The 144,179-nt window shown below is 39.8% G+C and overlaps 2 protein-coding genes across 10 annotated transcripts; one reads left to right on the top strand and one right to left on the bottom strand.

Moving 5' to 3' along the window:
* Positions 1-2,469: 2,469 nt before the first annotated feature.
* Positions 2,470-85,083, bottom strand: LOC119653780 (reticulon-1-A). 9 transcript variants are annotated; one of them, XM_038058786.1, is made up of 6 exons: positions 83,099-85,083; positions 65,375-65,410; positions 16,693-16,900; positions 8,672-8,880; positions 8,483-8,588; positions 2,470-3,693 (listed from the first exon to the last, which is right to left on the bottom strand). In XM_038058786.1, the coding sequence occupies exons 1-6, from the start codon at positions 84,378-84,380 to the stop codon at positions 3,639-3,641; spliced, it is 1,896 nt and encodes a 631-aa protein (XP_037914714.1). In that variant the 5' UTR covers positions 84,381-85,083; the 3' UTR covers positions 2,470-3,638. The 9 variants fall into 9 exon arrangements, with proteins under 9 accessions (XP_037914714.1, XP_037914730.1, XP_037914738.1 ...); XM_038058802.1 differs by lacking the exon at positions 83,099-85,083 and adding an exon at positions 65,678-66,220; XM_038058810.1 differs by lacking the exons at positions 65,375-65,410; positions 83,099-85,083 and adding exons at positions 31,910-32,067; positions 32,217-32,377.
* Positions 85,084-95,173: 10,090 nt separating this feature from the next.
* Positions 95,174-130,838, top strand: LOC119660940 (serine palmitoyltransferase 2). Its single transcript, XM_038069943.1, has 5 exons — positions 95,174-95,403; positions 121,068-121,265; positions 128,424-129,269; positions 129,352-129,614; positions 129,669-130,838. The coding sequence occupies exons 1-5, from the start codon at positions 95,212-95,214 to the stop codon at positions 129,883-129,885; spliced, it is 1,716 nt and encodes a 571-aa protein (XP_037925871.1). The 5' UTR covers positions 95,174-95,211; the 3' UTR covers positions 129,886-130,838.
* Positions 130,839-144,179: the final 13,341 nt, after the last annotated feature.

The following is a 144,179-nucleotide window of genomic DNA, read 5'->3' on the forward strand; positions in this document are numbered from 1 at the left end:
GCTCTGATGTTGTTGAGCGACTCTTAACCGTGTTGGGTACTGTCTGGGTGTCCCTGGGGTCCCATCAAAAGAATTTGAATTATTTTCACCAATTTTGTTCCCACCAGTATTGGGGAGGCAGTCAACCCTGCAACAGAGCCCCAATGTTGCAATGTCTCATGGTTACCTCCAAAGGTAGGGAAGGTATTTGGAGGGGAGCCGCTGAAATACAGTGTAACGTCACTGCAATTCATCCGATAGGCGCGTCGATCCCTTCACCCCGGATTACGGATTTGTTAAGGAGGTTTACTCCCCCTGAAAGGGAAGAATCGGTAAGGGAGGACGAACACAAAGGAAACGTTATGCTTGTTCGCGGCTACTTATTTACGATTAACTTATTACTTATTACTACTTATTTACGATTAACTTGCGATATTCGTAGCTGACTCGGTGGGTCATGTCATTATCCGCAACCCATGACACGCGCCTGGTCGCATGCAGCTCTGCGTTTGCAACTCAGGTGAGGATAAATCTGGTTCGCCATATATATATATATATATATATATATGTTAGTACGTAAATTAAAAACCGCTGGTAACCAGGTGCACACATTTCTATTATATTAGTTACTAATATAGAGACCTGTTTTCCTTTTTGGAGCGTACATTGTGAGCCCCTGAGTACATCGGGTGTGACAGACATTGAACCGATATTAATAAAGTTTTGTTTCACACACAAAATCTTTAAAAGGCGACAACGATAGAATCCAGTATTCCAAAATGGCCGTCGAGGGGGCCACCCTAAAGCCGCAAGCATAGAATGGTATCAGTTTCTCGGGAAAACCTGGAGGGGGCCGGGCGTGGATATGATATACGCACCATGCCCCATTGAACATATATATTGTTTGTGGTGAGAGATAGAAATGAATAGTAAAATGCAGGCAAAAGTTAGTGGAAACTGACAAATATGTTGATATTTTATTTGTAAGTTACTTTTATAAAATCAAATACAAAAGCTGGAAAATATCACACAAAAAGAAATTTGTATCCTAGAGAGTAATTTGTAGATTTTTATCTTTCTTCTCTTCGCATTACTCATTAGTAATTATTTTGCAAACATTATCTATTGAAATCAGTTAATTAAACTCATATATGCTTCTGTTTATCGTTTCATGATCTTTTATCTTCGATAATATATACTCTTGCCGTAAATATCTCATCATTTTTTACATAATTCTTATAAACGACATTTATTTCTTTTAAAGATCTTATATGATTGACAATTATGTATTTATTTTTATTAAAATTATATCGTAAATAACACGTTTTGGACAAAAGCCTATAAGATATATAACAAAGCAAAAGAACAATTTGCAATTTATCTTTCAGTAATTAACAACTAAAGGCAAGATATATGATTAATGCAATGTTGTTACAATAAGACGGCTACACTGTTAATTAATTGTTAGAAGATGAAGCATCGAACAAACAGTTGTTATAAATATGCAGTAGACATTTGATAACAAAAGGTAAAGCGTAAATGCATGTTTAATTGTTAACACGATCAGGTAGTGTTAATGGAGCTAATTCAGTTGAAGCGGATAAGGCGCTATGAGTTTTAGAATCGCACAACGAAAACAAAGAAAGAAGTAACACTTAAATATATCTAAAAAAATATTTTGATTAATGATCCAAGGTTTATATGATTTGTTGGATTTCCTTATATACGTTTGTAGGACATTAAAATTTAGCCAACATTATTAATCATCATTTCTTTATGCAACATAGAAAATATTTCTCTTACCTAATTGTTTGCCCTTCGATAATGTACTTCTCTTATTTGTCTAATAATTAAATTTATTACTCGCTGCAAATATATAGAGGTTAATTACTTTATTAAGATTAAACAAAACTGTTTTAAGCGAAGATTGGGGAAATCTTGTACGCCTAGTTTTCCACAGAATAGTACCCTACCCATTAAGTGGACGAGCACTCCACATTGGAATTAGTATTACATCGACGTGAATTTCGCATTATGTTATTTATAAGCATTTAACTTTACACATACCAGAAGCATTCAGTTCAAAGTCACCGAACATACAAATGTAACATATTGCCAATTATACTGAAAGCATACTCTGAGAAGTGCATTTGACGAGTGCACAATTTGGATTCAAGTTGGAGCTTTACGAACTATATTGGAAATAGCTTCTCGAAAGGGTTGAAGTTAAACCACTATAACCATATTTTTGCTGTCAAAAGATCAAGAAATTGAAAGAAGTTAATCATATTTGATTTGTTTTCCTAAATGAGAAGATGGTTCTTTCTTTTACTCCTACCTCACCAAATCTTATGACCTTGGTCCCGATGATCGGCTTCAGTTACCTCTCGACGTTTTGAAACTTGCCATTGCCATCACTCACCTTACGATCATTTATGGTAACAAAAAGGTAAAATCTGCCATTGAAGCCGTTGAAAGGAAAAAAGGAGGTAAACGTTTTGTATGTTTTCACTTTTTTCTTTACTCTTTTATTTTAATTCGATAGTAATAATAATAGTCAATCATGTGTGGTTTTCTCTCACATTTACAATTTAAGAATATATTGCATTGAATCTTGAAAATATATATATTGGATCCTTCTCGCAGTATTTTACATAAAAACGTATTACAGGTAGTATGTATATATTTAAATTAATAAAGATAAAGCAAACAGAAAAACTAAGAATTGGTGAAGCCACGTTTTGGTATAGATGATAACGAGTAATGAAGAAATTGTAGCAAATGAATGGACAGAACATTAGCTTTGTATGTCAGATTATATATTTTCTATATTGGATATTTCTTGCATCTGATGATTTCTTTTCTTTTCTTTTCTGCTCTCTTCATTCTTCCATTTTTTTGTTCGCAAAAGACTAAAATACATATTTATAACAAATACATACATTTTACAAGTATATATTAAATCACTAAGCGGCAAATGCGCGAAAAATATGTTATATATAGCTACTACAAATCTTGTGTTTTTCTTTCTTCTCTTCTGCTTGGTAAAATTTCTCTTTAAGTTTCCTGTCTGTTCTTCTTCCTAATAGATTTCAGTTTTTATGTATATTCGTCACTTGGTTAGGTCTCGACTCGGACTACCTTAAAAAACTTGTTTGGTTGACTCCTCCCATTATCTTCTTATTTGCGTTCATGCATTGATCAAATAGGCGAGACAAGACTTAATTTGTGAATGATGTTTTGTGATCTTCAAATGAAAATAGACAATACTAAGAAAGTATCGATATCAACAACAAATGTTAGAAACAATCTCGTTTGGTTGAATTTTCTTATTTTCAATCTTTTAAAAAAGTTGTAGGTTTTCTTTCACACATTAACTAAATAAAATAAAAAAAAGCTTGTAAATCTTATCGAGTTCATTTAAAAACAAAAGAGACTTTGCCAGCATGTGGTATACGACACAAGGAAGACGCATCCATGACCGAACAAAGTCATATTATTTCTACAATTGTGGACTGAATCTTATATTCTTTTTGCTTTTTCTTTTTTTTTTGTTGAATTTAAAAAGGTATTTTTTGTTTTTAAGTGAAAATAGTTATAATGTAGATAATAACGAGTTAATAATTATAATGTATGCATTATGCTTTGAGTGTTTAAGCTCATTTGTCCTTGTCTGTCTCTTGTTTCTTTCCAATTGGAATAGCAGCTTTGACTCTGTAAATAAAAGATTAAAATATTTGAATTAATATATTACAAATACCGTTAATTGCTAACAGGAACTCGAATAAATTAATCAAGAAAATATGTTACATACAATTATATACAATATACAATTATATATATTTTATCAGTAAGATACTACTAAGATACAAAATGGATTAAAAACTGGAGACAAGCGTCAATTCTATTTGAAACATGACAAAAAACTAATGGGGAAAAAATACAAGATAGTATTATTGCTTCCTATTTTGAAACTTTAATACTATCTTGAGAAAAAGCGGAAAGGACGACAACTTCAAACTGCCGTCTAAGGTGAATATGACTCTTTAGGTGTACATTTGGCTATAAATCGGAAGCATTGTAATCATTAGTGTGGGATAGAAATTATGTACTGATCTTCGTAGGTAGGTAGTTAGGTATCAGTGGACGCTGTGGGAACCCCAATTAAGAGATATGACGTGCCGCCGTTTCGACGCCACAAACTACTAAGTTAATGACTTCTGTGGGAAGAGCAAGCGTAGCAGGATCCAGCCGGCTCAGATCTTCAGAGCCAGTCCATAGCTTTTACGCAGATAGCAGCTCCCCTCTCTCTTACAACTAGGGATCAGTTTGAGGTCCCCAAAAAAATTGTGCCATTCTAACCAACGTCTGACTGTTGGCTCGTATTATGTGCTAGTCGTTGACGGGCACAGTATCATCGCCTGAAATACAATTCCGGGAAGACCGCATGACTCGGCTACACTGTGCGTGTACGAAAAAACCCTCGCATTGCACTTGAAACCGAGAAGAGTCGCTACACCATATATTTTAGCGGCCATCCAGTAAACCATGTGCTCGGAGTAGGCTTCTTAATCAGCCAAAAAATGAAACCTCCTGTTATCGGCTTTAAAAACATAATCAAACGCCTATGTATTCTGCGTCTGCGAGGCAAATTTAGAAATATAAGCCTCATTAACGTTCACGCTCCTACAGAAAAGACTGCCGAGTCGAAGAAGCCTACCTGCTACGATGCAGTAGATCGAACCCTCGAAGCCTGTCCCAGATATGATATCAAAATCATACTTGGGGATTTTACCAACCAAGCAGAGAAGAGACCCGTAATCAGGCGTTACATTCGCTCTCATAGATTACATCAAAATAGAAAGGATAACGGACTGCCGATTATTTAATTAGCATTGTCACACGAAATGGTTGTTGAAAGTACCTGGTTTGCGCGGAAAGCGGTTCACAACCATACGTGGGCCTCTCCAGACGGGACCACTTTCAACCAAATTAACGTGTTGATCGAATGTCGGCACCTCTTAGCTTTGATGAATGTCAGAACATATAGGGGGGCGGAATCTGATTTCCGACAGAATGGGCATATTAGAGCGATGGGTTGAGTACTTTGAAGAACTACTGAACAACTAGAGCATCGGTGAGTTCCGAACTGCCAACTGAAGACGACGGATAAATACTGCCACCACCAAGTATAGGAGAAATCGTCCGTGCAATTCATCGGCTAAAAAATTATAAGTCGCCAGGATCACTCTCAACAGGGTGATGCCCTATCATGCGTCCTCTTTAACCTGGTCCTCGAGAAAGTGATCCGTGATGCTGAGGCAAATGCAAAAGGTACGATCCTCTTCAAGTCCACCCAACTACTGGCCTATGCTGACGATATCGACATCGTGGGAAAAACCACCTGAGACGTACAAACTGCCTTCATCCAGATCGAGTAGGCGGCGCGAGATCTTGGGCTGCACATCAATGAAGGCAAGACAAAATATATATGGCAACGTCAGCACCGAAGACGAATCAACCAACAACATCAAACCGCACTGGTCAAACACGAAGAATAAATAATAAGGATAGGAGAATACAACTTTGAGACCGTTGACAATTTCTTCTATCTAGGGTCGAAAATCACAACCGATAACAGCTACGATGATGAAATCTGCGAACGGTTGTTGTCAGCCAACAGAACCTATTTCAGCTTACAAAGACTGTTCTGCTCGAAACGTCTCACCATAGGGTCAAACCTCTTACTGTACAAGACTATGATCTTGCCAGTCCTCATGTACTCCTCGAAAACTTGGGTTCTTAGCAAGAAAAATTGCCAACTCTTGGCCGCGTTCGAGAGAAGAATCCTCCGAAGAATTTTTGGCCCTCTACATGAGGATGGACGATTCCATAGCCTACATAACGACGAAATCTATGAGCGATAAATGACCGTCAGGTTGTAGATAAAATCCGGCTCAATAGGTTACAGTGGGCGGGTTACTTAATCCATATGGATGAGGATGATCCAACCCGGAAAGTCTATAAGGGCAATATCATGGTAGAAAAAGAAGACGAGGCAGACCCTGCCTAAGATGGAGCGATGGTGTAGGTCAGGACGCCAGACAGCTTTTAGGGATATTGAATTGGTGGACCTCGGCGCGAAACCGGGGTGCCTGGAGTTCCTTATTAAGGCAGGCCTAGACCGGATACCGGTTGTTGCGCAGTCGATGATGATGATGAGGTCAAAGAGTAAAGTGTCGATTATTATTGAGAGCTCATATCTTGCATATATAACCATCACCCAAAAATTTTACGCAAAGGCAGTAGATCGCACCGTGTCCTAATTGTTTTTCTATAGAATCATATTGTATGTTTATGACTTTTTGTTGATGTCATGGGAGCAAGTGGGTCCACACTTACCTTTTGCTAAAAACAACAGCACTTGGTAATTCAAATTTTGGGCATCTACTTAAAAGCGATTTGACTCCATTCCATATTGACTGCCTACCTAATTTCGGGTTGATTAATTTCTGGCACGACACCAACAGCTTACAAAATCAAGCATCGTTTAATCGAATTTCAACATCAGTACTCTATAATATGTTGTACCATTGGCAGTTATGAGCGCTGTTTTAGGAATCACAAATCTCTAACAACTTATCTACAATGAACATAACAGTATAGTTTCTTCCTATGCTAGCGCCATGCGAAATTCTAGATATTTAGGGGTTACATACTGAGACATTTGGTTTCCAAGCAAGGAGGATATGAGGTCTGCATTCTAGTAAAATTGGGAACAGTTCTTGATTGCGCCTTCATAGCAAAGCAACGCGAACCTTGCGGAAATGGTTAATTCATTCCCAATTCCCATTAGGTTGAAAGCTAAGGCCATAAAACTATAGGTGTATATATATCTAATTTTGCGGTTGATAGTACCACCGGTACTAGGATGACCTTTTGAGCAGTCTACTTGGTCTGTCTTTAGGATTACAGCTGTTCGGTTTCTGTTAATAACTAGTTCAAAGTCATCCGTTACGACGACGAGATTTGCGAATCTAGCACGACAGTCTACACCTGATTGTCTCCTTTGATATAAAGAAATTTATCAGAAAGTGGCAGTAATTAATGCTAGACAAGACGATATCTTTTTCGCCACTCCCGGTTATGCCTCCTACTTTATAATGTGGCGAGTGAAATTTTTTTTACTCTTTCATAAGCATTTCTCTCATTTATCATAGAAACAAACCACAAAAATAATTTCAACGAGACTTTTACGACGACATCCACTGTAATAGGCCAATTCGAAACTTTGGGCGATTTTTACATTGTAAAAATTCCAACTTTTGTAAAAAAAAGGAACAGTTGGGAGGTTAACCAGGCTTAAGTGTTTATGTTATTTGGGCATATTCTAAACTAGGTTCTATTTGTTTTTCTTTCTTGCCTTTGATATAGTACATTGATTCACTCGAAAGAACGGGAAACAACGAATAATTTTCGGTTGAAAATGTGCGTAGTTTTATACATGATTCCTTGTAAAAACACCCTAGGACTCAAAGAATGAGTGCGCCTAACATGCTATTCGTCTACCCGGATTTCTTCGTAACCACCTCAATTGATGAGAAAAATCGATCATCACACTCTCAACGCACAAATTGACCATTCGAACCTAAACAAATTAGTTATTTGCATTGTCATACATAGTCTCCACTGACAAATGATAATTCACAATAGATTATCGCAATTATTGAGGCTTGAAAGATAGGGGAGGCAAACAATCAACTTTCGCCGTATAATGATAATCAGACACATGCAAATTATAAAAAGTAAACCGGATTTTTCTAGAAAGAACGATGATAATACAGATTGCCATCTATAAGGTATCATTGAAACCCAAAAGCATAACAAACTTCTTTATCATGAAAATTTGTCTTTTCAGCTCCTATTTTTGTCATGATTTCATTTCTATTCATATAGAAGTTACCAAAAAAAGTCTGCATGTTTCATGTATCTTTTCATCGCTACAATGACTCACTCTATCTCAAATTCGTTTTGTACAAAATCATATAATTTATATGTAAATAGAGGAAGTTTTGACGTTACTTTGTGTTATTTTCAGCGAATTTGAATGAAAGTGTATACGAAATCATAAGAATTATCGCTTTATTAAAAATAAATTGATTTATTCTCTTTTATGTATTAGTTTGTAAGAGTTTGATTGTTACATGAATGGAAATAATGATAACCATCTAAAAAACGTAAATTTGCATTGGGTTATCTACTGTGTATAGAGATTGTCTGGGATTCATTGAGGTAAATTCCATAATTGCGTAGTAGGTTCCAAAAATAATTGTTTTTGTTGCAATTTAATGGGGCGTCGCCCATTATTTGTTTATCTCCAATGTCTCAAAAAATTTCCAAAGATCGAAATTGAAGATTGTACTTTTATCAATTCAAAAAATGTATTCTCGGTTCAAAGTAAATTAAATATAATTGAAATAGTAAACAAACAAGCAATACTTACTTGTCAGTGATTTCCAAAATTTTACTCCTAACCAAATCTAAGTATGTGTCGATTGACTGCTTGTTGTTTTCGTAAACTTTTGGTAAAGTGAACAATGCGACGAATGCTAACAAATATAGAAGAATGGAAAATTAGTAAAATGACATAATTGAATTAAATACAACATTGGAACATTCGTTCGTCACTCACCCAAGATAACCAAAGTCATTCCATTGAACCAGGCGCCAATGTATGTCAGAACCCACAAAATTACACCGAACTTAATTGAGTCAACCAAATCATCGACGAGGAACAATCGTCTCAGTTCCGAAATGAATCCATTCAGATGTGCCACTACAACACCTACGACATTTTGTGCTTTTTCTTGTGAAATTGTAAGATCCAATTCAAGGTATTCTCTGTAAAAGAAAACAAATTAATTATTTTTCGAAAATAATTTTGAACATAAGAGTCTGTAATTTACAGTGTTTGGTCCACCATTTGATTGCTACTATCTAATTGCTAATATTTTATATGTTGCACCAGTTATTGTTTATTGTGATGCTATCGGGCAGGTGGTTTACCACACCTTCGTATCAAAGTCAGTTGTTGGTAATATGATTTGCGTCGCTCTAAGAGGTCCATCGGAGAATCATAATTCTCCAATTGTTCTTTGTCATTGTTTTCTAGGTCGATTATTGACGCCTCGATTAGTCATGCCTCTTAAATCCTTTGACTAAATTCGATTATTCAATATGAAACCACAAAGACGTCATCCGGACATTTGAAGGACACAAATTTCTTTGAAATTTCATCTTCTATTAAAAATGTTGCGAACCTCAATGAAATCAATGAAAATTTCATTCTCGCGTTTCTTTACGACCCGTAAGAATGATAACTTACAATGTAGTTGGATGATTAATCGGTTACTATTAACCTATATTTCACATAAGCTATAATTAAGATGTTGCCATGGATTGAGAATGCTCCGATGTATAAAACAAAACCTTTTAAAATCGGTTTGCTGTCTGTTTGTCCGTCACACTATTTTCCTTGGAGACTGTTGTAGCTATTGACAACAAATTTGGTGGAAAGGTGGGAACTGTGAACGCTCACGTACACAGTGAGTCACTTTCTTTTACGTCCAATTTAAGGGGAGGTCCCCATACATGCAAAAGGGGGTGTAATTTTTTTTTCACCAAATATAGTCATGATCGGTCTCGATTAGTACTTTCCGTCTGAGTTTTGTCATTTGTTAGAAGGTGGGGAGTTCGGGGGGTCGAAAGTGACCATTTATTTAACGGGGCCATTCTCAGAAACTGCCCAACTGAAAAATCTGAAAAAAATCAAGAGGCTGCCACTATATGGTGGCTAGGCTCCGAAATACCTTCCATATCGATATCCCTTGAAATAATAGTATATTACTATAATTTTCAGTAATTGGCTGCAGAACCTGCCTTAAGTTCATCCTCGCACCACGAAATTTTGCAGTAATGTAGGCTATAATATAGAACTTAATCCTACCAAGTTTAGTGAAAATCGCACTATTACTAACAAAATTATAATAAATCAAAATTTCACTTCTTTGGAAATTCAAGATTTTGGATGTCAATATCACTCGAAAATGGATATTCTCACATAATATATGCGCATATTACCTGTTACGTACTAATGGGATAAATTCACACTCAAATGTCTTTATAAAAGAAATACACAAAACCTTTCATAACTGAAGCGTTCAGCTTTCCAGGTTTCCCAACTTGTTTTACACAATTTATAAGGTCTGTAATTAAATTGATTCCTCATTTGAGAGAAGCTCGACTAGGGAGACTGCTAGGAGGAAATTAAAAGTAATGAATACATTTTCTAGTCCGATATTGAAATATTCGAAAGTAGTGGAAGATTTCTGTGTTGATGCTGATAAATCAGTGAACACTACAATGGAATGGAATTAGGCACAAAACGTAGTATGAAAAGCATAATATGCAAATCCGATGTAAGTAAACAAAATAATTAATGGCATATATCATTCATGGTGGAGAACTTGTTGAACTCGAGAAAAGACAGAAGAGTGACTCACTTTCTAGGAAGTGAGGTTTTTGGTAGGGAAATATTTATCACACTCAACTGTCAAATCATTTTTGGAGTATAACTATCATTGTTCCAATTTTCCTTCAAAATTGATTGTCTCACGTACTCGCCGTATCCGTACTTTCTCAATGACTGAATTTAATTGCATCTTATGTAAAAAGGGATTTTGATCACCTAATAACAAACTTTATATATTTTTTCGCAGACATAGTATTTGTGCGTTTTAATATTTATTTGAAATCCAGATTGATTTCATCTCCCAAAGTTATTCGATATTTCCCAAAGTCGTGAATCAAACGCCCTAGCAAATAAATGTAGGCTAAAGAAATAAAGATAAATTGCTATTGTGAGGGAGTTGCATTATTGACATTCTCGCTTAATGTAGGCGCCATCGACACGAAACAAAAGGTAGCTTTATTGTTTTCTGGGATTAATTGTCTGTTATTACCAATTTGGATGTATATTTCAATTTAATCTACAAACTCCATTACGAGATGAATGAACTGAAATTGATATCACTGCGTGTGTGCAAAGTTAAAATAATGAAATGCTACTGAATAGGCAAGTCACCGAAGGTAGACAACCTTCAATGTTTTGACGACTTCTATGAAAAATAACATTTTGGAACTAACTGCTAAGGTTGCAATGCTGGAAAAATCCTGGTAGAAGATAGGGAGTGAGTTAAAGTAATAAAAAACGCAAGAATCCGAGATAATATGTGGAAGAGCTAGAATGGCGATTCTACGAAAAATTTGATTTAAATACCCGCACAAATCATTATGATATAATTTATGATTTATGTTAGCAATACCTTCAATATTTATGCTGAAATTCATGAGAGGATTGTCATTCACAATTTACTATTTAAATGAAATCAATGGAAAGTGAGTTTATTTAGTGAATATTTAGTAAATTCGATTCAGAAGTTAAGGGAAGGGAGTATTTAACTAATTGTTAATGTGATAAATTTTGTTCGGACTTGCTCAACCAATGAAAGGAAAAAACGTTCAGGTAAACTCGCTTCAGTTCCATCTGTGCGATGACGTCAGCGGAGGTGAAATGTCAACGATTTTTGAATAGTGGTGCTACACCTAAGCGTCTCAAAGTGTAGCTGGGGTAAACCTCACTTGGACTAATAATATTTACTGTTAAGCCGGAAAGTTGGTAACCAGCTGAGGTAGTGAATCCCATGCGAGCAGCTTGCAAATCTCGAATCTTGATTATGCTTTGGATATGGATAACATTGCCCCAGACTGATTTTATGGCTAGGACTTTTTATTTTCGTTAACGGCATATGATTGGGCTCTGGAATGTTGGCGCGCTCCTTGATGGCTATATCGAGATTACCCAGAATGATCGTTTGCTCCAACTTCAGCGGGAATTACAGTGGTGCAAGCTGGACATTGTGGGGTTAAGTAAAATAAGATTGTAACGCTGGAGAGCATCGTCTTAGGGACTGTAATATGATAACAATGATATGAGGTTCGTGGCTTCCTGCAACTGACCGGCAAAGAGCATTTAATTAAATAATTAATTAGTAATACGACTTAACATATGATTATGCTTTGATGGTTCCTTGTATTCGCTTGCATATTGCGACGTACCTGCTTGAAGGCAGAGCCACAATCGCCGAAGCTTAATACTCTAGACGTTAAATAAAATTTGCGTCAAGAATTCGCTCTTTAAAGCTTATGTATTTTCCAAGTAGAATTGTAACTCATTACTACCTATCTCCGCCGAGTTATCAAAGTATTCTGATCCGACACAATCTTTATTGGAAGACTACGTCATCGTACGGACCAGGTACCAATGGACGTGTCGTTTAGGAGGCGATAGTGGCTGTGAATAGGTCATACTTTAAGGAAGAGGGAAACGTTTTAGAATTCTTTTTTTGCATTTACTTTTATTTGATTTTCTGAATGGATTCAGGAATATTGTCATAAAATTTAAGACGAATCGAAGCGAAACTAAGGAAGGTACAGCGGTTTAAGCATCCACGTCTCATACATGACTCAGCGTGGGCTCGTGATTCGAATAGCAAAAACCTGCTGAATTGGATTTGTTTAAACACACGTATAGTGCTCTTCCTAAGCGTGTTTTGGATGTCATCAAGCTTATCTGTGAAGATTTGAGAAAAGATGTTCTCCTGGCGGAATGTGTCAGAGGTTTTACGCAGAACAACAATTGAAGTTTGAACCAACTTATTAGGAAAATCTCACCAAAGCATTAGAATGGAACCTCCATCATCGTGAGATTGCAGCTTATGTTCTAGCCTGTATCTGGAATGAAGGTTCTTTACTTTATTAACCTTTATGCAAGCCATGAGAATCAATATCAGGAGAAATTGAAATTTCGAAAAACCCTCCCTTACCTGGATAAAGCGATCATCTAATGAAAGAAATTTGATTTTCTTGATTTCAGACAATCCAGCACCGAGTTATGAGGGGCACCGCAATTCTACTTTTTTCGGAGACGCTTTTAGGTCAAGCCAATTTCTAGCAGAATTTTCAGGAACACCACTTCACCTATCAGGATGGACAAATCAGAGAACTTGAATGTGTAGATGAACTGTGGGCAGTAAGAAAAGCCTGTGATGTTTATCTTGAAAAAGTAGTGAGTGCCGTGAAGTCCCTTTACGTTTGCACTATTACGCTGAAGATTCACTTGCTAAAATTTAATGAAATATAGAAAAGGTTACGTCGAATGAAACAGATGCAAAATAGGTGCAGTACAGAATTCACATTTCACCTTCAAATGATGATTATCACTGAAGTTATGTAACTCTCAGAAATAGTGAACCTAAAAAAAATTGCATGAATAGAACCTAATATTATAGTATGTTTGGGAGAAGGTATTGTGGGGCTGTCTGTTAATACTAGATACTTGAACTTACGAGGGACAAAAAAAAACATGTTTAAATTGTTTTTCCTGTGTCATCTCGATTTGTTAACAAATCATGTAGGTTTGTAGGTTTCCACTGTGCTGACGTAACTTGGATATGGGGATATGGGCACCGACACTGAGAAAATTCGAGGCGCACTACATAACTGGACGGTTTTCTGCCTCCTTTTTATCTGCCCTGCGTAGTACGGCGGTTTCCTGCCTCATTTTTATCTGCTCTGCGTACCAAAATCAAGAAGCAAGGCTAGGCAAATTTTGAAAGCTGGACTCCTTCTTTCACGCATTCGAAAATCGAGACTTAAACTGCTTCCTGAACCTTTGTTTTCTCCAGATCTTGTCATCCGCAACTTCCTCCTATTTCCTCTTCTTAAGGAACAGATAAAAAGGACGCAGAAAGCCATTAAGAAGAAAAAAGGGATAAATTTTGAAACCTGGGGTCCTCTTCTATATTGCATTCGAGAGTCAAGACTTGAACTGTTTCCTGAATTAATACTTTCTCCCGATCTCGTCATTTGCGACTTCCTCATATTTCTTTTTTTCAAGGAATTGCTTCCAGGATATAAATTTGAAGATAATAAAAAGGCAATGGGTTCTGTAAAAGCCTTTTCTGATAAAGAAGAAATACGTTCTTCAAATGGTTTCAATGCTTCAGGAAAAACGATCAATTGAGAAATTGATTTTTAATTTTCTCTCTAATTTATCATTACTCTGAGCTCACCCCTGACATTTACGTTTAAAACTATTTTGATTTTGTTGCGAGCGCTGTAATTCTCACAAACACGTCCGTCAGAGGTTCTTCTGCAGCTTGCACAATCGCTATCGCACGTTAAACGCTTTTCCACGTCCCCTGCTTGTCAAGATTAGTTTTGGGGAATGACGCATTAAGGTAAGAAAAGTGTTGACACAAGATTGTTTGAGTCAACTCCTAGCACCCATTCCACGTTCCTTAATGACCACGGAGGCTGAGTGTGTAGATGAATTCTTTTAAAACCGAAAGTCGCGACTTTACCTCTAAAGCAGATATAGAGTATTATTAGACAGTCAGATAGATTTTCTATGCTCTACATAATATGCTGCTGTTAAAGTTGGACTCGAAGTAGCTGTGGTTGATGACCAAGCGCTGCTCCGGCTTCCAAAAGGGTAACAAGCTTAGATAACAACAGTAACTTTACGGAACATACATAGATCCTTCACAGATTGCGCCCTCAGCTCGAGAACGCTCGTCTTCGCTTAAAAAATGAAGACGATCTGGTGGACCTACCTTATCAAGACTCACGCCAGTAAGACCCCCAAGGCTACCATGCATGGTCTAATTAGGTAGCGGAACGTGCCAGTTATGTGATATTTCATGCTCTTAGAAAGCTTGGTCTAGTCGATTCACGGCTCAATTTTGTAAGTGCAATTTGGCGACAATTGGCAGTAATTTAATTAAATATAGTTCTTGTATTATATTGACAGCTATAAAAAATATCAATTTTAAATTTGAGCAAAAAATCGATAACTACAGTGAAAGTTTCTATTTGAATATATTCAATGGGCAGTAGTATAACATTAATGAGTATTCGATCACATGTGGTTTCAACGACTCTACAACTGTTGATAATACGAATGTTTTGTCAACTCAATTTCATGAACTGGAAATGGCGATGTTAATTTGTCCGCCACGATTAGGTGATTTTACATTGAACTTTTTTATTTCGGTTCGTCTACAGGATAACAATACAATTTCTTTGAACCAACTATATATAAAATAAAAGACCTAAAACTGTCATCTCGACGCGTTATTGACAAGATACCAAGAGCTGCTTGATAAAGTCGTCCCAATGGGGCACATCGAATGGCCGACCTAGCAACCAGCCGAGACGAGCACAAAATTAGACACAACGAGAGCAACAACCTTATCTGACTAATGTGAGAACCTCAACGAATTCACTAAGTTTTAATGTCAAGGCTGGCAATAGTTCCTTCCATAGAGAAGGAATTAAGTAGTCGGTATTTTATTACAATGAGAGTTCTTTGCCAAAAAAGGCAAAATTAGTAACATTACTGCCTTGCGATTCATAAGGAGGAGATTGGGATATAAACTGTCTTATCTAAGGGAATGGATGGATGCTTGTGATCATGAGAGACTCTGAATGAGTTTAAGTATTCTCCAAATTTTTAAAAATTTACTGGAGGCTGTATGAGGCAAATTCATTGAAAGATCCAAGTCTGCCGAATTGGTCTGTCGTGAGTCAGGCCAATGGACAATGACATTTTCTGTAAATGTTGCGATTATGCAAATTTCAGCAAATGTCCAAAGTGCTGAATTTGTTCAAAGGTAGTCAAGGGACTTGTCGAGACAGGGAAACACTGAAGTTACAGCTATCATTAATCAAACGCTTGGTGTTGTTGTCCAATAGTACAACGTATTATCGAGTAATCTGGCTGAAGACAATTCCGAAATAACAAGTACGTTGGCATGTATTGGTCGAGTACTTGGTAAACTGATTAGAATTCAGTAGTGATAGTCGACAGAAAATGGGTGAAGCTTCTACCGGTGTCTGGGTTGTATAGAGGATGCTATTTCTTTAGCAAGTCGTGCTAAAACAAAAAAACGGATTAGTCCATGAGTAAGCTATTTCAATTTGTAGTAGGTTTGGAACTTTCACTCTGGATTGGTAATCCTCTGAGAGATTTGTCGAAATCATAATTAATGAGAAAGTTAGACCAAGAATTGCTCACGCCCTGCTTTTGGGCGGAGTCAATTTCACAGCCAAGTATTTGACACTGGAGTCACTCGTTTATTTGATGAGTAAACCTTTTTGTAGTGAACCGTGAAGACTTCTTGGAAAATGCTGATAAAGTTAACTTCAGGCGTATTAGTCAATTGTTAGCAACGGAGATTCGCGATTTATCACATAAAGGAAATTTTAAAAACATTTGACACAGGCTTCAATTTCCGTAATTTTATATATTATATGTAATGTGGAAGTATGAAATAATATGATGAAAACTATCAGAATACTTAATTCAAACGTTTTGGAATTGCATGGATGATTTGAAGTGATAATTATTAACCATAAGATTTTCATTGTTATTTACAGAAATCTTTTAACCATCAGTATTGATTTTTTTTCAATTCTCCTAAAGTACTAGTACTACCTTAAATTATGGAAGAAATATATTTACCACAACAAAAAGGAGACCACTTATTTTTAAATTTATATCAAAAAATTCATATAAAAACCATAACTTACTTGAATGGATGACCCTCTGATGTTTTCTGAATGGCTCCCAAAACATTTTTGTAGATACGGAAAGCAATTGTTCCGGCCAACGTTAGAAGGGATAGATAAGCGAATACACTGATCACTGAGAAGCATGATATCGCTAATAAAATGACTAGTCCAGCTCCAAATACTATTCCGGATTTCTTCACATCACGCCAATAGATGAGAGATTCCACTGGAAAGAATCAAAACGACGAAAAATTATTTTTTTTACTGCAACAAAAATTGAAAAACAACAGACATGGGACAGAGCACAAAAGTATAGAGAAGCACGACACATTTACTTGGAAAACAAAAATAGATTTTCTTCAAATATTTTTCTGTTCAAAGATTCCTCAAGCACTACAAGAACAAATTTTTGAAAATTTCATTTCACTTTTTTTCATTCTTCACTTGGCCATACCATTTTCAAAGCAACAAGAAGAAGACATTTTGTGTCACTACTCTTCGATGAATTTTCCTTTGGAAAAGAATCAAATTAATACTAAATTTGCCGGGCTATATTTAAAGCTAATACGTTTTTTACTTGTACTTGTACTATCTGATTCTTGAGATCGTCTTCTTGAACTATATAATGATTCAAGAAAGAAAGAAAAAGAAAGAATTCCCGATACAGAAAATGGATAGAATAAAAAAATTAAACAATTTCCGGACTTTCACTAATTACAATGACGACGAGCAACTTATCGTCAAACTTAAAAGTTTTCACTCGTTGTCGTCCTCGTCGCCAATAGCCCCGAGAGAAATAAGTTGTATTTTTAATTTTATTCTCCGCCGATATCGAACAAAGCCGGACCCATTCGTCGCTATATCGTTCTTGCATAAGAATTATTTTTGGAAATTTATTTTCTCTGATTTTCTTTTTCCGCGTCGAGAGAAATTCTAACCAAAATTCATTGGATTCTAACGACGACAGATGAATAGGTTACAAAAGGGAATAGGATGCAATGGAAAAAGGATCTAGGGTATTCAAGTTCGTAAAGAATCATAATATGCAAAAAAAAAACAGATATATATTGCAGAAGGTGAAAGCTCTATCACGTTAATCTTTTAGCACATGGCTAAGTTTGATGCTTTTTCGTTTCAAGCACTTGGAGTGAACATTTACATTTTTTTTTAAATAAACCAATTTCAAGAGGCTGCCCAGAGTTTGAGCAAAAATACAAAACTTTCAAAATAAACCATTTTTCCGAGCTGACGTCGAAGTAAAATTTGAAAAAATGATGAACTTTCATTCGAAAATGGCGAAGGGATTTCAAATCAATTTTACAGATCAATGACTGATTGCGTCTGAAAGCATAGGGAATAAAAATCTTTTAATCCAGAAATAAACAGAAGTTGACACAACGAGAATGGGACGTAAGTCCATCGTGTTCAGTTTCTGCTGTAACAGAAGCCATAGTAAGGTTTTCTGCCACCGGAGACAAGCAAAAACATTCACTGAAAGTGAACTTTGCAAGGCATTTGGAGGGAATTAAATTAGAATGCCAAGGGGTTTGCAAGAATGTTGACGGAAATGGTTAGGTGTCTACATTGTAAAACATGGAAGGCACTGCACTATGGTTTTACATCGAATTCTACGTGTATTGAAATGAAATAAACCAACGTCAGAATAAGAGACTGTGATTAATTATCTATGGTATCAATTCATACTCAATGTTTTGGCGTCTGGCCAGAATATTTCGATGGAAATATCTGCCGCGAAAAAATATTTTGCACGTGTTCAGTAGACTACCTCCTAGCGTGCTCAGTGATTCAACTATAAAGATTGGTTCCTGGTTGGAAAATTTTGAAACCTATTCAATTGAAAACATTCTAAAGATGGTTATTTCCGCTAGTTTGTAAAAGTAATAAAAAGACGAATTTGTCAATGAAAGGTCGTATATGAACATTTATAGTGCGTATTTGACCAAGTTTGCAGTTTGACTTTCATAAAATACATTTCGATAATCACTTTGATCTTGCAATTCATTGACGATCCGAAGTATCTTTACAATTTGTAGGAAGTCAGTATTACAATATATTCCATACTCTTAAGAGATAGGTTGAGATATCCAAGGAAAAAAATTCATGTCGTTTCTGCGTCATGTCTAGGTAAATACATATCAAGGTAATTGTCAATTGGTCAACTCCACTATTTTGGAAAAAGCGTAATTAGATTCTGTTTAATTATTATTTTCATTAAGAATCGAACCATTAATTGACTAGGATTGCATATATAGTGGATTGTCGAACATTATCTTGGGAAATCCATGGACAATCTCTAAAATGAAATGGATACTGTTCTGCACCATTTATTTTCTAGCAAGGGAGATAACTTAATTGAATAAAAGACAAATGAAAGCTCCAATTGTTTCATTCATAATTTTGTGGCGCCTCTGAACCAGTGTATACCGGATTACAATCGCTGAATTATGAAAGGTTTTGTAGTGCTCACATGTAGTTAAATTTGGTGTGTACGGCTCTTTTAAGATTCCTAATAGGTTATCAACCTTTTCAAGCTAATTAAAAATCAAAATTTAAGAGCTTTAACTCAATCTTTTGAAGGTCACAACTCTCAAGTGAGCTAAAAAATGTAAGAATAAATGAAAATTAAATGGATCATTCTGGTGATTTCTCTTTTATTTGAACATATATAGCATATCATAGCATTTCTTTTTACCTTAGGGTGAGTATTATCGTGATTTCTTTAAGAATTTTGGATTTGGCGTTCGCTAAAAAGGAAACTTATTACCTCTGAGCTTTACAGATTCTCATCACAACTATGGTTTGCTTGTTCTCCAAGGGAAGAATTTCCGTATATAGCACATGAGATAGCTTTCGAAGTTTTATGAAAGTGATCATCTTTTAAAACTTCGTGTAAACGTTTCTTCCCTAATATAACCATAGTCTTTATTGAAACGTATCTTAGTGTCGAAGTTGACTCTAAAGGAGAGATGTGAGACATTAAAAAAAAACATGGTAGATCTCATTCTCAGAACCTATCCAAATATCGACATTCAAATGTATTTTTAGAGACTTTTTGTATAACTTGTCTTACAGTCATAACTATGCATGATACTAGAAAGTTAGGTGGAAATCCCACTGTTTTTTGGGAATATATCCTTTTTATTAATGTATTCTTCATTTAAAATACGGTCATTATCGTTAAGTTATTAAATCTTCCAGTTAGGATGGTTAACACGTCTGCTTTCAACGATCGGGGGATGTTTGTTTGAAGCTTTCATAATTTCATATTTTCATGAACTCCCTTTGTCGAATATATTAAACGTGATTGCATCTGGTTCAACACTGGTTTTAATACGCTTCCTTATTGTGTGTCAACATTGACGCGTGGTAAAACTTTTATACCAACGTCTGAACTTCGCATAATTAGTGAGAAGCAATTTCTTGACTTTGTGTATTAACTATTCAAGGAGCATCCTAGAACAAAATTTTGTCTTTTGTAATGTTTGGATGATTTCTGCCAGATTCTATGCCTTTGTTCCAACTAATCACGCCCTTTGCGAAAGCCAAATTGATGGTGCTACCTTATCTTTTCGCCAGCGAGGAGGGATACAGGTTTGGTCGGGTGGAGGCTTTCAAAACGCTTTGGACATTACGAATAACCAACTGATGGGCCTGTATGAATTCACTAGTGTTAGATCCTTGTCAGCCTTGGAGGGAAGTAATAAGGATAAGTATGGATTTTCGCCTGAAGAATTTGGTTGAAAACAAATTGTAAGCAAACCAAGATATGTTCAAAGCCGCTTTCAACTTCTTGAGTTCATGCTTCAGTCTGAGATCTGGTACGAAACCGTAGCTTTCTTCGTCCCTCTTTTAACGAGACCTGATGTTAATAGTAAAGTAAGGCTAGGTCGATGTCAATTCTTTTCGTCTGAATTTATCGTTGCGAATAATGTAAAACATAAATATCATGTTAAAGTAAATAATCTGATGTATTAAACGCATATATACAGTATTTATCACTTCGAACGAACTAGTATGACAAATGGATTTTCTTAACTTATATAAAGGTATGACCCCATATACTGCCGCGACGCGGCATGCCTATATTGCACGGCAGCCAACTGCAAACAAGTGCCTGATTTGACATTAACAGGTTGATACAACCTAAAACTGAAAAATCGTAAGTCAACTGAATTCATTATATATAAATGAAACGCGACACTGCAAAATATTCTCTGCCAGGCAACTCGGCCGCGTCGCGTCGCGCAGTGTCGGTAAAGTGTGTATTGCTGCCTACCAAACCATACAAACATCTATGACAGGCAGTGCAGTTTGTGGTCGTATCGTGTAGATGAGGACGTACCTTAACAGTAGGTCTAATGCGTGTTATACTAATGGGAAGTTCAATCGCTACCGTTTTCCTGCAAGGCTAGACACCGTTTTGGCTTACTATTAAGTAAATTTTCGGGAAATGTCACTGGTAGGCTTTTTCAAATGGTACGAATATGATATTGTAGCTGCTCAATTTTTGACGAAGCTTAAGCTTCATGGCAGCCTACACGTTTTCAATCAGATCGGAAATCTGTGACTGCGGGCCACCTCAACGTTGTGATGCCATTTTCGTGATTCCGGTCCGTGCATAGTTGGCTGTGTTTCGGGAGAGACATTAATAAAGAGAATATCCACTATATTTTACAGTTTTCCATCGGTAAAGGCGAAAACAAGCCAGATGGCTAAAAGTATGAATATTGTTTATAGTTTTGATTCTTTGACAGCCAATTATGCGCAATTTTGATCTCGTTGTCGTTGTATTGACCGCGCTTTGGAAGTCTTACTGTTGGAAATATTGGTAGACAGTGAAAGTGAAAGACAGAGTTTCGATTGCACAGGAGCTAAACATTACACAAAAAATGCGTTTAGAACCATGTGAATAAGGGTACATTCAAAAAGAGAGTTGACGTATGGGCACCGCACGAACTAATGCCAAAAAATCTATGTATCGTATTTCCATCTGCGAATCACAACAACATCCCTTTTTTTGAAGCGGATGGTGACTGGTGACAAAAAGTGGAGCACTTACCACAACAAGCGACAACGGTCGTGGTCGAACTGCAGTGAGCTGAGGGAATGATCTATTATGAGCTGTTCTTCTATGGCGAAACTCTAAATTCGTACTTGTACTGTGAACAATTGGACCGTCTGAAGGGAGCAATTACTCAGAAGCGGCCAGTTTTGCCCAATAGGAGAGGAATTGCGTTACATCAGGCACGCCATATATATCGATAGTATCTTGTAAGCACCGGGAGTTTGGTTGGAGGCTTCTTACGCATGCACCGTATGATCCGGACCTGGCACCAAGTAGTACCCAACTGTACCCGTCTATGGCGTAAGATAATGCTGGGGAAAAGTTCGCCTCGAGAGAGGCTTGTAAGAATCGGCTGTTTCATTCTTTTGCCAATAGAGGCGAGGGTCTCATAATGCATAATGCAATTACTCTCAAAATGACAAAAAGTGGTCGAACAAAACGACGATCCTTCAAAGAATGCTAAGTAAATCCTTAATAATGGATTTCTTTTTTCTACTCCTAAAATTTACTGGCACTTAGTACTGTCGTCAAGTAAGGTTCATTTGTTAATCACCGTTAAAATTGTTAAATTGTCGAAGTTAAGCATTCTTGGAAATGATTAGTGGTAGGAAATGATTAGTAGTACGATGGGACGTAAGGAAAGAAATTAATAATAAAGAGAATAGAAAAGTAGCTACTTTTTCTTATTTTTCGTATCTAATTTAATTGTAAACTTCTGTACGCTCAACTCTCGCAAAAAAAGAAATTGGTGTCGACTTCATACTTCAACAAATTTTTCCATAGCACAGTTAACACTACACCGGAACCGAATTAGGCTCTATAGTTTCTGCAGTTTTGACCTAGATTGGCAGAGTAGAATTGCTTGTGTAAGCTCATTTTATTAAGGCACAATGTAGTCAGTTAATACTGTGCCACTGTGGAAAATCATCATCATCATCAACGACGTAAGAATCGGTATCTGCTCTAGGCTTGCCTTAGTAAGGAACTCCAGACATCCCGGTTTAGAGCCGAGGTATAACAATTCAATATCCTTAAAAGTTGTTTGGCGTCCTGGCCTACGTTTTCGCTCCATTTGAAGCAGGGTGTGCCACAACTTCTTCTCCTACCATAGATATTTATCCGTGGAAATTTCATTAGGTCAATGACCAATGATGAAACAAAGGACCTTAATGGAATGTCATTCCCGGGTGAATGTAAATGAATGTAAAAGACCATAAAGACTTAAGTGAAACCAACGTAATGCGAATCTACCGAATGACCGTGATATAGGAGGCGCGTATGAATTTAAAAATTGAAAAAAATCAAAAGAATGAATTGTAGGCAGTGCCCATCGCAATCTTGTATGACTCGATAATTTCATATTTATTCTCAGGAGAATTTTCTAAAATTCCGTATTGAGAATCGCCAACGTAATAGATAAATATTTTACAGATCATTTTTGTTGCCGCTTGGTTTGCTTTGTCGTGGCGACGATGATATTTTTGGATTACTGAATAATGGAAATTTACTCAGAATATGTGAAGTGCTCCTTCATTATGAGTCAATTTGACTAGATATATTTGAGAGAATTAAGATCAGGGACAAGGACAGGCGAATTATTAAGCTTTAACATGTGTGCAAGTCTGAATTTTCCTCATTGTAACACTCTAGCGGGACCCAATTTGAGTATCAAATTTTATAGAGTTCTATGAGTATGTAGTGAAAACTTCTCATATTCCTGTGCTTTTTTTGTGACGAAACATGTAACTGTTTCAGAGCAAAACGGCGGTGACAGACAGGCAAATAGTCAGCCAGACAATGAATGGACTGATCTCAATGTGTTTTTTCTAGTCAAAACCCTAAAGTGCTGCTCATCTCAATAGCAAAACAAGGATAAATAATATCATTTATCGATGAAAGATTTACGAAAACAAAGAGTTGACATGATGACATGTTATCTAGGCTCATAAAATATTGTTAATTTGTTATTTTCTTGTTCTGTGAGTTTTCCAATTTAAAACTGACATGACGTGGTCAGAAACTTGAAAAATCATAGACGCGTTTGTCGTCGTCATATTTGCATGTGGCAAACCATTTGTCGTACAAAATTACGCCGATTTTGAAAAATTTAAAATAATTTGAAAGTAAAAATATTTCGTTGAAATTTTTTAGTTTTGAGGAAGAAAGAATTAGGAAATGATTTTCAGTGTAGTTCTTAGGCAGTACATCAAGAGCCATTGAAGATGGTGGGTTACTGGGTATGAAAACACATTCTGAGGTGAACGACCATAAACTATGTAAGAAAAGTCTAGGCGTTTGAAATTTTTTTAAAAGAAAATTTAAGGATACTTAATGACAAAAGTGAAACTAGGTCAGAGTACTACAAACAGCTTAATGATGTTTGCTTCGGTGCGAATCGAGAATTTTTTAAGCATATATAATGAAAAAAGGCGTTTCGAGTGAATTTTCATTTCAGACAAAGTTAGAAATAAAATATATAATTTTAGCTTGCAGCCAATGGTTTTTTGACGCATCATCGCGGGTCTAACCTGACGAAAACGATGAGTGATTTGAACAAGGTGACAGTAAATAGGTCATATATTGAAAAAGGGCATGTATATCAGTACATTGCGCTACGGAATTTGAATCCGCTTTCCAAATAAGGCTGATAAGTTGATCGCCCTAGACCTTGAGAAATCTTTTCCAGAGTGAAAATACGTATCCAAAAACACAAAAAGATTGTTTATGAAGGCAGTCAGTTCACTAGCTGTGGAACACTATCCATTTGGATTACTAGCGGTTTATAGCAACCCACCCACCACATGAAGCTCGTACGTTCGATAGACAGATCTAATTCGCATGGGCAATAACATTGTTATTATTGTTGTGAGGATAATAGAAACAGAAGACTTTTCTTCCGCTTCAATTATGGAATAAAAATATTCCATATGAGAGAACTCCTCATAGGAATAATCAGGTAAAACTATTTTTAGCATTACATTTCAAAAAAATCTCGTTTACTTTGTAATCGTATGCTGCGGAACATTTGTCAAAATGGCTCATCTGTACAACAGCTGTACTATTTTAAAAAGTCTATTATTTCGACAAATAGTACTTATAAATGATTTAAGCCAAAGCATTTGGCTCTTAATTCTGTGCGTTCCATGTTATTCCGACGAGAATAAATAGGAAATCGATTGGGGATATCAATGTACAATTCTGGTGATGATACGGTGGAAATGATTCTTGAAATCATTTGTTTTGATAATTAATGTGTTTTGTGTATTTACCAATAAATATTTTATTTTGTTGTAGGTAGGATTTTGATTACAGAGAAAGAGATGGCGTATTTATATATTACAGACCGCATATGTGATGTATAATAGTAAAGACTATTGAATGCTGGAAAGAATTTTAATTTCTGAGAAGATTTCAATTATGAGGGGGAAAAAACGATGGGCATGAGTTACATTTACACCAAAAGTTGGCCAAATACCATTTCTCCATAATATGCATGAAAATTGACAAAAAAAAATCGCGAGGTATATTTTGCGATGATAATGAAGAAGATATAGCATATTACTTCTGAAAATTGAACTTCTACTCAGTTATTTATGATAAAATCGCAGAGATGGCCCCTGTCAGGATGTTCTTTATGTATTCAATAATGAAAAAATTAACTAAACTATTAACTTCCTGCAACTTTGCCAAAATGAAAATCGAATAACTACAAAAGTAGAATTCGAAATGGAGTAGAAGAAGCTAGTGAGGCCTCGAATTATAAGATGGAATTCGCTCTTGTTTTGTAGAAATGCGACGGAGCACCAGAATGTAAATAGAGCAATAAACATATTTAATTTTAGGAACAACCATCGTAAATGCACATATCGTGTATCAAAAGATGTTGAACAAAAAAATGGAGATAAGAAAATTTCGGAAGTTTTAATTACAAGGTAATACTATTCCCGACGATAGAATAAAAAAAAAGTGAACAAGTCGCTGGCCAGTTATATGTTCGTAAGATTCAACAAAATAAGCTTATAAAAAGGATGTGTGGCCTATGTCAGGAGTCAGGAGAAAATGTGAATTATTGAAGGCCAGGACAAATGTAAAAAGACTATTATACGAATATATTCCAAGCGAATTTTGTTGTATTTAAATGTAATTATTCGTCGTATAAGTCTGCTTCTATATCAGACAAATGTCTGAGTCTACCTCAGACATCAGACAGTCTGTATTAGACAACAGGCAGACAAATGTCTGTGTTTTAAGGAAACAGATGGTACCGTCTGAATAGGACAATTGACTCAGGACACTTCTGGTATTCCGACTGATTTTTGTTTTGAATTTATTTGTTCGCAATTGATGAAACAATTTATACTTTTTTCTTGGACTGTATATAAATAAAAGCCCGGGCAAAGGAATCCTGACATTTTATATTCAATGTAATTTTTGATCCTCTTCGCGCGCACATTTAGGTTATAAATCGATTTTGTAAAATGTTTTTCCGTACGATTACTCTACGAAACTTCTTGTGAGAAGAAATTGAAGTCAATATCTATAATATAACCATTGTAGGCGAGTGATCCATTTTGTACTAAAATAGATAATTTTGGCACTGGAATCTTTTTTGAAAAACGACTCATTTTTAGAGAATGTTGCTCGCTCGATTCTGACTCTATACCATTGTAAACCTTTACCCCTTGTTGCTATTCAGTTTTCTATAGCTCCAATAAATGATTATCTAAACTGTTTTTGATTGGTTTCTATATGAAAGCTTAAGTATTGTGAACGAAGCCTATCATTGTCTTCAGTGAGAAATGTCTAAACTTGTGATACAAAAAAGGTAAAAAAATCAAAGATACAGACGATTTTTACCAAATTATGCAGAAATGAATATTTATTCAGCACAAGACGAAAAATTGATTTTTTTATTTGCAAGTGTAAAATACTTGGGATCAAATCAAAGAGATCTTTTCGAATTGGTTGCAATCGAAATTGTTTAATGTGGTTTTAACATGCGAACAAAACATCAATTTCAATTTTGTCGCTTCTATCCACGCGTTCTAATAGAATCTAAATAAAAAAAATATAATTGATTTTTTCCTGGATGCAAACAAAAATTTTTATGATTCCATTGTATTGTTATATTTTTAATTATAGAACAAGTCGGGAAACCGGAAGCTGGACGCTTCAGGTGAGAAAGGTTTTGTGTATTTCTTAGTACGTAGCACGTAATATATGCATATATTATGTGAGAGTATCCACATTCATAGTCTTCAATTTTCAAAGAAGCAACAAATTTGAGTATTATAACTTTGTTAGTAATAGTGCGATTTCCACCAAACTTGGTAAGATCATGCTCTATATTATAGCCTATATCACTGCAAAATTTCATAGTACTAGGATGAACTTAAGGGGGAGTTTCTAACCAATTACAAAAAATTGTAGTAATATGCTATTATTAACTTTATTTAAACAGATATCGGCATGGAAGGTATTTCGGAGCCCAGGCACCATATAGTGGCAGCCTCCTGATTTTTTTCAGATTTTTCGGTTTGGTAGTTTCTGAGAATGGCCTCCTTAAAGAAGTGATCACTTTCAACCCCCGACGCTCCCCACCCTTCCAACGAATGTCAAAACTAAGACCGGCTTTGAAAAGTAGTAATCGAGACCTTTAATTTGATACCCCACATGACTATATTTGATGAAAACAAATTTTACACCTCCCTTTTGCATGTATGGGGACCCTCCCTTAGATTCGACGTAAAAGGATGTAATTCACTGTATGCGTAAGCGTTCACAGTTCCCACCTTTCTACCAAATTTGGTGTCAATCGCTATAACCGTCTCCGAGAAAAATGAGTGTGACGGACAGACGGACAGACAGGCAGACAGTAAACCGATTTTAATAAGGTTTTGTTTTTACACAAAACCTTAAAAATTGAAACCGTCAGAGTTTTGAATGGCAGAAATTCAGAACCGTGTCCTCGAGTTTTCATCACAGAAGGAAATATCTTTGTTTGAGTAAACCGGTTCAACGTGCTTAAATTTGCTTTCTCATTTTTTCAGGGTCTAAGTTTCTGGACAAAAAAATATTTGATATAGCAGCCCGAAGGGTTCCTTCGGCTTCTTTCTTGACAGTTCAGAAAAATCTCCATTTAGTGATTCGCCGAAGACTTTTGGTGGCGAGAACAATACTATGTGAAGGATCCATAGACATGAGACAGAATTTTTTAATGGGGATTCGGTCTGGAATCTCATGGGGGAAAAGAGAAGCATAGCTCTTTAACAAATCAAAGAATAACATAACATCAACTATGGGAGTGGCTATGCAATCGAGATATATATATGTGATATTACAAAAAAATGTTTGCTATAATGGTTTCATGTTAGCTGTTTGATGTTTGCTAGAGAGAAACTTCAGTTTGGGGACAATTGATTGATTTATAACTTATCGCGTAATTTCGGTGTATGATTACATGTCTTAGTGAAAGCAGGTTTTTCAGGTTTTGTCTAAAACAAAATTTTATTTCAATTGATTTATCGTCTTTCTGTCTGTCTCATACACTTTTCTCAGAAACGATTATGCCTATCGACATGAAATTTGGTGAAAGGTTTGGAACGGAGAATAGCATGCAGTGGGTAACATCATTCTACGTTCAGTTTAAGGGATCCCCACACACGTGAAAGAGGTATCAAATGAAAAATCTTGATTAACGTTTTCCAAAGTCGGTATTAGTTTTAAGAAGAAAGGAAGGAAAAGTGTGGGGCTAGAAAGTGATCATTCGCAGACCCCTTTTCAGAAAATATTATATATAAACGCCCCCCTTAAGTATATTCTAGAGTCATAAAGTTTCGCAGCGATGCAGGTTATAATATAAAGCAGGATAACATTGGGTTAAAAGTTTACTATTACTGACAAAGTTATAGTAGCTCAAAATTGTCAGCTTCATGTTACTGCAACCCAAAACACAGAATAATATCACACTAAAGTGAACAGTCGAACATACTAAACCATATATGTATTACCAACTACGTAAAAATGGAACAGCTATGCATTCAAATTTGAGCGGTAATTACATAAAAATCCGAAAATTTTGTTCGTTGGGTATCCAACATGGTAACCTATCTCAAAAAGTTTTCAGCGAATCAGGACATTACGTAACCATGAATGAGACCTGGATTCGGTTGTTATCTCATATCATGAAGGCACATTCGACGTTGGAACACTCTTTATATGAACGTATGTGAAGTTTCATTCCAATCTATCAATTCATTCTTTGATTTTGTTTGTGGATTACTTGCAAACTGGTAAAACAATAAATTTTGAATATTATTGTAACCCTTCAGACCAGCTGAAGGCAAAAAATCGTGAAAAAAGATTAGGGTTGCAGAGGGAAATAATTCCTTTCCATCAGGACAATGCACCGTGTCACAAGAGCATTTTGACAATGGCTAAAATTCATGAATTTAAATTCGAATTGTTGGAGCATCCATCGTATCCACCAGATTTGGTCCCTAGCGACCTCCATCTGTTTCCAGACCTAAACAATTCATGCGTGGAAAGCGTTTTTCATCAAATGATGAGGTCATAACAGCTGAGGAAGCGTATTTTGCAGCCCTTCCAGATTCTCACTTCAGGGATGGCATTCATAAATTGGAGTTTCGTTGGAACAAGTGTATTGATGTTCACGGAGACTATACTGAATAATAAAGTGTATTTCAAACCATAAAAATTGTGTTTTTCTTATCGAACCGCAAAACTTATTGAACAACCTGGTAATACACGTTATGTGGTTGTTTAGGGACAATTACCGTGAGAAATATTGTCCGTTTTAGATTGCATTCTAGGATCTAGAGAAGGCATATGACCGAGTGATATACAAATTCTTCTGATATGCATTGCGGTAACTCCTAGTGCTAGAGGAACTCTTTCTACCCCGATCCGAACAGAAACTTTGGGAATAAATCGGAACCGCTCTGTGCCTCTGTCGATATCCATAAAAATTAGCGTCCATTCATGAACAACCGAACTCAATGAAATAAGTACTACCAGTATCAGTGACAGCGAGCTGGTGAAAACAGGACGATTTAAATATCTTCGCGAAATACTTTCAGCTAAAAATTGGTTCACGTATTAGCGTAACGTAGATGAAGTTCTACAGATAAAGTCCTTTGCGATTGCCGTCTCAATGAACGTTTCGAACTCAAAATCTACCACAATGCCTTTTACCTTATCTCCCTCTATAGTTGTAAGTGCTGTCCGGTTACCAAAGAGAACCAAAGGTCGCCTTGCGGGAGTGGAGGCGAAGATGCTTCGCTGGACCAGTAGCGTTAGACATCCGCCATGGAGATGGGATTTAAATCCATCATGGAAATGCAATTCGCGCTGATGAGAACTCATAGGTACGGTTGGTCTGATCATTGAAGTTGATGAGAAACGACCAAAAGAAAAACGAAACAACGATGGCTTCATGTGATAGACGATGATTTGAGAGTTACTCGGTTCCAGCTGGAACAAACTGATGACTGCGAAAAGTGGTGAATCCGATCTAGACAAGCCTATCCCATTGCCTAATAAGACAAAGGCTATAGAAGAAGGCACTAAGCGAGATAGATACAGAATGCAACGCACTGCGAAACGAATAAAGTTCATTATTAGCCAAAAGTATGCATTGCATCCGTGCATGCAATAAATTATCACAAAGTTCGAAAACGAAATAGTCAATTGTACAGGCAATCATCAACACTAATATCCATAGCAGTGTGAGAAAAAAAAGTTGAAAAAGACACTATAACCCAGAAGGTAAGAGAGTACAAGAATAGTAAACGTTATCATGTTGGATTCTTAAAAAAAAGTGAAGGGCAATTGATTTTGCCAGAAGTCATGAATTAATTCACTTGGTATCGATTTCTGTTACCATTTGACATAGAGCTACTTTCTAGCAGGAGTTCTGCAAGAAAGAAAATGTTTGTTGCTACCTCACAGCTCCTTTTATAACACACGCAACCTAATATACAGCCAATATATTAAAATGCCAAAAATTCAAGCGCCTATTTAAAATTTGAATATAAACCAGTTTTGATTTATCGAATCGTAAAAGTTGCGATAAAAGTGAAAGCGAAAGCCTCTCTTTTTCTTCATAAAGTCGTCATCACAGAACGGCGGAAATGAATGCTTTCGCTTCTCTCCAATGAAATCGCCTTGAACAGCACCGAAACTAACTCCACGTTGCATCTAGATCACTTTTTTAGGCCAACCTCACAGTTATCTACAAGGCCTTGACTTTCATTTAGAAGAATTCGCAAGTAAATATACCATGAAAAAAGTCAGTGCAAGTTCAATGTCTATTAATAGGTGCTGAGATTGGCGTAGGGTTGAATAGAAAAACATGGGGTCAGAGCAAAAAAATGAGAATACCCTGACCAGACAGATATTCAACCAAGTTCAATGCAATTAGCGGCGGATTTTTTTTCTATAACTTAAATCGTGTGTTTTGTTGCTAGGTGAGAAATGACTTTAAGCTGCAGTAATCCTGCAATTGGGTACGGGAATGGGGCTCATTGCTTGGAGTTTTTTGGGTACACGAGAGTCAGCAAAAATAGGAACAGATAGATTGGTTAAGCAGATATCGAGTGATCACATGCAGCTTGGAGCGTAGCAGTGGGAAATAAAAAAGTGGGTTAGTATAGCTGTTTTTTGATTAAGGGAACTGCTTAGGGTAACTAAGAAAAGCATACGGGATTTGAATGACACATTTCAGACGTCTCTGTCCAATAGTTCGATGCCCAAGGTTGAACATGCTGTTTAGTTGCACCAAGGCACTCCATTGAAACCTTTCTCCGTACAGTATTATAATCACCAGAATATCACACAATAAACCACATTGTCAACAGTTAAGTAATATCGAATAAAAGTTTACTACTTTCATTGAACAGAATATCGTAAATATTAAGATATAATTACTTTCTCCTCCACAACACCACATGGTTCACCGATATTATATCGTTCAGCCGGAAAATATAATGACACGCTGGCGAATGCGATGGCCATGTGGAAGCACGCTAGCCGCACTTTATCTCAAGTTTAAGTACTGATAATGGCTCAATATTTGATATTGCATTGAGTTGCATAATGTTTTACCAATAAGCTGAGATTCATATTTACCTGGTCCTCTCTCGGGCAGTTGCACATAATTGTTGTATCGTGCATTACGTGCTTTTCCGGCCATGCTTCTTGCAATGGAGATAATTTACTTTGAGTTAGGATTGAATGGGTTAATACACTGGTTGATTGAGTGGAAGATTTCAGACGACGAACACACTCTAAATAAGAAATGCGGAATAATCAAAAAAGGAAAAACTGCGTTTAGTCAATGGAAAGAACAATTAATGATCAATGATTGTATCGCAATCAAGCACGAATACTGCACTATATACTTTAGCTGTATGGAGAACGGAACAATAGTATACACCTTTTCTTGAAACGTGGATCCACGAGATCACGACAATCAATGTAGAGATACAAGTATATATGAAAATGGGAAAGATGTTGAGAAAATTGACGCAAGAAGTGATCCCGCGATCAGAGCTGAGGTTCGTTCGGTGACGGCAGCAACCGACAATAAAGTGAACGAAAAGAAACTCGTAACTGGAGATGTTGGAACTTTGTTGGAAGTCCGTGGCTGTCGTCGTAATCGAAGACTCCACATTTAAGCCCCCAAAATTCAGAGGTTTATGATCGTTTTTCATATGCGTTGTGAGTGACTAACAAACGGCGGCGTGGTTACAGTACGAGAACAATAGTAACCGTTGCAGCGATGAATAAGAGTTTAAAAATAAACTGAAAAAGTAAAGTAACGGAAAGGAAATATCTGGATTTTAAGACGTTGGGTCAAAGAAATTGCGTCATTCAGAGGTAGTTGCCATATTAATAATCTTCCAATTTAAATGAATGATGATTGATTCATTGAGATATTTTTGCGAAGTTGGCGATTTGGTCCAATTTACCAATAATTATTTTCAATAAAAATACATCAGTTTTACCTCTTTTCCAATATTTTGTTCAATAATAATTATTTATATGCGGCTAGTATCTGAAGATTTTACCAAGTATCTATTATATATTTTCTGGTCAATTTAACCTCGCAATCCAATGGACCTTAAAAGGGAGTCTAGAATAAGGCTTTTGGCTTATTTTTAAAATTAAGATCATAAAGGATGATCATAACTTTCTTTGTCTATTCTACATAAGGATATCCCTGTAACCAAGGCTTAACCAAAAGACATTTCCTCTCCGAATAAATCGGTTGTCAACCACTGCTTCCAAACTGGATTTTTTCACTATTTTTTATATTGTTGTTGTTGTCGTCGCTTGTCCACGTTGCGATCTTACATGCCATGCCACGGTGCGCCGGCCGCCTCTAGATAGCTTTACCATTACCTTCGTTCTTTAAAGAGGGACCATGAGGGGGCGGCCCAGTTGCGTTGATTATGAATTCATCGAAGGTGAACATTTGGAATAGTGATAGGATAGCAGTCAGTCACCACAGAATTATAGCGAAGAAGTATTTGATAACGCTAGAAGACAGCAAGTAAAACAAGATCTAGACGATGAATTAAGAGTTGCCATAACTGGTGAAATAATTTAGAATAATTGAGTAGCTGATGACATCACGATTTTAGGTGTAGTGTGTATCGAGGTTAATGCTTGATGAGTGTTCGAAGGAAACATCACAAAAATGTCGCATCAGTGTTAATTTAGTGATGAGTGGTTTGTGGTGTTGAATAAAAGAACTTGTGTGGTACTAATTGATTAATATGCTACCAAACTACACTGTTTATTTTTTATTATTTGTTAGAAGAAAAATTTGGAAAGACTACGAAGAGTAATTATAGTTCACACAAACTCTTACGTTTTTGACAGAAGTGTCTGGCATAAAATGAATTTCATTTAATATTCAAATCACAAAATATTCTGTGGAGCTTTTCTAAAACGAAGTTTCCAGCTTAAGTTACGCAATCGACCATGAACTTGTCCATTACCCCTAACACAAACTGGAACTGCATGGAGTGTAAAACTAGAACGGTAGCTCTTCGAAATCAGAGGATCTAATACCTACATTTAGTTACTGGTATTGAAGCCCCATTATTACCACCTGATCTCAAATATTGAGCTAAAGGTTCATATTTCACAATGTAATTAAAGCATGCTTAAGATTATCATGACTCTAGTGATGGTTGATTGATAAGACCATTCCACTGTAACGAAAGTTGCTAGAAGACCTAGACTCTATGCCTTGAATAGCAAATCATTCTATTGATAACCAGATTCATTTTTATGGTACCAAGCGATATCACAGTACTCGACAAATGTGTACATTAGTTGCCGCACGGCTGTGATGAATCACAAACAAATTATAAACAAATAAATGGTGCGAACCGGCAAAAATATAACTATTGTTACGTGACTATGATAATCAGAGTTCTGGGCTTGGTTGCCAAATTTTTTGATTAGCACCGGTACAGATGGAATTGCGTGGCAAAAATATTGTGACAGGTTTTAGCACGTAAACGAAATAGAAATTCAGTGACAGTCACAGATAAGATATGGTTAATGCGCATGCGATTCATTGGATAAATTATCATTTGAAATTATTCTTCAAAAAAAAAGTGAGAACTTGCTGTAAAGCTTTTGCTACTTAATTGAATTATTCAAAAAATTTCGAAGGCTGAGATTAATCAAAAAAAAAATCGGGAACCGAGCGCTCGGTACATCAGATCAATTTGTAATGCATTTTGAAGATCAGATTTTATATAGAGACATTTTCATGATTTTGTCCAAATTTTCGGGCTGTGTAGTTTTTGAGAATGAGTCCTACTTTAGTTCTGATTTATACTTTTTGACCTCTCACTAATACTAATCAGAATTTTTCAATGACACAACACACGACTATACTTGGAGAAAAAAATGTACACCCTTTTTCGGTTCTATAGAGACCAATCCCCTCAACAACATCAATTTACTGTGGTCATGCTTCTACTCTTATATTAATTGATGATTTCTGGGACGCTTCCCATTAAACCATTCACTGATTCTACTTGAAGTAGCTGCAGACCTTAATAGTAAATAAGAAAGGATTTGGTGCCAAAGAGGCTTTTGCATCAATTATAGATTCTTATAGGTTACATTCCATTATCAATAAAGCTATAATAAATCGAGCCCACGGAATAAATTTGACAAAACTCTGCCAAAAGAAATGAGGGTATTTCATTCATTATTTTATTTCAATTTTTAACAAAATTGCATAGATATTTCGGTAATATAATTGGGAACCTATTCACTCTAGGCTCGACTTTTTTCTTTGGGATCCTGCTCATTTATAAATATTTCATGAATGCATTTAAAAATATTGATCGGTCCTTTCGATGTAGAAAAGTCGAGGATAAAGGGTACATTGCGGCAGATTTCAAGTTCATGTTACACGAAGGAAAGGAGGATTTTCATTCTGCTGCGAGTGTTAAATACCAGAACTGAAATAAGTTTTGACTAGAATAGAAAAATTATGTTAGTTCGAACCCAATTTTGAAAAGTTGGTCGGGATATACATTTTCAGACCACTTCTGAAGCTAAGCCTACAGGAGCTTTGTCAGAAATTATACTGGTAGAGAATATAAACGTTCAGGTCCTAAACCAAGCAGTTTTGTGGCCAAAAGATACTGGTACCAAAGAAAGACGCAAAGGAAGTTAACAGCCATTAAGATTAGAAGAAAGGCTTAGGCGACCTCTAGTACGAATTATCTAGAAAACTCTGCCCGAAACCGCTACAAATATTCGAAAAGCAGTGGCCGAAAACTGCAGTATTAAGTTGTCAAAATCTACGACCCAGCGAATTTCTGGACAATATCTGCAAGGATAATTATCCTAAATAAAATAATATTATTTTTTTGGAAGAAGCAAAGTTATCACTGCAGGGCCATAAAAGAAAATCCTTTATTTCTATGAAAACTGTACGCGTCCTTTTGAAATTTGTTTCCGAGCATCAACACAGATTCATGGCGCAGAATGAGGCCGCCCTCGTTGGAATCACGAGAGGTAAATTCAATTTGCTTCCCAGTGATTATATTTGATACATAGGACATACAAAGGATTAGCGACCCAATCTGAAATGCCAAGTACTATAGATATGACTTAAAAGATGAAGACATTATAGCAGTTCAAACTTGCTGTTATATTTTTGGACAAAATATGTTTTCGTATGTTCAGAAAAATTACTGAGTGTTATTTCTTTCAAGATGATTATTATGTCCAATTACATTAGTCATTAGATTAAATCAAAAGAATTATTCGAATCGTATCACCGTCCCAGAAATTCGATCTAAACCCCATTGTGAACCTTTGGGAAGTGTTAAATCGACATGTTCATATTCAGGTGTGTCACAGGGAGAATGAACGAAGACCCCGATTGATGTCCTGATTAATTCTGTAAACTCGATGCCCGGCAAATGAGAGCCAGGGACAAAGGTCAAGGGTTATGCTACTATATATAAATAGAAAAAATGCTCTAAAGTTTGAAATTTATTTCTTATGTGGCTTTAATATATTCGTTTTCATATTTTTACCTCCTAAATTTTTGACTAATTTTACGAAAAATCTAGAATTTTTTTTTCGATTATCAAAAATTGAATCAGAAACATTATTAGCTACAAAATACAAAAACCAGACCAAAAAATATTTACCTACTCCCTTTTTATAACCCTTTTAATTCCATATCAATAGGTTGTTTCAACGTTACCCTACTATTTTCTTCCAAGTTTTACTTTGACAGAGTTTCCTGGCGCCTGTTATTATTGATGACCAGTAACAACCTAAGGCGGCCATATACGATCATGTAGGGCGGTTGATTATGCCTGAAGAGTCCATAGTCCACTGTTGGACTGAAAACATCATACAGGTACCGGCAAGGCAACATTAGTTCAACTCTAGTCATCACTGGCGTTCAGAGGTAAAGATTCTTCTTCTGCAGTGTACCGTTAGGTCTTGAATACACACTTCAAGGCCCTGATCCGGCCCCAACGATTATTATTTTTATTATTTAAAATAGAACGCTCACTGCCTAAATGGCCTGTCCACCAAGCGTCTGCCGTGCATTTGAGTGAGTGAGTGTAGGAAAGCTGCAACAATAAGAGTGAGGAAGGCGGCGAACTGGCCACCGAAAATGATGAAGCTTTCTACAGAACAAAATGCGGCTCTGTTGAGATGCCGAAACCTTACTACCAGTGGAATAGTAATTTACCTGGTTTCGCTCAAGTCGTCGTCAGCTAAACGATTACCCAAAGAGTGGTCAGTAGGACGTATTAGGGGAAAAAGGCCTATAGAGAAATCTAAGGAAAGCTGAAGTGGTGTAGCGAATTAAGAGAGACGTTTTAAAGGAACTCAGTTCAGAAGACGAGCATAACTATGCCCTGAGTTTCTAGAGGGCTGCAATGGGGCCACTCAAAAGATATACAAGAGATTACGTATACCAAATTTACCATCATTGAGGGAATACTCTCTCAGCCAAGCGGAGATCATAAAAGGAACAGAGAACTAGGAGATAATAGTAGTACCAACAATGATCAGAGAGGAACCACCGGAACAACTTCACAGAAGCAGTGTAGAGATCAACATAAGTTGGTGATAAGTTTCTAGAGGGTTGCGATGAGATCATTTAAAAGATATACAATGGATCATGTGTACTAATTTCATCATTAGTCAGGGGTTATTCCCTTAATAAAAAACAAATTGTGAAAGGCACCACAGACTTGGAAGATAATAGTAGTACCAAGAATAATCAAAGAAGAGCCACTGGGACTCTGCGGAAGGATATAGGGAAACAACTGCTGCAAACAGTTGGTGGCCTGAAAGATTCTCAGATTGGCATTTTGATTTCCACAGAACGATCTCATTGTTGGTTACCGATTCGGCTGAAAATGTGTGATTGTGAGGAATGCATCACATTCGACCAATTGGAACCAAATTAGGAGGACCTTATCGACAGCTATACAGAGCAAAAACGGCTCTGGTAGGGCACTGATTAAGGACTCAGGCAGTATATTGTCTTCGCGAGTATTCCACAGGACACCGTAAAACGCTTAGTATTGTAGAGCATCATTATATGTGATAATCTACTCAACCTTCAACAAGCCGCATTAGCGAATAACCCCTATTAAAAAATCAGTAGCAGACAAAAAATAGTCTAGAAAATCTCAAAAGATACTTTTTAAAATAATTTAAGATTACAAAAATATATTATATATGTAAAGTTCAATCAAGATATCTTTTTTTCTTCAAAAAAAAAAAAAGATGTGTGCCCTTAAAGTAGCCTTATGTTCTTCACAAAGCATTCGACGATAGTATATTGCCAAACGCAAGAGATGTGCGGTATATTTGGCAAGCAGAGGATAGGCCTTTGGAAAGAAGAGGGGTCAATTTCCTTCAGTTCTGAAATTTTTTCGGAGGTCCGAAGTAGAAACATACAGCGAAATGGCTAAAGTTAAAGGGATAAAAGAGGGACCCGCATAATGTTCATTCTGACTCTGGTAAGAATTACGGTCTTGCCCATATTACAGTAGAGTCCCGATAATTTGTATTGTTAAGTGACTGACGATTTGGTATGAAGTATTGGGATTACCAATTCTGAGAGTGCAAAATAAAGAAAATTGACTTTGAGGACCGGAAAATTTGTACGAATTAGCTGGATAAATCGATGTATGAATTATCGGGATTTTACTGTAGTTTAAATTCAGAATAATTTCGAAATGAACTCGTCATATAATATGATTTTGATAGCAGCTTGATCGACCGCATCTGATTTCAGTTTTTTGGCATTTCCGGTCAGTTTTTTATCAGTGGTATTTGGCATTTTGTCATGAATAACCTTGCCGCAACGTTCGGAAATTATCAAAATTTGCTATCAAAACTCAAGAAATTTTATTACAATTTAAAAAGGTAGCATCTTACTTACACTGATTTTAAACAAAAAGTCACCTTTTTAGATGAAATAAACCAACCCCTCAAGCAATTCATCAGTCACCATTAAACGATAACGATTTAATGCTGTATGGCATAATGTCAGTCATATCCCATAAATAGGCGAAAGGGTTGTTGGATAGCTTTTAGAGACTAATTGGAGCTGTATTTCGTTCAGATAGGGACAAAGATTATCACTTTCTTGTAATGTAAAGCATCTGGGTGATATTCTGGATCCTAGGTTAAATTCGAGATTAAATATAGAACTGAGGGTTGAGAAGGCCTGTACAACCTTCCACGCTTGCAAGAAGATGTTCGTGAGGAAATGGAGTCTCTCAACGAGTGTAATTCTTGGAATGAACACAACCGCGGTGTTTTCCATTTTAACGTACGATTCTATTGTATGGCGACTGGTTGTGAGTAGGAAATACAATGCTATTCAACTTAATAGGATCCAAGGAACCGTACTGAAGGCAGAGGACCATGTCATCCCCTTACATCTTCCACTCTTGGACCTTATATCGAACAGTGCCGTCAGACTCCTTGAGTTAAGATCCTGACCAGCGAAATGCTGCGGCCATACTAAGATCCTAGATGAAATACCTCGGGAACTCTGGCCGTTTCCAAAGGACTACGCCACACGCAAACTGAGTTTCAAGAGGAATTTTGAGATCGGACTTCCACTCAGGACAGAATTACGACACGGTATTCATTACTGACGGATCAAGGATGGTCTGTGGAGTCGAACGGGAGCATTCTCGGAGGTGCACAGTTTAGTCGAGCAAACACTCGCACAAATAGAAAAAAAGCAGTAATACAAAGTTTTCCAATGCTCTACGACATTTTTATGATATCAAGATATTGGTTAAATGTAACGACGAAAAAAGCTTGCATGCATGTTTTTGAACCAATAGAAAACAAAATTGGGGACAGGTTCGTTTGCAAGCTGATGATTGTGGTAACTAAAATTAATAAAAATTAAACCGTAACAAATGGTCTTTCATATGGATCAAATTACATTAGATTGAATTGATAATTTGATATTCATTGAACAACCCACTCGAAGTGGTTCCTCCCCCGCAAAAGTGGTTATTGTGTCATATAAAAAAGTCCCATCTGATTCCTGAGTCCAAGTGAATTAGGCATGATTTGAAATAACAAATACCGACGAAATATAAAAGCTCCTCATTCTATCGTAACAATTGTAGCATATTTTATTAATAAATTACCTAAATTGAAATTGGCTCTTGCGTCTTTCACGAAACTACATTGAAACGTAATCTGCATACATCTTTTGATGAATTTTCAAATATGTAGACGCAATTATCGTACTACATATTGCATATATTCATGTTTGTATCTCTCCTAGCCAAACGTATATTAAATACACACATATGAAATAACATGATTTGCCGCATTGCCAAAAAACCATAAGACGAAGGAAAATTTGTAGGGGCCATATACCTCTCGAATAAGAAATTAATAAGGGCACCATTGTCAAATTCATGCATACATGAATTATGAACTGAACCGAACTAAAAGAAATGTTTGTTTTAATGGATTTTTATATAATTAATTTCTCTGATATTCTCTGTAAGCTATTTATGGAGAAAATTTGTACCATTTGACAAATAGCAAGTTCCTTGAGTTGTGGCGCTCTTTGGCAAAAGGCGAGCATAGGAGAATAATATATTAATCAATTGTCATTTCAGTGAACTATGAGTACATAAGTACAAATGTATCTAAACGGGTGAAAAAAGGAGAAACTATCTTCTGGCGACGTTTCAAATTTGTCTTCGGTACATGTCTAGTGCCAAAAATTCATGTTAAAGTTCTACTTGAATGCAGGATGAAAGAACTCTGCCTCGTGGTGTATAAATGGCTTACTCTGTGTTGGACAATGGGAAATCGTATTTGGGGCAACATTATCTGAGCGGTTGTAGTTCTTGAATATTTTCAAATTTAGGAAGAAAAATCATTGAGTTCCAAGTAGTTCCCCAGACAGTATATAGGAGCCGAGCGGCTTCTGAATGTTTGATTTGTGGGAGGTCTCTCTTGCAAACATTCCAACCATTTTATCAAGATTCTACTGGAACATAATATAAAGCAAACACAACATAAAATTCGTTATCCTCGCTCCCGACACGACCATGACTTGTGCTCAAAAGCAGTTTAAGGGTAGAGAATTAAACTCCTATCCAAATACCATGAACAAACAATGAATAAAATGCTGGATCGAAACACAAATGTTATTCAATATTTTGTCAAGGTTGCAAGTCTGGCTTGATTGTGTTTATATTCCTCCCAGCCCTTCTTCTAGCAGAAAACGAATCGATGAAGGTTAAAAAAATGCTAACCAAAACAACGATCCAAATTGAATCAGTGTAAATTGGTTGTGAACAGCATTGAGTGAAAATAATCCTAATTTCTGCAACACCTCTGAATTTGTGTGGTTTTTTCCAGTCCAAATTATTTACAGCGCTGGATGTCATACACAATGATAAAGCCAAAATTGAAACGAGCATTATCGTATTTTAGCACCTTCTTGTATTCTATTTGTAGAAATCTAAGTAGATAACATACCGTGAAAAATAGATACTAATTACTTACATTCTTGCTTATTGAATCTGATACTCAAAACTGCCTTCAAATCTTCTAGCGTTAACGACATTGTGCTTTGATACTAGACGTATGTCCTCAAAATAATCCAAATAGCTGGGTAGATCCGTTAACACGAGGATAATAACTCAGATAGAAAGCCAAAGGCAATCACGTTGAATTCGCGGTAAAGAATTTTTTTGTTACGGAATTACACTTGGGAGAAAATATAAGAAAGCTGGGTTTGCGGTACGCAATCACAGAATTGTGAATAATTGCACTCTGTCGGATAGAACTTTATAAACGCGATTACTCACAAAATCCACGTATGCTCGAACGTCTTGCGCTGAGTTTTCACAATAAGGCTTATCACTTGCTACATTCAATTCGTGTAATTTCTAGATACTTTTTTTCCAGCGACAGATGCAAGGCTGAAGTACTCGATCTTACATTCAAGGGTGAGGGATGAGAAACAACTAATCGATTGGTTGGTCTTGAGCGTAAACTGGCAACGGGGACACTTTATCTACTCTCGATTTATCTACGAGGGGTTTATCATTTATTCTTACACTTGTATGTGCAATCGACCACGAATTATAACTCACTGCACACAGCAAAGCTAATAATTTTTTTCAATTTTCCAGATTAAGTGTAGTTAATAAAAGTGACATAGAAAATGTTATGGGGAAAATCAGTGGAAAACGAATTGGCTGCAGCGGCACGTAATGGTAAAAATTCGCTACGCGACTGAAAATTCCTCCCAATTGAGATACTAATAATAAAATTTGAACGAGATCACGGTTTAAAGTGTAAAACTAAGGGAGCACCACTATTTAATCCAATGTATCGACCGAAAATTCACTTAGCGGAGAAACTACACCGGCCAACATAAGCTCTAGAAGCAACGCTAACAAAAAAACCTTAGCTAATACACACGACGAATCTAGCTAGGGGCTTGAAGAATAAAAGGGGATGCAGTGGTGCGAAGAAGTATTAATACAAAATTCCCATATTTAGCGGTGTATTTGCGAGAACCAACAGAGATTAAAAATTTCAGGCACAGATAATCGTGGAGAACATTGTACCCCAGGAATTGCAAATATGATAGCGACGTCAAGTGGTTGGAAAATCAAACAAGCTACAAACATGAACTCGTTGTTGGCCTCTATTTGTAATCCTATTAGGAAATGCAACTAATTTAGTCTACTGGTCGGTCATGTAACTGATGTTCAAGTTGAAACAGAAATTTTTCTTTATTTTTAAGGTAAAAGTAGCTTTATTTTGCTTTGGGACGAGATTGCCATACATTTTTGGAACAGTAGGTAGAGCGTCACTAATCTCATTTGACCGTTATGATCGTTATCTTCTGACTCCTTAATTCAAAGCACGGGCGGGATACATTGGAATTGAATAGACAAGGTACAACATTCATTAGTAATGATTGCTTCCCTTATTTTGAATAAAAAGATTTATAAACAGAGTCACTTTCTTCAAATAATAAGTAAAGATAACAGGCAGTCTCATTGAAAATGAAATGGGAAGAAATAACATTAAGAGTCTGTGCGGATGTCTTACGCTTCACAAAGGGATAGAGCTTTCTGCTAATTTTTGGTAGTCCCTGATGCAATATGCTGTAACTAGAATTCGGCCAATATACAGATATTCTTTGAACTTAAGGGGGGTTAGCAGCATGTAACCAGATGCATGGGGGCATTTTGAGGACTAGGTATCATTTTCGGTATCATCGTCATTTTTCGGTCGGATAATTTCTGAGGATGCATTTCACAATTCCCTGACTCCCTTCCCTCTAAAATTAATGGTGAAATTGAGATCTGTTTTCGAAAGTACTAATCAGGACCTTTGATTTGATATTCCACGTGGCAAACTTCAATGAAAGCGGTTTCCACCTCTCTCTTTGCATATATAGGAACTCGCCTCTTAAAGGCGCATGTTTACAGTTCTAATATTTTCTGTGTGACTGTCAATAATAGACAGTTCAGTTCAAATGTGTTTTGTTGGTGATTTGAACGTACAGCCCCGCCCAGTGATCAAATAGAGAATCTAATGCACAGAGGACCAAGTTTATTAGAAGCTTTGGTGCAGTTAGACATATTATTGTCCAACGAATTTGACTTTCGTCAACACTGGGTTGGTATTTAAAATATCTTGGTATCCTAGTGAGAAGTAGTGACTAACGGGCCGTCATCTATGGAACTATGGAGGGAGCCACAGGGACGTAGGCCCGCATGTCCAAAGCCAAAACCGAAAAGGACGTCAGGTTGGTTTGCAAGAACATTGGAAGGGCAAACATTCCCGAAAGTGTATCTAGACTAGACTAATATGGCTCCACATCTCCCAGTACGTAATCAACCACAACCTCTCAGTAGAACAAAAAATAATACATTAATGAACTCTCGACCTAAATCCGTGGAGAAACGCCTATCAAATTATGATAAGACTACTCAGAAGTCGTTCATCTTCTCAGGTCACGTGTCCTGCTTTGTTGCTGAAAATTATTCAAAAGTTATACTCCTAGCAAGAAACGGGTGCTGAGAACTTAAGATCTTTGGATTCGATCTGTAGTAGAATAAGTAACAACAAAGCTCTGGCATCCCAAATAATAGAATACAACAAGTCGGCAAACTGGAAGCTGGACACTTCCAGATGTGAAAGGTTTTGTGTATTTCTTTTATGAAAATATTTGAGTGGAGATTTGTCCCCCTGTAAGATATACATATACACTAGAATCCCTTTATTACTACTTCCCTTACAATGACCAATCGTTTTTAGCGACGTAAATGCAAACTCAAGTTAGGTTTAATATAAACCTACTACGAAAACGTATCCGCGTAGTACGAATCTGATTTGAGCGGCTAATTGCTTTTAGCGATCTAATTTTTTAAAAATGGAACGACGCGCACAATACCTCGTCGCCCGTGTTGCGGCTTGCGCCTTCTAACAGACGTAGATTGTTTGGCGCAGGTAAATCATAGCCAGTGTGTTTATCATTTATTGAGATTAAGGACCTGTCACGCGCTGAAATGAGTTCCGCGGAGTGAAAGAATTTCTCAATTGAAGAAAAAAGTGCAATATTACACCGTTAAATGAGTGAGGGCTACCACTCAAGAACAAGTAGATCAACCACTATTACAGTGGTTTAAACTTCAGCGTAAATGAACCCCTGCTTCAAGAAAAAGCTAACCTTTTTGTTCAGAAGCTGAATATCTGTTTTTTCCATTTTGAAATTAGATACAACATCGCCTTCGATAAGATGGTTGGAGCATTTTTAGCAGTCGAACAGAGTGATGTAAGCGATTAGTTAGAAAAAGTTTGGATCAATTTACGTGCGAAATTTAGTGATGAAATTTTTAATGCGGATGAGACTGGGTTGTTTTGTAAACTAACCCCAGACAAGACGTTCAAATTTAAAGGCGAAACATGCACGGGAGGAAAGTTATCAAAACAAAGAGTAACTGTGATGGTGGCAGCTAACGTGAGTGGTACAGTTAAAAAAAAGCTTCTACTAATCGAGAAATCTCAACATCCTAGATGTTTTAAAAATTAGAGTAATCGCAAGGCTTGGATGACGGCTGGTATTTTCACCAAATGGCTATGTGCTTCGGATTGCGAATAACTAAAAAGAAAGAAAATCCTGCTTTTGGTAGATTAACTGTCCTACACCCTCATATTGCTGACCTTAGAAGCGCAACTCTGGTGTTTCTGCCTCCAAGCACCACTACAGCATTACAACCCATGGATCAAGGGATTATTAAAGCTCTAAAATCAAACTTTTGTAAAAATCCTGTCCTTGAAATTATCGAGTGTTTTAACATCGGAGCCAGCGCTGAGTACCCAAAAATTACGGTTCTCGAAGCTATTTTGAAATTGCTGTAAAATTTCATGATTCGAGGATGGACTTAAGAGGGGTTTCCCAGTCAAATACTATAGATTATAGTAATATTCTCTTATTAACTTTATTTGAACAGATATCAGTATGGATGCCATTTCGGAGCCTAGGTACCATATAGTCTTGATTTTTTTTTCAGATTTTCCGGTTGGGTAGTTTCTGAGAAGAAAGAAAGGATCAATTACGACTCCCCGCGCTCCCCACCTTTCCAACAAACATTAAAAATAAGACCGATTTCGGAAAGACCTTTCATTTGATATCCCACACGACTATATTTGATGAAAAAAATTACTTCTCTCTCTTTCTCCCCCCCCCCCCCCCTTTAATTGAACGCCGAATGATGTAACCCACTGTATGTGTGACCGTTCTCAGTTCCCGATTTTCAACCAGTGTCAATTGCTATAATCGTTTCCGAGAAAAATGCGCGTGACAGACCGACAGTAAACCGATTTTAATAAGGTTTTGTTTCACCCAAAAAAAAATTGTCGCCAGTTATTGACAGCTAAGATGGTCATTCAGATTGGCAATTTTAGGTTCTTGGGTTTGGCCAAGAAAGCAATTTATGGTAAGGGGAGTACCATCAGAGACTGTACGTTCGTGCCTCAGGACGTAAGAAATGCATTCAATTCAGCTAATTGAAGGTACTTCCAGCTATGTTACTGTTGTTGCTGGCAGCAACTTAAAGGCAAGAAGACTCTGATATGATAGGAGTACGTTGTGTTCGTTGGTATTCCACAGGACTCTGTTCTGCGTCGACTGCTATGGAACATCATGTAAAATGTTGCAACCTATCTTTCGAATCCATATCATCACTTTCAACCGTCCCATCGATTACTTGCGAGTGATAGTAAAAAAACATCCATTGTTAGTATGGCTCTGGCAAGGATGAAGCCGAATGTAGGAATGCCTTGGTATACTTTTAGGCTCCTTATATCCAATATTTCAACATGAAGACCATCTTTATCGCATACAAAGAACACCGAAAGGAAGAGATCCGTAAATAGATGGTAACCGCGATGGAATCGTTTAGGAAAGGGTTAGTGGAGTGGTTGGAGAGAAACACGAGGAGATCAGTTATAACTTTTAATATAATTATAATTCACAGAGTATAGATAATATAACCAGTACATCTACAGGTTTAAATTTGATTAATTGGACCTAATTATCCAAACTTAAGTCGAGCCTCGAAGGACCCAAAAGTACATATTCTTCCATTGTGTGAGATTTGTAGACGAAAGGAGAAAGAGGAAAATCTAGCTGAAGTGCTGATAACGGAAAATCTGGAATGGAGAATGCTAGCAAGCTAGGAGAATCGGGATTCGATTAATTTGATTAGATCTATCAAATTGCGAAAACCGGAGAAGACCAGGAAAGAGCGTTTACGAGTTACATGTATAGAAGAAAGAAGACCAAGCTTACACCGCCTCCTGATTTAATACCTTACGATGATTCCACGGGGCAAAAGATTAGGGTTTGGTTTTAGTGGATAAAAATCCCACATAATGGTGGGTTCAGGCCAGCGTCTTTTGAAGATTTCAATTTCTAGACAAACAAGACAGAGAAATAGACAGTAAACTAATTTTAATAAGGTTCTATTTCAGAAAAAAATCTCATTAGGAAGGAAGAATTCTGAAGATCGATTGAGAATTTTGAACCGAGCATAATGGATGTCATAGCACCAGAATCACCGTGAATTTGGAGCAGCTAATTTTTTATCTCATTATTTTTTATATATCGATGGCGTTATTGAGCTTTTGCTGAGTGAAATTTCGAAGTCGAGGGTTGTTACGAAACTGCGTTGAATAAGTTGGAGCTCAGTACAGTAATTTTTAGCAGACAATTTGGGGATGGCAAGAGTGTCTGCCAAATTCTTGCCGACAAAACGAAGATCATCAAATATTCTGTGGTTCGAAAGGTGGTTCAAAAATCATAAATTTCAAAAATATGAGGAAATATGTATTATTAAATAAATTTAATTTTAGACCCCACTTCTAACGGTAGTAAAGTTTTCTTACTTCTAAATATTAAAATTTCGAAAACAACTTGTTCCCTTCCTCAGTATAAGGTGTAAGGCCGAAATAAAAAAAAAATACTTTAATAGCGACGGAAATGGTTTGAATTGAATTTTTTTACTTTCTACGTTAAATGCACCAGAGATATTCATCAGTGGTATTATTATTAACTTTCTTTGGGAAGATAATGGAATGGAATGAGCCCTAGGTTATTGTAATTTTTACAGATTTTTAGATTAAACAAATTCTTGGAACCAGACCTGTTTCATTATATGATGCATACATTTTAAGAGCTAAGTCCATGACGTTCCACCTGATATTGAAAGTTAGGTCAGTTCTGAAAATTACCAATTAAGCCATTTCGTTTGACGCCCCACACGAATATATACTCAGAAAAGTGTTGTACACCTCCCTTTCATTAAATTCCCTTGCATTAAAGTCAACACAAAATCGGACCCTATAAAGGGATTCAAAGCCCACATATTCTCACTAAATAGTTAATTCAAGTAAATTCGATGTAGTATACAGACAAATGAACTGACAGAAAGATTAAGCTTAATATTGAGAGGCAGAATAAATAACAGGCCTTTTACAAGAAATGGCGCTGGTTCATTTTTTTTGTAGAAATGTTAAAACACTTATCATATCATTTTACTGACAAGTCAAGCCGCAAAATTTTATATTTGACAGATAGTTGAAGTGTACAGAGTATTTTTTAATCATTTGGAAAATTTTGTCTCTTCGAAGTAGCATTTGCGTGACGTTTTGCTTTACTTTTGCAAATTGAAAGAAAGTACCGCTGAAAGTGATAGATTGCATATCGAAGCTTATAAAAACTACGCACTATCGGATAGCAGATGCAGGAAATGGTTTAACCGATTCAAAAGTGGTAATTTTCAAGTTTGACGGCCCAGTGTACCAAAAAGGTTTGAAGACGGAGATCTGGAAGAGTTATTCTAAGAAAATTCGTGTCAAATCTTGCAGGAATTATCAGAAGCCTTAAATGTTGATTCAATGACAGTTGAAAACGGGTACATAACCTTGGATTCATCGAAAAAGAAGGAAATTTGGCATCACACTAGTTGACCGAAAGACAGTCAGAAAGGGAAGTAGCCACTTGTGAACTCCTTGAAAGACGCAAAAAGAAGCCAACTTTGTATCGAATAATTTCCGGTGATGAAAAGAGGATTCACTATGACATCCGTAGCGAAAAAAAGCAAGAGTGAAGCCAGGTGAACCGGCAGCATTGACATCACGGCAAGAAGCTTATGTTGTGTATCTGGTGAGACCAGCAGGTGTGATGTATTACGAGTTGCTGCAACCGAATGAAAGTGTGACAACTGAACGATATCCAGAGCAAATGATCGCTTTAAGTCGAACTTTGCACGGTAAGTGCCCTGAATGGGTCGAAAGACACGCGAACGCTTCACGACAACGCTATACCTCATAATGCGAAAATCGTAAAAGAAACGTTGGAGTTCCTTGCCTGGGAAGTTTTGCCTGACCCGTCTTACTCTCCGGACATTGCAATTCCGCACCATCATTTGTTCCGATCGATGCAAAGTGGCTTACAAGACCAGCACTTCAAAAACTGCTCAGAAGCCAAAAATTAGGGCGACTCGTAGATCGCTTCACACACACACGCATCAGAAATTCTATCAAGGCGGGATCCCTCTTTTGCCCGAAAAATATTTTACTTAATTTCAGCGGCAAATGTTTTTTAAATAAAATTATATTCGAATACCTAAAAACGCCTCCCAATTATTACGTTGAGATCAGGTTAGGGGAAATACAGAAATAATATAATGCAAAATTAGGCAGCTTTAGAAAATGTCTATATTGAAACCCTGAGGAACCATACATGTTTTTCCAGGACGCAACGGTTTGTGGTAGGTGAAATAAAGGTGCTAAGTTGTCCATAGTTCAATTAAAAGAGCTGGATAAAATTCAGTCCGGTACCGTGCACTTTTGTAAAGATTTATTAGGTAGAGTTGAATGTATTTAAAGGAAAAATTGTACAACTAGGGTTTGGTAGGTAGTTTAAATACTCGGTAAACCATAGACTCCACTGAATAGCAAACTTCGGGGAATAATTTTTACGATAGTTTAGAAAGGTTTTTTTCGAATCATTTCGATTGAGGAAAGGAGAAAGAAAGAAAATTCAAGGCACTGAACGTGTCCGATCTCAAGGATTTAGGTAAACCAAAGAAATCAATGTATATATACCCAATAGGAAAATTGTGTTTGGCAACCTCTTTTCATCAGGCATTTAATATTACGATACCGTTAAAAAGGCTCCAAAAGTGATCTGTATCTTTCAAAAGACGTTAAAAAAGCAATAGTTAAGAGCTTACCATTGACGTATCTTTATTCGAACAAGATAAACTTCCTAAATATCCAAATAAAGTATCATCCAAACACTTGTATCTCTCACTATTTTATTGCATAGACAAACTAACAATTTCTATCCACTAATCTTCTTAGCGTGTAATGAACATATGACTCTGCCAATTGCTCCGAACAGATAAGGTCAATGATGGTACCCGCTGTTCTCGTTGTTGGCGTTTCACTTTGAGCAGCGAAAATATCAAAATGTTATCGTAATGTTATGTGTCATCATTTGGAAGTTTTGTGGTGATGATGATAAAGAGAAAGTCACTGATGTACTTGGCCTGACTGAATGAAGGCTGACTCACTCAGTAGCCCTTTAGACGAGTTGAGTCTACTGTTTAGTGCTCAGCTATGAAGAGTGATAATAAAGTCGTTTTAATCTACTTAGGCGTTGAACTTTTGTTTAATTATCGAATTGTAATTTAACAATAACACCAGGGATCAAACTTGATGTACATTTTTATGTACGACTGCGTCCCCAGAGGAGATTGGGGTTCAATTAAGTATCGAATGCGAGTCTGCTTCGATAGAACAAATTGAAAGCGTTTCCTTACTTTCACTCAGTGAGTACCTTCTTGGAATTCTAAGTTTCAGCAAAAAACATGGATTTAGATTATGACGGGACAAGGAGAACGTCCTTTCGAATACAAAGTACAAACAATCCGATTTCAAAACATCAAAGGAAGTCAAATTTATTTTGATTCCAATAGACTAATCAGGATTTCTACCTAGGATACTAGGCGAGAAATTCAACCTTCGGATCCTCCGAGAATCCATTACAGCTTGGCGTTCCAGAATGATTCAGAGTCATATTTATACCAGATATAATTGCACTGACCCTCCATTTCCCCTATATAATTGACCACAAACTAAGTTTCAGAATAGCGTTTAGCCAGAAAATCTGGGGGAGCCTCAGCATCACTTATGGCATCCGTGCATCAGCATCATTAGAAACTGTAGCAACAGATCCAATAGCAATAGTAAAAAGTATAAACCTACCTAGCTGTGAGCAGATCTAAATTTAGTACATGTAAATTACAGGTTGGTAATGTTTTCTAACATGACTGTGTGAGTTGGGATCATGCTTATATGCTTCAATGTAGCGTAAACTTTTGAAAAGTTCAAGCGGGATGTAAGGCAGAGTCAATCAACATATGTGTGTACAGACTCTTGTGAATATGTTCAACTATATTTTATCGTGTTCTGTAACTAATGAGTGCAGCAGGAAGGTTACAATAAACAAATGTGTGCACCTTATCATGATACGCTGTACCAACGAGAACGACTAATTAATAAATTAATTGGGGTAGAAGTGAAAAATGGTATTTTGATTGGAAGCAAATTTTTTTGTTTATTTCATTTGGCTGTTTTGGCTATTTTTTAATAAATATGCTACATATGGAACAGTTCTTTAATGCAGCGTTATAGAGGAAGGAGCTGTAAATATTTGAGAAATATACCCCAGAAATTTTCAATCACGCTGTAGCAATATTGGAAATGAGATCAAAGAGTTGAAATTAATTATTTCGCTTCCAAATATTTGAATGGATCAATTTTGGTGTTTATTTATTTCCCGAAGCTTATGAGAGGAAAAACAAGAAATTTAATTAATAAGTATTATTTCAGTTCAAACTTTTATTTATGAGCAGCAGTAAAGTGGAATGTTGTGTTTGTCAACACTTTATGCGAACTATATTTCACGAGGATTTCCAGATGAAGAAGGGAATTGAACAGACTTATTACATAACGCTCTCGTAAACTTCTCCATAGCGTACAATTTGACGAATTAAGGCAAATTAATGTTTGTGATAAAATATTATGTAACACCAATTTCATTGTTTTCTAACAAAACACTTTTTGATTGAGGATAATCCTTCCTGGAATTTTTGTAATTCCCTACTTTTAGTAAGAAAAACGACTCGAAAAGTAGGATTTCCACCAAACTATGGTGCTTCATATTATAGCCTACATTGCAGTGACGTTTAATAATTCTAGTATGAACTTAAGGGGGTTTACAGCAAGATTCCCAAGAAATAGTAAGATATTATCATTGCATTTATGTGAACATTATTGTGGAATTTTGAGGCTCAGACGTCGTTAGAGGCACCACCATGATTTTAAAAAAAAATTTTTTTCGGCTGTGTAGTTTCCAAGAGGCCCTTTAAAATAGGTGACAATTTTCCGACCCTCTGGCTAACTGGTCTCAAAACTAATGTTTTGAAAAGTGCTAATTGAGACCTTTCATTTGATATCCTAGATTTTCCTTTCATTTGATAGACTAGATTCGGCGAAAAAAAAGTACATCCCCTCCTGCATGTTTTGGGGCGCCCACTTAAGATCAACATACGAGTAATGTCATTCACTGCATGCGTGTGAGTTTCTAGTTCACACCCTTCCACCGGATTTCATGTCAGTAGATATAATCGGTTTCGTTTTCCACAAAATCTAAACTATCCCCTTAGTACTCTATAGTTTTTGGAAGGGATCTTCTTGCTTTCAAGTGTCGTGCATTTAAGCTAGGCAAACCTTATAGTTCATACGAGAAAACTATTAACTACTTCGTTTTTGGACAGTCGGATCTGTCAGCACTTCGTTCCAGACTTAAGTTCGCATGCATTTGTCTACATTTAAAATAATAACTGTACCCACGGCGCTCGCTTTATTCCTTAATGAAGCAAGCACATCTTATTATCGCATACTAAGTTTAATTTAGTGGAAAAAAACTTCCACAAATTCTTTTCATGCGTTTCCTAAGGGTTAAAAAAGAAACATATGTATCTTTTGAAATTAAGTTCGTTATGGCATAATTATGTCGCTCGTCTGTTCAACTACTAGGGGTATACTTTGTTCAAAAAGCCCTGTACGCGCCAAACCGTACTGTTAGCATGAGACGCAAGAGCCATTGTCACATTTACTTAAGTTATAATTGTGGGAAAAATCTCCTAGAATCCTTCCATGGAAGTGGAAGAAGGCGATGATTAGAGCCCCAATCGTTGTTAATTAGTACGTCACCAGTAGAAATGCTTTTAGGAATCTCAATTTTATGAATTCTACTTGAGCGAACAGGTTCAAAACGTTTTAACATACCATAGATAATAGGCGTACATATCTGTTTTATAACTGTCGATGATTTACTCATTTTGATCGTAGATATGAGCCAAAAACGATTTTTGGCTTAGATATGTTTAGGACACATGCAGATTTTCTATCTTTCTCAATTTGTCATTATTAATTTAGTAATTTCGGTCTGTAATAAGTTAACTAATAAGAAAAATGTATTGATAAATCTGTACGGAAGAAACTACTTCATAATCAGCTAAAAGGTGAATTTTGTTTGAGAATCGAGGGATTTCTAAGTCCACCATCCCTTGGGCAAGCACCCAAGCTGCAAAAAATATGACTTGCGGCTTCGTCCAGGGCAGAATCAATTCATCAGACGCTGTCTCACCTCTGCCCTGGGAGCAGTGCGCCCGAAGTGGTTACAAGTTGACATTTGCACCCTTATATTAATTCGGTCCGCCATTAAGTGGCTGGCGGGTTTAGGAATCCCTTGATTCTCAAACAAAATTCTCCTTCTAGTGTAGCCTCGGCCGGCTTAGGTCTGAATTTTACAAGGCGGTTTTGGTCTTCATTATAATGCATAGACATGTCGTGTTTTTTAATTAATATAAAGGATCAAATGCCAACTTGTAACCACTTTGGTCCCGCTGCTTCCAGGGCAGAGTTGAGGCAGCGTCTGATGAGTTGCTTCTGCCCTGGACGAAGTCGCAAGTCATAGCTAAAAGGAGCCCCTATGGGGCGTTCATCAGTGAAATATCCATGAACAACCTGGAAATAAAGTTAATTTCGGCCAAGATTTTGGAGGAGCTATGTCGACGATATCTGCGCTGTAATTAAGAACAAGTCGGGAAACGGGAAGCTGGACGCTTCAGGTATGAAAAGTTTTGTGTATTCAGCCAATTACTTATTTATTTGAAAAGATATCGGTATGGAGGGTATTTCGTAACCTAGGCACCGTATAGTGGCAGCTTCTTGATTTTTTTCAAATTTTTCGGTTGGTTAGTTCCTGAGGATGGGTCTGCTAAAGAAATGATCTGTTTCGACCCCCCGCACTCTCACTTTTCCAACAAATGTCAAAACTGGGACCGGCAAGACCTTTCATTTGATACCCCACATATTTGGTGAAAAAAAAATTTACACCCCCCTTAAATTCGACGTAAAAGAATGTAACTTACTGTATGCGTGAGCGTTCACAGTTTCCACCTTTCCGCCAAATTTGGTGTCAATCGTTATAACCACCTCCGAGAAAAAGGCATGTGCGGACAGACAGACAGTAAACCGATTATAATCAGGTGTTATTTTACGCAAAACCTTAAAAATGATGTGGTAGAAACGCTCAACTTCCTCAATAAACTGCATCCCAGTATCGAGTTCACCCTAGAGATGGAAAGGGAAGGTCAATTACCTTTCGTGGACTTGCTGTTAAAGAGGCAGCAAAAGGAAGTAGACCTGGAAATTCACACGAAACCGACGGACACTAAACGAGTTATTTCCAACACTTCGAACTACACTTATCAGCCTCTTTCAACCACATGATTCACCGGATGCTAACTCTTCCCATTTCTTTTCTTTATGAAATCTTATTGAGGTCGCTAGACTGAATGATTATTCCGACCACACCATCAGCAGCTTGATTAGCAAACGGAGGAGGAGCCTCTAATGGCAAGCGCTGACTCCGGATCAACAGTCCAGACGGAGAATAGCTTTTGAATTCAACGAAATTGAAACGAAAATCAGGGAGACACGGTTTGGACGTCGCCTTCAGCAACAGGAACAACCGACTCAAAACCCTTCTAGGATCGACCAAAGATCCAATTGATCAAATGGTCAAGTCTGGGATATACGAAATTCCCCCCCAAAAAACGTGGAAATATGTTCTAGGGAACACCTAAAGGAGTTAGAATGGGCGGACAAAATTATAATACCCGTCCCATCGGCGAGATGAGTAATCAGGAGGAAAGTGTAAATGAGGTTTTAATTACTCTCACGATACCAAGGAGAGTAAGTATGAATAGACAGTTTCGGATTTCTCTCCTCATTCAAACCCAAGCACTGAGGAAGGCGACATGTAGTCGCCGAAATATGCATATTTGCAAGTAAATTAAATTTAAATTATGTCATGTGATGCCCTTCGCACGGTACCTCGATAAAGCTTGCAGTTCGCAGAAAACTTGGTAAGCTTTAGAAGACTTTTTCTTATGGTGCTTTATAGTTTTATTTTTATATTGGTGCTTTCTGGGGTACCCCTAAGCGAAGGGAAGACAAGAAGAAGAATTTAACCACTATGTAACCTCCATCGAGAAAGGCTCCCCCTCTCTCACTGAAATTTCGAGGGATGTTTTAGCAGTGGATTTAATATTTCCTTTGCAGAATATCAGAAAGTAGTACAAGACGGGTTGAATCCATTTTTGAAGAAGTTGAGTCGTATGAGCATCACATATCAAAAGGAAATGCACCTGTTTACGGCAGCACGAACACCCGTACTTAGTTTGCAACGTGAAGGATTGAATTTTGCTATTGTCAGAATTTAGTGCCGACTTAATTCCGGCGAGAAACTTTTGGAAAATCATATACGATAGTCAATTCCACAATATCGTCAATAATTGGGATATCTTAAAATAATTTGTAATTAAAAGCTCAGCATTCAAGGTTGAAAGGTTTTGTGGATATTTTATGTTCAAATATTTAGGTTCACGATGGTTATATTTGTTCAAAACTGTTAAAGTACATGCGTTAAGTATGGCTGAATATTCACTTGAATGTGATGCTGATATTTTATTTTAGGGGACATGCCAAGGTATACTTTTGAGCTTTTATAACTACGTTAATAATAGTAGGATTTCCACCGAATTTTTTATTCCAGTGCTGCATATTGTGGCATATATTATTTTTTTTGTTCATTTTGATGAACTTAAGGGTGGAATTCGTATTAAACTTAATTTGCAGTAAACTCTATTTAAGCAGATATTGACGGAGAGTATTTTGACGTCCAGATAACGTATTCAGGCACTAACGATTTTTTTTCAGATTTTTCGGCTGAGTAATTTCTAGGAATGTATGTCACCTCTTTGTAACTCCTACACTCCCTCCTAATTTCCAAACTAAGAGAAGAACTAATAGAGACCGTACTCAAAATGGCTGTATTCGATGAGAAAAAAATGTGCACTTCCTTTACAAACTTCGGCATACCCTACAATTCGTATTGCCGTGGGGAGGGGCGACCCTCATGCGCTTTTTCTGCGATTGCCCAGCTCTAGCTAGAGTTAGGTTACGGACACTGGATAAACCATTCTTTGGGGACCTCAGAGAGATTTCCAGCTGCAGGGTGGGAGAGTTGCTTTCCTCCGTGAATGCTACGGGCTGGCTCTGAAGATCCGAGCGCGCTGGACTCTGCCTCCCTGCTCTCATAACAGCAGTCACGGTCTTAGAAGTTTGTGGTATTAAAACGGCGCACCACAGCGCTCCTCGGAGCGGCCACTGATACCTACCCCTTACAAACCTTCCTTTTGCAGGCATGAGGATCCTTAAATTCAACATATAATGACGCCACTCACTACATGTGTAAAGGTTTATAATTCCAGACTTTGTATCAAAAACTGCATGTGACAGGCAGATTCTAATTTGGTTTTAATAAGGTTTCATTTTCAGCAAAACTTTAAAAACGGCCTCACAAAGTGAACTTTGAACGTGTTTTGGGTTTTTTTCGTTGGTACAATGGAAAAGGTAGAAATTGAAAATTTTGAAGTATCTTCAGTAGCGAAATACACGGACTTTTCTAAAACGCTACTAACAAGCGATGACACTATGTTTTATATGATAGCATCAAACTGGAGGACATATTGACATATATGCATGTGATGTGAATTCTGACTAATGTGCAGAAAACGAAACTTGAGGTATGAATAACCTATTATACCTTGACAGTTCGGGACCTCTGCTGGTCCTTTTGCACTTCATTATCACTGAAACCTTTATAAACTTTTGTCTGACTTTCATAACTTATAAGTATGGAGGGTTTGTTTCTAATATTGGTCGCAAAACGTCCGGATTCTCTTTGCTTTTCGGCTTTCAAAAAGAATAAATTACTAAGTTGTATCAGATGAATTTTTCATTTCAAACGTGAGGGATCCAAAATAAAAAGCAGTAACACATTATCTTTTTGCAAGATTTGCAGTTGCACCATCTATTCATCGGCTTTAAAGCCGCCTATGATAGCACAGCCAGGATAGAATGAGAGAATTGGGTATTCCGACGAAATTGATAAGACTGACTAGGGTGACCCTGACCAATGTGCGAGACCAGATAAACGCGGATCACTCTCAAGACCAGTCGACATTAACAACGGTCTACGAGAAGGTGATGCCCCAGCATGCGTCCTCTTTAACCTGGCCCTTGAGAAAGTGATCCGTGATGCTGAGGTAAATGCAAGAGGTACGATCCCTTTCAAATCCACCCAACTACTGGCCTATGCTGACGATATCGACATCATGGGAAGAACCACCCGAGATGTACAAACTGCCTTCATCCAGATCGAGCAGGCGGCGCGAGATCTTGGGCTGCACATCAATGAAGGCAAGACAAAGTATATGGTGGCGATGTCAGCACCAAAAACCAACCAACAACATCAAACCGCACTGGTCAAACGGGAAGAATAAAGATAGGAGAATACAACTTTGAGACCATTGATAATTTCTCCTATCTGGGGTCGAAAATCACAACCGATAACAGCTACGACGACGAAATCCGCGCACGCTGTTAGCAGCCAACAGAGCATATTTCAGCTTACAAAAACTGTTCCGCTCGAAACGTCTCACCAAAGCTGTATAAGACAATGATCTTGCCAGTCCTCATGTATTCCTCGGAGACTTGGATTCTTAGCAAGAAGAATTGCGAACTCTTGGCCGTGTTCGAGAGAAGAATCCTCCGAAGAATTTTTCGCCCCCTACACGGGGATGGACGATTTTGTAACCTACATAACGAGGAAATCTATGAGCGATACCATGACCGTTAGGTTGTGGATAAAATCCGGCTCAATAGGTTACGGTGGGCGGGTCACTTGATCCGTATGGATGAGAATGATCCGGCCCAGAAAGTCTATAAGGGCAATATCTATGGTAGAAAAAGAAGACGAGGCAGACCCTGCCTGAGATAGAGCGATGGCGTAGGTCAGGACGCCAGACAACTTTTAGGGATATCGAATTGGTGGACCTCGGCGCAAAACCGGGATGTCTGGAGTTCCTTATTAAGGCAGGCCTAGACCGGATACCGGATGTTGCGCCGTTGATGATGATTAAGATTTATTAGCGACTTCAATATAGGATCAAGAAGCATTTGTAGGCAGTGATTTAGATGAGTCACTCAATAGCTATTACGAGAAAAAGTCCACACTGGAACCAATGAAGGCGACTTGGCGCCATATACGCTATACTATCATTATGAATAATCTATCATACATCTCATCATACATCTATTTTGCCAATTATTATTCTTCTTTAATATCTTTGCAATTGTTTCTAAATTGTGTGTCATACCGGAAAGAATTTACCGTCACATATTCCAAAGAATAATTTTTGATGTTTAACAGACAACATCAAGCACTACCAAATCAACTAAATGGCAACGAAACGTGGAAATTAATTCCAAGTCATGTGTTCTGTCTGTGAAAAGATAATCAAGAAGCTAGACAGACTTTTCAGTTGCAAATATGAGTATTTCGATAAAGATATGAAAAATACGATTGCGTAAAAGATTTCTTTTGATAAGTGAATCGAGCTTGTTTTTGAGTCGGAAATACTGTGAATGGCATTCGATAACGTATAGAAGTTAAATTAAGAACATGCCTTCCAGACACAGTTCAATTTAAGAAGGCTTCACAGATGATGTTTTCCTTATATGATCACTGCTGAGTTATTAGCCATTTTAAGACGACAATGAAAATGAAGCCATGTGGGAGTTAATTCGATGAATAAAGGTCAATAGTTTTTGGAATCCAAGAAATCGAGGTTAATTACCCTTGCTTGGGTAGATTTTACCTTTGTCGTTAAAGATTTGTTTCTAGATTCGTTTTTTCCGACACCCTAACTACAAATTAATGTAAAGTGTATTTGAGGGTGGGGTAGAACCGATACATACATTTCTGCTATCACTTTCTTGCTGAACGTCCTTTTCCGCAACACACGAAAACCTCATACCTGGCAAGCAAAAAGATCGATGCAGAAGATAATAAAATTTCGCCGGCACCGGTAATAAAAGTGAGTCATTTCAGTCAATTTTGCCAGCACTGTCTACTGTCTTAGTCTTCCTCTGGTAAATAAGCTAGCGGGGTGCAAAACATATGCCATGACTGAAAAACTCGACCCCAAAAACTAAGCGAGCAGATGCATGAACTCAGGAAAAATCAATAGAATAGTTAGGGGGAATGATAGAGTGCTATATGCAAATAATTAGCATTCGTCAGTGAATTGATTCCACACATCAACAACAAGACTCCTGTCATTTAAATATTTTAGTGGCACACGGGGAAGAATATCGCAACAATTAGTATGCAAAACTGATGTTAGATACGCATAGTGGTAATTGCATATTTTCGTTTGAAGCAATCGATTTTGCATGCCCCTCGGTCTACGTACATCTATCGAGTTCTGCTTGGAAACGAAAACATTTTGCGAAAGCAAATTGATAGCAGAAAGACAATTGATAATGGTATGCAGCAGACATTCTTATTTTCGCCTTTCATTTCTAACGAATGCTTGCGAATATATAATTTAGAAATTCGTCCATGTTTTAGATTGGATTACATCATTGCTATTCTGATTGATGGCTTGATGTAACTGAGTTACGTGAATGATAACAGAAATTACTGGATTAGATATCGATTTTCTAGGATTCCTAGGATATTGACAGTTGGAGTCGAATTGTCAATCAGATTAAGGAAAAAAATTTCATTTCATTTGAGAAGCTTTTAAGTTAAATTAAGTAGGAAACATAAACCGCCTAAGTAAATAAGTAAGAATATGAGCGATCAATAATCAACTGAGGCAAAGTTAAATACTTTCTTAGCAGATATAAGCTCTGTCTTCTTCCACATCTGTTTTAAGAATACGTATGAGTATCATGGACATGTTCAAACAAGCCAAGAAATCGAAAGCTGGACGCTTCAGATATGAAAGGTTTTGCATTTTCTCGTGTGAGCAACTTTCGGCTTACAATAGTTTCATTTGTATGCAATTGAAAAACTAATTCTGGACCATTCTTTAAGACCATTCCTGGAAAATACTATACCGATACTAGTATGCTTGTAATAGAATCTGGCTTCATAGTAGGAGCTGAGGATTATTTAGCAAGTATTCACAAATACACTTAAAACAGATATAAAAACAGAATGGGGAAAGTAGCTGCTTCATAAATTGGCCTTTAGTACTAGATGCCATCTATTTTTGTTCATTATGACGTTGATATCACATTATATGTGATAGCTTAAATTGTAATGAATTCACACAAACATACTTTGCTTGTAAGAGCACGATTTTCACGAAACTTTCCAGTATTGTGCCGCTTCAATACTTCATACTCTATTGGAATGGCTAAAAATTGGCCTGGACAGGTTACTTTATGAGATTGAATTTTATGAAATACAAAAATGCTGTCTGAAGTACACCGACTCTGCATCCAGTTCAACCAAATAAGATTTTCATCATATGAAACTTTCTGCACTCTGTAGCTGGGTGTATAAAAAATATATTCGAGCCTAAGCTTAAATATTCGCCTAGTGGTTTGGTTTTTTTTGTCAAAGGCAGAGGGAAGCACAGTAGTCTCGCTAAATGACGAACAACAGTTTCTCTACATTAGGTACTGTAAATGGCGAACAATAAATCGCTCTAAATAGGGAGCATAATTTTCAGAACTTGCAAAATATTTTAAATTATTTCGAAACTATGGCATTGTGTCCTTTTCTATATACCTATGTCTCACCTCGTCCTAAGTGTTTCGAAGCGTATTTTTTTAAATAGGAAGACAATTTTTAACCCCTGAAGTAAGTAGACAAAGGATTTACCATGTCTTCAGTCTCATGAAGCTACCATTCGTCGAAATTTGTCAACTAGAAATCGAAGGAAGAAAATTTTAGATGCTGCTAGTTACGCCACAACACCTTCCAAGAAAACAAGTCGGAATACCGGAAGCTGGACGCCTTCATCTTGTGTGTGAATTTTCCTATTTACGTTTTCCCATTCGCATATACCTCCAATTTAAAATATTCCTTGGTATACATATGTGTTTCCAAACTCTAACTTCGCAAGTCCCACCTTCCTACCAAATTCCTTATCAATAGGAGTAACCGTTTCTGAGATAAAAGGTCTGACAGACAGATGAACAGAACTACCCCCGCAGTGATCAGGCAATATTCTTTCACCTGAAGAGCAAGTCTAGCGGTTGAAAATATGTTCGTCCAGGAATGAGGGGAACGCCAGGTTGCTCTGCGAAATTGACCAGCAAACATTTATAGATGTGTGGTTGGACCAGGTACACTCTTAGAAAGAGCCCTCCATATCACGGAGTGTATCGCGACGGCAAGCGACTCATCGATGCCGAGACGTTATACTTTCCCCAGTAGAAAATCCAACTGCTGGTTGAATGAATAGGGAATTGCCTGATCTTCGGTTAGCGTACCACCGGGCCAGACGAGCGGCCCAGAAAGCAATGGATAGGACTGACCAGGAGGTGACGCAGCGAGTTTGCAAGGAAGCTCAAAGAAAGCTTAGGCCGACTATAGAGCGAAGCAAAAGGGGCTGCTTCAAGCCACTCTGCGCACAGGCGGGTATATACTCATGGGGGAGCGGCTACACGGTTATGAAGGGGAGATTTAGAGGTCAGGTAGCTCCGCAAGTCATATGTCCCAATCTTTTACTGAAAATGGTTCCGAGTTTGTCCTCTCGGGAGAGCACAGGCGGTTACAGAATATAGACATCATTCGATCTGGCTGTAATACTCCCAGTAACGATAAAAGAAGTACTGGAGATTTGCAGTAGGCTGGGAGACAACAAAGCGCCGGGCCTAGACGGCATACCAAACAAAGCCCTTAAGCTGGGCGCTAAGTCGAGGCCAGACATATTTGTAGAGTTGTTTGAAGCATGCTTGGCGGATGGGATCTTTCCGGAGATATGGAAAAGACAAAGGCTAGTGTTGTTGCCTAAACCTATAGCTCTATACTGCTCTACGGAAGGTCAATTTGGTCAAATGCATTGCATACTGCATGCAATGCTTAAAAGATAGGCGTGATTTATAGAAAGACCGTGTGCTGTGCTTAAACAAAGCAGCCTACGCGGCAGCCGCAATAATGCCCATCGACATTTTGGCCCATGAGGCGACGCACATCTATGATGGCGGGAACGAGCAAAAAGGGGTGTCTTTGGAAGATTTCCACCTCCGGAAAAAAAAAGGTAGACAAACAGACAGGCAAGACAGTAAGCCGATTTTATAATAATTAGGTTAGGAATATTTTGATACACTTATTCCCACATTCTAAAAATGTTTCTCTAAATCTGGGGCCGAGCGTAAAAGAAATCATCTTTAGAATGACTGAGAACACCCCAAATGCGTACCTCAAACAAAGAAAAAGAAACTACGAAGGCATAGTTATATTCATCTACCCTGAGGTGCACTTTTACAGTATAGAAATGCAGCAGACAAATTCAATGTAGCGAATTAAGTAGGGTCTAGGTGGTCCTAACTCTAAAATCCAACAAGGGGTGCAAGAATAAGAACTTCCTATATATGAAACCACTCCACCTGTGCTTTTGATATGGATCTGACATCTGTTTGCGTGGCGAATCAACATGCCTTAGTAAGGAACTCTCAGACAGTGCGATTTTACGCCGAGGTACACCAATTCGATACCCCTAAAAGGTGTCTGGTGTTTTGTTCAGCGACACCGCTCCATAGATATTGTCCTTATAGACTTTCCAGGCTGGTTCATCCGGATCCATACAATTTAAGCGATCCGTCCAACAAATCCATTGCCTCGGATTTTATCTAAAATTAGACGGTCGTGATATCCTTTATAAATTTCGTCATTATATAGGCTACGGAATCTGTCCGTCCTCATGTAGGAGGCCAAAAATCCTTCGTAGAATTATTCTCTCGAACATGGCTATGGGTTCGCCATTTTTCTCGCTAAGAACCCAAGTCTCCGAGGAATACAAAATTATTGTCTTATACAGTAAGAGCTTTGGCTCTATGAAGAGACGTTTTGAGCGAAACAGTTTTTGTAAGCTGAAATAGGCTCGGATAGGTGTCAACAACCGTGCGCGGTTTCCGCCGTTGTACTTGTTATCGGTTGTGATTTTCAAAAGTTTTGAAGCTGTATTTTCCTGACTTTATTGTTCTTAGTTGACCAGTGATTGAGGTGTTCTTTTTTTCGATTGTGGTGCTGACGTTACCAAAATGTATTTCGTCTTGCCTTCATTAGTATGTAGCCCAAGATCTCGTAGTACCAACCGCTGTTTGCTGGATCTGGATGAAGGTAAAAGTTTGTACATCTCGGGTTGTTCTTCCATAAACTCCATATCGTGAGGATAGCCCAGTAATTGTACGGACTTGCAGAGGGTGGTGGTTGGCATTTACATCAGTGCCAGGTTAAAAGGGATGTATAATAGAGCAATCGCCTTGTCCTTATTCATTTTTACCGTTATTGACGGTAAAATTTCTCGAGAGTGATCTTAACAAGTCCTGTATAGTTTTACCCGGGCTATGCTATCATAGGCGGCTTTGAAATCGACGGCAGGCGGGCAAGATGAAGACGTGGATTGGTATCCACTACTATCTGACTATCTAAACGGATAACTTCGATCGTTGTCACCATGCACTTCGTCGAGTTGTATAAGCTACAGAGTGCGTCAACTAAATCCAATCAGGGCACAACTTCAATTTCCATCCGAAATGTGTCTCACCATAGATCACTACAGGCGTTAAAAATCTCAAAATGTTCATGCGGCTAAGATCTGATGCCGAGCATAATCATATAGAAACGACTATTGGGGCATCCGGCAATAGAAATAGTTTGTTTCTTCGATCACCAAAGATCAGAATTTTAAAATAGTTTGACGAAAAATTCCACCTCCGGAAATCCACAAAAGGTTCAGGTACGAAATATGCACTCAAAAAATCATTGAAAAGTGTCAAGTGCTGATTTCTGAAGAATCAAGGACATCTTTCCAACAACTGGTAACCACTTTAGATATCAGGGAGCCAACAATGTGTGAGATTGCCGAATCATATGCAGTGGAAGAGAAATGCTTCGTAACGATGCCAGGACAAAGCACATTAAAAGATGCCATTTGGTTTTGTCGTCCTTGAAAAGTGAATCAAGTACGATAAATTTGGTCTAAAAGTATTTGAAGAAGTCGATATGGTTAAATCCAAAGAATTGTGATGTTCTAACAACGCAGATTTGAAGCCACCGGAGCACTACGTTTGGAGCATAGTCAAAGGCAGACAAGTACATTTCAATGTGATGTCATGAAGGGTCACTGTTGAGTCAGCATTGACAAAGACGAAGTGGTCTGCGGTACAGCCTGCGTGCGCACGTTTCAAGCGAAATATTAAAGAAAAATAATGGTTAGAAACAAATGTATGAACATTTTATGTAACACGCATATCACTCTTTATTACTAAAATTGCCATGGCAACCAAGCTGCTTAAATCCTGATAAAATTATACCACCTATAAAGGGGTGCAAACATACAACGGATGAAGGATAAAAGACTTCCCAAACGAGCATTGAAAGGACGTACAATTTCAGACAGTAGACTAGCAAGGAAGACATGCAAACGAAAGGAAATTCTTACTCGGATTAATGCTGATATTGTTTATCAGGTACTTTCCTATGTACCAGGTTTCAGAAAAAATGTTGGGTGTCAAATTTTGGTCCATATACTGGACTGGAATGGAGACTCCAAGGTTGGCGAATGTAAGAAGTTGCGAAGTTGTGAGCGTGTTATGCAATAGTAAATTTGTCAAACATTTCAATAAAGGAGAGTTAAACGAAATTAACCCCACCGGTAAATTTACTAAAATGAATCATGAAATCCTGATTGGGCATGACAAATCAAAATAAATTTATTTGATCACGTGACATTTCCGCATCATCTCTCTGGTGACTGCTAGCCGGTAAAATTAAACGCGATCACAATGAAAGAAGTATTCAATTTTTCCTGTTTTTCCAGCCTCATGTCCTCATCTCTGAAAATGTGCTCTCATTAAATTTGCCTGCAGTATTGTATGAGTCATTCTCTCGAGACATGAAAATGTGACTTGAGCACGTGAAGACTGTTCACTGATTCCTCAAATAAATCATGAAATTTTCCCGAAATAAATTGATGTTTTGTGGAATCCAGGTAAAAGGTACCTGCTTCTAAGTAAGGAGGTACCTGCTTCTATGAGGAAAAATAAGGAATTTGCTATGATGATGGAAATATTCATTTGTTTCACTGCCATTGGGAGTGACATTTTATAGAAAACTCAAACTCCCACCGGCACCAAGCGATGAATAGAGAAATGAAAGTACTCAACCCACTTTCAAAATTGCTTCACAAAATGAATTATTAACATTAAACTTCTATTATATTTACAGTTCTACGAAAAAAATCAAATACTTACCGACTGGGTGTAAGCGATCCGGTTTAAACCAGGCATCTAAAAAGCATGCGATAGAACAAGCAAAGAAATTTAGTTAGTTAAGCGGTTAGTTGATTACAGCGTGATAAAGAATGTATGAATGTCTTAGAAATTGACAATTGAGATGCATTATGGAGATGATGATGGATAAATGTAGGTGATTTTGCAATCATAATAAAGATAATTTTTGCTTAGAGAATAGAACCAATAGATAACCAACACCAGTTTTTATAAAACATGTATAATATGCACTTTATAAAAATATAGAATATCGTTAAGGCTTACAAGGATTCAGCAAGCAACAAAGCAACGGGCGATTCTTTGTACAACCACCGTTTTGAATTAATCCAGTGTCAGCCACCATCTTGACCTATCGAATACGCAAAGCAGTTTTTTATTTCTCGCCCCTTTTTTCGTCCTAGTTCGTTTTCTCTGCAGCAATACAGATCCTCGCCGGGGAGGTTTCTATCCAACTTCAACACGTAACCAAGAATTTAGCACAGACGGGATAACAGGGTAATGCAAAAATATTTCGCGATTCCGAACACAAGTTAAAAGCAGAAAGAGGATATTAGATATCCTTCGAGAAATCTTCGATTTGATTGAGCACTCACTACTCGCAAAACACTAGCACTATATTTTGGGACTTGTAGCCAATTGAGCTTTCCTTTTCCCCCCAATTATCTAACGACGTAATATAGTTTTCCGTAGCCTTGTTGGTCCGTCTTTACTGGCTAGGGATAGGCTTTATGTCTCGGATAAAAATTTTCCTCTTGCAAAAAATGTAGACAAGGCAGGCACAAGTAATTTTCTTGCTTTCACAACACGGACTCGAAATGTATTTTCTCCGCACGAAGGAGCTAATGAGGAGAGAGGTATACAACTATTGATTCGGCTTTTGGTGTGCGTTTCGTAGGAGACTTAAAAGTTGGAACGTAAAATGAAATGTAGGAAGTAGTCCTTCTCACTAATACGATGTGTGTATGTATCCTTCCCTCAGAGTTTTTGGAAAGGAGCAACCGATGGATTTGCCAAGGACATGCGCACTTGTAGTCTGCCAATAATGCAATGCTGCTTTCAGGCAATAACACATGTTCGCATGGAGGTATATACTGTCGTTCAAAATTATTTTCCCAGACATACAATTATGGTTGAATCATTTTCTATTAGACAGGCAACAATGCATCAGATATTTTATGATTGTCGTTTCGCTGTCCTTTCGCTCTTAATTAAATGAAGAACAGAAAGGCAATGGCAGTCCTGTTGATTAGTTAAATATTAGCGCGATCCCGGACTACCGTTGAGATAGAGAATGGTTGAAAATTATTTCAAATAGACTTTTCCACCTGGTCATCGTTTTTGAGCTTTCATGTGTGTTAAAATAATGAAATTAAAGAACGAACATACACTAAATATTATGTATAAAATAGATAAAAATTCAAAACCCTTTTTTAACAAGGAATTTTTCCAAGATTCCATAAATATCATCCCCATTTAAACTCATCCTGGCAAGCAAAAATCTTTGTCAAAGAACAGGAGGTCACAAGAAAGGCCTTATTGTTTCTTAAGAGGGGGGACGTAAAAACCACGAAGCTTTTAACGGATACTGAAATAATACCTGGGAAAGGTGGCATGAGTACGTTCTTCTGGCAAAAGATAGAAGCTACCTGAGAGATAGTGAGAAGTGACTACCACCTCAACTACACGCTTCAGGTATTAAATCGGCAAATGACAATGTGGATGCATATTTTAAAGAGTAGTAAATTCCCATTAAACTTAACCACTTCCCAACTTTGTAAATAATAGAAGTAACTGCACCAAATTTTCCAGTTTTGCCATCTGCTTTTGTTTTGTACCGGGTTTTTGAGAACGAGATCTTTTATAATATGTATTTCGAGTAATGATGCTAGACCCCGGCAAAAGGCGACATTGTTAATATTTTTTTTTATGTATTGTAAAATTTTGTCTACTACATGCTATATATGAAATTAAACGTAACGATCTGTGGTCTTCCATTTAATTCCCGTTGCTTATATGAAAAAACTTAGCAAGCTTATGTACGATACTGTCCTCTATGCCGGTGCATATTTTAGTACTCTTAGAATGAACATAAGGGGGTTTTTTCAGTCAATCTCTATAAGTTGGTAATATACTATTAAAAAGTTTATTTGAGCAGGTATCGGAGTGGAACATCTTTCGAGGCTTAGATTTCACATGAGTGTTTTACACAAAACTTTCAAAAGGGCTGGGGAGAAATAGATTCTTCGTAAATACGATTTTAATTTTGCACGCGAATGTCAATTATTCTCGCAAATTATGACGTCAGCATCTTATTTGCATGGCTTTAGAAGTAGTAAATTCGCGCAAAATTCGTAAGTTTGAACTGCTATAACTTCGGCGTTGATGACCAGATTTCCATGAAATATTCTCCTCTATGCTGTATGCGTAGGATTTCGTAGTTCCCATATGTCTACCAAATTTCGTTCGGATCGGTTTAGCCGTTTGGGAGAAAAGTGCGTGTGACAGGCAGACAGTGAATCGATTTTAATGAGATTTTGTTTTACACAAAACCTTAAAAATGGACAAATGTGCGAATTAGAAGTTCAATAATTTGTTGCATACCATTTTGCAGTAAAAACTGAACGACAGCGCTGATGCATGGAGTCAGCAAGCCAAAAGATCAGATCCATTGAAAGTTTCAAGCACTCTTACTCATTGGCCGTGTATAGGTCGTTTTTTTTATGAAACGACATTCCCTGACGTTCTTGACAATGATTTTCCACAAATGTTCGATCGGATTCAAGTGAGGCGTTTGTGCAGGCCATAGAAGGGCGTTTATATGATTGTTGTCCAGGCAAATCTTCGGCAATCGAGTTGAAAGTTTCGGATTATTGACTTGTATAAAAATCGAACGGTTGCCCAATTTGTCGCGAGAATAAGGTAGCATAGATTCCGATAATAAATTACAGTATTAGGCTGCAGCCATTAAAACCACAATCGTAGACGTTGGGTCAACTATATCACGGGAAAAACAAGAAAGTACCATCATAGATCCGCCTCCATGTTTGACCGCGGGCACTTGGTGTTTGACGTCTTAAATTTTTCCAAAAGGTAGTCGAATATGACGAATCCTTTATTTTGAAAAGAGGATACGGCGGTTCAGCCTTTGAGACTCCATTCAACGTGCTCTTTTGCAAATCATTATCTTACGTAACAGTTTTTCCAATGTTCAAAGGCTTTCGAGTTGTTCGAATAGCAATCGGTTTTGCATGCCTAGACATATAACAACATAATGTAACATAAATAAAACATAAAAAACCGAATTTCATTGTCCACCGCAAAATATTTCTAGCCACATCTGTCGTGACTCCCAGATTCCACGCCATTTTAAACGGATCTTTTCACACAATATGAACAAGCAGGCGGTCCTCCATCTCAGTTGATTTCCGCGGATGTCCGCTATCCTTCTTTCTTGCAACAGGGATCGTGTTACGGAATCGGAGTGTGAAATGCTGAATTAATGAGCAACTACTCTCTGACTTCACCTTCTCGGACAAGTGTTTTCTAACAACAGAATAAATCAATAATAAACTAAAAAAATCTAGGTTGCGCTACCGATAAATACCCACATTCCCAAACGTCAATCCCTTCAGAACAGTTGGCCTCCATTACACCCAAATATCCTCAAACTTTGTCGAACGCATCGATATACGGCTTCCGAACAGACACCATGTCAACTAATTCTTCCATTCCGTCAAATATTCAAATTCCTGTTATCATCACCTCAAATGAAGTAGGAAAGGTGCTAATGAGCCTTATTTACCGAAGAAAACTGAGCCAGCGAAAATATTTGTGAAACTGGTTAATTCGATGGCACCTCAGTACGGGTAATAGTGGAAGAAACCAGGACTCAGCAGCTGAATAAAGGTTAGCAGCTGAGAGGAAAACGAGTAGAGGAGAATCCGCCCGGAAATACGGAGATATATCCTGCGCAATGGCCTCAATGCAGCCTGGCTATCACCGCAGATTGCGATGCGCCTGCCCTTCAATCGCTCGTCAATCACTCCGTTTGCCCCCCTTAGAATCGCATATACTTCGGCTTGAAAAACCTATCGACAGTTACCTCTCGGAAAGACTTTTCCTGCACTAGACGGAGGACGGATCGAAAAACTACATGTGAACGCAGGTATTTCTCAAGGTTCGGTATTGGAAGAATTCTTGTTGTAGAACGTTATGTAGGATGAAGTGCTAGCGTGTCAGGGAAAGCAAAGTTGATTCGTTTCTAGCCAACTGAGAGGTTATAGTTGCAAAACACCTCCTGCGAAAGGTCAGAGGGTGTCCTCATTACCAATCGTAGAGAAAACAATGCTGATAGGATCCAAATTGATGAGGTCGTCTTAAAATCGATTATTACATACCTTAAAGCGGTGATCGATGAGATTGAAGAGACACTTGGACTATGCACGAAAAAAGGCAGCAAAGGCAATTTCATCGCTGCCTGGTCGGGAGCATTGGACAATGGTGTGAACTAAAGGAGGGAAAGTTCAGCGCACCGGGCAATGAAGCCTATGTTGAGCAGTGCATATAGGACAGCATCATGTGAGGTAGTGTGCCCTTGTCGCGAAAATTATTCCCTGAGATCTTCTATAATAGCTTCAGGTGCACTATCTGTACCAGAGAAGAAGGGCGTAACTGCCGAGTTTCGAAAAGCCACTAGGAAGGAATTGTAAACAAGATGACAGCAACGGTGGGATGATTCCGAAAAAAGTGACTTGATGTATACACTGTTCCCCGGGTCCAGCGAATGCACGCAGAATTTAATTACAACCTGAGATTGGGCCAGTTTCCTGACTATTCCACATGCGTTGCGCTGGACCTGCAGTACATTACTCCACTGTGCAAGGTTTGTAGAGAAGAGAAGAAAATTGAACGACGCTGTTGGCGCAGACCCAACAGCCACAATCTAAAAGGAACTCCAAGAGTGATAATGAGCCCGAAAAAGGCGACGCGTGGCCTAATCGTGCTAGTATAGATCAGAACCTTCCTCGCAAAGTAATATTTCCCGGTGGTGCTGTTGCAAAAAGGAAGAGTGGGGTAATTTTAGGTACAACCTAGCGTAGCAGTATTGAGATATCCACTTCAATTCATTTTTTATCCATGCAATCTTTCTTTTAACAAGCCGTTCTGCGGGTACTAACTCCGTCCACATGGTAAATCGTGATCCTTGATAATAAGGGAGCCCTTGGTTGAACAACTCGACTGACTGACAACATGCTCCAGTTCGGCACTCCCCATTTTTATAAATCCTTGACCACTTCCTGATAAGTGATAATTCCAATTTCGAATTCCAATACGTCTCGAATTGAGTCATTCAATCCTTTTCCACTCCATATTGCAAAACGGACTCGTCCATAAGTTAAACAACATTGTTAACTTCCACTCGCGCATCTGTCTCCACCCTCTCCGTATCATTTTTCTCTTTTTCCTGAAAACCGTGATCACATCCAACCTTCCTTTTTCTCAATATGAGGATGCGCTTCTCGTCAACTCTACTATGTTACAAAGCTATGCAATGTTTTGTACATTATATCTGAATTCATTTTTAGACAAGCCTAACCAAGGAGAAACTAGCTTCTTGCCCGATACCTTCTTTAATCAACTTTTACAGAATCTCCAAACCACCGCGCATTGATTCTTGCATGGCCGGATATGCAGTGAATTTTCTTGCATGATGTCAGTCACACCGTAACTTATTAATTACCGAATGCCTAAGAAGTGAGATCAAGAGGGAAAACTCCCTCTGCTCGAACAAATTCCTGCAAATCCTTATCTACTATAGCAGTGATAATCGTCTGTCAACAATGAAGGCAGAATAGTCCTCTACCATTTACATGTCCAAAATGACCCATAACGCTCCCAATCTGTCCTCTCATTCCCAATTCTTATCCCATCCTTATAACTGACTCTCCTTGCAGTGTGGACTTGATCGTAAGGATCCAAGACTGTTAATTTATATTTATACCAATAGTGAATGTTACTATCCAGCATTAAAGTTAAACTTTTGTGATACGGGGGAGTATATAAATATATGAGGCCCAGGAATCCCTACAAGGGTTTATGGGACCTGCAATGCAGTGCAAGAGAAGCGCCTTAACTGCAACATGGTGACCGCAATAGAAGTTCTGAATTTCGAAGTAAGTTCTACTAATATGAACTGCCTTTGTTACGTTATACTGTTCGAGAATGTGACATTTTTGTATAAAACGAAGAAACTTATCCTCTGACTACATTGGTGCCACTGGATTTTCATTCAATCATTAAACTATGTCATTTATATTTAAAAATCATTTAACAATCTAATCAAGTAAGAAAAATTATTGCATTTCAGATAAATCAATCAATGATTCAAGCCGGTATTTTAAGAAATTATTGTCATTGACGGTTAGAGGTCACGAACGCCGTCATATATAAAAGAGAAAATTACATTCTCCGCAATACCCACAAATATTTTGTTAGTATTTCTGTTTTTCAGTGCAAAGAATTTAACATTCTACTGCAAATTTGATTATAGTCCACCTTGTTCTGGTTTCCTAATACACTTGTGAAAACTTGTCTCGAAAGATACAATCGGAATGGAAGACTGCATATGAGTGTGTTTTGAATTCCTTAGTAACTTGTGAGAACTTCATAAAACGAAACTTTGCCGGAAGAAAAGTCCAGCACACTCTCGATATCTAGATCTTGAGCTCAACGACGTTATCTTATCTTTTGAATATTTGATGATATAAGAGTTTGGGCACTCATTTATATTGCAAATTCCTTCCACGCTTAGGTAAGTGCATAATAAATTTGTTCTCATTGCACGACGACTCACTACTAAAACCGAAACCAATAACGGCAGTAAAAAGATAAAGAGGAAACTGCTCAATCATCATTTATCACTGGTAACACGCATGATGGCACCGATATACAACGCTGATGATGAAAACCGTTGAGAATGTTTTAAGATAAAACGCAAAAGCGGTTATTGCAAACTAAAAATACGAAATTTCTATTGAATGAACTTACTGGCTTTGCTAGATTTCAGTACGATTTAGTCCCGATGTGTTGTTGTAGTTTTGAACTGAATGGTTCCTGGGGAGTTATTTTTCTAGAATAAAAAAAATTCACACCAGCAGGTATTCTACTCTTAATACACTCGCTCTATTTAACAACTGTTCGGATTTACTTGGAATACGTTGGTGTCGACGAATGGAGAGCTCCGGTGCACAGAAAAAACTGCAAAGAACGTTCTGGCCAGCGGATGTCGGATTGAGGGGGTTACAAAAGCTACAGCTTTGAATCATCTAGAAAGGTTTTCATTACGCGGTTGGCATAGCAAGCACAAGCTATAATGGCTGATCTTTTTTGGAGCTAGTGTGAATCATACTGAGCAATGACAAACGCTAAATCAGATGCCGGTTAGCTAAAAGTAGTTTGCTACATACATGGATACTGAATGGCCATCACTTGGAAAAGTTAGCAATGCAAGACGAAGTTGAACTTCTTGTTGCTGAGCTGAACGAAATTACTTGCAATTTATGCTGAGTACCACCAATTAGGAGGATACAGCTGAAAATAATATTGGTCGTTTTAGGACAAAAGGATTTTCCGGGATGTCGTTTTGACCAAACAGAAAGTATTGAAGAGTTGCGGGTTGCATGTTTTTCTATAAAATGAATCTGACTCACAACCAACCCGATAATGGTAAAAGCGAATGGTTGTAGGTATCTGCGGAAAATCTTGAAAGAAGCTTAACTGAAGCCTAGAAGAATTGCTCAAGGAATTATGAGAAGTCGAGATAAACCTCTGGAGCTTGGAAGTTATGCGGCCCCAGTCATTTGAGAATATCGTATCGGTAATCATTGAGGAAAAAGTTTGCTGGGCTATGGGTCAGCCACGGAGGGCGGATCGGGTGCAGGGGTGTTCTCGGGGAATTCGATTATGGAACTGGCCCGACCTCTCGGGAAAATGACGATCATATTTCAGGCGAAGATATATACCATTTCATTGGCAGCAGAAGAATGTCTGCAACGAAATTGGAGGGGTCGCACCATTCGAATCTGTTCAGACAGTCAGGCGGCATTATCAGCACTAAATAGCAAAGACACATCAAGCCAGTTGGCGTGGAGTTGTCATCAGATGCTGCTGAAACTTGGCCGACTGAACGAAACATTCCTGATGTGAGTGTCGGGGCACTCAAACATCGCTGATAATGAGTAGGCTGACAGACTGGCTCGCCGAGGATCTGGATCCACAGTGGTGGGGTTTTTAGAATCCGGCCATCCATTGTCAAGTCTACTCTGAAGAATGAAATTGCAAGGATTCACGCAGCCGACTGGAGCAATTTGAACTCTTGCCGGCAGGCGAAAATCCTTGTGAAAAAACCAGGGCTCGCCAGAGCGGCATTTTTGTTGCCCCTTAAGAAGTAGGATATGAAAACCCTAGTAGGGCTTTTAACAGGACACTGCTCCTTAAACTACCATATGGAAAAGATTGGGGTGGTGGTGGTTTCAGTTATGTGCAGCCAATGTGAGGAGGAGGAGGAAACGGCCCTGCACTTTTAATGCAGCTGCCCGGCCCCCTCAGATCTCAGACGAGGACACCTCCGTAAAGTTTTCTTCCATGAAGAATCTGTACACTCTCTGCCTCTGGAGAATGCTCTCAGATTCACTAAAGCATGCGAACACCGTAAACGGGAAGCCATTTAATAGGCGATTTGCGGGAATAGTACAATGGGCCTAACAATGGCCGCGGCTCCCCCCAGAAAATTAAACTAAACTAGCTGAGCTATGAACAGCGTCTCCACATATAGGTTTATGGAATAATGCCGGTCATGATCCAGAAATAACAAGAAAGTTGTACGGGAGAGGTCACCTTTCTCCAAATACCAGCACGCGCACGACGTAATTATCACAGTTGAGCGGTCGCTACATACAAGCATTATAATTTTGCCGCCTTCCATCCCATCCTAACGTACGATCCTATTATGTGGTGGTCAAGTGCTGAGCAAGAAATAGAATACCACAAAGCTTAAAAGCATCTAAAGAACCGCATGTCCGGGTGCTACTGGAGCTCTCACTCCTGACCGACGCATGTCCTTAATGTACTCTTCCTCCTGGCCCTTTATGTTACATACGCTGTATCATGCAATGCTGTCAGACTTCGTAAGCTTGGATGCTGGGTAGCGAAGCCGTACATCCAAATAACATGCTAGATAAAGCATTTTTTTTCTAGGGATTCCCAACCGATTATGTTACCCGCAGGCCAAGCTTCAAAAGGAATTTTGTGATGAAACTTCCAACCAGGCCAGAGTTTTCAACGACAGATCAAAGATGGTGCGAAAGTATTCGCAAATAGACGGAGTGCAACTGAGTCGCACGATCTTGCAGGTATGATCTGAGCCCAAAGTGTAACATAATCTCGTACAAGCAACATTTTCCAAGCTGATGAGGAAGAAATGCGATGAACATTCTGGCCGACACGTTCAAAGTCACTCTGCCTGACAGGGTTACTGGAAGTTGCGGAAAGGAAGCAAAACCCCACAGGTACTTTCTTTGAGATTGTGCAGGTCAGCTGGAGCCAAACTGCGGAAACCAGACAAACAATTAATTGGGGAAGTCAAAAAAATCTTTGGTTATAAAGCAGGGATTGTATCCTTTGTAAAAACTATGAGTTAGTTCTGAAAAGCTACCCGCGATAGGATTGGATTTGTGGGAGGGTTTTATTCAATAACAAGGTTGTCCTAAATCTAAAATGGGTCATGATTCAAGAACCTAACCTAAGAAGCGATAGTAAAACTAATTTATAAAACTTATTCGGCGGAAAAATTGTCTAAACTGTCAACATAAAAATATAATGTAATCTCCGTTAAAAAAGACGACACAGATTTATTCACTCTTCAAGGTTTGTGTTTTCTTCGAATCGTTGATATACTGCTGCAATTTCTAGTCGGCTTCAGTGGCATCAAAGTTCCTTCGGCTTACGTGACATGTAAACAAGCAATTTAGTCAGATAAGCCTCCGAAAGATAAGATGCGATATTTATTGAAATTTTATCGATTTTTTTTTTATAGAACTGGAGTTTAAAAATATATCCAAGGAAAGTTGAGCCCACGTATATGACGGGCAACTTGCATATTTGATAAAAAAGTAATCATAGTCCATAAATTTCACTGTTTACATTTAGTGCTTGTTTGTTTGTTTCTGTTTTCTGCTATTTTCAAAAATATGTGTCGCTTGTGTTCATCGATAAGATGCATCAAACGCTCAATCATGATTGTCCGTCAGGAAAAATTGAGCCTTGTCATTCACCAACGTGATCTTTCACTCGTTCCAATTCTATGGACGCGTTCTCTATTTGACGAGTCTATGTTTCACCCTCTAGTATCCTTGGGAATGTTCTTATACTATGAACATTTCCGATCTAATTTAGCAATCGTGGATGCAGTCATTAACTTCTCTGGTATGCCATATGCTTCATTCAGTGCCTCCTTTCGTCGGCTTCTAAATTCTCCGCAGGATTTTTTGTTTGACGATATCCAATGCCAAATCCTGGATGTTCATGATTCATTAGAGACGGCGCTAGAACAATGGGACTACTAAAGTCTTGAGTGCGGGGCTACAATCCTCCTTTTACAAATGCGTGAGAAAAAGTTGATACAGAAAAAGTAGTCGTACGAGAAAATTGACAGAAGATTTGAAGAAAAGCCTGGGCCGGTTTTTGCCCATATACGGATATCAGAACAATAAGAACAGGGTGCCTGCTCTAGGCCAAATACATATGGTATTCTGAGAAAAACTCCGTACAGGATGCTGTAATCTTGTCCACACGCAAGCCGCTCATTTCACCCAAATAAAACCGGAGAACTTTTAACAACTCATCATTAAAATCTACTCACTGTGAGATCAAAACCGTCGTATCGTGGGAGCATTCGGTTCTATACGGTTTCAATTAGGCGTCGAATAGATGCCGAAGTGAAACCTAAATACCTAAACTGAACTTAAAAGAAAATGAACCGAATGGAACCGTATATGTGTGAAACGAGCCTAACAATGGACGCATCGGGTTCACCATCTATTTGACGCTTGCGTGGTACGTCCTTCGCTTTTCGCGGGGTTGGAAAGCTGAAACACTCCCCCTCCGGATCGTGCGGCAGATACCCTGATTAACGGCCTTGAAAATATAGATCATCATTGGGCAGCCATCAACAATGCTATTTTCTGGAGGCCGCTGGCCACGCCCCATTGACATCACAAGATCTGGCTAATCTGGTGGAGGGAGCATCTCACCACGGCTCTTAACCGTATGACATCCGATGAAGTTCCAACTCTTGTGAATAAAAAGGCTAGTTATGGGTAACGTGCAGAAATGGACTGCTTCTCCCAAGGGAAGAGAAATCATCTCGTCCATCAATGCATTCAAACGGAGTAAAGTCGCTAGGCTTGATGATCTCTTCGCAGAGTTATTCATCGCTACACCTGCGAATAAATCAAGCTATGAACCGTCGGTATAGTAATCTCGACAGCCAAATGAACATGAAGCATTCTATCAGCAAGAGCAATAATGGTTTTGGTTACCAAAGTAAAATTTAGTTTTAGAATTTTTGGCTTAGCGTCTGTGAGTATCTCAACATGCTGCGACGTAGAATGCGGTCAAAGGTTCATATTCAATTGGGTGAGCATCATTAGTTATCATACTAAGGTTCTTCTGACAACTGGGTTCATGGGTTGTCGGATGGAGTATTCGAGTTGCTCCTTTGATTAGTATTGTGAATTGATGACTCCCAAACAGAGCTCAAACGAAAGATATGTTACTTAGTTGGATGTGAATGTAGTTAGCATTAGTGCGATGTCGAATCACGCTTGTTTCATTCGGGTTTTCAGAGTACAATAATACTCCCGTCTTTGGACGGGCTAAGAGTGTGTATGGTCGTGCTGGGAGAAGGCTCATCCAACTGACGAGGATCTGTTTGCCTGCTGGACATGGTAAGTGGATCTGGCGGGAGGATGAGTCGAAGCAGCAGCAAGGAGTTCGTCCTCCTGCCCTGGAGAAGGTGCTAATAGGACTCCAAGCCAAGATAGAATAACATATACCGAGGGCTGCGTGACCAATGTGGAACTTGGGCTTTAGTATGCGAACTCTGAATACCTTGGGCACCTTCAGTTTTAAATAAGACCCTTATCCTGGTGACCGGGCTAGCCAGGGTGGACATTCTTCCCGGACAACTCGTGGGACCAAGACATGGAGTCAATTAATAAAAACAAAACAAACCGACGATAGAAGAAGAGGTGGTGATGCCAGACGCATCATCGGAGGACAAGCTGCTGGTATCCAGTCAGGAGACACTAGCCGTCCAGTGTAGTACACCGCTGTGCCGAAACCAATCGAAGGAACCTCCCGGAGCGAGGCGGAGGGCGGACGGACGGTGGTTTACAGCTTAGAATCCACTGCCGTTAAGCTGAGTGTAACGAGTACCAGCCATAGTACCCCTAACGCGAAGCCGTTGACATTAGGGGCTTCCTCAAAAGCGAGGACTGACAAGAATGCCGATCATAGGAAACCAGCTAAGAAGCAGAGTCCTGCCTAAGAGTCAGTACCATAGAGCCATGAATATTTTCAACAAAATTACGAAGAATAAGGAGGCTTAATTGTAGATGAGTGAGATGAAAAGGGCCTCGTTAAATACCAGGCGATTGTTGAAGAATATAGCAGCATGCGCCTGGTAGGCGAGCAGAGGGCGAAGCTCTCAAACGCGCTCTCAGCGACGTTTGCGTTAGCGTAAAGCTCAAAGTCATGCCATACGACGAGATTCCCGGAAGACCGGTTGATGTAGTTGCGGAAGATTCGCATGAATAAGGACAAGCTCCTTCAATTCCTGCGCCTTCGAAACCTCAGGATGAGTTATCAAAGAAGAGGAATCCCAAGCGAACAGCCAACCTTTCCTCGGAGAGTGTTCTGCACCGCCAAACCGGATGACGACCTGGGTCCAGTTGACGCAGCCAAAGGGCGACGGGACTGACGAATCGCCTACCAAGAAGATCATGCTGAAGATAGCGCCTCGGCTAATCTGCTTGTCTTCCTCCTTGAGGAAGACATCTACATTGCACTAGTACAGGAGCCCTGGATCAGGGACGATCGAGCCGCCAATGCTCCAAAGCAAATATTGTAATTTATTCCACAGTACAAGAGACGCTGATCGGGACAGACCTATAGCATGTATCTTTCGGTTAATCAGCACTTTATTTCATATTTGGTTACGGATTAATTTAAATTCCCTGTTATATCAGCAATGTTTGAAATGAAATTGACGGCTTTTAACTAATTAAGTGTATTTTGAGTTAAATACAGTTGAAACAATGAATTGCAGGACAACTCTCCGCTCTATCCCGACTCTATTCTCGTACTGACAACCTACTAAATTTATTTTACAAATTTCATTATTTTTTCTTAAATCACGGCCTGCTCCGCCACGGAGAACACCGATGGTGCCCACTGTCAATCGCTGCACCACATATCCACGCGAGGAAAAGTCTGCACGCTTTTCTATGTCCGGACCTGAGTCCCAGGGTCCAGTCCTGATCACACTCGAGCAGGTGGGGGTAGAGAACGTGTACATTTCCTCGGCTTACATGGCTCACGACCGACCAACTCCGCTAGAAGAACTGCAACAGTTGACGACCACCATAGTAGCAAGGAAGGCTATAGGCTGCAACGCCAATGCAAGGCATATGTATTGGGGCAACTCGGAAATCAACGAAAGAGGTGAGCCATTCTTTGATTTCATTATTATTAATATAAATCTATCTTTGTGTAGTAGGGGCAGTACACCAACCTTCCATTTTCCCAGCTCGGAGACCTGTGACGATTGGAGGATCGACTGGAGGAAGTTTTGTCAAGTTATCAAGAACAAACTCTCCGGTGCGCAAATTGGTACGACCAAAGAACCGGGGAACTGGTCGGGGCCCTGGAAAAGGCATTCGATACCGCCTTTAAAGTTTCAAGTCCAGTCTCAGGAAGCTGACCAGAGGGATCTTCAACATCTGCTTTCAGGCACAAACATTGGCAGACATACAAGAACTGCCTGAAGAAGTACAAATCGCCCATCAAGACACCCAAGAGGCGGTCCTGGCTAGATTATTGTCCGAACATTGAAAGCACAAGCGAATCTACAAGGCTCAGTAAGATTTTGTCCAAGAAACATAGGAGCATCCTTTCTTGAAAAGTTTGAGGGCTCCTGGACGGAATCTTCTGGGGAAACCTTGGAGCTGCTGATTCAAACGCACTTTCCCGCCAGCTAGGAGGACTGTAAGTCAGAGTCTTGCTTTGATGGTATGCAATCTTCCCAGCCATGTGAAAATATCAAATCAGTAATTACAGAGGATGAAATCGGCTGAGCTATAAACAATTTCTCCGCAGATAAACTTCCGAACCCAGATAGCATAATGTCTCTCGTGCTATAGAAACAGCAAGAAAGGATTGTGGCCTGGCTTGTCGAAATTTACTGCAGGTATACCTCTTTGGGATACATACCAGTCTTGGAGACTCACACGACTGGTTTTCATATCGAAGGCGAGCATGCGCGGCCATGAGTCTGCAAAGGACTTTCGATCAATCAGCCTCACCTCCTTCGTGTTGAAGACCCTAGAGTGCGTCTTGGGCATCCACTTAAGGATGATTATGGAGAACGACTTTCTCTAATTTCCAGCACGTCTACCTCAAAGGCAAATCCACAGACACCGCTCTCCACGACGTAATTTGCACGGTTGAGTGACCACTGCAGTATAAGCAGAATACTCTAGCTGCCTTCCTTGATATACATACATTCAACAATGTTAGTATCAATGGCATCAAGGAAGCCTTGATCAGTATCGGATTGGAGGGGTATCTTGCGCATTGGATAATATCGGATATTAACCCATATAAGAAATAATAAACAATTAATAACCAGAATAATGCAGTGGGATCTGGGAGCTGTAAACACAGGCACGGCCCAGGGTAGCGTCATTTCTTCGGCGCTCTGGTTAATAGTAATGGAGCAAATATTGGAGAGGAGCGGGGTGAAGATGGTGGCGTATGCCGAAGACTTAGTGATATAAGTGTAAGAGATGTTTCCTTCCATTATGAATGACATCATGGAAGGAGCGTTGGGAAAGGTGTACCTGTGGGCCGAAAGATGCGGACTCGGAAGAAAGAAAAATTGAAACTATCAACCACCAAGACAAGGGTACCCGGTTTTTCTTTTCAATGTAAAGAATCTCGGTGGATCCCAAGCTAAATTCGAGATTGAACATACTTAGAACTGGGGGGTAAAAAGGCCTGTATAGCCTTCTATGCCTGCAAGAGAACCTTTGCAAAGAAGTGAAGTTTTCGGCCAAGGGTGGTCCTCAGCTGTGGGGCATCCCATCATAACGTACAGCTCTATTGTATGGTGGCAGGCTTTAAGCAAAAAGTACAATGAAATGAAGCTTAATAGGATTCAAAAAACATGCTCCCCTACCCCTAGACCTTCACATTAAATACTTAGCGTACAGTGCGGTTAGACTGTGTAAGTCCGAATACTAGAAACATCCATACATAGTAACAACCTAGACGAAGTACCTCGGGAAATCTGGGCATTCCCTACGGACTATGCCACACATAGGCTGAACTTCACGAGAAACTTTGCTGTATACTTTGCAACCAGGACAGAGTGTAAGACCGTCTGCGTGTTGCAACGCTATAACATAGTATTCTTCACCAAAGAATCAAAGATGGGGCATGGTGTCGGTGCGGAAGTTTTCTTGAAAACACACATATACAATCTACCAGGATTCGTCAGTGTATTCCAAGCAGAAGTGAGACATGATTCGGGCCCGCCCGATAGCCAAGCGGCCATTAAGGCCCTGTTCTCAGCGGCGAAATCCTCCAGGCTGGTAGGGCATTGTAGAAACGCACTGAATACTTTGGGCGGCGGGCTCAAGGTGACCCTCCTCTAGGTGCCCTAGGGAATGAACGGGCTGACGGACTGGGCTCTGCTTTTGGCAGTCCTTCGACAGATACAATCTGCTGGCAACTGTCAAGGGTGGAATCTACTCACAATACTTACCAACTGTGAACCTGGTATATAGGCATACTCTAGAATTCGGATTGCCGAAGCTGCGGAGAAGAAGGAGAAACCCTCAGGCTGTGGACACTAGATAAACCATTCTTTGAGGACCTCAGACAGATCTCTGACTGCAGGATAGGAGACTGGACTCTACCTTCTTGCTCTCATTGCAGCAGTCATGGTCTTAAAGAGTTTGTGGCACCAAAACAGCGCGCCATAGCACTAATAGGGCTCCTCTGGGCGACTGCTGATACCTACCAACCTACATAGTTTATAGCTTGCAGGAAGCCTCGTCCGAACTGCATAGATGACTCATAGAAGGCTTTCCCAGGTGTCTGCATCAAAAGTTTACGTTGATGTGTGTCGTGGTACTGTTTTCCAAAATTTTTAATTTAATCCCAAATAAGGCAGTCAAATTTGCTTTAAAACTTTACCAGAGTACGTCAAGACGTCCAGCCGGTTGATGAAGTGAAGTATCGGCTATTCGGAATATAGTGGCAACTTCCTCTTAATTTTTACTCGGGCCTAAAAACGTCTCCAGATACAACCGCATATACCAGTTTGTTTGTTTGGCAAGTATTTATCTGAATCGATTTATAAAATTGATTTTCGAAGAAGTGCACGGCAAGCAGGAATTTGTAACAATTTAGTATGAGATTCCCACACGGTGACAATGGAACTTCTGTTTAAATTAAATTTAAATTTCACATTTCAAGGTTCTGAAACTTCAAGACTCATTCAATTTAAGTGTAGGACGTCAATTTCAAGCTCCGGTGAAATTAACCAAAAATCCAACCCAAGGAATTCTGGAATGTAATATAATTGGGAATGAAGGTGAGGTCTGCATACCTTAACTGTGAATGAATTGCACCAAGAAAAATTTCTACGAAAAAAGGGAAGTTCGTTTTTGCATGTTCTTTCAATAAGCGACAAAATTCTGGTTCTAATTTGAGGAGACACTCAACCAAGATACTTTTCGGAACTATCACATATGATTAAGATATGTGTTTTGCATGTATTCGCCTGCATATAAGCTGACTTCTTTCTGCAACCACACGAATACCCGTCAGTGTATTGCGAAATGTTTCCCATCACTCAGCAACGAAATCCACGGAAAAAGTGTTTGGTTGATTCGTCAGCACCGCTTAGATCATGTAAATTATATTCTTTAGTCGCCATTCGAAAACAGTTCGAGATTCGAGAAAATCAGTTTCGAAAAGAAAAATATGAGTCATGGCATGATGACTTTTTACAGAAATAATTCTCCACGGCCAACACGGTCGAATGCCAGCAACAAAAGCCCCAGCAGCGAGGCAGCGTGCAATGAATTCTAGGCAGGCGGCCGGCAATTACGTCATGTTTTCAGCGCTCGTTCCGTTGTGCTTTGCTCGACTTTTTGTTTTCGGATACTGGTGCAACGTACTCGCACTTGCCTTGGCTTCCTAATGAGTTTCGTAAAGGAAACAAGACAATCTTCACGACAATGAGTGTGATAACAAAAGACGGGATGTGTGGTGTGGTGCCAGATGGGCGAATCTGTGATGAGATGAAGAGTTTGAAACGGTTTAGAAGGTACTCACCGAGTCCGTATCTGCAGAAAATCTCTTCGGCGGAAATCATGGGGGTAGCTGGCTTCTTTGCAGGTGCCTCTGCTGGAGGGGCTGATGGTTTTGCTGGTTTCTGAGGTTCGACAGCAGCTGGTTTGGGGGGCTCTACAGCTGGCTTGACGGGTTCTGGAGCAGCAGGTTTAGCGGGTTCCGGTTCAGCAGGTTTGATTGCAGTTTCGGTCAGTTTCGTTGGTGCAGCGGAAATCGGTATTTCGACCGCCTTTGGCACAGCTTTTGGAGCCGGTGCGGATTCGGGGAGTTTTGGTTCTTCTTTAGGTTGAGGTGGAATTACAGGCGCCGGGGCAACAGGTTCTGGGATGATAGCCGGTGTTGGCACGATGGGTGCCACAGGAGCCACTGGCTCTGGCTTTGACGGTGCCTGCAAAGCCGGTTCAGGAGTCCTGCGGGCATCACTAAAGTCGCCTAACAAGTCTTCGGACGAAATGAACTTCTCTGTATCCTCCTTGCTAATCTTCTTTACGGGCGAATCGAAGAAACTGAAGTTATCGGTAGCTGGTTTCTCTTCCATTGGGGCAGAAGCAGCTGCCGGTGTTTCTACCTTAAACCCGGCCGGCGTTTCTTCTTTATGCGTTGCCGCGGGTATTTCTTCCTTATGTGCTGCAGCAGCTATCTCTTCCTTAAATGCTGCGATCGCGTCTTCCTTGAACGTTTTTTCATTGAGTGGTACTGGGTCAGGCTCGAAAATATATTCGGGTGCCTTTGGCGGTTGCGTCGAAACAGGCGAAATCGGGGCTGCCGGAGGTTGCGGAGAGGTTTTCTGCGGAGGAATGGGTGCTGCGAAACCTCCTCGTTCTGCTGCCATGAAATCGCGAGTCAAAGAAATTTTATCGTCAAAGGTCGACATGAAATCCGAAGCCAAGTCCTTGGCACCAGACGCTACTTGTGAAAATTCTTTGCCAATGTCCGTTTTGAAGCTATCAAATTGCTTTTGCGAGCTGCTAAGGAAATCATCCAAAAGATGTCCACTATCCGTACCTCCGGAAGTCTTCCCCGAGACAGGGGCTGCGCTAGACGCAGGAAAGCCGCTGTCCGACATGAAAGGGTCATGGTCAACATGTTCGAAGTCATCTGTCGATCCAGATCCCGAGGTGCTCTTCTGAAGTTTGTCCGATGTGTGGAATGGGGAGTCGCCACCCAGTGGGGAGTGGTCCGAGTCTTGACGGTTGTCACCCTTCTCCAGGTGACTAGTCACCGCCGACTTTTTATGACTGTCTGAATCGAAGCCGAAATCCATGTTTTTTCTCTAAATGCACGCTCTCGCCAGAAATTATATTCGCAACGGTTAAAGCACTACTGTTCGTTCTTCTTAAGCAACTCTCGTATATATCAAGCACTTGTGCACTTTATTGTTCCTCGTATTCGCACGAACGTCAAAAACACTGAAAAATCGCTCCAGGACAACACAAGACTAACTGCCGATCGGTAGTGCAGTTTCCAGGCGACAGGCGACTAGAGTGCCGTCACAGTGGGGGTTGAAACTCGAAATGACGAGGGAGAGAAGGAACTCGTTGCGGTGCACAGGGTTAAGAAATCGGGCGGCGGGGCAGCGACTATTGCACAGGCCGAGATACGGGAGCAGAGGTTGCGAAACGCACTCCAAACATGAAAAGTTCTGTCGATGGTGTACTTGCCGCTGGGCGAGTGTGGAATGTATTCGGGTGGTAGCGACGGCGCGTGAAAACGTTCTGATTTGGATATACAAAAACGGCCAACACAAGCGAACTCCACGCACGAGATTGTTCTCTAAAAATGTCTTTTATCTCACAAGTTTTCCTGTTGCGGTTTGCTCGGATAAAACAACGTCGGAGACTATGGCGGTTGCCGGTTACCCACACGAGCGAGTCAACGACGATTTGAAACGATTTTTGCTTCACCTTGCACAGTCCAACATGGAATTCGAGTGCGAAGAATGGAAGGCTTGCGGCACAGCTGATTCACAACACGTTCAACGGCGGCGGACTTCTCTATTGCGCGCAGTTTCTGCGCTCTGTGCCTTTGCCGGGATCCCGAGGAACGTCTCTACGGTGGACATGGCATCATCACGGCATTCGGGCTCGGCGGCGGCTGCTGGAGATAATCCCGTGTTGTTGTTGTTGCCTCCGTTCGCCACTTCCGCGCGCAGTTGGTGCAGCCAATGCGCAAAAACCGGATTCGGTGTTGTCGTCGTGGTCGGCTGTTAGGCCGCGGGTGCGGAGGGCGAACGGAAGAGGTCAGATAGAAATGTGAAGAGTTCACCTTTTTGCCTTCCATAGCGGCACGGGAGATTGCACAATTTATTTGTTGATTCATGCGGTGCAAGTTCCACAGCCCCTCTCGACTGGGGGGTTGATAAGCTGCCCCGCCAGTCCTCGTTGCCTTCCTCTGAGCGAAATACATTATCAGGCCATAAACTCCATCTTCCAAAGTCCGAATTTAATAACATATTCAACCATAAATAACGCGAAGAATTCTAATTTGGTCATGAGACGCAGTTCAGGTGCATTTCAAGCGGAAAGCTTCGGTTAAGGCGATGTAAACAAACGCCCACGCAATGGAAACAAGTGCGTATTGTACGCCTTGCCGACCGCTGCGACATCTACCTGTTGGTAGCCGTAGAGGGTTGCATTATAATCTGCATTTATCACATATTCGTTGATGTCATATATTTTTAAAGAATTTATAAATAAATCGGTAAGGTGTGTCTTACATTTTGATTAAAGAATTTCAAAGAAGAATTCACTTAGAAGACTATCTGCTTATCATGAAATGGGCAGAAATCTGTGGCTTTTCAATGTTTAGGATAAACAAATTTTCGGGTGTATTTTTCGACTATCCTGGAAGAATCAAGATTAGTTTCGGCATGTACTTGAGCTCTAAGATGGTGTCAAGAGCTGCTAGAATGGATGCAGGAAGACTATACACAAGAGGTGAAACTGCCTACATAGGCAAGCCTTGAAGCTTTACGGGACAGAATATATAGCATCGGGTGGGCGAGGCTTTTCAGTCAAGATAGCAGTTGCGTTCTACGCGTCATCATTGATATTGGTTGCCATTTGTTTGGTGGTGTTAGTGCATTTGGCCGGGTTTGATATAGAAATTTTCCAGGTTGGTGCCAAAACCAATCGTAGAAAGCAGCGATTCGAATAATATTGCAAATCCATTTTATGAATTTCCTATTGTATCTAGTAGCTGGTTGCCTAGTTACAGGGATTTGCACACACAGAAGTGCTATAAAAACACGACACACGATACATTGACAATTGCGCAGAACGCGGATTGGTAGCCACGATGGAGCATAAAACCTGGGAAACACCTGCTGAACCAACGTCAACAGCTCTACTACCAAACCCTATCTCCCTCCTCGTGGTGACCGCTGGGAGCTCTTTCTTAACGCAGACGGAGAAGGATGAAGGCGAGCCTCCCGCGCCTACAAACGGAACACATTGTACCAACTGGTCCTCCAGGTTGGGGATTGGGTAGGACTGATAACCCTACACGGAAAACAACTTGTTACGAAGCCACAACAGGACCCTCGGACTGGACGGATAACACAACGACGAACCCGGCAACGACAAAGGAATAACGATTTGGGCAATCTCTCATGGAAAGTGCGCTCCCTGTATAGAGATGAAGTTGCCAAGCAGCTAGCCGATACCCTGTTCCAATGTAGGGCTGATGGAACAGCATTGCAGGAGATGCGTTGGACAGGGACCGGTTTCCTGAAGAAGAGTCACTACACCATATATTATAGCGGCGACCCAGTAAATCATGCGCTCGGAGTAGGTTTCTTAGTCAGCCAAAAAATGAAACCTGCTGTTACCGGCTTTGAAAACATAAGCAAACGGCTATGCAGGATACCTCCTACGAGGCAGTAAAACGAACCCTCGACGCCTGTCCCAGATATGATATTAAAATCATACTTGGGAATTTGAACAGCTAAGTAGCGACGGAGCCCGTATTCAAGCCTTACATTGGCTCCCATTGTTTACATCAAAATACAAATGATAACGGATTGCGGATTATTCAATTAGCTGTTTCACGTGAAATGGTTGTTGGATGTACCTGGTTTGCGCGGAAAGCGGTCCCCAAACATACGTGGGCCACTCCAGACGGGATCACTTTCAACCAAATTGACCACGTGTTGATCGAACGTCGTCATCTCTCAGCCTTGATGAATGTCAGAACATATAGGGGGTATATAGATTCGGATCACTATCTCGTTGGCATGGCGCTCCGAGCTCGAATAACAACACCGCCCACAATCCCCTCTGACAATCAGGTGAGAGTTAACACTGAAGCCATCCACAACACAGTCCTCCGAAACACCTATAAGACGGAAATGGATGCCGCAATAACCGCAGTCAACAGAGGACCGGAGATGAAGCATCAACAAATGATCTTCACAATCACCTGAAGAACGTTATCATTGATACGGCCACAAACATACTTGGCCCCAGCCGCAAAAGGAGTCGGAACGGCTGGTTCGACGATAAATGTAAGCTAGCAACGGAATGGAAGAATGCTGCATACCGAGTAATGTTGCATTCTCAAAGAACGCGGGCACGCGCAGAGACTTATCACGAACTCCGTCGAGCGGAGAAGCGACTTCACAGACGGAAAAAGGAAGCCTGGGAGAACCAACAAGTTTGTGAACTAGAAAAGTACAGGGAGCAGCGGCATCAGGCCCGAAGGCGGAAGTTTTACCAACAAGCAGAATGAAGCCTTATACACCTCGATGCTCATACTGCCGAGACAAAGAGGGAAATCTGACTTCTGATAGAATGGGCATATTGGAGCGATGGGTTGAGTACTTTGATGAGCTACTGAACAACCAGAACATCGGCGAGTTGGAGGTCCCGCCAATTGAAGACGACGGACAAATACTGCCACCACCGAGTTTAGGAGAAACAGTCCGTGCAATTCATCGGCTAAAAAATCATAAGTCACTAGGAGCCGATGGAATTTCAACCGAATTGGTTAAATATGGAGGCGACCAGTTACACCAAGTGGTTCATCAACTTGTGCTCAAGGTATGGAACAGCGAATCAATGCCTGACGATTGGCAACGAGGCATTATCTGTCTCATACATAAAAAGGGAGACATCACACAGTGCAACAATTATATGTTTCGGAGTACCATCTATAAGATATTCTCCGCTATCTTGCTAGGCACATAGCCCCATACGCCCAGAACATCATTGGCCCATACCAAAGAGGCTTTACTCCAGGAAAATCAGCAATAGATCAGATTTTCTCTGCGGAAAGCGATGGAAAAACTGTTGGAATATGGACATCAGTTGTACCATCTCTTCATCGACTTTTAAGCCGCCTATGATAGCATAGCCAGGGTAAAATTGTACACGGTCATGAGAGAATTCGATATCCCGACGAAATTGATAAGACTGACTAGACTGACCCTGACCAATGTGTGAGGCCAGATAAAAGCAACAGGATCACTCTCAAGACCATTCGACATCAACAACGGTCTACGACAAGGGGATGCCCTATCATGCGTCCTCTTTAACCTGGCTCTCGAGAAATTGATTCGTGGTGCTAAGGAAAATGCAAGAGGTACGATCCTCTTTAAGTCCACCCAACTACTGGCCTACGCTGAAGATACCGACATCATGGGAGGAACGACTCGAGACGTACAAACTACCTTCATCCAGATCGAGCAGGCGGCGCGAGATCTTGGGTTGCACATCAATGAAGGCAAAACAAAGTATATGGTGGCAACGTCAGCAATAAAAACCAACCAACCAACAAAATCAAACCGCACTGGTCAAACGGGAAGAATAAAGATAGGAGACTACAACTTTGAGACCGTTGATAATTTCCCCTATCTAGGGTCGAAAATAAAAACCGATAACAACTACGATATCTATGGTATCTACGGTAGAAAAAGAAGACGAGGCAGACCCTGCCTAAGATGGAGCGATGGCGTAGGTCAGGACGCCAGACAGCTTTTAGGGATATCGAATTGGTGGACCTCGGCTTAAAACCGAGATGTCTGGAGTTCCTTATTAAGGCAGGCCTAGACCCGATACCGGTTGTTGCGCCGTTGATGATGATGAAATTTGTCCCTAATGATAAATTCTCCGTCTTTTTTTTTCTAAATTATTGCTTTTCCATAAGCTTCTAGGAATGCAACATTTGTGGTATTCATAATAGGAATCCAATTCGAACTTAAACAAGTTGCAAGATACACGTATGTACATACATACAAATCAACGACATAAATACTAGGTTCACCTTAAATAAATAAACGTTGTCTATTACCTCATGACGATGCATGCATATATATGTGCGCATCTAAATTGATGTAACGTATCTTCACGCATTTCCACTTTATTCCGTGCACGAAAGCACGTAAATTAAAAACCGCCAGTAACCAGAACACATATGTCTATTATATTGGTTGCTACCGGCAAGTTTATTAGCATATACGTATACATACAGATGTCTACCTGGAGTAATTGACACTGAAATGCAAATAACTAAAAAAAGTCAAAGAAAAAAGGAAAACTAGAGCCTTCCCACGACCCCGCCGTTGATATAAGTTCACTTTATATGATGATGACGTCGTATATTCCTTGGGTGCCATAAATTTACCTGAAATGCGAAACTTTAATCTTCTATAACTTTGTTAACAATACTCAGATTGCCTTCAAACTCAGGATTATGTACTAGGTCTATCCGGACGTCAAATTTTGTACTCCTGGGATGAAATTAAAAGGGGCTTTCCGGTAAATTTCCAAAATATGGTAATATACTATTATTAATTTTATTTGTGGAGATATCGGAATGGGATACATTTTGAGGCCTAGATTTCGTTTAGATATACCACTGTGATTTTTTCAGATTTTTTCGGTTGGGTAGGTTCTGAGAACGAGACCTGTTTCACTTTCACTTTTGGGGGCACAAATTTTGTGCCCTATCTCCCCTATGTTTCACCCAATCTTAGAAAAGAGATGAGTTCCGAGAAGTACTAATTCAGTTCTTTCATACGATACCTCACATGACCAGGTTCTGTAAAAAAACACCCCCAGAGCCTTCCCGAAAATTTCCGAAGAGACCGCCGTTCTTGGCGGCGCACTTAACCCCGTTCACATTATGCCACGAAAATGTAAGGGCCTCAGAACTAAGTCGTTAGATCTACGGATATCGTAGTATTTTTAACTCAAAGCTTCTTGAGGGTTACTCAAGTATTCGTTGCGATAGCGCTTTGCAGGGACTAAGGAGGAGAAGGGAGGAAAGAAATCCTTAAATCAAAGAAGGTTACTCGTCATATATTCAGAGGAAAGAAGTTTCAAAGTTTCAAAAGAAAACAAGAGAGCAAGAAACCGAACTAAATAACTAACAAAAATAATAAATTGGGGCGGTTCGACGTCTAGGCGCCACGTCGACCAGGTGCATTGCTCCGTCAGCCGCAGCTGTTTCGCCACAATCTGTGGCGACCACTTCAGCAGGTTCGCGTAGGTAGCAGATGAAGTGGACTGAAGAAATGAACCTATCATCATCCGTTCTTACTACAAAATAATGGCGGGGGCGGGGCGGGTACAAGATCTTACCACCTCTTGTTGCGCTAGAGATTCGTCGAGTGTTTCCCGCAATTCGCGCACGTCATTGTGCAGCGAGTCACAGATTAGTACCGCTTTATTACTTGCAGCGGCACAATTCCGGCCATCATCAGGGTGCGTGTCCGATTTGAGGTCTTCGCGGAAACATGCTGATCAAGAGTCGATGGGGGCAGATGCGGCGGCACCAAGAACACCATGCCGCACTGCAGGCAACAGTTTCAGTACTCACCGAAGCACTCTTCTCCACCGTCCAACTCAGGCCTCCGCTGAGGTTCTGGGCGATTTCCACGGAGCGTGTATATAATTCTCGGAAATGGAACCTTCGCATAAGCCAGGTATTCCCAGGTTCTATGCATCTTCAGTAACTCCGAGAATTCTATCTCAAATCAATGATGAGATTGCATTTCGACTGTGTGGTGATAAGTGGTTGCTGGCACTACAATTACGGCTGTCAGATTGCACGGTCAGAAGATTCGCTTTCGCTTTTTTGGTTTGAGTGACCGAAGAGATCCACAATGAAAAATTCGTCTGGAACGTCGGCGTGACTCATTAAGGCAAGACATTGCTAAATTGATATTGCCGAAAAAGAAGTTCGACGAGCCATAAACACCTCGAAGAACTGGAGGCGTCCAGGTCTGGATCAGGTGCATAACTTCTGATACTGAAAGTTCACTAGTATACATGATCGGTTGGCACACAGCATAAATTAAGTCATTAGTCGGCCGGAGGAATTTCCACCCACTTCGGGGATTACCTATCTTATCCCTAAGAAGGACACGGTGTAGGACCCCGCAAACATAAAACCGATTACTTGCTTACCAACCCTCTACAAATTCATAACGTAGATTATTGGTGGATGGGTAAATGCGCAGCTCGTGACCAACAACATTCTATCCAAGGAGCAGAAGGCCTTCCGAGTTGGGTCAAGGGATTGCAAAGAACAACTCATTATCGACTCGGTAGTTGTAGGACAAGCTATAGGCCAAAGGAACCTCTATATGCCAAGGCTTTCGATAGCGTTCCGAATACTTGGCTAATCGATGTCCTACATATCCGATCCGAAATGATCCGAAACTTATAAAGTTTTTGGCGGCAGTCGTGGAAAGGTGACATACCACCTTATCAGTGCGTACATCTGAGGGTGCTAATACCTCAGAGCCCATCCGTATACGGAGGAGTATTTTCCAGGAGGACACATTGAGTCCCCTTTGGTTTTGTATGACTCAGTGCCAGGGCATGGCCTCTACAGAGCAGACTGCAGAGTCGGAGAAGGATACCTTCTACGAGACAATTGAGCGGGCCCTCGAAACCTGTCACAAGTATGATATCAAAATCATGCTAGGAGATTTCAACAGTCAAGTAGGGAAGGAGCCCGCATTCAGGCGATATGTCGGCCTCCATAGCTTACATAGGGATACCAATGATAATGGACTGCGGATTATTCAGTTAGCAGTTTTGCAGTATCTCCAGACGGGACTACTTTCAACCAAATCGACCACGGGCTGATTGAACGCCGCCATCTCTCAACCTTGATGATTGTCAGAACATATAGGGGGCCAATATAGATTCGGATCACTATGTCGCTGGCATAATGCTCCGAGCTCGCGCAGAGACCTACCAAGAGCTCCGTCGAATGAGAAGCGATTTCATAGACGGAAAAAGGAAGCTTGGGAGAACCAATAGGTCTGTGAACTCGAAAAGTACAGGGAGAAACCGCACCAGGCGTGCAAGTTTTACTAACAAGTCAGCAGGATGAAGCTTTATATACCTCAATGCTCATCCTGCCGAGACAAAGAGGGAAATTTGATTTCCCACAAAATGAGCATATTGGAGTGATGGGTTGAGTATTTTGATGAACGGCTCAACAACCAAAATATCGGGGAGTTGGAGATCCTGCCAATTGAAAACGACGGAGAAATGTTGCCTCCACCAAGCGTAGAAGAAACAATCTGTGCAATCCATCAGGTCAAAGGCCATAAGTCGCCAGGAGCCGATGGAATCACAGCCGAATTGGTTAAATATGGAGGCGACTAACTACACCAAGTGGTTTATCAACTGATGCTCAAGGTGTGGGACAGCGAGTCAATGCCGGACGACTGGCAACGGAGCATTATCTGTCCCATACATAAAAAGGGAGATATCACTCAGTGCAACAATTATAGAGGTATCACGTTGTTGAGTACCATCTATAAGATATTCTCCGCTATTTTGCTAGGTCGAATAGCCCCATATGCCCAGAACATTATTGGCCCATACCAAAAAGGCTTCACTCCAGGCAAATCAGCAACAGATCAAATTTTCTCTGTGCGGCAAACGATGAAAAAACTGTTGGAATGTGGACAACAGTTACACCATCTATTCATAGTCTTTAAAGACGCCTATGACAGCATAGGCAGGGTAAAACTGTACACGGCCATGAGAGAATTTGGTATTCGGATGAAATTAATAAAGCTGACTGGGCTGATCCTGACCAATTTGCGAGGCTAAATAAAAGCAGCAGGATCACTCTCAAGACCACTAAACATCAATAACGCTCTAAGACAAGGGAATGTCCTATCATGCGTCTTCTTCAACCTGGCCCTGGAGAAAGTGATTCGCGATGCAGATGCAAATGCAAGAGGCACCATCCTCTTTAAGTCCACCCAACTACTGGTCTACGCTGACGATGTTCACAATATGGGAAAAACAACCCGAGATGTACAGTCTATTTTCATTCAGATCGGGCAGGTGACGCCAGATCTCGGGTTGTACATTAGTGAAGGCAAGACGAAGTACATGGTGGCAACGTCAGCGCCAAAAACCAAAGAATCAACAACATCAAATCGCACTGGTCAAACGGAAACAATGAAGATAGGAGACTACAACTTTGAGACTATTGAAAATTTCTCCTAGGGTCGAAAATCATAACCGATAACAGCTATGACGACGAAATCCGTGCATGGTTGTGGGCAGCCAACAGAGCTTATTTTAGCTTACAAAAACTATTTCGCTCGCAACGTCTTACCATAGGGTTAAAGCTCTTACTGTACAAGACTATGATCTTGTATAATAATAATAATCGCGCAACAATCCATATTGGATCAGAGACTTGAAGTGTGTTAGACCACTTCATTCAAGACCATAACGGTACGTACACTAGCATACACTATAGGAGGCAATGTGGTCAGCATTGTGCTCGCCCGAGATTATTACCCGGATTTGACTTCGATATTTATTCACAGCTGAGTCGACTGGCAGCCGACATCTAGTCACGATAACAAATCCCTCTGTCACCAATGAGATTTGAACCGCGTCCTTCTGCGATGACAGCCCAGCGCTCTAATCATGCTATGCTATTATAGGCGGCTTCAAGGTCGATGGAAAGATGGTGCAATTGATGGCCATTTTCCAACAGTTTTTCCATTGCTTGGCATGTTGGTAAAACTACAGTGCCTGGTGCGGTTCAACCAGGCTTCCTTTTTCTATCTGTGAAGTCGCTTCTCCACACGACGGATAGGTTTCTGCCCGTGCCCGCGTTCTTTGAGAGTGCAGCATTGCCTGGTATCCAGCATTCTTCCGTTCCGTTGCTAGCTTACATTCATCATCGAACCAGCCGTTCCGACTTTTCTTGCGGTTGGGGCCAAGTATGTTTGTGACCGTATCAATGACGACGCCGCTCAGGTGGTTGTGAAGATCATTTGTCGACTTCCAGGACATCTGTCAGCTGCGGTTATTGCGGCATCCATTTCCCTTTTATAGGTGCCATGACGGATGGCTTCACTATTCACGCTCACCTGATTTTCAGAAGGGATCGTAGGCGGTGCTGTAACTCGAGCCCGGAGCACATTTTCTGTCCAAAGCATCTCTTACAATGCTGTTATATCAGCCTTATATTGTGACAGGATATCGGCTAGCCGCTGAGAAGCATTCAGTCTGTACAGGGAGCGAACGTTCCATAAGAAAATGCGCAAATCGTTATGCCGTTTTCGTTGCCGGTTTCGTCGTTGTAAACTCTATCCTGCCTGAGGTTTCTTTCGTGGCTTCGTAACGTTAGTTTTCCGTGAACGGGTGTTAGCCCTAACCAACCCCCAACCTGGAGCACTAGTTGGTAACATTTGTCCCGTTTTTAGGCACGGGAGACTCATCTGGATGATTTGCTTTTGATAGTTAGATTTCAAGTCCATGGATCCCATACTTATTATGACGTCATGCCGCTAGTGCGGCATCTATTAGGAAACTGTAGAAGTGTTGTATCATAATTTTTCCCCGGCGTCATCTTTCTCTATAAAAACAAACATACGCAAGCAAATTTCTTATCGTTTAGTCAGAAAATGAGACTTGAAATGAAAGAGGACTTATAAAATTCCGCTTTCTTTGATCTTATCAAGGCATACAAAAAATTCCAAAGATAAGTCATCTCGCCGAACTGTACTATCGGCAGAGGGGTATTGGCAATCGCAAAAATGACAACCGCACCGGGTGCCGCATTGCTCTCGCGATTGCTGTCAGTGTCATTCCTCCGATTCAATGGCTGACAGTGGCGGTAGCGAGATGAGTGATTTCACGGCGACTTATTCAGAAACCGCAACAGTAGAAAGTAATTCCAATCACATAGGAAACGGTTCTGTCGCGTATGAAAAGGTGGATAGTGAGGAGAGTTTGCGGAATCGTCGGCGACTGAACGGAACGGCTGTGAATCATCGAGATGAAGACTTGCGGGTGAGTGCTTCTGGCTAAATTCTCGTGTCAGGTGAAATGTGTGTTTTGATTGTATCCCCCGTGATGGAACTGGGTCACGCCTTCGCCTTGTACGGATGGAAATTGATTGCTGTCCTCCAAGTCGCACGTTTCTGTACGCAGTCAATTGAACTCCGACTCGCGATTGATTATTAATTAAGAAATGGAAGGCGTCCGGCCGAATCGCTACAAGAATTTGATTGCTGGGGAGCGGTGAAGTGTGCGCTAAGTTCCAAAGAATTCTGATTGGAAGCCGGTCGCTAGGTACAGTGGAGCTTAATAAATTTTGGATGCGTGTGTTTGGTGGAGAATCCTGACTGTGGGGATGACAGAAATAAGCTCGTCCTTCGCTGGTTATTTATTGCTTAAAGAAATATTATGGAACTCACCTAGTAGTGAATTAAGTGATCATTCAACCTAGCTACTGGTTTTAATCCTTTAATCCTTCTTACCACTGAAGTCTCCCCACGATGAAACAGTTCGTATAATATTCGCAAATTTGGAATTCTGGTGATTCCTTTCCAAACTGTTTTCTCTAAGGAAGTGACACCGAAATGTGCCATTCAACATTAAAACATACCCAAGTGCTGCGTTGATGTAATATTTCGTAGCAGGAGGTTGGGTATAAAAAGCAAAAGATTGAATATCATTTGAATCCAAAGGTAGAGGGCCTTCATGGAACTGCTTTCAAATTAAATAGAAATCGAGCTGCAGCATTAAAGGCTTCCTGGATTTATGGTACGCCTTACGGGAATCAATGAAGTATGGAATAATTTTGAGGTCGATAAAAGACTGAATGTAGCCAAGCTTGAGGTGTTGCGGTTCTGACTGACGATGATGGATAGTGATTGAGGTGGAGGCATCGAACTTTTGTGCATGCCTAGGCACTCACTACTTCGCCATTATAGATTGTTACATATTGGGTAATGTGCAATGATATATTGTGGTGGGCAGTGATCCAGATTATGTAGGCAATAATTGCTTTCTCTAAACATTGAAGCCAAATAAAGCTGGAAAGATTTTATGTTCAATTATAGATGATGAACTGCTCCAGATTTTCGGGAAGATAGTGCCAATTTAATATTAGTAAGGCCAAGAATGATCGGCCTTCACACGGGATGACCCCCATAAGAGAAACATTTGAATAGACAGTGGAGAGTTCTGACTCATATAAAAAGGCGGTTTTTTCGGCAATCGTTGCAGGAGGTGCTCCCTGATGGTGGTCTTACGATCCTGATGGGTGATCTGAATGATAAAGTGGGCTCTGATAACGCCTTGTTCGGTCATGTGTTAGGAAAACGTGGCCCGAAGGACTGATATAATGATGAAGCTTGTAATTTTCTACAGCTTCGACATTGGCAGCATAATGTTCGAGTGTAGAGCTTGCCATACGATCAGTTAAGATTACATTGCGATTACTTGAAGATTTAGGAGTTGTCCTTTGGATATGCACAACAAGCGGAACCCTATCATTGGCGTCAAAAGGGATCATCTAAGTTCAATATCGACCGCTTCCATGGTCCAGCACGCCTTCGGTAGTGGGAGAACTATCTTGCTGATTGGACATCTTGAATAGATTGCCTAAGAGTATTCATCTACATTGAAAATGCTGTTTTCTTAGACGCAGTTTACGCCTGCATTCCGAAGGGAAGTCTCAAAGTCTGCTTAATTGCTGAATCGTGGAATCGGATCGATAAATTTAAGGAATTGGATGTTCTTCTGAGTGGCGAAGTATCGGGAACGTGTTCCACCGTTCAAAAAGGAATTTACTATTGCGTTAGCCGCGGCCGAGGCACTGATTTTGTAAGCTTCACCAGATTCAAGTTCCCCATGGAGAATCTGTAGAAGACATGCTCTCCCCTTCAGTGGAAAACCTGCAGCCAATGTCTACAACGTGGTCAGCCAGAAAGGAGGGAACAACAACTCCCTTAATTAAAAAAATTGGAAACCTGATTACCGCCGACCTGTTGGTGATACTGTTACCTAATTCTTACAGAAAACGGGAAAGGAAGGCTCTGCAGAAGGAAATTTTAGCCGCAGAGGAGAAGGGAGTACAGATTGAATCTTGACATTAAGAAATTTTCCTTCCGCCTCTACCAGGAAAAGCGGAAGAAAGGGAAGTTGGTGATGTGGACGCAATTGGTCGAATATCGGTATGTGGAAACGAATTTATGCCGCCCGGACATTGCGCAACTGGGAAAGCTCCCAGTCGACGACAGCTGAAGGTACTGTGAAAGAAGGCGAAGCTTGGGAATGAGGATATTAACGTTACTACACTACCAAGTGTGGCATCATCCAGAGAAATCGAACGCAAGAAAGCGGAACTTTCCGTGGAAGATGGGGGAGGCTGGTAAAATGGAGAGATTTTCTTCAGTTATAGCTGGCTTATATCTAGCCACGGGTTCGATTTAACAAAATCTGTGATATTGGATTAATGAAAGAGGGTAGGATTTTCTTCGATGAGAGATCCTCGAGATAGCCTGCATCCTGATGTCAAAATTGTTAGAGGCAAACATGCTGAGACAATTCTGCTTCCAGGACCTAGTTGCGCTCAATTTACAATACTAGGTTAATGTCAAGTGGAGAAATTTCATAATTTCCTTCGCTTACTTGATGACCGCGAACGTAGGGTGCGCTCCTACGTTCGTGAAGCCAAGAAGAATGAAGTAATTGACTTAACAATCTGCGGTTCAAAGTTGTTAGAGTTGATTAGAGACTGGCGAGTGCTAGATGAAGTCTCACTCTCAGATCAGCGTTACTTAGAATTTAGTATAACTATTTCAGGCGAACAGTTTGTAATACAAAGGAGGAATCCTAAGAAAATGGATTGGACAAAGTTCAATTAACATCTTGGCATCAAAGTACAGATCTCTTGGCAACGAGGGATTCCTTTAGGGATAGAAGATCAATTGGTAAATTTGAATTGCACACTGTTAGAGTGCTTTTAGGCGGCTTGTTCTATTACCTGAGGCCAAAGCAATGCAACGGGACCCCGGTGGAACCTAGAATTGTAAACATACAGCCAATTAACCAGATGACTTTTGAATCGTGCTTCTTCTTCTTTTCCTCAGTTTTTGTCCCGTTCATAAGCGGGGTCGACTCGCCGTGTTCGGTTGCGCCACTTTGTTCTACCAAACGTCTAATCTGGATCTAGTCGTGAGGCTTCCAAATCCTCATCTAGCGTATCACGCCACCATTGTTTCGGCCGGCCTTTTGGTCACTTACCATCAACTTTGATGTTCAGACCAATCTTGGCAAGTGAATTCTCTTTAGCGTGAATTACTTGACCATACCATCGAAGACGACTCTCTCGCATTTTTTCCACGATCGGTGCAACCCCATGTCGATCTCGGATAACCTCATGTGATCAAGGCGTGTCACGCCACTAGTCCAACGCAACATCTTCGTTTCCATTACCGCAAGACACCGTTTGTTGTCCTTTATAGCCAACACCCAAAACCATAAAGGGCGACAGGACGGACGATATTGCATGAGGCAATCATTCAACACGATTTCTCGAGATCACTTCTGCTATGAGACGCCAGAAAAACATCATCTGCATAAAGTAGCGTATAGGGCGCTAGATGTCGGATGTCCCGTGTGACGAAGTACAAACAGGAGTGGTGAGAGGGAGCTTCCTTGATGAATACCGACAGAGACGCAGAACGGCTTTGGTACACCCATCATGTTCTTTTGGTACTAGGTGTTGTTGTCGCGCATACCAGATTAATTCATGTGGTACATGCTCAAACGCTTTCCCCAGATCTAGAAATGTAATGTAAAGAGGGCGATGTTACTCATGGTGTTTCTCCATGACTAACCGCGCGTTGTTCCGTAGTTCTTGACAAATCTGGATTGATTCACGGTTATTTGAACGATTTACCGAATGCGGTTGTCAAGAATGCATACAAAAATCTTCATGGTATGGGGCAGCACCGGATCGGTGGTAATTTGAACATTCTGCTGGGCTACCGTTATTTTTCCATATTGGAGCTGTGGTACTTTCTTGCCAGTCACCTTCCTGAATAACTCAATTGAAGAATTCATTGAGCCATAGCGTTGGTTGGGTTCCAGCTCTTCGCTTTTGAGAGCTCATATGCGAGGTCGCTAGGTCCAGTTTCTCCTAATTTCATTGGTTTTATTGCTTTCTTGATTTCAATGGCGATTGTGTCTTTAACTTGATTGAACGATTCTTCCACATTCGTAATGGTGGGTAATTTCATAAGTGAGAGCATTTCTTCTCAGGAAATCGCCAGCATTTAATACGCAGCGGGTCAGTGCGTTCCTCACTGTTTTATCCGTGGCTTGATTCGCAAGATGGCAATCAATGGTTGACGTTGTGGTACGATGATCTCATAGGGAACGACTTTGCAGTCAGTGACGTTGTTAAAATGTCGGCGTCTTATGAGAATTAAGTCGATTTGTATATTATTGTTCCCACTATAAAATGTAGGAGGATGAGGCAGTTGTTTGATGGACCATGTATTCGCAAGTAAATGGTCATGATTGTTCGCCAAATCGACTATATTCTCGACACTCTCATTGGGCGGAACGGACTCTTTTCTCCCATGGCATCTGTTGCCGGCTACCTTTTCACTCACATGCAACAACTTAAAGTCGTCTGCACGTTATACGTTTTTGTATCGAGAAGTTGCCAGATGGCATCTTTCTCGGTATCAGGTCGACCTGCGTGGTGAGATCAGTTTATTTAATGATGAACTTCATCAGCCGGTCATAAAATCCTTCGACTTCTTCAATGGCGTCACGGAAACCCTCTGAGGTGGCAATCCCAACACCGTATTTTTTGTGTGGGTTACCAAAATAGAGAATTTTATAGCCATTTTTACCGCATTCGCGTTCTATTTCGCAGCCCTTGGTGCCGGATCGGGATCGGGTTTCTTGTAAAGCGCAGATATCTGTGCGCTTTTTCCGAAGGGCTGTTGCAAGTTCCTTTTTCTTTCCTATGTGGGTGCCAATATTTAGCGTGCAGACACGTATTTGATTTGCTTGGACTAATTTACTTGCGTCCTGACGCCGAGAACCCTCACCCATTTCACCACAGAACTGGGGCCTTCCTGTCGCGTCGACTGAGGTGAACGCTTGGCTTGTGCCTCAATCCGATCATTTTGCTTTTAACGACATTGGATGCATTTTCGTGGTCGGTCTTTCAAGGGACCTGCTACCAAGAGAGATCAGGTAGCGCATAGCGGAATAACGAATTATACTTTATTTACTTCTGGCTATGATCTCCGCACTTTATTTTTGTTTTACTGAGGATAGTGCAAAGAACGATGCCTCAAATCCTATTCCTTTACCTGCGCTTAGGACCAGTATGTTATGTAAACAGCATGGCGGAGTTCTTCTGAATCGTGCTTGTAATAGCAATACGAATGAAGACTAGTTAAACTTTTGGGACTCACAGCGTGAATATAAGACGTTCGTAAAATGTTCGAAACGAGACTCTTTTAGGGTGTACTGTGAGGAACTGGAAGGCGAAAGATAGGCTTCCAGGCTGTGTAGGGCCCTTAAAAGGGATGAGTCGGCCAAGTTGAATCGAATGGATCTTTCACGGAAATACACCATCCGAGAGAACAGAGGCAGAAGTGGGAAGAATTGGCGGTTCTGTAAACCTTTCAAAACAAACGTTTTTCAAGGGAATTTGGGGCACTGTGAGAGCGGGGGTTACCAATGAAAAAGCGGGAGTTCCTATACTGTCCTTTGAATACTTGAAAGTACCTGGCATGGATGGTATCTATTCAGCGACGCTAAAGAACACTTAGAGCAGCTTCTAAGAAGTATGTTCCGAAGATGTCTTGTTCTTCGGTTTCAAAGATAGAAGGTTCCACTCTGAAAGGCGAGTATGCGACTGTGCGTCTATCCAAAAATTTTATGATGCCGCAAAAGGCATGGTGTCGATGAAATTTTAATTAAGTGGACCTATGCTATGCTAACGCTGAGATTGTTGTGCGTTGAAGTGGTTGATGATCGCTACCTAGCAACAGAGGCGACGAAAGGTTGCCCCAAGGAGATGTGCTATCGCCGCTTCTGTGGAGTATGTTGATCGACTACCAATAGCCTATGCTGTGCTAAATAATGTTCGGGATCTTGGAACGGTGTGTAGAAATAAACAATGCGCTGTTGATTTGATTGACATTTGGTGCCTCAGGCACGGACTTGCAGTAAATCCAAATGAAACTACAAAGGCATTATTTACAAAAAGGAGTTCCAGCGATGGGGGGTACAGCCTTTCAACTCTCCGAAAAAGTGAAATATCTGGGAGTGATTCTAGACAAGAAGCTTCTGTGGAACAAATATGTAGAGGTAAAGATGAAACGAGCTCTCACAGCTTATTCGAATTGCAACTCTATTGCGAGATTCAATACAATGGAACTTCCGTGGGTACCTGGTAATTGTGGTATATAGGGAAATTAGATTTCAGGTGCCTTAGCAAAAGCGGGTTAATTTTTCCTTTTGCCTGGATCGGTATCAGCAATTGGAGTGTAAGTAGCATTGGCTAATGCTACTATCAAAACCTGATAACAAGCCTCCCATAATGGCAGGTGGCAGAGCCTTAATGCTGCCAGGCACAAAACTCTTCCTGTTAGAATGAACCAAAGAAACATTTGTAGCAGGGGTACAATTTGCTTTATTATTATATTATAGGAAATCGCCCGTGTCCTTCTTTAGTATGGGGTCCGTTGAAGATAAAAGATAAAATCATTCCAAAAATGACAAATTTGCTACATATATATTTGTGGGTGTGCTATCAAGTGCGACAGCACAATCAACTGTAGGTGATATGATTTGATTTTGATCCAGGGTTTCTTATCATATTTGTAATCTGCATATCGACAATCAGCATTCTACGTAGGAGGAATGGAATTCATGTCTACTGTATTGTAGAATCATGATGACTTGTTACTTTCAATTTTCAAAACGAGAATCACTGAGGATGCGTTTTCTAGAGTAAATATTACAAGTCGGAATGTTTTATCGATAAGTGCGATAACATATTTATCTTTGTCAACGCTGACGTTCGGTTATATTTTAGAGCAATTCGGTTGTAGTGCATCAGCCATTCTTTCGCTCGCTAAACTTGTTTATAATTTCCCACGTTGATTAGTCCATTTTTACGCTAATCATTACACCCATTTCGCGCTGATATTTATGGATATGATTAATAACTTGCTTTCCACCAGGAATAACAATAAATCTGATAATAGCCCGTCTAAGGCTAGACACATTTGCTTATGCCTGACACAACTTAACAGCAAGCAATATCCTCCATAACATCTGCAATGATGCTACTGAAAAAGGGTGACCATTTTTTCATTATGCTGCTGTTGCACGCAGAGCGTTAGTTGACTTGTGGTAAGGCTTCGATGCGGTTCTTTATACCGGGCCGTTCGGGAGTGCCGTCCTCACGTTTTCGAGGAGAGTGATCAGACTTGCGTCGAATGTGAGATGGCTTTTGCCACGAAGCCTCACCGGAGTTTATCTGGTACCATACACATCGGGATAGCCCTCTGAGAGCATATGTTCTGGGAAAATTCCTGGAGGATCTGCTCGATTCGGTTATTTGCCCCTTTGTGGGGCTTTCAAGGTGGTTGTGACCATATCGGAAGCCGAGCTCCTAGTGTATTCAAGCGTGAAGTTGCGGATCTTCATTATGGCGTTGTAGAATTGCTTTCCTAATGGTAGGGTATCACTTATTTTTTAAAACATTTCAAAACTACTGAATTATTTTGTTTTTTTTTTATTTATTAAGCACATATGTTCAGTAATATATATCTATATTTGCTGAGAAACCTTTTCATTTCGTTGCACTGATTCATTCTTATCACCATTAGGAAAATATCGCAGAGTTTGGAAATATGATCGTTGCTAAGTTGGTCCCACTCGCTTTGTACTCGTTCAACAACATTGGCTCCTTCAATACTGCCTAAAAATGTTCGATGGGGTTAAGATCGGATGAGTTGCGTCGCCAATCTCTTCAAACCACTGCAAACTATTGTTCCGCCTTCGGTAATTGGCTTTCGGCGTATGATAACTAACGTGGATCTCCCACTTTTGCTTATATTGCTATCAGTTCATGAGCTTCTTCCCATATATCGGCAATATTTTGTTTCTGTAGTACTCGCAATTTATAGCACAATTTTCGTCATCGATTATAAGCTGGAATTTGCGACATTCGGGTGATTTCCGTTGCAATCCCGATTCCGAGCTCAATTTTATCCTTGATCATCATTCTTTTTTTTCTTATCGGCTTTTCATTTTAGTTGTGTTCTTCATTTTGTCTTATAGTTCGCTGGGTCCTTCCTTGAAACACGAAGCTGTCGACTGATATAAGTGATATTGTTGTCCTTTAGGCGTGTATCCTGTTTTTCATTAAATTGTCGGCACTAAATTAATTCAGAAGTTATAGCTTTGATTATTTTCGTATTCGTCACTAACTTATTGAACTTCACTTTTGTATCAACATCTTGGAATTTAACTTTCCCAGATCCTCGTGGACATAGCAATACTGAACAAGTCGGAATACCGGGAGCTCGCGTTTCGGGTATAAAGGTTTTGTGTTCATCTTATGTAAGAAACTTCAACGCACATTTTTGTATCCGTAGCTACAAATCCAACATAATCCTTCATATTTTTACAAACTACGAGACATACGTACATATTAGAGCCATGGATATTATCCTCACCCTAAACAAACGAACTGCCTATTTCTGAATACTGTACATATATATGCACGTATATAAATTGATCGTACCCATATTTCCGATTTACTTCGTGCGCAAAAGCATACAATGTACATGTATAGTACGTATATTAAATACGGCGGGTTTAATGTACAAATATATTTATTTGAATTAGACATTAAGCGCAAACTTAATTAGCACCCACATACTATATACCTACATACACACATGTCGGCTTGGGGTAATTGATATTGACATACAAATGACTAAAAAACTAAAACAAAATAATTCTTTGCGACCCCCTTCATATGAACTTACTTCGTTGTGGTATTGACGAATTGATATGTGATGATGACGTCATACACGTTGTAAAGTGCACGGAATTCACAAAAATGGCAAAGTTTCAGCCCTTGTAACTTCGTTAAAAATAGTTGGACTAAATTGTGCATTATGTTATCCCTTATACCCATGCCAAATTTTGTACTTCTGCGATAGATATAAGGGGGGTTGCCGGGTAAATTTCTAAAATGTGGAAATGTACTATTATTAACCTTATTTGTGTAAATATCTTAACCGGATGTATTTTGAGGCCTAGATTTCGTAGAGATGTGTGCGATTTTTTCAGATTTTTCGGTTGGATAAGTTCTGAGAACGAGATCTGTACACTTTTTGATTGTCATAGTTCACTCCCCTATGTTTTACGCGATATCAAATATGGAGCCCGTTTCGAAAAGTGCTGATTGAGCCGTTTCGGTATATACAGCACATGGTCACATTCTGTGAAAAAAAATTTTGCACCCTCCATTCACATGTACACAAAATGGTGCCACTTGCTGCATGTAAAGGGAACATCAGAGCACATACTCTCATCAATTTTCGTGACAATCGGTCTAGGCGTTTTCGAATAAATCGAGTGCGACAGAAAAACAGACGGACAGGCGGACAGACAGACACCGACTCGATTCTAATAAGGTTTTCTTTCACACAAAACCTTAAAAATGAATACATCGTTGTTAGGTACTCGTCGTTTTATAGCTCAGTTTTTGAAAAATTAATCAGAAATATGTAATTTTGGTAATATATCATAAATCGAACCATCGTCATCATCAACGGCGCAACAACCGGTATCCGGTCTAGGCCTGCCTTAATAAGGAACTCCAGACTCCCGGTTTTGCGTCGAAGTCCACCAATTCGATATCCCTAATAGTTGGCTGGCGTCCTGACCTACGCCATCGCTCCATTTCAGGCAGAGTCTGCCTCGTCTTCTTTTTCTACCATAGATATTACCCTTATAGACTTTCCGGGCTGGATCATCCTCATCCATACAGATTAAGTGATCCGCCCATCATCACGTTCATCATCGTAGCTGTTATCGGTTGTGATTTTCGACCCTAGATCGGAGAAATTATCAACGGTCTCGAAGTTCTAGTCTCCTATCTTTATTCTTCCCGTTTGGCTAGTGCGGTTTGATGTTGTTGGTTGGTTGATTTTTGGTGCTGACGTTGCCTTCATTGATATGCAGCCCAAGATCTCGCGCCGCCTGTTCGATTTGGATGAAGGCAGTTTACGTCTCTTTAATCACAGCGTGACAGTTGGCCAGCTACCTATCTAAGCCGTCCAGTAACTAGAATATACGGAGGTTTTCAAAATAAGGACCGTTGGCATCCTTCCCAAACTTACATTTTTTTCTTGTCTCCTTTTCTCATGGTTATTTTCGTTGTTAGAAAGTCTTCTGCAGGAAACCTTTATCTAAGCTTTTGTCCAAGGAGTGAGTTATTCAGATATCTTAAAAATTGACAGACCTGATAACGTCGTGCATATGCATTTTGAATAGAAACTTTGGCTTATCCACTCTTTGAATGCCATAATATATTTCAGGAAGTTTTGATCGACTTATTGGTCTGTCCAAACAAATTTCTTAATGAGTTCGTGACCAAATATCAATATTTCTTTTTTGAAATTATTTCACATTGTCGTCTTAATAGGCCAGTGAGCATATTAAGCTTGAATTCCGTTCAATTTGCACATCATAACTTACCACTTTTAGTATTACACAATACGTCCCACTCATGCAAATCATTGTGTAAATTTATTAACACTATTGATATTATTGTCCAAATGGTCTACTAAGTCACTGTGTATTTGTTTAATTGACTCCAATTGAATCGTGTCTTTTCAGTTCATTTGTAAGCTTGTATGCGGAAATTGTAAGTTTTTTCCTGTACGGATTGAGTCAATATATAGCGAACATGTGTACCTAATCACCATGAAAATCTTATCTTTTCATTATCAGCTTTGTATTATCTTTTGAATGATTCAGTGATATAGTTGCATTTTTGTCGTTACGTATACGAAAAAATGATGGTTATTCATTATACATACACTGTGTGTATGACAAATATATTTGGAGCCAAATGAGCTTTTGCTTCGCTGGTTTTTAATTTGGAGCCACGAGGAACCATTCTATTCATGTTTTAGCTACGTTATCTGATACCGATTTTACTTTGACAGAAGAATAGATTCCAGTGCGATCAGTAATTTACGGCTATAAATGGTTTGTTGGCTCCGCAGTTGAAGGCTACAATCTCACCAATTGCACTATCCATGTTTATTATTATGCGCCTTTATTGCCTTGTATATTTGCCATTGTCATGTTATTCTCTTATTTGATTGAATGACTTGGTCATTTGAACTAAACTGTGACTTTATCACTTTCATCTGAATCTATGCTAATTTTAGAATTCCATTGACAGTGACTGAGAGTGACGCTCTATGGGATTGCTTTACTACATCATTCTATGTTGGTGGAATTTTTCTGTGTTGTGGGTTGGATAGTCCAGTTGGAGTTCATCGCGAATTGAGAGTTTGTTGGAGCTTGTTAGACCGGCACATGTGGGCCTTTCATGATTTTTTTCCAAGTTCAATTCTTATCTTACCAACTTTAGCTTGGGACTCCACGCTTTTTCGCAAATGGCCATATCTGCAAGAATGCTTTAAGCAATTGCTTTTTTTTAGGGTTTTCTAATCAAGGGAATTTGGTGGAATTCTACCTGGGTAACTTATTTACATTGTTGCCGAAATGGTAGGTTAAGATATGTTGTTTGAATTTAATAAAAGTTGTTGTAAGAGAATAGAATTCTTTTTGTTACGGGTATAATTCACAGTGGAAACAAGTCGAGAAACCGGAAGCTGGACGCTTCAGGTATGAACGGTTTTGTATATTTACAGTCTTAAAAAGAGAATAAGGTTTTTAATGTTTTGTGTAACAACATAACCTGTACTTGCTTAAATAGATTGGACGATGGCCAAAACACCATTCTGGTCGGGCAAATTCGACCTAAAGGAAAGAGCTAGCCCAGAAAATCTAAAAATTTCGCGAAGTTGACACTTCAGGGGAGCTTCAGTATTTGCATTTGGTCATTGCAAATTTTACTCAATTTGGTTTCCTCGCTAATTGGTCTGTATGTTTATCCGTCCGCCTCTCATGCTTACTTTTCCCTAAAACGACCTATTGAGATGAAATTTGGTGGACGTATGCCGATTATGAAATATCGCGCATGCAGTTTTAGAATTATTTTGTGTGGAAGTTATTAGGGGGTCAAATTTTTTTTTCTCAGAATACAACCGTGTGGGATATGAAAAGAAAAACCTCAATTGGTACTTTAAGAAATAGGTGCCAAACTTTGCTCGGTATCATCGAATTTTAGTATTACGTTGAAGTGAGTAGCCTTAAATTTATAAATGCTAGACCTATTAGCCACATACACAATGAAATCGTCGTGTAACGAAGTGTTCTTATATATGAAAAACACAAAACCTTTCCTGAAGCCCCCATGTTCCATTTTCCGACTTGTCGCTCGAATTAGTGATAATTTTCACGATATTTAATATATTTTCTAAATAAAACAAGCAGGGAAACCGGAACCTGAACGCTTCAGGTATGAAAGGTTTTGTGTATTTCTTATATAAGGACATGTGAGTGTGTATTTGCCCTATTAGTAAGTAGCACGTAATATATGCATATATTATGTGAGAATATTCACTTTCGGGTGATATTGACATTCATAGTCTTGAATTTGTAAAGAAACGACAACTTTGACCTAATATAACTTTGTTAGTAACAGTGCGATTTCCATCAAACTTGGTACGATCATGCTGTATGTTACAACCTACATTACTGTTTCGTGGTACTAGGATGAATTTGAGGCTAGTTTTGCATCCAATTACTAACAATTATAGTAATATACATAGTATAGCCATAAGTTCTGTCAGTCGATCCGTATAACAAGAAATGTTAGGCCGCTGAAACTGGTAACACTGCGCATGGAAAGTACGTATCCATACTCCACTTCCGTCAGACTTTCAGGTTCCGAAGGTCAGTAGTGCGTGAGCGACAACATGATGAAGTTCGGTAGCTACGAAAAAAGAATCGCGATTATTGCGTGGCATCAATGTGGGAATACGCCGAAAAAGATTCATAATTTGTTGAAAAAGCTGCCGGTAAACGAATGATTCGTTTTTAGGACTTTCGCTCGATACCGCGAAACGGCTGATGTAGTTGACAGGCCGCGGGAGGGACGCCCGCGTTCCGTACGCCGCCCGAATGTCGTGCATGCAGTGCGTGCGCGTGTTCGCCGCAAGCAGAAACGAATGTCGGGGGAAATGGGCGTTTCAAGTCGAAATATGAGTCGTATTTTACGGTGGGTTAGCCATATGTTAACGCCAAAACTGAAGGAAATACGGCTAATTCGGTGTGCTATTGTGATTTTCCGGTAAAAAATATCGCCAAATTCTATTTTTTAATGAAAAAATGTTTATCATCGTGGAAAAATTCAACCGACAAAGAAAATGCTCCGCGAGTCCAACGTCGTCACCATCCGACTTCTGTCATGGTATGGTGGCGCGTCTCATATCACTGAGTAACTGATATTCATTTCTGCGAGGCAGGCGTCAAAACCAATACGAGCGTGTACGAAAAGATATTAGAGGATGTAGTCGAGCCATTGAGAGAATCTCTATTCGCTGGAAAGCCGTGATGCTTCTAGCAGGTCTCGGCCCCCGCTCACAAAGCCAAGGTAATTCAGCAGTGGTTAACGGGGCATGTTCCTGACTTAACCGCGAATGAATGGGCCTCAGGCAGCCCAGATTTGAATCCTCTGGACTACAGCCTTTCGGCTAAGTTAGAGGAAACTGCCTGCCATCGAACTTACACCGATTTGGAGAGTTTGAAGCCCAACACCGTGCGCGCAGCTCAAGAAATTCCGCTTCATACCGTGTGCGACTGTATAGCTGCTAGCGGCGTCCATTTTGAATAATTTTTTTTTTCATTTGATGTACTTGCCGATTTGCTTATTACTTCGTGAGAAATAAAGATTTGTTTGTGTGTGTGTGTGATATATCTATAATATATTAACGTTTACTAAGAAGTCCGCGCTTATCAACAGCTCCTTCTTGATGAGCGTCTATATCTATGCTTACGGAAAGGTCCTTCGATTTCAGCTCGATATCCTTTGATGCCTGTGTACTTAGGGCTTTACCACCTATTCGCTTTCAAGTTAAATTGTTGGTGGATATTCTTGAAAATAAATAGCCCATGCCAATGATTTTTTACAATTTGTTTTCGACCTTCGTTTAATTAAAATTCCAATATTGTCATTATCAGTAATGCACTTGAAGCTAATCTCATCATGATTCAATCTTTTTCAATTTCTGCTCCTCAACAGTAAATCAGTTTAAATAGCTTGAATGTAATCATTCAAGTACCACAAAAATTTCCAAAATTTTGTTGTACTCAATGCAATGATTATCTGAGAAAAACCACAAAAATTTGTTGCTAGTCAACGTACAATGTAGATCTTGCTTGCCAAATTACAATCATTATTTTCGCTTTATACTGGTTACGAATTATTTTCCTATTTCTTTTTTTTCATAGTTCCGATTATATTTTTGCCGGACATTAAGTTTTTAATTTTATTGTTCATTCTTTGTTTAATGGAGTTACTTTTTATGGTTCTGTGGCACAATGCAAACAATTTTTAGAAAGCTGAGTGAACAATAGCACGGTATTCCGGTCAGTTATTTCAATGAATCAGTGAACTTGCTAAATTTTACAAAAATGCTACTATAATAAAGATCATATATAGTAGGGCTAAAAAATTTGGCGTTATAACAAACTTTCGGCTAAATATTAAGTGTAGTAAAAAGAAAGGATCTATTATTTTTTAATTTTATTTTGCAGACTTATAATTATTGAATATAGGTTGAATATGCGCAGTTTTGTTCGAAAAGTTGTTATCATTTCTAGGAGGTACATTAAGTCTCTCTCATGGAAATAATAGTCCCTATTGGGAAAAAACTGGGATAATCGGTTTTCACAGGCCTCTTCTGAGTTGAATTGATTGACTGGAATAGGTGGTAATTACTTGCTGTTAGGTTGGATTATAAGACTCGTGGGGCATAACACTTCAGCTTCCCCCCACGTTTTATTTTCAAGGAATTGAATCGTACTTCAGTCCCAAACTGAATCAACCAATTATAAAACAATCAAAGAAGTGTATTTTTACGGAATGCCATCTTTCCAATGTAATCTACTCTAACCCCATCGAAGTTACACATGCGATGGAGGCATCTATTAGGAAAATAATGAATTACCTTTTAGTACATTTTGGTATCTCTTTTGCTCAAGTTAGTATGATATAAAATTTTTGGATAAAGTGGCAAATTAGTGTATTGACATATCTGTGAAATAGGTTGCCCACCAAAAACGAGTATATCAAATCTAACTCGGTCTTCGACTTCATATCTCATTTGCGGCTACTACAATTGTTACGTTTATACAAATTTAATCCTCTTCTTGGGAACAATAATGAAAAACTGGAATACGAAGCTACCCTCAGAAATATTAGCAGAGAAACCAATCAGATTTGGAATTTGTCTGTCCGTTTTAGTTTTGTTTAGCGTTGAATTTATTGTCCCATTTCTTGCTCGGAAGCTAATAGGCGTTCGCAACTCAAACAAGGTATGTCGAAATATATCATTCAGCTATCTTATGCATATTGACGACACCAAGTTATATGCCAATGATGAGAACCAATTTCGTTTTTTGCTGTTGGCCATCACCATTCAGTTCAGTAAGGATATCCGCATGTTACACAAAACCAGTTATTCGGGCAAAATATAACGAAAATTAAGATGATACACTACCATCTCGAGAATTAAAAATAAAGAGTTTTGGCCAATTTTAATTTCTCATAATTTCTAATTTTAAAGCGTTGTTGCTAATGACCAAATTAAGGTCCTTGATCACATTTCAAAAGAGTTTCATATAAGATTAATTATGCATATGTATTTATTCAAAGAGTTTATAATGTTCAGAAGAATGAGGAAAGTATACCGCAAAGATTAGAACGCCTGATAATGTTGGCGAGAACGGGGCTCGGAGCTTCAAACATTGGATCCACCCCAACGTTGCAGCCTCCAGGAAGGAAGCACTTCCGACGAAACCTTTGTGTCGGAATCAATGGTGTAGTCGTGGATGGGCAGCGAATTATGGAAAATTTGTCGGCAAGCAAATGTAAATACATCGTGTTCGAAGTGGTTGACGCTATTTCGCGGCGTGCATCAGCTCGGCGCTCTTTCTCTTTGTCAAAGCTCTTGGAACAGTCAGATCCGAGTTGTAGGACACTTTGGAACGTTGCGGCGCTGCAGCTAGCATTGTCTTAAACTCAGTTATGAACCTGGTAAATACATTTGGGGGGCTTTCATGCTCCAAAGGGCAACCAGCGTGGTAAGTCTTCTTTGTATTATTGGACGGTGGTAATTGTCGATCTACGGAGGGAGTGCCATAAGTTCCGCCGTTTGTCACATTGTTTAAACGGTCGGGAGGCGGCATGCATCACAATGACAGGGTACAGATCATCTAAAAGGAGACTACGCAGCTCGCTGCTGGCAGGAGCAAATCAATGAGGTGGATAGTGATCCGTGGGACTCGGTAATAAATTGATCATTTGAAAACTGAGGCCCTGCGGAAACTCTATTCACTTAATGCCGAACAGATGGACCGAAAATGAAAATTAGCACCAGGACCTCTGAAACGCATTTAACGATAGCCTGCTAAGATTCGACATACCAGAAGAGTGGCGCCTGGTGGATTATGCAGATGTTCAGCCACAAGCGGACTGCTCAGGGGAGGTGGTTGCTCGTGAAGAATGGATACATACACTGAATGAGTGGCGAACCGCTTAGGAAAACGAGTTTACAGGCAGATGAACAGATCCTTATCCAGCTTCTAAGCAGGCATGGATATTTTCTGTGTTACCTGCACAAGGTTGGGAAGGCACAATTCCCTGGCTGTGTATTTTACAATAGGGTGGCGCACGACACCGATTACATCGTTTATGCAGATAAAAGGGAAGAAGCGAACAGCATTGTCAGAGAGGGTTTGAGGAGCGCTGACAGATGAAGTCGTATTTATTTATTATTCTCGCGAAAATTGAGCTCGACCGTTGGAAGGACCGGGTTGCAGGGAATTCTTCAAACTAACAACTCTCTTCCTTCTCCCTTCTTCCTTCGGTCGACGGAATTTTCTGATTTGAAGGCTTTTTAAGGCGACAGAATGAGAGGGCTAGTGCGTAGTAATGTGTCAAACGGTTCTCTGATAATGGAGAGATATTTAGTTGGTAGTTTGTTGGCTTACCGTTGCCGAAGTACAACACTAGACGCGCCTGCGTAGACACATTCATCTACCCTACCCAAAAAAGAAAACGGGAATATGGGCACATATGGGAAAAATGGAAAATAAAAAGTAAGAAAATAGCTTGTAAACAGAAAATGAAATCCTAAGTTCGGAAATTAGAACCATTTATTCTAATTTCAGAGTGCCATCTGTAAATAAATTGTTTGCCTTAATTTCCAAGCTTTTCTATAAAAATAACTCGGCGTACGGCAAGCAACTACACTTGCTTTCTTTATTTTCTCATATGGCGGTACAGCCCGATGCCGGTCCTTGGCTCCCAAAGTCTTCGTCTCCTCTCTTTCGCGTGTTGTCCATTGAGTCCTCCCATCTGTTTCGGGGTTTTCCATGTGGTCCTTTATCTAGCACCTTGCCTTTGAGTAGACGTCAGGAAAATGGCCTTCATAGGCTCTACACGATCTTTTCTCAATCGTCATCCATCCTTCGCAGTCGTTAGGTCTTGCATTGGTTCATTATTGACATATCATTACCGTCACATGCGACTGGTACAATATAGATAGATAGAATGCTTCACTGGCAAGCAGGATTCGCTTGTTGATTTTGCCTATTTCGTTGTTGTTTGAGTTGCGCCTAAGTACACAAAACTGCCGACTTGTTGGAAGTTGTAGTCGTTCATTTTCGCGCTTTATCTCATTGACATTTTTGGGATCATTTATACAGTAGCGTGCCATTTAGATCCACTGGTATCTTTCGGATTATATACTTTCGGACAATATTGAATAATGTTCAGGCCAGTTCAATGCATTGCTTTTGTCCAGAGACTGCCGAAATATTTTGACTCACTGTTATTGTAATGTGTCTCATCATCCTTGAAATTCAGGTAATATTTTGCATAGTGATCGATCGAGTGATCGATAATGCCGCATGCCTGTTTGAAATAACGAAAATTTTCTTGTCATCAACATTATATTTCTAAAAATTTCTTTAGTATCTGCTTTATTGAGAATGTCTGATCAATTGTTGACTTTCCGGGTTTCCTGGGATGTGCCAACAATTCATTTTGAGATACATTTGAGCATTTTGTAACATGTACAGGAATGATATCGCTCTCGCAGCAGAGTTTGTCATATTTTTGATGGATAGGGCAAATGACACTTTTTCGCGAATCTTGTGATTGTTTCGTTAAATCAGAGTTTATGAGCTCAAGAATTCTTGTCTCTATTCCCATACTCCTTACTTTCAGTAGTTCCAAAGCTCTTCCATTCACTCGTGGCGCTTTGTGTGTCTCAGCGTTTAAAGCGTATCCTTGTCTTCTTCAAGTATAGGTGCTGGGGCAATTACCTGTACGACCTTGGATCGCTTCTGCGTCCCCGCAAAATATAGTGCTGGGATCATACTCATCATGGATCTTAAATTATGTCTTTTAAAGATATTGTTAATTTTACATCTTTATCTAATTTGGCCCTTTGTGTAATGCAAATTTTTCTTATCGATGACCTACTGGTACATTTCCTCGAACTATTACTTCCTTTTGCACTGAGGCTCGCATCCCCTTCACATCAATGCAATCGGCTTTTCAGTGTCGATTATTTCAATCCCATTCTTTCGTTTTGAAGCTTTTTAATATTGGGTCTGATAACTGGAGCGAGCCTGCTGCTCCCATTATTTACTAGCTGAAATAGTGCCCGTTGTCGCAATTTACTTCGTAGTATGAACGTATGCCAAAGATTGTTAGACACAGCTCATTTTTCAATGAATCCTCGTCTTCCGTTAGAGCACATATGCTTATCAGCCAAAAGTTAAAAAATTTATCTTTTTTCGAAGTGTACTAATTCTTGCATTGATTGTTCTGAAGTGTGCTGCATTCATACGTTTCACACTTTTAGAAGTAATGTGCGTTTGAAAGCCACATACCTCACTGTTGTTTCCTGGGTCGTCAAGGCGTCTATCTTGTACTTTTCGATCTGTTCGACTAGTGCTCTAATAGCGCCAGTTTTGAAGAGGGAGTGAACGTTCCAAGTTCTAAGATTGTTATATGGCCTAGAACCTACAGCATCAGTGAGTTTATCTCTGTTTTATCGTGCAGAGAACTCGCGTTAAACCTCTCTCGTCTGCTAATTTATATTGTCCAGGTTTTACCAGCGTGGAGATGAGAAGAGAAGAGGATTTAATAGTAGGGCTGTAGGTGGTAAATCAGGGTGCATTCCCAAGTATTTGCTAATGATTATAGTGCCATATCTGGAAACCCATCTGCTTGCTGCACTTGTTTTCCTTTAGTAATTAAATAATTGTCTAGTTGGTGGAGCCATTTGGATCTTGTCCTGAAAACTGAGTTGTTCGGGAGAAACAAACTCGTGGCAATTAGTACCTTTGTTATTTCTAGTCTTTTATACACTTTCGGTATGATACTCGAACAGTGGAACACGGAAACATAGTCTGTCGACAGATGGGTAAGGGTAGGCAAACACCAACATATTACTGAAAAACTGGGGAAAACTGCTATCTCACGTTATCAGGCAGGAAATGAAGTGCATTCTCTTCGTGTATTTTTCTATGAGAAATAATGCTAATATTATCGTTACGGTTTAGAATGAATTGCCTCTTTCGGATTTGGAAGATTTCATGGCTAATATAACTTCAATTGGTAGAGAAATCCATCCACGGAGGCTACCAATATATAACTACAAATTGCACATTCTTCATGACTCCTCAATCAAAAACTTTAATTGTCGAGCAGATAAAATATGCGTATCGGATGCTGATCAGTATCGAGTACATTAGTCGTCGTAGCTTTGTCTGTAAAATTCTCCTTCAAAACCTAGTTTTCAAGTATAACTTGGTGGCATACTATCATCCTCATTATAAGTATACTTCGCACAGAATATTGGAGAATGATCGGATTAAACTACTGCCTATTCTGCTTCTCAAGGAAATAAGAGCGTGTGTCCAATATCGCCGTGCCGTTGGAAGAAAAAATCTGTAGACTGGAAAAGATCCAAGAATCCTAGTTGTGACTTTAGCGGCGAGATTAGTCCCACAAAATTTACATAAAGCGCTGAAGTCTCTCGATCTGAGAATTGAACTGTACTTGCAATTCGCGCTGAGTTCCGTTTTGGAATTATAGTTTAGAGAGTTCTATACCTGATTGGTATCACTCCTGGTGTTTTGAGAACACCGATAGCATCGGGCTCCAATCCTTACTGCAGCGCTTTTGATCAATTTTGAAGTGTTTTGTCTCGATCTTCAATGAACCCGTCCTTATGACATTGAGTATAGCAAATTAAAGGCGTGCAGGATGATTTTTTTGGAATGCAAGAATTTTCGAATGGGTAGACTAGATTAATTCTTGTTAAAGCCAGTAAACTTCAAGAAAATAACATAAGATCACAAAAACAAAAATGTTATAAATTTCCTGGCTGGTAGAATTAAAAGCGTTGTCTTTTTAAGACTTGCGGTTTCGCCCAGGGCAGATGCAACTCATCAGATGCTGCCTCACCTCTGCCCTAGGAGCAGCGTGACCGAAGCGGTTACAAGGTGGTATTTGCTCCCTTTTATTAATTCAAAAACACGTCATGTGTATGAACTATAGCGAACACAAGTCCCAAGGCTAAAATAAAATTTTGTTTAAGAATTGAGGGATTCCTAAGTCCGCCATCCACTTAATGGCGGACCATAAAATTTTATTTTAGCCTTGCCCGGCTTAGGCCTAAAAAATTTTGCAGGGCGGATTTGTGTTCGTTATAAATCATACACATGTTTTTCAATTAGTAAAAGGGAGCAAATACCACCTTGGAACCACTTCGGTCACGCTGCTCCCAGGCCAGAGGTGAGGCAGCGTCTGATGAGTATTGCATCTTGGGTGCTTGCCCAAGGACGAAGGTTCCGTGGGCCACAACGGCGAAAGCATGTTTCTTTCTAACTGGTCCGGTCCGCCATTAAGTGGATGGTGGACTTAGGAATCCCTCAATCCTTAAACAAAATTTTGTTGTCTTTTTGTCCTTTTTTTGTCAGCTCTATTTTCATTGTCCTTACTAACGATTTTTATATTATTGCTTGCTTTTTATGGTTACCGTCTTTGTTTTTTTTGTATAGTGATGGCGTGGAACTTTCATCTTACAACATGATTCCAAATCAGAATGCAACTTGTTCGTAACCCTTACTACTTACCGTTGCATTTGCAATTAGGTCCTTAATGTCATTAAATATGGCACAAGAAGAAATAAAATAAAAAAATATTCAGCTCCTACTGCATATACAGTTTTGGTCATTTTATCTGATCTCTAAGCATTGTGATTGTGCTCTCAGGATTATCTTCAGAATATTCCTCGACAATGATGATTAGGCGAAACGCCGAAAAAAAAAAATACAAAAAGAATTAGCCAAACTCATTAATCTGCAGATTAAATCAAAATATTTTAAAGGAAAATTGTTTTGAAGCGTTCAGTGGTTTAGACTTTGCTCTAGCACGTTGTAGATTTTATCGTATCTAAAATAATCTTGGAATAATTATTACTCAGTGCAATAGTATGTTAGGTAATAATGATATACCCAGCCATAAATACTAATCTTTTAATTGGCGATTACCATACTTGTGCATTGGTTCAAGAGCCATTTTTCATGGATTTTTTATCCATATTTTTTAAAGTGTGTCATTTAAATTCGGAAGGGAAAAGTCTCATTGATAAGCAAAGAGGAAATGGTGCTTAGTAATGTCACTGTTTCCAATGTGTTGTGAATCATTGAGTTTTTTTCAATTGTTGCAAGTGCAACTGTCACATATTGTTGACTTTATCAAGCAGCGTCTACTGATATGATCGATGGCGATTATTTTTATGAGTACCGCAAGTGACGTATTTAGTCAGGTGATAAGAAGTTAGTCATGATTAAGGCTATCATGAAATTAGCATGCCAGCTAGAAATATTCCGTCTACATAAGAAAGATCACAAATCATGTCTGAAATAGCTTTGAGTTTTCGTGTAGCCGTTGCTGTGTTGCAAAGTTGTTTTTTCTATTTTGTTAAAATATATTATCTTTCGATTATTGGGAATTTCCAGACTTTAATGAGTGTGTGAAAACTGGCGTATTATTTTTATACTTTCCATGAAAGAGGGAATTTTAATAAGTCTGTTACGACAATTTTAGTATTTCGGATTCTACTTACTTTTCTAGACAATTGACTGGCATTGGACTTGTAAGACGATTTAAAATATATTAAAAAGTTAATGAAATGGCTTTAACTGTCAGCATATGTTCAATACGAAATGTCTAGGTTAATCCACAACGTTTGGCCAAGAGGAGTTTAATTACAAGAAGTTTAGCAAAGGAATAGTTCAATATGTTAATGCTTGGTCCCATTTTGGGAAAACAGAAAATTAAAAATTCTTTCAGCTGGTCACAGTGTTATACGTCTCTCCTGCTTATAAAACCAATACTGAACAGTTCTGAAAAAAAGCTCGCAATGTAGAGGCAATGAAATGAATTAAACCGGGTAAAGCACTATAAACAGACGACATTGTGGTTGGGCTAAAGAGTTGAGAGCCGCCATTTCTGCTCAGTGAGTTTTCGACGAGGGTTGGAAAGAAAATATAATAGTCCTAGTATGGCGATAGAAATCGGTCCGACGGAATGTTTCAATTATCGTCAGATTCGGTTGTTATCCCATCACCCCAAGATTTTTGAGTGCATATTTGATAATCGCATTCTCGACGTCGATCAAATTAGCGTGAGCTGAACCTCAATTAAACAGGCACTATCAGTGGTAGCAACCTGCTGTATTTAAATATCTCTCTTCGTGGAGACATTGTGAAAGAGACATCTTCGATGGTATGCTCATATAATTCCTGACGAGAAATTACGGGCTACAATGGGCTTGAACACTCAAGTTGATGGGAAACGATTCAAAGGCCGGTTGAAAGAATGATGGTTTGATACATGAGATGGTCATTTGAAAGTCTCACGACTCCACCTGGACCAAATTAATAATTGAGAAAAGTAGCGAACTCGATCTAGACGAACCGACACCGTAACTGAACGGGAAAACACTAAAGAAAAAGATTTCTTGCTGGTAGATTTTAGCAGTTAGAGCTCATAATATACTATATCGGCCTAGTCCTATCAAACATAGCGCATGGTCTTCTTCCCAAAGCGGTTTGCCCATGCAGTCGGTGTTGATGATTGTCCTGGAGGAACCCGATGTTTTTTGGCGTTTGGGATTCTCAAATTAAATTTAATTCTCATTGCCAGTAACAATGCGATGCAGAACACTCTTTCATTCTTGTCGGTGAAACATAATATCGTAGGTGGGTTTTCTCCGACGTTTTTGGTTGATTTTGGCGTTAATTGACAGCGGAACCAAATGAGTTCATCCATTTTATCATTGACAATTCTTAACCTTCAGTGTACGGACAATAAAAGTCTAATAGTCAGTACGGCCATAGATTAGTCCAAGAAGACTGTATATAGGAAGAGCAAATTCAGTGTCAAAGGAGCACGAATATGATTGTGTATCTTTGGTTTAGGGACGAGTTAGCTAACTGGCCCGTGATTCATGTGGGTGTGTCGATGGCGCTTGGATGGTTCTCTTGTGTGTGTTCTTCCACCCCATATGACAAGCTATAAACAGCTGTGTAGTGCCAAATGCTCGCAGCCATGTGCTCACAATCACGTGGGCGCAAATCAATGTATTGCATTCCATACACGGCACTATCATCTGACCTTATGCGCGGAATTTTTCTCGCGAGTTTATCGTCGGCAATTGAACATACACAAAACTCCGCCATGTTATTTACATAGCATGCTGTTCCCAGGTCCAGGTAAAGGAGAGGGTTTGAGGAAGTGCCGAAATCAGGAAAAGAGATAAAGTATAGTTGCCCTTGAAAATGAAGTGATCGTGTTGAGTCCTAAGCCTCGGAGATTCACCTCAGTTGATGCGGCAAGGTGGGTTCCGGTCATGTTGAGAAATGGGCAAGGGTTCTTGACGTCTGGGCGGCGTGATCGACGAATCAAGGCTAAAATTTACCGCAATGTCTTCCGCAATGTCTGTCGCCCTGTATGGTTCTAAGTGTTAGCCGACTATAAACGAAAATGAACTTCGTCTCGCTGTTGCGTGGGTTTAGTGGAGTAACACGCCTTAATCACATCCTAAATGAGGATATCTGTGACCGTTGCGGGGTTGTACCGATCGTGGAAAAATTGCGAGAAAGGCATCTTCGATCTTCGAATTCGCGCTAATGAGAACTCACTTGTCAAGATTGGTCTGAACATCGAAGTCGATGGAAATCGACCAAAAGACCGGCCGAAGCAGGACGTGATACGCTGGGTAAGGATTTAGAAGCCTCACGACTACATCCAGATTAGGCTTTTCTTCTTCTTTTCTTTTTCTTTGGCTTTTGTCCCGTTCACAAACGGGGTCGGCTCGTCGTGATTGGTTTCGCCATTTGGTTCTGCCTGCCTGGATGCAATCCCGAGGATTTTAAATCTCCATCTAGGGAATCAAACCCAAGGCCTTTGATAGAACAAAATGGCACAACTGATCATGGCGAGTCGACCCCGAGCGAACGAGAGAACGGGACAAATACTGAAGAAAAAGAAGAAGTAGGTCGAACAATGCGCTGAAAGTTGAATCTCCTGTATTCTGTCTTCTTGAATTAGCCTTATTCCGCAAGGTATATTTGGCTGTAATTCAGCAACTTTTTGAATCAATAGGAAATTTTCTCAAAAATGCGTTAATTTTATCAGGTATGTTTTGTCAAAGATTCCCACCGGCCCCCACCACCAGAACGAGCCGCCAACCATCAACTTTTTTAAAAAGGGGCGATATTTTTAAAATTTGTTTGGTTTACGCTAACCCTGTCCGTTAAAGTTACGCTAAAGTCCCGGGTTAAACATGCAGCGTCGCCTACTGAAAAACACCGGAAAAGGCTTATCGGCTTATGATAAATCATTTGAAGTATTTTGGGAATAATTTCTTGATGGCTTAGTGGTTGGAGCACCAACAAGCTGGCACAAGGGCGCAATTTTCATAGATTTACAGGTTCCCAGTAGCAATGGTATTTTTTCCTATTCGGCTTACATAAAAGTTTTTATTAAGTGTCTACTCAGCAGTTTTATAAGATTGCTTTTCATTGCTAGAAAAGGGTATCTTTTCTTTCTCTCAAATATTTTCTGCCAATAATCAGTGATTGATAATTTTAATATAATAATATGCAAAAACAATATCCGGTGTATGACTAACATTTCTTTATTTCTTTTACAGAAAACGACATCGTCGTCACAACAAAATGGTCTCAATTTCAGTAAACACAATACTTCATCGGGAGATAAGGAATCTTTCGAAGAAGTCTCGCTTATCAGTGCCTGCCTAACATACTTGGGATTTTATTTACTTATGGTATTAGGTTATATCAATCAATTGTTATTCAAACCAAAGGTAACAAAGGAAGAGAATCGTGAGGTAAGTTGAAAAACTGAAGTCAAGCTTAATGTATTGTATTTTTCGAGTGAATGAATGTATGATTTTAGACACACATATTTTCTGTGGTAAAAATCGAAAGAGGATTTTGAAGGTTCTCTGGCTTCATTCCTGCAGATGATTTTCATTTTATGTCCATAATTTAATAGCTATTCAGATGAAGGATTTCTTCAAAGCTTTTTTTTTTGGAAACCTCATGCGGGAAGGAATCGGGTATGTCAAGGATGCACAAGTGTTATTATTTAACATGAGAACCATTTTCGGAAGTCTTGTGAGGATTTATTCTGGCCATATACTAAAAAGGGTAGATATTACTCCAGATAGTCACGGTCTAACATTTGGAAATCAATTAAATGTTTTTAATTTACAATTGTGAAAGTTGCTTTAGAGTCGAAAATGATCAATTTTGTTGAAGGGTTCAGTGTGAAATCGGCTAAAAAAGAAATGTTTTGTATCAAAAGCAAGTGGCTGCATAAAAGGGGGGTGGTATCTATAGTAGGAGATTATCTCAAAGTATTTGTATTTATAAGATCAAATGACGGACTGGGCCGATGAGAACTTTAGATTCCAATCGTATACAGAGGTGGGCATAATGATTGGCTACGCTGATCACAAATTTTTTCACCGACACAATTGAAATAAAAAGATATAACATAAAAGTAAATATCTGTCTATCTTAAGGATGCTAGCACATCTTTTTGACAAAGATTTCATTTCTAAGTACAAATCGATTTGTTTTCCCAAATGGAGTGTCCATTTCTCCTTGAATTTTGATTTAGTGTTTGATGGTTTCCGCAAAATGTGGCCTTTCAATTTTTTTTCTCTTTTATTGCTTTTGCCTTTATGGTTATTATTATTTTAATGCCGTTTGTGGTTAATCCCCTTGATCCGCTATAGATCTATGGATATAGATATAGATAGATATAGATATAGAGATTAATGGCCAAGCGTTGAAGAATATACTTTAAAGCTCGATGCGAAGTATTAAGGATTTTGTGATTTCCACTTGGTCTGGAATTTTAAGAGGCTGACAAACTAACTGGAATCACAACAGAAACATAATTAACTCTAACATAAGACATACATACATAAGCGCTTAACAAGTCGAATCACTGCCAGCTATTTCGGCGCACTATGAAACTTCAATATTCAATTATCAGATGCTTTGTGACATCCAATTAAGTTAATAAACCATTTCTATTTTTGTTTAGTTGCTGACAACTCATGAATAAATCATAGTGACATGTCTATGAAATATATTTCTATCTATAAATCCATTACGTTGACGATCATAATAGTTTGTTAACTTTTGTGTGGTGTGAAATGCATTCAATTTATTTTTGTTTCATTATCCACAACATCCATTATTTTTCATAGTTTTGCAATGAAAGCTTTAAACATGGTAAACTTATATTAATAATTAATCTATAAAAGTGGGAAATCTACTCTAAAGAGAGAGTTTGGAGGCATTTATTGTCAAAAAAATCACCAAGCTATTTACTATGGACTATAAACCACCGACGAAGGTTTTCAAATTATGGCTACTAAACGTGCATATCTACTACTGAAGAAAACGATGATGTAACTAAAGATTTCTATAGCCGTCTTGAAACTTTGTATGATTCTCTACTTCGCAAAAAAGTTAAAATATTGTTTGGGTATTTAAATACCCAAATTGGAAATAAGAGCTTGTACCGAGAAACAACTGGACGATACAGCTTTTAATGACAATGGACCATGCCTCGTTGACTTCGCCTAGAGTAGAGATATGATATTAAGTTTTACATGCTTCCCACATAGGCACATACATGAAAGAACTTGGGCATCTCTAGTTTTGAATCAATGGTCTATGGAGTCAGTGCGACAGTATTCTCGGATACACCTGGTCTAGCTGAATCGTATGGTCTTGGAAGATACATCTGTGTATTCCAAGCGGAAGGACTGGCGGCATTGGTGGCCCGTCATTGGCTGTCGCATGATCCCAGACCCAAGCGATCGACAGTCAAGTAGTCATTAATGCCTCATCCTCTAGGGCTTGGGGCTGGCCACCATCCTAGGTTTGCGGTCATAGGAATATAGGCGGGATTCTGCTCTTGACAATTCCAGACACGTGCAAATGTATACAGGATTACGGCGGTTTGCATGGTGCACTGGCCTAAATTGCACCCTACTGGCAGGTTCGGTATTATCTACAATTCATATTGTCAAAATTGCGGAGAGGAAGGAGAAACCTTATGATATTTCCTTTGCGATTGTCCAGCTCTAGCTAGGAAAACAATTGGGACCATTGACCTTATCAAGTTTTCACTGGGGGCAGTGAAATTTGTATTGTGATTTGACATCGGATACCAGTCGAGTCAGCTGTGAATGAGTACCTGAGTCAAATCAGGATAAAAACCTCGAGCGAACGCAATGCTGACCACATTGCCTCCTATAGGGTACTATAATGAAGTGCTCTAACACGCAAGATCCAATTGGATTGTTGCACCAACGATTATGATATGTATTTACATTTAGAACTACATTTCGACTCCAAGTTAACCTCATTCATTTGGAAGTGGAATGCAGAACAGTTAACGACGCATATCGGCTCTATACTGTTGGGGTTAGAAAAGAATAATGGTCTATAAATGGCCACGAGTCTCTTGGGATTATATACTTAATAATCTTCTCCGACGGGTCAGTCATGAAAGACGAATCGGGCGCAGGGGTGTTCTCCAGAAATTCGATTATGGAACTGGCTACACTTCTGGGAAAAATGATAAAAATATTTCAGGCGGATATATATGCCATTTCAATGGCAACAGAAAAATGTTTGCGAGAAAAATGGAGAGGTTGCACCATTCGAATTTGTTCCTGCAGTCGGGCACCATTATCAATACTAAACAGCAACGATATATCAAGCCAGTTGGTGTGGAGTTGGCATCAGGTGCTGCTGAAACTTGGCTGACTGAACGAAACATTCCTGATGTGGCTCGACAAGTTTCTGGATCCACAATGATGACGGCAGAACCAGCTTTTGGCATCCGGCCATTCACTGTCAAGTCCACTCTGGAGGGGGAAATACAAGGATTCACGTAGCCGAATGGAGAAATTTGAACTTCTGGCAGCAGGCGGAAATCTTTGTGAAGGAACCCGGGGCCACTAGAGTGGCATTTTTATTGTTCCTTAAGAAGTGGGACATGAAAACCGTAGTAGGGTTTTTAACGGGACACTGGTCCTTAAACTACCACATGGAAAAGTGTGGTCTCGGCTATATGCAGCCAATGTGAGGAGGAGGAAGACTGCAGACGAAGATACTTTGGTAAGGTTTTCTTCAACGAAGAATCTGCAAATTCGCTGTCTCTCATCTGTTCTCAGATTCGCGAATGCGAACCTGCGAATGCCATAGGCGAGAGACCGGTGAATAGGCGATCTCCGGGGATAATACAATGGGCCTAACAAAGGTCCGAGCACTTGGAGCTGCGGATTGAACTGTAGTGACACTGTACCAATTTTTTCAAATAGGCGCTCATTAGAAAGATAACAGTCTATAGAATATTTTTCGTGAAGAAAATGCGTATCAACCGTTTAGAAGTTGCGCAATTTTGAAAATGAATGTTTCGAGCGAGCAAATTCGTAATATTTTGGAGTTTTAGTTTCTGGAAGGCAAGAATGCGTCCTAGAAACGTGAAAAAATTTGGGACAGCATGTATAGCACAATAATGGTTCAAGCGGTTTTGTTTGCGCCTCGCTCTGGAGTGCCAATTGCGGAAAAAGTCGATGAACTAATGGGAAAAATCTTTGAAAATGCACATGCGACTATTCGTGACAGCTCAGGAGCTAAATATTAATCATGTAATTGTCTTAAACCATTTGCATTCTGCTGGATTGGTCAAGAAGCTCAATAAGTGGGTGGCGCATGAACTGAGTGCAAACAACCGGATCGGATTTTCGCAAGCAATGAGTTACTAAAAAGATTCAAAAACAACCAATTGCAGCGATTGATCTTTGTGAATGAGAGATGAATCGTGGAGGAAGCTATCAGAAGTTCCAGAAATAGTTGCGAAAATATATAAAGGAGCACTACCACCTGTCAGAGGTTTGACAGCTTCTGATGAGTTGCCTCTGCCCTGGAGGGAATCGTCAGTCGTCTTTGTCTTTCTTGAGTACTTGGGTGCTAAGCCTAAAAGAGTGTTCCATGGACCAAAAAAAGTGGGAGTAAGTTGCTCTCAAGTGTATGTAAATCTAGGATTTATCAGTTTCCAAACGAAGATATAAATATTCTGGAATGGTCAAAGGAGAGCACGAAGGACTAAAAGAAAGATGTCAATCAGATAAATCGCGATACTAAACGATTAGAACTTCGAAGAAGTCAACGGTTTAGGCACAACTTTCACAAAAGATAATAACGAAGTAGAAGAAATTAATACCTCGTATTGCCAATTCTAAAAAAGATGTGTTCATAGGAAACCAAAGTTGACAATAAATCAAACTTTGATTCGGTTGGTCTTATATTACGGCACCAAGACCCCTGCGCTGAGTCAGGCCGGAGAGCAAAACGCTTTCAAATATCGAGTCGTCGGAAGAATTTTCGGTCGAGTGGGGTGAACGACGGATAGCGAATTAGCGAAAGTTGCAATGGGCAGGCCAAGTAGAGTTTATGGGCGGCAGAATATCTCCAGGTCACGCAATTCGTGCAAACGAGAATTCACTTGCAAAGATTGGTCTGAACATCGATGTCGATGGTAAACGACCAAAAGGCAGACCTAAACAACGGTGGCTTGATACGCTGGATGGGGATTTGAAAGCCTCGAGATTGCACCCAGATCAGGCATTCGATAGAGCCAAATGGCGAAGCCGATCACGACGAGCCGACCCCGCTTGTGAACGGGACAAAGGCTGAAGAAAAAGAAGAAGAATATCTCCAGGCGCGATCTCAAATTTGGAAGGTAAACGATCATCTGGCAAATCTATAATCTATAATAGATTAAAGAACTTAGTACACGCTGGTCAGTTTCGGATATTGAAGGATACGGTCTCTCAACCGAGAAGAATGGAGACAAAGACTTCAGAGGACCACATAGGAATGTGGCGCCATAGAAAAAGATATAAATGTCTGTCGTTAAATGTTGAACTAAAAAATTCCTTTTATGTTATAATACCGCTGTTGTAAGATGACAAAGAAATGAGTGATGAATCGATAAAAGGATTAAGAAGGTGGGAAGTGGGCGATCGGAAAGACAAACCTTGACGCGTCAATAGCTATTGCCAGCAGAGGGATGTAGGGAGGCAGGCATTGCTAACGAGTACTTAGGCAGTGAGTGATAGCGGGCGACTACGAATCGTCTAGGGAGGTTGAGCGTTATTTATTTTTTGCAAATAACGTGTCGTGCATTTATCTGTTAATATAGCAAGATGTCAACTTGTGAAAATAAATACTTTAGACTCAAGAAAATATTTATGACTGTGTAAGGATTCCATTCACCTAACAATTGATATTCGTATGATTATAGCTGCTTCCTAACGCGAGATCTGGGCAGTTCAATTGCTAAACTAATATCTTGTCCCCAGAATTTATGATGCAATTGTATAAAGCTGATATCAGCATAGTTAAGGTGTTTGCGAATTTTCCATTGGACAAACAGATGTCATGAGCGTAGACGGGGCGACCGCCAGTATAAAATGATATCAACCATCGGTGGTGAAAATCAATCCTGGCGAACTCCGCTTTGGATTAAAAATTCCGTGACTCTTTGTGTCGTCATATCTTGCCCTGATTATAGCTATTAGTTTCGCCCCTTCCTGCATAGATCATTCCAGATACATTCCCTGTTCACACTGTCGACATCGATGAAAACAGGTGGAGGGGTATTCTAAACTCCGGTACAGGAGGATCGAATTCGGAAATCAGCTTGCTCTCTGTCAATCAAGTTTTCGAGATGTTCTTTATTGCTTTCCACGCAAATGTCCTTCCAATTACCACATGGGAGATGTTCGCCTTCTTCGGAATCTTAACGATCGGGCCCTTCTTTTGCTCACTGGGAAAGACCTCGCTTTACCAGAATTTATGAATGAGTCAAATTGACAATTCCGCAGAGTTCATGAAAGGACGCTTCCGCAGAGATACCGTCAAAACCCGCGGATTCACCCTGCTTGATGACAAAAGTAATTTTGCCTCTGTTTACAAGAATGGTCCGCTTGCCCTACCATCTACAGGAGTTGAAACTTCACTGGATGTTATACGGTTAAGAATCGTGGTGAAATGTTCCTTCCGCCTCTTTAGGTACTCATCATATGGATGAGAAACTTACCGTTATCGTCTTTTTTCCAGCTTTTTCCGGATGCGTTATACGGTAGAGGAATCGTTATTATTTGCAGCAGTTTCCGTTTTCTTACACAGCGCAATAATGAAATTCTTTTTCTCGCGGCATTTGCTATGTTTCTCCTACTTTTTCACGGTAATGGAGCTTCAACCCGTGATGCTCACTCTCGTCTATGATCCTTGTATTCACTGGTCTGTTTCAGCGATTCGTAGTCAACCAGGTATTGTCAAGTTATCCTGGGGTGCGGTTCAAAATTTCACCCGTGATAGAGATAAAAGTACTTTTGATGGTGACCTAGTGTTGATCCATATTCTTCAAAATTCTCTGGTGGGTTGTTCAGCGATTGTGCATCCCTCTCGAGGCTGATGTGGGCACCCTTTTTGTTACGCACATTCAGAGGACAATTCTTAAATCTTCTACTGGCCTCTTCGCTTATTCCATGAATATCCAGTTTATGTCGTCGGAATTCACGCCTTCAATACTGTTGTCAAGGAGTATGCGCATCTTCCAGAAACTAGTCATAAGCAGTCTTCGATAGGCAAGATTGTAGTCGTGAAAGCAGTCTAAGGCCCACAAATTTCTATTGGGAAATATTTTTTTCCTTCTTAAACCCCCAGGTAAATCTTCTGAATTTGAGGTTGGGACTTGAGACGCTAAGGTGCTTCTTAGCTGCTCAGACCACCACAGTATTATTATTTTCATGAATCCAATAATTTACTGGCATATGAAATAAAAGCATTGGAAGCAAATTATGTACACATGCTTTTTAGTTTTAATTGATTTAAGTGTTTGAATTCAGACATGTGATCCTAGACGTTTTTCTAAATAATTTCAGGGCTACGTACCACTCTACAATAGTTTTGAACGTTTCTATATGCTTTACATATATCGGCGCGTTCGTGACTGTTGGAATCGTCCAATATGTAGTGTTCCCGGAGCTGAATTAACATTGAAAGACCGCATTACGCCCGACTATGGATGGACCTTTGAATTTACTGGAACGCAAACACGTTGCTTGAATCTAGGTTCATATAACTATCTCGGTTTTGCTGCTGCTGACGGTCCATGTGCGGATGATTCTGCGAAAATGATTGAAAAAAGAGGTTTGGCATACTGCAGTTCTCGACAAGAATTGGGAACTTCATTTTTACATCAAGACCTTGAAGCACTCACTGCGAAATTCCTTGGTACCGAGGATGCCATTGTCTTTGGAATGGGCTTTGCTACTAACGCACTCAATCTGCCGACTCTCATGTCCCCTGGCTGTTTGGTATTAAGTGATGAAAAGAATCATGCCTCTATCATTTTGGGACTTCGATTGTCTGGGGCCACGATCAAAGTTTTTAAGCACAATAATATGAAAGATTTAGAAAGGGTGCTTCGTGATGCGCTGGTATATGGACAACCAAAGACAGGGGCGCCTTGGAAAAAAATGATAATCTGTGTTGAGGGAGTTTATAGTATGGAGGGTTCGATTGTTAAACTACCGGAAATTGTTGCACTGAAGAAAAAATATAAGGCGTATATTTATTTGGACGAAGCTCATAGCATCGGAGCAACAGGACCGCACGGAAGAGGAATTGTCGACTATTATGGGTTGGATCCGAGTGACGTGGACATACTGATGGGAACTTTCACTAAGAGTTTCGGAAGCGCCGGCGGTTATATCGCTGGGTCGAAGGTAATAGCTAGATTTGAATATTTTAAAAGTGCCAATGTCAATAATTTTTCAACTTTGAATAAAATGGCCCTTCTTCTTTCAGAGGCTCATCAATTTTTTGCGTACAAACAGTCACGCTCACTGGTACGCTAGCTCAATGTCACCACCTGTAGCGCAACAAATCTTCACTTCCATGAGCATTATTTTAGGATTAGATGGCACCAACGAAGGTCGAAGACGCATCGAACAATTAGCGCGAAATACACGCTACTTCCGACGACGATTAGCACAAATCGGCGTGATCACATATGGTCATGAAGATTCGCCTGTTATACCTTTACTTGTGTATTTATTCTCGAAAATTGGGTAAGTGATTCAAATCTAATCTGATAACTTTGATCTCATTGACTTTGCCAACAGCGCTGTTGTTCGAACATTGACGACCCGCAAGATCGCCGTTGTTGGAGTTGGTTTCCCCGCAACGCCTATCATGGAAGGACGAATACGATTCTGTTTGTCTGCTGCCCACACAAAAGAACAACTCGATTATGCTCTGAATGTTATTGACGAGATCAGCGATAAGCTCGGTCTCAAATATTCACGGAAACCTCGTGATCCAAATCCTATTGAATACTAAGCCCAAAAGTTTGCTACTTTATTTAAATTGAAAATTTCAACTAAAAGATTCATATTTTAAGATAGAAATTATTTCTGCGAAGTAAATCCATTTGAAATAAAATACTTGAACATAATGAAATATAAAACGAAGGTTTTTGTAAGAGTCATAACGCTGGAAACTTCGTTCTATTTTAAACCAAAATAATATGTAAAGCTCTTACCGTAGATTGCGAGTGTACATTGATGTTGTAGGTATGAATTACGTTCAAATTGAACGTAAGTGCGCAGTTCTTTTTTTTGTGCCTTTAAAGATAACAGTGACATTGTTGTAAATGTAACAAATAATATATCAGATGCAAAGAGTGCTTCATGCATGGAGAGGGAACAAACATATTTTCATTCCAGTGAGTTGAAACGAAACGAAACAGATCAGGAAATTAAATGAATAAACTGAAAGTGAATTTTCAATAGATTTCAAAATGCTGTTTTTAGATACATCACTGGTACCCAGGACTGCTTCCATGCTTTTCATCCAAGCGTTTTTCGCGTTTGTGAAAGTCTAGGAGCATCCGAAGGATCGTGTTCGTTTTTGCGAAGCATTTTGTTTTGCAATATAGAAAAGTGAGGATATTATTCGTTACGCATTTTTTCTTCTGGGATGTTATGACGCTCAATCAGCTTTTTATGTACGCGCAAAACATTTTTCTTGCAAGCTATCAGTATCGCACTATAAAAACTGTCAGCACTTGTTAGTTGTTTTATTTTTAAAAATTTAGGGTTTTTCCCCATTCCTAAGGAAACTTTTGACGCTTTTTATATTTAGTAGGTTAAGAACAATTGAAAACATAACACGAATAAAAGGAACGTTCGGATTTGTTCTGTTTGTATATGGCTTTCTTGTTCGTAAGATATTTTGAAAAATCTGTAAAAGTTAATTTTGAAATGGATGAAAATAGATATTTTCTGAGAATATGCACCTTTTTTCATTGTTTACGAGTGAGTTGAGAGCAGAAAGTAAACATTCCAATTGACTATGTGGAATGGAATCCCAAAACGGAAGTCGTAATGAAAATTAAGTAGAAATTGTTATCACCGTTGTATGAACGCATAAGCTGCTGTGTACAAATGTTTTTAGCCTTTGTTGGTTGTCAATAAAAATAAATCGAAAGTAAATTATTATGAATATAATATAGCAGAGATATTCTTCAATAAAAAGAACCTGTTTTTATTTTTTTCGTATGTATTTTCCCTTTAAACTTGTAGGAGTTCGTCAATGGGCAATCGGATGATAAGGATGTTAGAGGCGATATTTTCACTTATTGGGAATTGGTGCAGAGAAGAAAAGTTTCTTCAAGCATGTTACCAACCATTGAAACTTTGGTAAATATGATTATTCGTCCTATAACTTAATCTAAAATTTGAATGAAATGTTCAAGCTAATGCAGTGAGCGTTTGTGAGGCTTGTCTTAGTAAGGAACATCCCGGTTTTGCGCCGAGGTCCATCAATTGGTTAATTCTTATATCTGTATCGCGTCTCAGGCAGGGTCTGCCTCATCTTCCTTTTCTACCACAGGTATTATCCTTAAAGACTTCCCAGGCTGGATCACGCTCACCCATTCGGATTAAATAACCCGCCCATTGTAACCTATTGAGCCGAATTTTATCCACAAATAGGGCGACGAAAATTTCCTTGTAGGATTCTTCTCTTGAAGGCAGCTAACAACCCAAGTCTCCAAAAAAAAACATGAGAACTGGCAGGATCATTGTCTTGCACAGTAGGAGCTGTGATCCTATGGTGGGAGCGGAACAGTTGTAAGCTTAATTGCGCTCTGTGGGCTGCCAACAGCCGTGCGCGGGTTTTACCGTCATAGCTGTTATCGGTTCCATCCTAGATAGGGAAAACTATCAACATCTCAAAGTTTTAGTTTCCTATTTTTATTGTTCTCATTGGTGCTGACGTTGCCACCATGTACTTCCTCTTGCCCTCATTAATATGCAGCAGTAGTTGGGTGGGCTTGTAGAGAGTGGTGCCTCTCGCATTTATATCAACATCGCGGATCATTTTTTCCAGGAACCGGGATAAAGAGGATGCATGATAAGGCATCCCCTTGTCTGAGACCGTTGTTGATGCTGAATGGTCCCGAGACTGATTCTATTGTATTTATAGGCCTCGTACACTGGTCAGAGTCAGCCTAGTCAGTCTTATCAATTTCGTCGGAATATCGAATTCTCTGGGTATGCTATTATAGGCGGCTTTGAAGTTGACGAAAAGATGTTGGAACTGATAACCATATTTCATAAGTTTTTTCATCGCTTGGCGCAGAGAGAAAATCTGCTCTATTGCTGATTTGCCTGGAATGGAGCTTCTTTGGTATGGATCGATGATGTTCTTGGCGTATGGGGCTATCCGGCCTAGCAAGATAGCGGATAATATTTTGTAGATGGTATTTAGCAAAGTGATACCTCTATAATGGCTGCACTATGTGATATCTCCCTTTTTTTGCATAGGATACATAATGCCTCTTGGCCAGTCATCAGGTATTGATTCGCTGTCCCACACCTTGAGCATCAGTTGATGAACTGTTATAATTCCATCGGTTCCTGGCGACTCAGGTTTTTTAAGCCGATGGATTGCACGAACTGTTTCTTCTATACTTGGTGGTGGTAGTATTTGTCCGTCGTCTTCAGTTGGCGGGACCTCCAACTCGCCAATATTTTGGTTGTGGAGCAGTTCATCAAAATACTCAACCCATCGCCCCAATATGCTCATACGGTCGGAAACTAGATTTCCCTCTTTGCCTCGACATGATAAGCATCGACGTGTATAAGGCTTCATCCTGTTGACTTCCTGGTAAAATTTCAGCGCCTGGTGCGGCTGCTCCCTGTACTTCGCGAGTTCACAGACTTGTTGGTTCGCCGAGACTTCCTTTTTCTGTTTGTAAAGTCGCTTCTCCACTCGACGGAGTTCGTGATATGTCTCTGCGCGTGCCCGCGTTTTTTGAGAGTGCAGCATTGCCCATGTTTCTGATTTTTTTTGCGACTGAGACTGCGGTTATTGCAGCATCCATTTCCCCCTTGTAGGTATTACGTAAGACTCTGTTATGGGTGGATGTTCACTCTGACCTGATTTTCAGAGGGGATTCGAGTCCGGAGCACCATGCCAACGCGATAGTGATCTGAGTTTATATTGCCTCTCCTATATGTTCCGATATTCATCAAGGCTGAGAGGCGGCGGCGATCGATTAGCACGTGGTCAATTGGCTTAAAGTGGTCCCATCTGGAGAGGCCCACGTATGTTTGTGGACCGTTTTCCCGCGTGCGCGTGTGTGTTTGAAGTATGGGAGATGCAAAGCCTCTGCGCCCTAAAACTAGTGTTTCTTTGTACTCTATTCCCCCGTCTAACGGAATATCCCGGATTCGTTTATGTATCACAAGATTTCCGTTAGGGGATGTAATGCTATCCACTGCAGTTGTAGCACATCAGTATCAAAAATTGGATGTCTGATGCATCAATAGGCGGGGCACTCAAATAAAAAATGTTTTGTGGATTCGGTTTCCTCATTACAGGATAGGCACGTATCATCTTAGAAAATTCCTATTCTGAATATATGTCCAGCTAGTGAATTATGGTCATTCAGAATGCCCACAATACACAAGTCTTCCTGTTTTTTGACAGGATAAACTTTGCAGCATGTTTGTCTGGTTCTCACAGGAAAAGTTTGGTGTGCTTAGCGCCACCTGTCATTATGGGAAGCTTCCCAGTTTCTGATAGCAGCATCAGCCAATGCTACTGACACCCAAATTGCCGGTTCTGGTCCGGGCATGGGGAAAATTGAACCCACTTTTGCTAAAGTATCCGAGATTTTCCTCTACACCATAATGGCCGGGTACCCAGAGAAGTTCCACCATATTGAATCTAGAAATTGAGTTCAATCGATTTTTACATTCCTGAATGATTTTTGAAGTAATCAAAGGGCTGTTCAAGGCCCTCAATGCAGCTTGACTATCGCTAGAGATTGCGATACGCCTGCCCTTCAACTGCTCGTCAATCATCCAGGTTACCACACTTCAGTCTGCAGTATATTGCCCCAAGGGAAAAGCCCACTTCTCGTTTTTATTCGGGAGGTAGAATCTTGCTCCAGAACCCTGTTAGGTTTTTGAGCCATCGGTGTAGAATACGTCAGTATATCCTGATACGCATTCTTCTGGTTCGTCGCAGTTTTCTCTTCGTTTCAAGATAACCTCATATCTTCCATCAAGCACCGGTGATTTTAACGCTTGAGTCCTTGAGTGAGGTAGCAGAGAAGTATATAGTTCTGGGCAACGAACGTGATGTAAACACGTTTCGGAAAGGGAGGTCTAGCTCGGTTGTAAACCTGACTTTTGTCAGTTCTACCCTGGTGCTTGGTAAGCTCTGGTACGTCAGCGGACGAAACTGGTAAAACTCTAGGTGGACCTCGTACAGACCCATATGTCTTCTGAACACTGTGGAGGAAATGTTAGAGCGGGTAATCTATAATAGATTACTCCCGGTTGTTGAGAGCCAAGGAGGCCTTTCAGTATGGCAGATCAACCATTGATGCCATCAAATTGGCTACTGGCTTGTCCGAAGATGCAATTTACGGAAAGTGTAGTACCAACAAATATTGCCTAGTAGTAATCCTGGACGTGAAGAATGAATTCAATTCCGCCAATTTGAATCTAATACGGAAACCCTTAGCGGAAATTTGTATTCCCTATCTTGTCGATGTCGATTGATATTTTGGTAGATGAGATGACGAGCATATACATAACGCCGAAAGAGAGAGATCTATAAATAGATGGTAAGCGCGTTAGGAATGCTTGGGAAAGAGTCAATGGATTCACAGGCTGATCCCTGCCATCAATATAAAAAGATAGATAGATCAAGTACATTCCTACGCAGTTTCTCACGGAGCGTTGGTATATTCCCAATACCTGCACAGCTCACTCGAGTGTCGAGTCCCAGAGAAACCAGAACATGTATTCTTAAATTGTCCAAGATTTGTGGAAGAAACGAGGGATCGGGAGAATTTTCCAGGAGAGGAGTTGGTATCAGAAAATCCGATGCCGGGAATGGTAGCATGTGTGGAACATTGGGATGCGATCAACTATCATCTGTCCAAAACAAACTCGAAAGGCAAGAGGAGATGAGAAAAGCGCGGTTACGTGCGCCGCGTAGAAAAAACCAAACTAGAGTGAGTTGACTCCGTCCTGTGATGTAATATCTTCTGGTGGCTCCGCCGTGACTTCTCGATTAAACTTGGATCAAGCTTACGGCCGGGAGACAACCCAACCCCACTAACAAACGGGAAGGAGCTTAAAGATGAGAATTGAAAAATTTGGTCCTTTTTGTAGGTTTGATGGGAATTTATTTTAAGGCCGGTTTAAAGAGCTTTCAAAGTGCTCACTCAACTATGAATATTAGTCGAATCCAAGTTATAATACTATGGTTAATGCATTTGACCCATTAATGAAGTTATCTTTAGTTTATGATTCCACTTTTTTTGCTTCCTTCTAAAGTTCACTTTTAACTGATGTGTATGACTCAGTAATCGTTTGCCCATACTAATTCAAATTGACCGTGATTTACTATATTACGTGTGCGCTCATGTGGTATGTTATCAATTGATAAGATAATGATTGAACTTGATCTTCGTGTAATTATCAAATGGTTGTAAGAATTTTGTTAATAGTGGCATAATAATTACTTTCTCGTACTTTTCAGTCAGACGATAAGGGAGTTGTAAGAAATATTTGCTAACATGAAGTAATTCTTTTTGTTCACGGAACTGTTACTGATTAAATGTGTGGAATTTTTGATTAGTTCCGGGATTGAATTTAAAATTATAAATATACACGTACGCTTTATCTGAAAGTTAAAATTACATTTTTTTTCGCAAATCGTATGATGAAAGAAAGTTGATGACCGACATTGAATGAGAGTTAGTCTATAACGGTTGATTTGATTTATTATTGTGAATTATCATATGGGGTATGTTTTACTAAAAAATCAGACATCTCAAGGTTTCAGCAGATTTATGTAATAAGATTGCTAATGGCTATGGAAACTTGAAGTAGGAACAAGCCTATTGTAAGCTTACAATCTGAAGTATTGAGGCAGGCAGCAACTGGCTCCTGAAATATCGACATCCACTAAGAAATACAATAGAGTTGTCCCGTCCAAAAATAATCTTTTTGTTTCTTTCAAACACAGAGAACAACCAAAAAGGTCAACGCTACAAACCACAAATTGAAACTTGAATTGCTTTGCACCGAAAAAATGTAACAAATGCGAAATGATCCGAGCTTCAGGTTCGGTAGTAGCGATCAAGGATGTCAACCGAAGTTTTTTTGCAGGGCTCGGAGTAGAGGACCAACATTTCAGTCTAGGGCAGAGGTATCAGACGTTGCCTCATCAATACTTTGATAGCAGAGTGATTAAGCGCTTGCCAGGTGTTGTTCGCTTTTTTATAAAGATGCATAAATAACACATGGGTATGAATCATGTTGAGAAGAAAAACTGCCTAGTTTAGGCTAAAGCAAAGACAAATTGCTAAGACCTGCTTACAAACCCTGCCGTATTAAATTTTTTCCATCAGCAGCAAACCTCATCATTTTAAACGTGGGCAACACCGCTTCAAATCATATTTAATAAGCTTTACCGATACTTGATCAACTAAAGATATATGGTTGCCATTTACCCGTTGATGGGGTATACCGCATCAAGAACGTCAGCTCTCCCATGATTTCCTGAGACGCATGGATTCCTTCTCTACTGTTCTTTGCCAAATTCCCTTGGGACGACCCACTCGTCGAAAGTGAATCCTAGTGCATAGCGTAGTCACTACTTCCGCCTTCCGCCATGTGTGCGCCGACCAAGTTCTCCATCTGAGGTAGTGTCAGGCCAGCGTACTCCGATGATACGACGCAGACAGGTGTTGACAAAGGCGTGGAGCTTTTGAATAGCAGTGGGGTTCACTTTTCATGTCTTACTCCGAAGAAACACTAGCACAGAACAGTCTAAACTTGATCTTGTAGTTGAGGTAACTGCATTTTTAGATTTTAGATAAGGGAGCGAACGCGGATCCAGCGCTGTTTATGCGTCGGCAATATCCAGTATGGTGCCACCGTCGGCAGAAACCACGCTTCCGAGAGATACAGATTGATCGATGCCTTTGCTTTTTTTCTCTACTTTGCCTTCTTTCCAAATCCAGTGCAGCACGTGACATTTTGCGCCATTATATGTCGCTCTGAAAATAGCTATTAGTTTCTCCTGAAAGCTATTAGTTTCTCCAGTGCAGAATACTTCACATACACTCCCTGTTCAAGCTAGTAGTAGGTGCAGCGAAGATCTAAACTCTAGGTGCTGCTCGGTGTTGTTCTGGTCAATGCAGGGGGATCCGGAGCGGAAACCAGCCAGCACTCTGTCGATCAAGCTTTTTTTTGGTTCCTTCTAGGATTATTTATCTATTATCTTTGTGATAGCAGAAAGTACGCAGATACCTATCTAATTGGCATACTCAAAACGTGTGCCGTTCTTTGGAGTCTTAAAAAACATCCGCTTCTGTATGAGTGGAAACCATAGATCTACTGCAACTGTAGGAGCCGTGATGAATAACTCTACGGGGAGAACGTTAAGCCTAGTGGCTTTACATCGTTTGAGTGCATGATGGCCGAAATAATTTCTGTTCTGCTTGGAGGAAGTCTGTATTCGAATAGTATAGTGCTAGTCATCATAATATATATTAATTCACCCACAAGAGGCGGAACCTCACGTAGCTTAAGAACCGTTGTGAAGTCTTCTTTCCACCTCTTCAGTTGCTCGTCATCGTGGCTGAGAATACATTTTTTTAAGAATCCTAATCCACTTTATGTCGGATCGCACCAAATGGGGAGCAACTTACTCCCTCTTTATTTGGTCCACGGACCCCTCCTTTGGGGCTTAGCACCCAAACTTCAAAAATATTAGGCGAAGACGGCATAACGGTTTCGTACCAGGGTAAAGGCAAATCGTCAAACGCTGCATCACCTCTGCCCTGGGAGCGGCATGACCGAAGCGAATCGCAAACGTTAAAGGCTGCAGCGTCCGACGATTTGTCTCAGTCAAAATTTTACTTGGGGAAATTGCTGCCGTGCGTGCTCAAATGCATGAGATCGCTATACAGTGCAAGCACCTTGATGAGCTGCCTTAGCGCAGCAGTTTAAGCTGCACGACTTGTAAGCCTTGCAAGTCCATTGTAAGCTTTAGAAAGGTGTATGGAGGTACACAGACGGCGACCATCCGTCTGGCAGCAGAAGCAGCGCGCAAGCTGCTGGATGTCGGAAAGTTCCGTATTGGATAAGTAGTTTGTCACTTTGAAGAGCAAATCTCATTGAAGAGATGCTTCAGGTGTTTCTCGTATGGACATCTAGCGAAGGTGTGCATAAGTGAGGTTGATCAGTCTAGCCGATGCAGACGTTGTGGTGAAACAGGCCACATTGCTCGATATTGTAACAAGGATCCCAAATGCACGTTGTGTGATGGAAAGGAGAGCCTGGACAGCGGGTATATTGCCGAAAGCGGCAAGTGCCCCGAGCGCTAAGCGCACCGAGAAAATGAGGTTAGCCAATTCAAATCAACCCAAATCACTGCAGGGTGGCGCTAGATCTGCTCTCGCAGACCACCCATGAGTCAAAGGCGCAAGTAGCTATAATCAGTTAACCCTTGTGGGCATGCGGTGACCAAGTCATACAGGAATGTATGACGCAATCCACAAATGGGTTCGTATGGGCAAAAATAGACGGCATATACGTCTAGAGCTGCTATGCTCTTGCAAGTCTGACGTTGGCCGAATTCGATGACATGCTGGACAGTTTTTTTTGGATGCAAAAGGATGGAAACTAAAAGTCATCGCCGGTAATTTCAATGCATGGGCCACAGAATGGGGAAGTTGACAGATGAATGCAAGAGGGCGCTGTCCCTTGGAGGCTTTCGCGCAGTTAAATATCATATTGGTTAACGATGGTCAGGTTAATAGTTACCGGAAAGGGGGATCCGGTTCGGTTGTGGATCTGACTTTGGTTATTACTTCACCAGCTCGCGATATGTCCTGGAACGTCAGTGAACAGTATACCCATAGTGATCACTAGGCAATAGTTTTAGACCTAAAGAGCAAGTCAAGCGGTTGGACCAATAATGAGGAGGTGAGTATGCGAAAGGAATTGACGAGCAAACTTTCATAGATGTGTCGTTGGACCAGGACACCATCGGAAAGAGCCCTCCATATGACGAAGTGTATGGTGAAGGCATGCGACTTATCGATGCCGAGACGTCATACTTTCTTCAGTAGAAAGCCCAACTGCCGGTGGAATAGTGAATTGTCAGATCTTCGGTCGGTGTGCCATCGGACCAGACGAGCGGCTCAGAGAGTAATGGATTGGATTAAACTGGAGGTAAAACAGCGAGCTTACAAGGAAGGTCGAAGAAACCTGAAGCTGGCTATACTGCGAAGCAAGAGGGACTGCTTCAAGCAACTTTGCGCAGAAGTGGATATAGACCCATGGGGAAGCGCTTACAGGCTTGCGATGGGGAGACTTAGAGGTCAGGCAGCTCCACAAATTACATGTCCCGAACTCCTAGAGAAAATCGTTCTGGGTTTATTTCCTCAGGAGAACACAAGGAATTCCCGTGTACATACACCATTTTATGTGGCTGTAATACCCCCAGTAACGAAGATAGGAGTACTGGAGATTTGCGGTAGGTTGGGAGACAACAAAGCGCCCGGCCTCGATGGCATACCAGACAAAGCCCTTAAGCCGGCCGTCAAGTCAAGGCCAGACATACTCGTAAAGTTGTTTGAAGCATGCTTGGCGTATGGGATCTTTCGTGAGACATGGAAAAAACAAACGTTAGTGTTGTTGTCTAAACCTGGTAAGCCTCCTGGTGAACCATCTTCCTACAGGCCTATATGTCCATTGGACACAATGGGGAAAATGTTGGAGAGAATAATCTACAATCGATTGACTGACAATTCGGCTTCCGTACGGCTAGATCAACGGCCGATGCCATCATACTTGCCACTGGTTTAGCTGAAAATGCGATCCACGGAGCGGGTGGTACTAGCAAGTATTGTACTGTGATTCCCCTTGACGTGCTAAATGCGTTCAACTCTGCCAGTTGGAACCTTATAAGGAAGTCATTGGCGGTGATTGGTACATCAAGTTACTTAACTGCGCTAGTCGACAGATAGAAGGCTGTAGGACGACACAGACAATGGCACCGAAGAATAAATTGTCTCCGCGGGTGTTTCACAGGGCTCTGAGCAGGGACCGCTACTGTGGAACATCATGTATATTGATGGCCTCAATGTCCCAGTTGCTAGCGAGGCAACAATGATGGGTTACGCCGATGACATAGCGGTGATTGTTGTTGCAAAAGATCTGGCGGATGTGGAATTGTATTGATCCGAAGCAATCACTGCTATAAAAGAGTGGCTGAAAGATGCCGGTCTTGCACTCGCGGAGGATGAAACAGAGGCGGTGCTTATCACGAAGTGGCGTAAGGAAACCACTGCCGATATCAGAATGGGGAAGCATATCATTACTTCAAAACCAGAAATTAAATACCTTGGAGAGATGATAGATGCGAGGCTGAATTTGAAGCAGCACTTACAAATTGTTTGCACCAAGACGTCGAATGTTAATATCGCCCTGGCAATAATGATGTCAAATGTTGGAAGCCCGCGATGTACTCGTAGGCTGCTTATAGCTTGAGTGGTAATTTTTATAATGCATTACCCAGCGCCTATTTGGTCTATGTAGTAGCTGGAATGATACCAATCGACATTTTGGCCGATGACATGGTACATATCTATGATGGACCCGATTCTTCCCCTGATCGGCAAATGAAAAATCCCTAAAGGGAAGAATCCTAAAGCAAGTGGCAGCAACGGTGGGATAAGGCGAAAAAAGGTCAATGGACCCACAGATTGATTCCCAGCGTCAAGGTATGGACGCAGAGAACGCATTGTGAGGTAAGCTATGATCTCACACAGTTTCTCACGGGACATGGCGGTTACTGTAAATACCTCTATACGTTTAAACTGGACAACTCATCCAACTGTCCCAGCTGCGACGGTATTACCGAGGACCCGGAGCATGGTTTGTTCCATTATCCTAGATTCCTTGAGGAAAGGAAGAGTATAGAGGAGACATTGGGAGGAACACTAGCACCGGAAAATATAATTGGTAAAATGCTTGTGTACCAGGAGAGCTGGAATGCAGTGAACGACAATGTAGGGCGGATTCAGTGCAGATTAAGAGAGGCAGAGGAGCCGAGAAAGGCGCGGTTGCGAATGCAATCGATGGGCGAAGGGAAAGGCTAGAGCCATGTACACCCCGCGACGAAATTCTTTGTGGTGGTTCCGCGGGGAAGAGGGCAGGATTTATGGGGTGGTTTTAGTGGGTAAAAATCCCACACGCTGGAACATGTGTACCAGTGTCTTTGGAAGATTTCCACCTCCGGGAAAAAAGACAGACAGACAGTAAACCGATGTTAATAAGGTTTTGTTTTACACAAGACCTTAAAAATGACAAGATTGTGGCGCCTCCATGGCAAAATTGAGAAGCTGAATATCATCTTAACCCTTATGCCTATAAGTCCGGTTTAAATAGGAACCTGAAATTCATCAGGGCCGAAAAACTCTAAGGATCCTCATTTCCCTCTGTCGAATCTAGAATTCTGAACAGTGTATTGTTACCCATTCAAATGTATCTTTCTTATCGAAACTACTCTCATATTTTCATAATCAAAGTTCAAAATTCAATTTTCATATTAAGAATACAAATTTAAAAGCTTTCCTGTATTGCGATCACATCACAATTCAATTTAAATTCCACTAAAGCAAAGTCGACTTCAACTTGGCTGAAATGAAACTTATCAATATTTTGAATAAATTAAAAGGAATCTAGGATTGCGAAGAATTTCTAAGAGTGATTCACTTGATAGCCAGACAGACACTCGAGGTGAAATAATCCTTTGAAGGGGCTGCTTTTTAGTTTGAACACTTTCTCCTCGCATCTCTAGCACTTTTGAAGTTTATGGCGAGGACTATGAGTGCTGTGCATACCCATTTGGAAACGAAGTGGAATGCTTCTGGCAATTGAGAGGTGCTAGAGTGGAAGTTATGTAAATTTCACGGAGCAAGATAGACAAATATATTCAAGATCTATTGGAAAGGAATGCTATTGCGCCAATCTGAATGAATCTAGATACAAAAAGCCGAATGAAACAGGTTTAGTTGAATTTAATTTTAAAGTACAACAAGGGTAATTTGGCTATCTGGGTATCTTGGGTATCTAAAAGTGCAAGAAGATTAACGGCAGGTTCAGATTTTCTTTTATTAGCTTTAGATATTCTTAGGTTCTTCATAGACTCCAGTTATATAATAATTTACATTAGACTTTCTCTAATGTGAATTAACTATTAAGTTTCTAACTGGAAATCAAAAACTGCGTCTATCAAATATCCTCCAAGAGAACCCCAATTTTTGAAGACGGTGTCCTTGATATAACAACTTTGAGTTTGAAGAAGAGTTCAAATCACAATTGTGAAAGTTTAAACAAGCTTTTCGCTCCGGGAATTCTACTCCTTTCTGGACTGAGGCGTAGTAATGGGAAATGAAATGAAAAACCGCTCCTTCCATTAGCAGTCTAATTTCAATTGAATGCAAAAGTTCTGTGAGTATTATGGGTACTTAGTTAGTTTCATCCCTAAAATGTTATTTAATTTTAAGTGAGAAAGGTTTCACCTTTGACTGGTATAACGTTAAGATCGCTTCAAAAATTGAATTACACCCCGACTGTGAGGCATCTTATTCACTTGAGTTTTTGGAAATGAGTGTTAATGTAGTAATGTTTAGTAAAGCAAATAGGTTTGAATAAGTTTGTTGGATTTAACACCATTGAATAATTCGAGGAGGAGAATTAAGGTGTAGATAGAGTCTGAATGTTGAAAAGTGATTTCTGAAGTGGGTGGTAGACACTCAGGCAGTCACTAGATGATTTTTCATTTAGGCTTTGATTTACCGTATATAAGTTAGTTAGTTAAGAGGTAAGAAGTCACAGAGTTCGAATCCAACGCGACTTTGAGCAATCGCAATTCGCAGCGAGCCCGAATTTTCCAGGCTCTCCCGGAGAAATCTATGGTCGACATGGACTCCCTTTAGTAGAAAACTCGCATTTGGTGTTTACCGAGTGGTCATTCAGAAGGAAGAGTACAGCAGCTTCCATAATAGGAGAAACTAGAAACCCAATTACGGCCGGTTTGTCCAAGGTACGGTACTGTTACCTAAAAACGGAAGAATATGGTACAGAAAAAGCAGAGCTCAACCAGCAAAGGAGAGAACACAAACGCAAGGCTTCCTCTACCGCCTTTACCAGGAAAGGTTCAGAAAATGAAAGCTGAATATTTGGACGAAACTATGTGGCAATATCAAGAGAACTTGGTTGCAAGAAAGCGGAATCCTCAGCGGAAGGTGGGACAAACTGGTGACCCTGGATAGACCAACACTGGAGGGTGCATACCCTTCTTCTACGTTTATATTTAAAAACATAAAGGTTAGCCAAATTACTTGCAGCATACCATAACTGCTTTTTTCTGGTAGCTAGGCTGGCAAAGTAGCAGGACTGCTTTATATTATTCCCGTACAAATGGTTGATAAAGAAGACTAGGCTCTTCTACAATGAGAGATCCATTAGACTGGGAGGCAGTGCCTTGATATTCAACTTGTTAATTTAGTCAATTCGGTTCTCAAGACTTAGATGCAGTTATCTTACAATACTAAGTAAATGGAAAGAGTAGCGTGAATATAGGCTCGTAAGAAGTTCGAAACGATGCTCCTTTAAAATATACTGTATGGAAAAGAATGAAAGGTGGGACTGTGCAGTGTCCTTAAATGGGATGATTTGCCCAAGTTGAACTCTCTTACAAAACATACATTTTACGAATTTTGGAGTTGAGTTAGCACATACTCCGTGAGAACAGGTAAGAGAAGTAGGCGGGAGTGAATAAACAGTCTTTGTAGTTTCTGAAAACCTTGTAACATGAAAGAATTGCAAAAAACTTTAATCCTGCAATAGTGGTGGTGACTGTCAAAATGCAAGAGCTGTTATTCTATTCTTTGACCATTTCAGAGCACCTGGCATGGATGACGATATTAAAGGAGGGTAGGAGCACTGAGATCGACCTCTTGGAAATATTTTTAGACATGTCTTGCGCTGAGCTACGTGCTTACCTTTTTGCATAAGGTTGTA

The sequence above is a fragment of the Hermetia illucens genome, chromosome 1, assembly GCF_905115235.1.
Source record: "Hermetia illucens chromosome 1, iHerIll2.2.curated.20191125, whole genome shotgun sequence".
In the NCBI taxonomy this organism is placed as follows: Eukaryota; Metazoa; Arthropoda; class Insecta; order Diptera; family Stratiomyidae; genus Hermetia; species Hermetia illucens.

Excerpts from the sequence above, each read along its gene's own strand:
- LOC119653780 (XM_038058786.1), bottom strand. The coding sequence starts at position 84,380 with ATGGATTTCGGCTTCGATTCAGACAGTCATAAAAAGTCGGCGGTGACT. Across the intron at positions 65,411-83,098 it reads TTTCTGCAGATACGGACTCG|ATGCCTGGTTTAAACCGGAT; the intron begins GTGAGTACCTTC and ends CATGCTTTTTAG. Across the intron at positions 3,694-8,482 it reads ATTTTGGAAATCACTGACAA|AGTCAAAGCTGCTATTCCAA; the intron begins GTAAGTATTGCT and ends TTTTATTTACAG.
- LOC119660940 (XM_038069943.1), top strand. The coding sequence starts at position 95,212 with ATGGCTGACAGTGGCGGTAGCGAGATGAGTGATTTCACGGCGACTTAT. Across the intron at positions 121,266-128,423 it reads CAAAGGAAGAGAATCGTGAG|GGCTACGTACCACTCTACAA; the intron begins GTAAGTTGAAAA and ends AAATAATTTCAG. Across the intron at positions 129,615-129,668 it reads TATTTATTCTCGAAAATTGG|CGCTGTTGTTCGAACATTGA; the intron begins GTAAGTGATTCA and ends CTTTGCCAACAG.